The following is a 144179-nucleotide window of genomic DNA, read 5'->3' as shown; positions in this document are numbered from 1 at the left end:
ACTTTTGTCACTTCAATGGCATATTTGATAAATTGCAATACAACTGTTTCTCTGCACTACTCACTTTGTATTACATTTGAGCCAGCACCTTAGGGGTTAAAATACTCATACAAGCCTACATACATTCTTTGAGGGGTGCCCTTTCCAAAATGGGTTCACTACTTGGGCTTTCTATTGTACTGGTACCTCGGGGGTACCCCCCATTACCAATCTAGTGAAAACAAAGCTTGAAAACCTAAATTGTGCTTCTTTCTTCCTGACCCCTGCCGTGTGCCCAGCCTGTAAATTATTGGCACATGTGTGGTATTGCCGTACTCAGGACAACCCCCAGAATGATTTTTGGGGTGTTTGTCTAAAGTGGCATGGGTTGGGCACAGTATATGAGGCACAAAAATGACTTTTTTGAGATAAAAACACAATTTTTACTCTGCACCATTTACTTTGCATTCAATTTTGACCAGCGTGTTGGGGGTTAAAATGATCATACAAGCCTACATACATTCTTTGAGGGGTGCCCTTTCCAAAATGGGTTCACTACTTGGGAGTTTCTATTGTACTGGTACCTCGGGGGTACCCCCCATTACCAATCTAGTGAAAACGAAGCTTGAAAACCTAAATTGTGCTTCTTTCTTCCTGACCCCTGCCGTGTGCCCAGCCTGTAAATTATTGGCACATGTGTGGTATTGCCGTACTCAGGACAACCCCCAGAATGATTTTTGGGGTGTTTGTCTAAAGTGGCATGGGTTGGGCACAGTATATGAGGCACAAAAATGACTTTTTTGAGATAAAAACACAATTTTTACTCTGCACCATTTACTTTGCATTCAATTTTGACCAGCGTGTTGGGGGTTAAAATGATCATACAAGCCTACATACATTCTTTGAGGGGTGCCCTTTCCAAAATGGGTTCACTACTTGGGAGTTTCTATTGTACTGGTACCTCGGGGGTACCCCCCATTACCAATCTAGTGAAAACGAAGCTTGAAAACCTAAATTGTGCTTCTTTCTTCCTGACCCCTGCCGTGTGCCCAGCCTGTAAATTATTGGCACATGTGTGGTATTGCCGTACTCAGGACAACCCCCAGAATGATTTTTGGGGTGTTTGTCTAAAGTGGCATGGGTTGGGCACAGTATATGAGGCACAAAAATGACTTTTTTGAGATAAAAACACAATTTTTACTCTGCACCATTTACTTTGCATTCAATTTTGACCAGCGTGTTGGGGGTTAAAATGATCATACAAGCCTACATACATTCTTTGAGGGGTACCCTTTCCAAAATGGGTTCACTACTTGGGAGTTTCTATTGTACTGGTACCTCGGGGGTACCCCCCATTACCAATCTAGTGAAAACGAAGCTTGAAAACCTAAATTGTGCTTCTTTCTTCCTGACCCCTGCCGTGTGCCCAGCCTGTAAATTATTGGCACATGTGTGGTATTGCCGTACTCAGGACAACCCCCAGAATGATTTTTGGGGTGTTTGTCTAAAGTGGCATGGGTTGGGCACAGTATATGAGGCACAAAAATGACTTTTTTGAGATAAAAACACAATTTTTACTCTGCACCATTTACTTTGCATTCAATTTTGACCAGCGTGTCGGGGGTTAAAATGCTCACCACAACCACCGATAAATTCTTTGAGGGGTCTAGTTTCCGTAATGGTATCATTTATTGGGGGTTTCTATTGCACTGGCACCTCACGGGCCCTGCCAACATGACATGGCACTCCAAATCCAAACGTGTGAAAACGGAGCTGGAAAATCAAAATTTCACTCCTTCCGTTCTCATCCCTTCTGTGTGCCCAGCCTGTAAATTATTGGCACATGTGTGGTATTGCCGTACTCGGGACAACCCGCAGAATGATTTTTGGGGTGTTTGTCTGAAGTGGCATGGGTTGGGCACAGTATATGAGGCACTAAAATGACATTTTTGAGATAAAAACGCAATTTTTACTCTGCACCATTTACTTTGCATTCAATTTTGACCAGCGTGTCGGGGGTTAAAATGCTCACCACAACCACCGATAAATTCTTTGAGGGGTCTAGTTTCCGTAATGGTATCATTTATTGGGGGTTTCTATTGCACTGGCACCTCACGGGCCCTGCCAACATGACATGGCACTCCAAATCCAAACGTGTGAAAACGGAGCTGGAAAATCAAAATTTCACTCCTTCCGTTCTCATCCCTTCTGTGTGCCCAGCCTGTAAATTATTGGCACATGTGTGGTATTGCCGTACTCGGGACAACCCGCAGAATGATTTTTGGGGTGTTTGTCTGAAGTGGCATGGGTTGGGCACAGTATATGAGGCACTAAAATGACATTTTTGAGATAAAAACGCAATTTTTACTCTGCACCATTTACTTTGCATTCAATTTTGACCAGCGTGTCGGGGGTTAAAATGCTCACCACAACCACCGATAAATTCTTTGAGGGGTCTAGTTTCCGTAATGGTATCATTTATTGGGGGTTTCTATTGCACTGGCACCTCACGGGCCCTGCCAACATGACATGGCACTCCAAATCCAAACATGTGAAAACGGAGCTGGAAAATCAAAATTTCACTCCTTCCGTTTTCATCCCTTCTGTGTGCCCAGTCTGTAAATTATTGGCACATGTGTGGTATTGCTGTACTCAGGACAACCCGCAGAATGATTTTTGGGGTGTTTGTCTAAAGTGGCATGGGTTGGGCACAGTATATGAGGCACTAAAATGACATTTTTGAGATAAAAACGCAATTTTTACTCTGCACCATTTACTTTGCATTTAATTTTGACCAGCGTGTCGGGGGTTAAAATGCTCACCACAACCACCGATAAATTCTTTGAGGGGTCTAGTTTCCGTAATGGTATCATTTATTGGGGGTTTCTATTGCACTGGCACCTCACGGGCCCTGCCAACATGACATGGCACTCCAAATCCAAACGTGTGAAAACGGAGCTGGAAAATCAAAATTTCACTCCTTCCGTTTTCATCCCTTCTGTGTGCCCAGTCTGTAAATTATTGGCACATGTGTGGTATTGCTGTACTCAGGACAACCCGCAGAATGATTTTTGGGGTGTTTGTCTAAAGTGGCATGGGTTGGGCACAGTATATGAGGCACTAAAATGACATTTTTGAGATAAAAACGCAATTTTTACTCTGCACCATTTACTTTGCATTTAATTTTGACCAGTGTGTCGGGGGTTAAAATGCTCACCACAACCACCGATAAATTCTTTGAGGGGTCTAGTTTCCGTAATGGTATCATTTATTGGGGGTTTCTATTGCACTGGCACCTCACGGGCCCTGCCAACATGACATGGCACTCCAAATCCAAACATGTGAAAACGGAGCTGGAAAATCAAAATTTCACTCCTTCCGTTTTCATCCCTTCTGTGTGCCCAGTCTGTAAATTATTGGCACATGTGTGGTATTGCTGTACTCGGGACAACCTGCAGAATGATTTTTGGGGTGTTTGTCTGAAGTGGCATGGGTTGGGCACAGTATATGAGGCACTAAAATGACATTTTTGAGATAAAAATGCAATTTTTACTCTGCACCATTTACTTTGCATTTAATTTTGACCAGCGTGTCGGGGGTTAAAATGCTCACCACAACCACCGATAAATTCTTTGAGGGGTCTACTTTCCGTAATGGTATCATTTATTGGGGGTTTCTATTGCACTGGCACCTCACGGGCACTGCCAACATGACATGGCACTCCAAATCCAAACATGTGAAAACGGAGCTGGAAAATCAAAATTTCATTCCTTCCGTTCTCATCCCTTCTGTGTGCCCAGCCTGTAAATTATTGGCACATGTGTGGTATTGCTGTACTCGGGACAACCTGCAGAATGATTTTTGGGGTGTTTGTCTAAAGTGGCACGGGTTGGGCACAGTATATGAGGCACTAAAATGACATTTTTGAGATAAAAACGCAATTTTTACTCTGCACCATTTACTTTGCATTTAATTTTGACCAGCGTGTCGGGGGTTAAAATGCTCACCACAACCACCGATAAATTCTTTGAGGGGTCTAGTTTCCGTAATGGTATCATTTATTGGGGGTTTCTATTGCACTGGCACCTCACGGGCCCTGCCAACATGACATGGCACTCCAAATCCAAACATGTGAAAACGGAGCTGGAAAATCAAAATTTCACTCCTTCCGTTCTCATCCCTTCTGTGCGCCCAGTCTGTAAATTATTGGCACATGTGTGGTATTGCTGTACTCGGGACAACCTGCAGAATGATTTTTGGGGTGTTTGTCTAAAGTGGCATGGGTTGGGCACAGTATATGAGGCACTAAAATGACATTTTTGAGATAAAAACGCAATTTTTACTCTGCACCATTTGCTTTGCATTTAATTTTGACCAGCGTGTCGGGGGTTAAAATGCTCACCACAACCACCGATAAATTCTTTGAGGGGTCTAGTTTCCGTAATGGTATCATTTATTGGGGGTTTCTATTGCACTGGCACCTCACGGGCCCTGCCAACATGACATGGCACTCCAAATCCAAACATGTGAAAACGGAGCTGGAAAATCAAAATTTCACTCCTTCCGTTCTCATCCCTTCTGTGCGCCCAGTCTGTAAATTATTGCCACATGTGTGGTATTGCTGTACTCGGGACAACCCGCAGAATGATTTTTGGGGTGTTTGTCTAAAGTGGCATGGGTTGGGCACAGTATATGAGGCACTAAAATGACATTTTTGAGATAAAAACACAATTTTTACTCTGCACCATTTACTTTGCATTCAATTTTGACCAGCGTGTCGGGGGTTAAAATGCTCACCACAACCACCGATAAATTCTTTGAGGGGTCTAGTTTCCGTAATGGTATCATTTATTGGGGGTTTCTATTGCACTGGCACCTCACGGGCCCTGCCAACATGACATGGCACTCCAAATCCAAACATGTGAAAACGGAGCTGGAAAATCAAAATTTCACTCCTTCCGTTTTCATCCCTTCTGTGTGCCCAGTCTGTAAATTATTGGCACATGTGTGGTATTGCTGTACTCAGGACAACCCGCAGAATGATTTTTGGGGTGTTTGTCTAAAGTGGCATGGGTTGGGCACAGTATATGAGGCACTAAAATGACATTTTTGAGATAAAAACGCAATTTTTACTCTGCACCATTTACTTTGCATTTAATTTTGACCAGCGTGTCGGGGGTTAAAATGCTCACCACAACCACCGATAAATTCTTTGAGGGGTCTAGTTTCCGTAATGGTATCATTTATTGGGGGTTTCTATTGCACTGGCACCTCACGGGCCCTGCCAACATGACATGGCACTCCAAATCCAAACGTGTGAAAACGGAGCTGGAAAATCAAAATTTCACTCCTTCCGTTTTCATCCCTTCTGTGTGCCCAGTCTGTAAATTATTGGCACATGTGTGGTATTGCTGTACTCAGGACAACCCGCAGAATGATTTTTGGGGTGTTTGTCTAAAGTGGCATGGGTTGGGCACAGTATATGAGGCACTAAAATGACATTTTTGAGATAAAAACGCAATTTTTACTCTGCACCATTTACTTTGCATTTAATTTTGACCAGCGTGTCGGGGGTTAAAATGCTCACCACAACCACCGATAAATTCTTTGAGGGGTCTAGTTTCCGTAATGGTATCATTTATTGGGGGTTTCTATTGCACTGGCACCTCACGGGCCCTGCCAACATGACATGGCACTCCAAATCCAAACATGTGAAAACGGAGCTGGAAAATCAAAATTTCACTCCTTCCGTTTTCATCCCTTCTGTGTGCCCAGTCTGTAAATTATTGGCACATGTGTGGTATTGCTGTACTCGGGACAACCTGCAGAATGATTTTTGGGGTGTTTGTCTGAAGTGGCATGGGTTGGGCACAGTATATGAGGCACTAAAATGACATTTTTGAGATAAAAATACAATTTTTACTCTGCACCATTTACTTTGCATTCAATTTTGACCAGCGTGTCGGGGGTTAAAATGCTCACCACAACCACCGATAAATTCTTTGAGGGGTCTAGTTTCCGAAATGGTGACATTTTGGGGGGTTTTCTATTGTACTTTTACTTCAGGGGCTCTTCAATTACACTGTGGCACCACAAAATATTTGCAGCCAAATTGGCCTTCCAAATTTCCGGTATCGCTAACTCTGTTCTGGACATCGATGTGCGGGGAAACAGCAGCTGACATCCACATGTCTGGTATTGCCGTACTCGGAAGAAGCAGGGCAAGAAATTAGGAATATATTTTTACCTCAAATTCCTTCTGAATGTATCCGTTTTAGGGCTAAATTGGAAAGATTGAAATCAAAAATTGAAATTTCAAAATTTCCACTCCATTTTCATATGCTTCCGGAAAAATAATTAAAGGGTTAACAGACTTCTTAAATGCTGATTTGAATAGGTTGAGATGTTAGGTTCATAAAATGGTGTTACTTGTGGGGGTATATAGTACATAAGCCTTTATACGGCACTTCCAAACTGAATTGATCACCAAAAAGTTCGCATTTTTCAAATTTCAAGAAAATCTGAGAAGTTGCTACTAAAACTTCAAACCTTCTCACATCCATAAAAATAATGGAAACGTAAAACAAATAATGGATATAAAAAGAAGACCAATGGCAAAAGGTTTCTATCAAAAAAAATTTGTGGTATCACTTTTTGTCTAAAAATTATAACATTTGAAACTTTGAAAATAGTCATTTTTTTCAAATTTTTCCCAAATTTTTGAATTTTTACCCCCCAAAAAAGGAACGGATCACCGAAATGACACTACTAACATAAACTACAATGTCTCACGAGAAAACAATCTCAAAACCACAGAGATATCCTAAAGCGTTGAAAAGTTATTACCACAGGAAGAGACACTGGTCAAATTTCCAAAAAAAGTTGCGAGCCTTAACCTGCAAACAGGCTGCGTCCTTAAGGGGTTAAAAAATGTTTAATTAGTCCATAAAAACATACCATAAGTTGCACTCAACTTACCCTCCTCATATAGAGTACTTGCCTTCAGAATGATGACTCTATTCTGGAATTTGTCCCCATTGTGCTATAAACAGCCCACATGGTGCATGTACCTGTAATGGTTGTCTCATCAAGGGGCATAAAGCTAAACGACTATTGAACCACTACGGTTGTGAGGGAAGCAAACGGCAGTGTTTGGAGTGTTAGGACACATGATGGCTATCAGCATTATCAATTAAAATGTTTAAATTGTTCATTTTGGGTGAAAAGCCCTTGGCTTAGGATAAGGTTGGGAAGAAATTTTACCCTACAATAGGCCAATTGGCATCGCCTTGTAACACTCCAGGATTATAAGGTGGACATGATGGTCAGATGTCTGTATCTACTTTGAAACTATTCTACCAAGGCCAAGTTTCATTGTTGATAAATGTGTTGCTAGGTGTTACTACAGATCATGACCACGGGGCATTTGGAACATTGGTCTTTTTTGTATGACCTAGGTGGTATTGGACCCATCTAGGCAATTGTGCTCCAGAATATGATTGCTGTTTCTCTAATCAAATTAGTTATACTATTGGGTACAACTCTCATTAACATCTAAGGCTGGGTTAAAAATTGTGTTTTTGCCTTCATTGTAAAGACATGATGGAAATCCATCTGGTGTGACCTTACAGCGGAGGGCTAAGACATATTTCAATGTATGGTCAAACAGTGGGATCCATAATCCTGCTCCACGCCTAAGCCCATGAAAGCAGGAGGCGGAGTGAACAGTTCAAGCAGCCGATGTTTAGTGCGTTTACTCCAGTGACATCACTAAGGGCCCCCTGAAGCGCACGCTCAGCAGAGGCTGCAAGGGATGCAATACTTCGCATTGGGCCTCCATTGCCTCCAAAGACCTCCACTGAGCATATATGTCGCTCAACTCGAGAGAGCAGGATATTTAAAAGGAACTTGCTGTGTCTTTACATTATAGGGCACATATACTTACCCAAGGTGCGTAGTCCGATGATGATGAAGTCCGGCGTGATTCACTAAGATTGTGCGCTCGATATCCTGCATGTATCGCTTCCCCGCTGAGGTCCTTCTTCCCGATGCTTGTAAGTGCATGTCTTGCGACACAATTAGAATTTTAAATCCCGCGCTTAGTCCGAATCAGTCGGGTTGTCCGACGGCCACGCCCCCCGATTTGTGTCACATGAAAGTTGACGCGATTGCAACAAAATACGATTGTGTGCGCCAAAAACCCCTGTTAAATGCGGCGCAAATCGGAAATGGTCGGGAAAAAAACCCAAAGGAAATATATTATCTATTCTGAGCAGATGGAAGCAAAAAGGATGCCTATATCTGCCGGTATATATTCAGTATATACATCGGGAGCTTTCCTGGCATAAACGAACAGCATATACAAAAGACATGATGTGAACCTAGCTCAATTCTAGCTACATATCCCAACTCTTTACTGGAACAAGTATTGCATGATCAGATTTTCCCAAATATCTGGTCACATATTATTTCTGTCCCCCATTTCCATCCCGGTGCATATATATATAGTTTCCATTACGATCTTCTAAATTAAGAGCTAAGCAAGGCTGTAATAATGCATTACCCAGGATGATGTATTTTCAGCAGTACAACAGACTTTGCTCATTATGAGGGAGGAAGAATCCTAGATTTGTTTAATAATAAGAGTTTATTGCACGTGTCGCATATAATCTCCAGGCCCTCCGCTCGTACACATCCTCCTCCCATTTGCTGAGGCTTTCAGTGAAAGTTGGACAACACACAGTTAGTTGGGCAATATAAATGGCAATTTATTGGAGCTACAAACATTGTGATAAATAGAACAGTAACATGTACATGAGCCGTGGACGCCGAAGATTGCACAGTCTAGAAAACAGCGAGGGCAAGGTACAAAATGCTAAAAATAAAATCCTTGAAAAGGTGACAATATGAAAAGCAGAGAATCCGGCTTTATGTACGGAAATGGATCGAGGGGAAGGGGATCATTGTTCATTGCTAGTGGTTGGACTCTTGGGATTGTAGAGGCACTTCCAATCCTGGTATCAGAGATGACCCATAAGCCCCTCAGGACCTAATGAAAGAAAGTACTTGTAGCTACATTCAAGACCTTTATTACCAGAACAGAAACTAGCTAGTGGGGATTCTTGAACCCCATGAGTTCCTTGTTAAACTTCAATTCAGGTTAAGTTCAATTGCAGTGCAAATTTTGCATCTCGAACATGTGGAACTAAAGGTTTGTAGTTTCCTATTGACATACCTGGTGTTCTGAAAAATACTACATTTTAGAAAAAGTTCACTGATGTTTGTCTTTCATTTTCTGGGATGATGTGATAGGTTGCTTCTATGAACACACAGTTTCTTTGATTCTAAGGTCATCCCTGAATTCAGAACATTAGAACATACACATTCACATCAAGTCGTATCACTGAAGCCAGATCCATGATACAAAGTCAGAGACCCCCGACTGTATCATTAATGGTGATAGTGTGACATGCACTTCCCTTATACACTTGTAACTGTAGTCTCATTAACCTTTGCAGCCCTCAAAATTTCACTTTGCTTCCTATTCAGAATTCTCCTTTGTTGTTTAAACTGGGGTCTATCCGCCGGTAACCTGTTCCTTTGTGTGCACCACACAATATTATTTCTCAGTTCTTTAAAGCCCTTTGTTCTTATTGCATTATCATTGTACTCCTATTCTTCCAAGCTGATAACAAGGAACCAATACATCCTAGAAATAACCTCAGAAGGTCATGGCTCTTGAATTGTGGAATGGCCTATGGGTTAAATTAAGTAATTGGGTAAGAATAGAACATTAAGGGCAAATGCTTGGTATTTCAAGACAAAAATTTCTATAATGGTATCATTTTGGAAAAAAATATTTTATTACTATTCCATATGTACGGATAAATAGGTAGAAGGAGCAGCACTGTGGATGACCGGATTAAATCCAATGTGGGTGCAGGCTTCAAGGAACTGACTCAGGATCCCATATGCATACAAGCTCCAAGGAAGGAAGCAGCACTCCAAGATAAATAGTGAATATTTACTCCGCCAGTGGTAAGTGCTACGTTTCGGCTGACTCTATGCAGCCATTCTCAAGCATTGCTTATGTTTATTCCATATCTACCATATGTTTAGTGCATTGTTTATTCCATATGTACCATTAACACTATTATTGGCTAAACATTTAAGAATAAAGTTGACTATATCCATGGATTTGGATAAACTGATGGCCTATTTTATCTTTAGAGTGGCTGACAATCCCTGGTCTCATTGTTCATGTGTGAAAGAGCAGGATGAGACCAGAGTCACCACAGAGCCTGGGCATTTATGTTTTTGTGCCATAAAAAACTACCCTCTTGAAGTTTTTTTCATAGAATCAGAAAGCCCTTTTATATTTCAAGACAGAAAATGTATAAAAATGTGATTTAGATTTTCTAATTGCTCCAAAGTCTACTGTTTGAGATGACCTTCTCCTATTTCATACTCTTTGGGGCACATTTACTTACCCAGCCCATTCGCGATCCAGCGGTGCGTTCTCTGCGGTGGATTCGAGTCTTCCGGCGATTCACTAAGGTAGTTCCTCCGCCGTCCACCAGATGTCGCTGCTGCGCTGAAGAGCATCGGAACGCACTGGAGTACACCGAGCCGGGCTGAGTGAAGGTAACCGCGTGCCGAGCGACAATTTTTTTTTAAATGCCACGCCCCCAGCCACGCCCCCGATTTCCGTCGCGTGCATGCCGGCGCCGATGCGCCACAATCCGATGACGTGCGGCAAAAACCCGGGGCAATACAGGGAAAATCGGCGCAAATCGGAAATATTCGGTTGACACATCGGGAAAACGGGAGTCGGGCCCTTAGTAAATGACCCCCTTTGTCTTGCTTTGTCTCAGGACTAACCAGTCCCTAAGGGCTATTTCTTGTTTTGGCCTTTTATGTCCTTCTATATTTTCTTCATGGATAAGATAAATAAGATTCAAACTAAAGTCTCTACATTTCCCTTCCATTACATCGAAACATGTGATCCTGTCCCGATTCCCGCTTGTACTTTGCAACATTACCTTGATATGTGATGGCTAAACATTCCTCCTATCTTCAGCCGTACAACATGCACAATGACAATGATGACAAGATTTTCTGTGGCCCCTTTGGTGATTTAATAAGACTTCAGAAACCTTCCATGACCCCATAGCGCTATCTCCTCAGGTGTTCTGGAGGATGAGAGCTCTCCAGTAATATATCTTCAGTCAAACCTGGGGACACACTCCTAACTTTAAGCGCAACATAGCAAGAAGGGCAAAATACAACTGTCAGGATTCAGGGATGATATATGTGCGGTGCGATCTTAAGATGCTTGTTATCATCCAACTGCTAAACGGCAGACAAGGCAATGATACAGCGAACATCACAAGCCAAAAGCTACAGCACACAATGCTAAGAGATGCCCCCATGCTCTTCTGTAGATAGGAATTTGAATTTCTCTAGGTCTTCTGTTTTCTAAGTCTCCTTAAGCTATTTGTTCTTGTAAGATATTAACTTCTAGGGATCTATAGAATAAGAAGCCTTAAAATAATGGGCCATAGATTGTTCTTATACCTAAAACAATAGTGGAGGATATTGAGGTTGTTTTTACAAATATGTGCAATTCTTGGGGGTGGTTGGTGGGATGACTACATGATCTACACCATCCGATGATGGTGCCATCAGGTGCCCTCTAGATACTGCTGTATAATCTAATATATAAAGCTGAGTTTACATACTCAGAGTGTATGTATGTATGTATGTCCGCTATAGGAATGTATGTATGTATGTCCGCTATAGGAATCTACACTTTCACGTTTATTTTGCACAGCCGCTTTTGGTTTTGAGCAAAAATTTTCACCTCTTACTTTCCAAAATACATTTATTAACCACCATATATAGGAGCCCTCGTCTGCTCCAGCAGTTAGAAGCTGAGCCATGATTGGTTGCTATTCTGCCGCAGGTGATTAATATGAGCGCTGAGCTTTAATTGGTTACTATAGACAATGAATATAAGACACTTATTTGTGAGGTAAGATGGAGAATCAGAGATAGGGAGAGATTTATCAGAAATGTCTCAGATAAAACTTTTCCAGTTGCCCATAGAAACCAGAGATCAGCTGTAATTATATAAACAGCTATGCAAAAATGAAACTTGAGCTCTGATTGGTTGCCATGGGCAACTAGAGCAGTTTTTCTCTCAGACACTTCTGTTAAATCTCCTCATAGACAAAGTGACAGTCCAAGACATTCAGAGGCAGAGACAAATACAGAGATAGTCAGAGACGGTCACAGTCACTGTAAGAGATTGTCAGAGACAGTTATGAAACAAACAGCCAGAGACAGAGATGGCCAGTGACAGAGACAGCCAGAGACAGTCAGAGACAGAGAGACACAGAAAGAGTAAGAGAGAAAGGCAGTCAGAGAGAGGGATAGATACATATAAAATATGTTTTGTTAACCCATTCTTTTTTGTTATAGCTTAGAGCAGTTATTTCCTCTCCCGGGTAATGCCGCGATCTACAGCTAGTATATACATATGTGTGTGTATATATTACAATAATTGGAGAGTATATTGGTGCTCTATGTCCTAGAAAATGACTATGGCCATGGAGTCCCATAACTAAGCGGGTTACATACAGTCATTGACCCCTCTTAATAAATTGGTCAGCTAAAAATAAAAAGTTGAACCACTACAGTGTCATACAGAGCCAATTGTATCTTTCAGTGAACACCCAGTTAAAAAAATACTAAGTTGCATCCTATATCCCAATGTCGTATTGATAATACGTAACAAAATATGATATACTGTATATAAGATCCCCATAGCCCTATATCCTACCCCTACCTCATTATACACTGTGACGCCCCAGACATGTATCTTGTAGCTTTTAATTTTATTTTTAAACCATTTAATATCTATCACAATGTACCATGAAAATGTCAATGAATCAATATATCTATTACAATACATCATCCGCCCGTCAGAAAATCAATGTGAGATGTCAATCCAGAATATAGAGACATCTCCCTGCAAATATAATTTACTGCATATCCAGGGAGCTGCAAGGTCATTGTCCTGCATGAGAATTGTTAAAAATATTCTGTATAGGGCAAGAGATTTAATAAGATTGCAACAAATGCAACTTTATTGTCATCTTTGCATTGGTTGATCATCTTATTCTTCATAATAATAATCTTTATTTATATCATATCATAGGGGACATATACACATATAATATTACAGAGTACAAACAGACAAGAGCTTACAGTCTATGAGGATGAGGGGGTGACACAAGAGCTTACAGACCATGAGGATGAGGGGGTGACACAAGAGCTTACAGTCTATGAGGATGAGGGGGTGACACAAGAGTTTACAGTCTATGAGGATGAGGGGGTGCCACAAGAGCTTACAGTCTATGTGGATGAGGGGGTGACACAAGAGCTTACAGTCTATGAGGATGAGGGGGTGCCACAAGAGCTTACAGTCCATGAGGATGAGGGGGTGACACAAGAGCTTACAGTCCACGAGGATGAGGGGGTGACACAAGAGCTTACAGTCTATGAGGATGAGGGGGTGACACAAGAGCTTACAGTCTATGTGGTTGAGGGGGTGACACAAGAGCTTACAGTCTATGAGGATGAGGGGGTGACACAACAGCTTACAGTCTATGAAGATGAGGGGGTGACACAAAAGCTTACAGTCTATCAGGGTGAGGAGGTGACACAAGAACTTATTGTCTATGAAGATGAGGGGGTGACACAAGAGCTTATAATCTATGAGGATAAGGGGGTGACACAAGAGCTTACAGTCTATGTGGATGAGGGGGTGACACAAGTGCTTACAGTCCATGAGGATGAGGGGGTGACACAAGAGCTTACAGTCCACGAGGATGAGGGGGTGACACAAGAGCTTACAGTCTATGAGGATGAGGGGGTGACACAAGAGCTTACAGTCTATGTGGTTGAGGGGGTGACACAAGAGCTTACAGTCTATGTGGATGAGGGGGTGACACAAGAGCTTACAGTCTATGAGGATGAGGGGGTGACACAAGTGCTTACAGTCCATGAAGATGAGGGGGTGACACAAGAGCTTACAGTCTATGATGATGAGGGGGTGACACAAGACCTTACAGTCTATGAGGATGAGGGGGTGACACAAGAGCTTACAGTCTATGAGTATGAGAGGGTGACACAAGAGCTTACAGTCTCTGAGCATGAGGGGGTGACACAAAAGCTTACAGTCTATGAGGGTGAGGGGGTGACACAAGAGCTTACAGTCTATGAGGATGAGGGGGTGACACAAGAGCTTACAGTCTATGAGGATGAGGGGGTGACACAACAGCTTACAGTCTATGAGGATGAGGGGGGGCACAAAAGCTTACAGTCTATCAGGGTGAGGAGGTGACACAAGAACTTATTGTCTATGAAGATGAGGGGGTGACACAAGAGCTTATAATCTATGAGGATAAGGGGGTGACACAAGAGCTTACAGTCTAAGGGGGATGAGGGGTGTCACAAGAGGTATAGGAGCTTGTATAATGGTCCAGCCATTCTTTATAAGGGAACAGTATAAAATAATTTTATAAATAAAAATCCTGCTACTTGAACCAGCCATCAGCCTTCATCTTATATACAAAGTCCAAGGTGGAAGTGACTGCAGAGAAGCCTGGAGCTTGGCATATATCTGGTGTTTGCTGGAGAAACGATAGGAGGACATAGGATGGATTAGTAAAGAGAGGGTTGACATTGCATGCAGTCAGCGAGTGTGATAGGCTTACCTAAAAAAAAAAGGGAAGGTGATTCCAGAGAATTGGTGCAGCTTGGGAGAAGTCCTGTAGACATGCATGAAAGGTTCGAATTAAGGTAGAGATTAATCTAATATCACTGGCAGATCAAAGAGCTTTAAACTTACAAAAAAATCTCACTATAGATTTAGCAGCTGATTTGACATTTCAGGGGCTCTAGCCATACTGAAGTCTTGGGTTTCCCAAAAGTGAGCATGGAGTATAGGCCTGCACTCAACCTTGGAGGCACTCAAACTTCATAGAACCCTATGGGGCAGAGTTATCATACAGTGCCCCTGCTCCTGAAAACCGCCAGGTCTATCAGGAGGCTCTGTCCTCCTGATAAATATGGATGGGCAGCTGTGCTGAGCTAGTGGAGCGCTTCTACACCAGGTCCAGCTTGGGGTAGGCAATGTGCAGGTTTCGAGATCCAGTCCATGGCCGCATCCCCATTTAGCGTGCAGGTGGCATAGTTTCCAATTCCTAGTTGTATGCCGGAAATTGCTTCTATATCAGTGTCTAAGACTGAATAATGAATTATATGGTTTAAAGCCACACCCCATTGGTCACGAGTTGCCCGAACATCTAAAAACTATCCAAAACACTTAATAAATGTGGCGCAAGGCATATTTATTTTTGGTGCAAATGACATCAGATTTGTATGTAACGCACCATGTCCTCTCACTAGAAAATAAGAGATGTATGAGGGTTTATAGCCAATTCTCTTGTTCTTTGTTGCACAATTATGATTGAAAGGAAGCCATTCTCTATGCAGATGCCGATGCAGCTGGAGATACAAAATTTGGTACATGCCAAGTTTTTGCCCTTAATGTTACTATTGAAAAAACAAAATCCTGGTGGGGGTTGGTTGGGTTGGGTTTACAGTGCATGACCGGCACGATCCATGTTATAACTGCGAAGTGTTTTCCATGGTCACTGACATCCATCTGAGTTTCAAGAGACGTAGTAGCTTAAAAAACACAGAAAATTGTTCACAATGTGTAAAACAATGCGTAACGTGAGATCACACTAGAAAGGGGTTACAAGGACGTGTCCACTACAGGCTAGAGGTCAACTGCTGGGAAGGTGGTAACAAGAAGAGAGGTCACACAAAATCAGGTCAGAAGTGGATCAGAGGGTCAGGTGAAAATATCAGCACTCCATGGGACTGAGTTTTAGTAAAAGACACTGACACCATAAGTAGACAAATATGTAAACATACACATGTAGACATACTGTATATTGTTTGACCTTAGTCTGCACAGGATACCCCGCTGTAGCAAATGCTATACAATGTAGGTAAGTTCATGGTGCCACACATAAAATTGAATATGTTTTCTCATGCTTATCTTGTACTGATCTTAATGCATAAGCTCAACATGTACCACCCCACTAGAACAGGGGACAAAGACCTCTATTATCATAGTTGGGTGTTGCCCCAGATATTTGTAACTTTATTTTAGGATCTAAAAGTTATTTTGTTGTCCTAGAACTGGTTGATCATCTCAATCTACATACATGATACTGAGCTTTCAACTTACAAAAAAAGTCTTGGGTTTTCCCTAATGTGAGCACGAAGCACGCAGCAGGCGTCCATGACAGGGAGGGCTGCAAGGGTTCAGAAAATGGGGTTGGTTGAATTTTGGGGGGTGGATGGCATATTGGAAGATGATAAGGGTATAGGGGTAAGTAGGGGTAAAGCTCTTTGTACATGATGGGGTTAGAGGTTGGAAGAGGTAGGATGCACTCTTTGTAATGGCGGCTGGTTCTTGGCAACAAAAAAAAAATTACACCAAATAGAGAAATAGTTGGCGAGACTCTCTAAAATTAGATATTGGCTTTTTTAAGGGGTGGATCCTGGGAAGCAAGTTGATGATTGTTCACAAGTGGTTTGTGCCACTTAGCTACAAGGTTTAGAATTGTTCCTAGCTGATTCAGTTTTTTCAGATGCATATACAAAATATTAATGACCTATGGATGTGTAATTTATGCCAACTAGGGATTTGGGTTACCAAGGACTTAAATTTCCAAAAATGTGTAGCAGGGTGATATGGGCAAAATAAACGAATTTACCCCCAGCTAAACAATTCTCAATAACCAAAAGTTTTTTAAGCCAAAAAGAATTACACTAAAAAATATAGCATAACTACAAATCTTTATTAAATTTACAAAGCATAATTAAAACGTAGCCATCGGTGAAGAAAGCCAAACAAATTTAAATGGTGTGTGTTACAATCCATATAATCAGTTAACCCAAAGTTTAAATATGGCACAAAGGTATGCTAACAGGGCGACCTAATCACTAAAAGTTTAAACTATCAAATATTAATTACAGAAATACATACATAAGAATATATGGGTTATATCATACCAATTAATTGGACACTACACCAGCCATATTATTCTAATATGATATTTTAATTTCCAGCTTGTATCTTGTAGATTTTCAAATTGTTAAGGATTTTATGCAGGGCTCTAACAACCCTTCTGATTTTGTAAGGTGATTCTGAATGATCCCTTTTTAGCCAAAAATGAGCACACACTAAGACACACCAGTCTCTTAGAAAATGCAGACTCACAATCTTTATTACCGTGCAGCTGCATATATAAAACACAGAAAGTCATCTGCATAGGGGAGTGAAAAGGTGGAAAAATACTCCAATGCTATGGGCCAACTTGACATTCTTCCAAAATGTAGATGTACTATGTACCGTTTCTTCCAGAGGCCTTGTTATCATATAAACAGGATGTTTATACTAATTTTCCTTGTGTTAGCTTTGTGTAAGTCACAACATGGCCTTCAACCAGAGAAGCTTCAGAAAGATAATGTAAACAATGAGGACATTCTAATTTCTAAATAGTTCACACAAAATGAAGTTTGAATCATGACATGGCTGGACAGTGGTCAGCATGAAAATAGAGCTGTGACCATCACCATTCCAATAAATAACATGTCATTGTATTATTTTAGTTAGGTGTTAAGTGAAGCTTTTTTAATTCTCCTTTTACTTGCTCATTTTCCTTCCATTGGATAGTCATGCACAACTCTGGAAAAGTATATAACAGAAGGCAGTTAGTTTTCACCACTGTGCAATCTTGCTCTGACACCAGATCATATGGTTTACCCTCTCAAAAGTCAGAAGGTTATTGAATCATGTGCTGTACTATAGAGACCCAGCACCCTCAGTCACTACAGCTGTCAAGCAGAGCATACAGACTTGAATATGTTCCTTGCAGCTCAGTACACACTGTTATGACTGAAGGGACTGTATCTCTGCAGTACAGCAGTATGAAACCAGTTCTCTTAGTCACCCTGTATGCACATTTAGGCAACTCAGAACACCCTGCTATGACTGAGAGGGCTGGATCTCTCTAGTATAGCAACATTCCAGCCCCCGAATTACAATAACTCTCCCACTCTAATGCTCCTATGTGACCTTGAGCCTCAACGTCATTAAAAAGCAGTGGAAATACATGGCATCTTGGTCAATTATATAAAAACCAGAGGGAAAGGGACAGTGTCTTCACTTCTAAATATTAATATTCCCTAGCCATAGCCCCATTAAGGTCAAACTGTCTTAGAAGAGATTACCTTAGAAGACAACACACTACTTTGTATATAAGATGGCGTCTGTATAAAAATACCCCACTTCCTAGGAATGATTATTGGGTGAATTTTAGAGCTCCTATGAGGTGACCACTTCCTATCCACTGCTATAACACCAGGACTTTATGTGTCTCCTATGGATAATTGGGTAATAAATATTAAGTTTATTATATTTATACACAATTATTTTATATAAATTGGAAGAATAATCTATTTCAACCGGAGCGAATTCCGAGCAAGAAGAAATCTTTTACAAGAGGCTGCACGGATTGTCTTTTTTAATGAGGTGTCCTTGGAAAAGCCTGGAGAAATGTTTGCCAGTAGCTTATTGTGATTTAATTTCCCCATGCATAAAATGGTTGGCTGGTACACACAATCAGATTAAACTCTGTCTCCTGTCAATGAATCATAACAAATGGATGAAGTTCACTGGTTATTTTGTCCATATATCCCGGCTTCCTTTTATTCTTAAGATTTTTTTTTTATGATGAGAATGATACTCATCCATCATCAGCATTTAAAATGCCTCATCGCCGGTGGAGAAGTGGGGGTAAGAACAACTCGTCTCCGAGCTGGGGCACTGAAGGGGTTAATGAGAGACATTTCACTGAGTCTGTCACTTTTGGTGTGCTCTACTTGGCTGCCCTTCACTTCCATTCCATTTGAAGCTCTGTAATCCCCTATTTGGTTTAGTTCCACATGATTTCTTGTTTGCACATGCCGAGGTACCAATGGGACAAGAGTAAATTATACAAAATAATAAAGACTTTGCTTGCTCTAATAACTTTGATAATTACTTATACCTGATATTAGTGGCAAAACTACATTCCTCTTAGAAAAATGAAGACGTGGAAGAGGCTTGTGGATGTATTATTTCAGGAAAGTCCTCTTAAAGCTTCATGTCCCAGTTACTTAATTTTGAATTTTAACTGTAATGGACGGGTCTTGACCGAAAAAACGTCAGTAAAAATGCAGTTCTTGAGTCAACTTATTTTTAGTTGCATCTTAAGATGGTGAACACAGTAAATTAAACTTGGCAATACCTAATAATTGTGTAATTGGGTCAGGGGAAGTGTAGCCGGTTGACTTTCAGTGCAAAATCTATACTAAGTCCCCACCGTTATTGTATATTTTAAAGGTAATAGACATCTTTTGGACCCCCCAAATGGTCCTGGGCCTTTTTGTGACCGCCTCCACTTCAAGTTACACGCCTATGTCTCAGTATATGAGGAATTTTTGATTCTCATTCCCAACTTAATATGTTGGGCTAAGAAGGATTCAATATAAAAGGGGGGAAATAATGTGTCATAGGCTCCGGCAGTGCAGAGCTCTACAACACTAGTACTGCAACACATTTTCCATTGTAATAACAAATCTGTCCCAGTATAAGACTGTCAAGTTCTACTTTTTTTTTACGACCATCCAAGCCCCCTTTAATGGCGACCACACCACCTTCTCGAGGCCACAATTCGGAAAAGTTCCAACAAAAGTCTAAAAGCCTTAATAAATGTGTGAGAGGGCATTTTGGACTATTTTTGGTGCAAATCCGTAATTTCTTGGCTCTGTTGCAATAATGAATAATGTAGTAAAAGAGTCCAGGCTCCAATTGAACGTGCAGTAGGTTTTATTGAAATAATGTGGTCACATCCAAAAGGGCAAATAGAGGTGTAGACTGGTCAACACATTTCTGGCAGTATGTGCCCTTACTTCTGATTGATGCCGTACTGATAAGTTAGTTCTTAAGTTAGATTTTGAGTAACAGTAAGGACAGGAACCAATGTCAATGATGATTTTGAGTACTATGTCCCAAAATTGGTTGGAACTATGTAAATCAATACATTATTTAGTTGCAACCTATTTTGCAGCATGATACTCATCTTCCTCCATCCATCTTCATACTTAATAGCAACGAGCCCACATCCCTCTGGAGGTGGAAAAGGGACACTAGACTAAGGAACGATAGACAGGACAGTAAACCTTAAAATTCCAGCACCCCAACAGCCGTTGTTGATTGCCTCAGCGTAATATATGCAAAATGGTGCAAGAACAAAGACGCTCCCTCCACATGCCAAAGTGTGAACATGAAACAAGCTTAACAAGCAAACAACTCAAAAGGAAGGTCAGCAATCCGGATCACAACAGAGATAGCAATTGAGGCACAAAATTGCAGATACAAGGAGTAGTCAAGAACGAGAGACAAAAATCAGAAACCAGAAGAGTAGAACAGTAGTGTGGACAATAGAGCTAGAAAGAAGACTTTAGCTAGCAATGGAGGATAGCACACACAGTTTTTTTTTAACAGAGTATGACATATGCACCAGGTGAGTGGGGCAGAGCTCTGTTCATGTTAACCATGAACCAAAACTTGCAGAGAGCCGAGAATAGTAGTTCCAATCACCAGCCCAGCCACTAGAGCACAGTTCAGACTTCCACCAAGTGAACCAGATAGGAATTCAACACCTTCTTAGCCTGACAGTATGAACTGAGGAAGACCCTGGCACAGCTTTAACAGATGATTTACTCGCCCATTTGAATATTGATGAGGCCAACCTGAAAAATAGCTTCACCTTCCAGAATCTGTATGACTAGAATTAGCTATGTTGCTTGGATGGCAACCTATACTCCTACTGTTACAAGCCAACAACTATAAAGTGATACAACTCGAACTAATTCATAACTATGTATCCAAGCAGATTTGCTGGTGACTACGATACGGACGCAGTCATATCCGCCATATTGCTTTTTAACCATCTTCTCAAAAAAGATCTACTCTGATACCATTGAACTTTTTTTTTCACAAAAGTAATAGATATAGGCAATTTCTATACGATAGTTTTTCACAATTATTTTACATGAAACATATTTAATTTTTCTGTTAAATAAAGACGATGAAAGACATGTTATTGTGGTAGAAGTAAAAGATGTCACCTATGTTTTATGTCTTGAATTGCTTCCAGATATCTCCTTCCTCGCTGGCACTAGCCACGGGCAGCCATGGAACAAAATATCTCATCTAATCTGTCTGGAGGTACAGATGCTCTAGTGTCACTTAATGTGACATGGAGAAGGTCTCAGATTTACATCTGATATTACAGCAGCTACTTATTATAGAAGCAGCTCATCTTAAAATCAACAGGTTCAGATTAGAAAGATGAGCAAAGTCTTTCACAATCAAAAGGGAATTATCGCCTAGAAGAAGAACAGAGATGCGCTAACAAGTTTTGATTTAGCTGAAATTAACAAGATCCCCATTTAGCTGATTTAAGTTCACACAGTTTGTCTGTTCCTCAAAGGGAAATTATTTGCGGCAGCTTGTGAACCATGCACACATTCACAATATACTTAGCTTACTCTTGATTATTCAAGCTAAAGGCATACATTTTTGGATTTACTTGCATTTAATGACCCTACAAGCACCACAGTTTGATAGAAAACGAACGGCTCCATTCAGATTCAGCAGACCAGGGTTTTAAGGAGACAACATTTAATTGAAAGTGATGAGAAAATCTAATGCCCTTTAAAGATCTTAAAAATAAAGACTTGAGCCCAGAAAAATTATACCTCCCCCAAAATATATTTATTTATAAATGCTGTCATGTGGTATTCCCCGTTGCAGGCTTATCTTCAGCCGCCCTGTCCGGCCATGCTCCAGCTCCTTAGAGGTGAGGGCCACGCCTCTCTCTCCTTCTTAAATGAACATGGTGTGTCCCAGCCTATCAGTGTGCACCTCCTGTCACATAGTCCAGCATGCCCTACTCTCCGCGCTTGAGCAAGGTTGTTAGTTAAGTCTAACTTGCTGTATGGTGTCTGAATCTGCTTGTCTTGCTGTTTGTGACCCCGGCTGCCACGACCCTCAGCTGTTTACAATTCTGCTTGTATCCTGCCTATCTTGACTCAGACTGACTTTGACTACCCACTCTGTCTGATCCCTTGGTACCATGTACTGGTGTCTCTGTGCTCGCTGGGCCAGCTGCTACCACCACAAGAAGTAGCGGCCTTGCAATCTCTCTGCAGCAAAGTCCAGATCCCTGTATAGAGGTAATATGGTGAATACCTCAGAGGTCCAGGGATAACTCCCTCAGTTTGTGGCCCAAAGTCAAACCAGTTGGATAGCACAGTGTGGTTTCACAACCCACTGCTCGTTACAGACCCAGGTCTGAAAGCAAAAGAAAGTATCAGAAAATAGGAACCTTGCTTCAGGTGTTAGATCAAGTTATATACATGGTCTCCTGCAGATTCAGTGTCCTCCCGGGGCTGGAAGCCGGTGGATGTCCAGATACTATTGTAACGTGAGTAGTGAAGAACCGAAGGACTGGTGAACACTCCTTAAAGGTGATCTCAAAGATCTGATTTTATAACTTGAAATGTAAAAGAGACTTCATGCATCACAAGCAAGACAACTATTTGGGTATATGAGGAGCCATCTGGGCCTACCCATTAAACCTTCCTATACCAACCATTTTATCTGCATTACCAGGCAGTAAGGATGATATGACACTTACAATGGTGAACCATTTTAAATCTAAATGATAAAAGTGAAACCCCTGAAAATTGTTGCCTTTCTCAGGAAACCTCATGCTTTTTTCTTAAATCATCGAAACTTGCTGAAAGAGGAGGTCGATTATTGCGTGATTTTTGTTCAATACTAAGGATTGAGATAAGAAGGATTGCTCTAACTTACTGAGGGTTCTAGATACCTGAAGTGCCACTCTACTAACTGAAATGCCAGTCTGCCCATACATTGTTTCTATATTTGCCCTCACTAACACAAGACCACAAGGATAGTCAAGAACCCCAAATCTGGAGTCAATCCCACACATCTTAATATATGATATGAATTAATTATATTTATACTTTTAAAAGTATAACAGAATAGAAGATTTTCCCTATGTATTTCGGTCTCAAATGGGATTTCTGAAACATTGACATCCTGTCTTTAAAATAGTGGTGGAATCTTACCCTCTGGGTTCTTCCAATCAACATAGAGACTGGTTCAGTCTACTTTGCCGACAACTACAGATTTCCTCATTCAATTAATTGATATTGCATGGGAGTGATCTGCATCTTCCAGGCAGTAAGGATGTCCTGACACTCAATGTACCAATCTTGACCGCATCCCCTGCAACCGCGATCAGTATAGTAAGTGTCATATCCTTACTGCCCGCAGGGAAAGGGGAACCTTTTGACGAGGCACACAAGCCAGATGCAGGAGGTTGGTATTTGGAGCCCCCAACACTAAGCTGGGTCCGTTGAGGTGTCACCACGTGTTGCTGCTCTCCGCTGGACTTTGGTAATCCAAGCAAAATTGTGAAGGTTGTAGTATGTCTTGTAATATTCGTATTGAGGAATCAGTAAGCCTGCTTCTTTATTGATAATTTTTGCTCACAAGGCTTATACCGATAGTTATCTATGGGGTGGGTTTAGCAGCAAACCCAGAGAATAGGCCTCCTATCATTTTTCTCAAAACAAGATTTATTGAAGATCTGTCTGTGAAAATCAGTGTGGTGTGGAGCTCTTTACTTATAGATTAAATTACTGAGTCGTGCTCAGCTACATTTTTCATTACAAAAATATTGGCTTAGGGAGTTTGACCTCATAATCTCTGAATTTTAAACAATACATAACAACGGGAACTAAACCAATATTTTTATGGAACCAAAAGTCATTGTGAACCTGGGAGAGAACATGGGGAGCAGCACGGCATCAATCATTCCTTGCACCGGGAAATCTGTAAGAATCAGAGTGTTGAATATTAATTAATAGACAAGCACTTTTATTAAGATTTTTATGTGATAATCCTTCAACGAGGTTGTGAGTTACCAGACATGGTCGCTGCTCTGATTTTCAGATAATGGGGCACATTTACTAAGAACAGGGAAAACTGCACTAAAAGCAATTTGCCTGTGTAGTGTACAGGGGGCGCCTGATTCAGGATTTCTGACTCACACTCTTCATGAATCTAGTGCCCTCTACACGGCTCCGACAGAGTGCACCACTTTTTTTTGGTACACCTTTAACAAAGGGCTTATGACACAATTCTGTCGGACTTTTCATGTTAAATCTGGTGCACGGTCCGACTGAGCACCTGAATCCATCCGGAGCTTTGAGTTCCTGCAGGGAGTTTTTTGATCATGCACACTAGAGGTTGTTAGCACACCACAAGGACTGCAATAACCTGTCCACGGAGGCAATATCTGGATGATTGCAGTAGTAAGCTTCAATGTTACACAGAATATGTCTGTGATGAATGAGCTGAATGGAATTCCTTTTGATTGTTTATAGGCATAAAATGGAAACTTCCTCTATTGCAGCAGATTGTGACTAGCCGGTCTTGATGCGTATATACCTTCAGTATAGATAGTAATTCCTTAAACATAACCAGACAGGTTTTGGAAGTATCTAGCACATGTGAATGCCATAAGTAGATAACGGTAGAGGACGCTCTGTATACACTAATGTGTGCCACGTATTCTAGGCTCTAAGAATCATCGCTGTATATATTATGATCTAAGTAGACTTGACAATGGTTCCCAGGAATCAGCGGATCCTCTGGTAGGCCCGAGCTGTGACCCCAGAGGTCAAGCAGAAGGAAAATAAAATGGATGGCTAATGCATTCTAATACCAATGTTCTTGGAGGAGTTCATCTGGGAGATTCCCTTGTTGAGAAGGACCTGGGTGTACCATTAGATTAAAGATTAAATAACAGCATGCAATGTCAATCAGCTGCCTGTAGTCAGTAGGATCTTATCATGTATGGTCAATGAGGTATAGACTCTCGGGATAGGGATGTAATATTGCCACTATACAAGGCATTGGATCACTCTCACCTGGAATATGAAGTTCAGTCCTGGACACCAGTCCATAAAAAGGATGCCCTGGAGCTGAAGAGGGTACAACAATGAGCCACAAAAATGATTGGGGTTCTGTCAGCATCTGGAGAAAACAAGCTTTGAGCAACCTAGGAGACAAGGCTTCTCTACTGTAAGAACTGGGAATGTGTGGAATAGCTGAGCTCAGGAGCTGCAAGAAGGGTCTAGGTGTCTTTTCACATTAAAATGACATTGATGGTTGTGTAATAATATAGAATTGTTTCCCTCACATCCCTTCCCTTTTCTTCCTTGGTTAAACTTGATGGACATATTTCTTTTTTCCAAAAGTATTAACTGTGTAACTGTGTAACCTAGAGGTTGATAGGTCTCCAGAATAATTTTGCTCCAGAATAAGTGCAACTTTATTCCAAGGTTCTGCTTTGGGTGACCTCATTTAGAAGTAGCTTGTCACAGTCTTGGTCTTAAATAACATCTACAAAGTCATTGAGCAGTTATTGATAACACGGATGCATTTGATAAGACATTCAGGCATGTTTATTAATTTGAAGACACATCGGGAATGACAAATTATATATTTCAGTTAGAAACTTTGGAGGAAGCATGTTCTCCTGCTTCCACCACCGCTCTGTCATTACTTGATACTATTGATGTAACTTCACATTTAATGATCCCGTTCAGCATTAGTGCGCTGGTGATTCTAAACTTTTGGCACAGTCATTAGTTACAAAGAGTAATTATTTTCTTTCCACTAAGTCATTTTATAAATGGCTCCAGGCAGCATTATTTACTGAACATGGAAACCAAATACCCATGTAAAATAGTTAATCGCAAATTACTAATTATATTCTCTTTTAAAAATATCATGAAATATTATCTCCATGAAAAGTGAAAGGTCTGCTTGTCTGTAAGTTCTTCACGCTTGTTATGTCCACTAAATCCATCACCTAGGGAATACTTCCTGCTTATATGGTCCGGCAGTGGCTATCACTCTTGTACGAGGCAGTGTGTGACCCCTGCAAGGGAGGGTAAAGGTTACAGGGTGGTGGAGGTGCCAGCAGGACTATTTTCTTAAAACATATAGTGTCCCAGGACAGTACAGGATCAGACTTACAAAAAGATTATCATTGATCCTTCAAATGGAAAATTCTGAATAGTCTCGTATACAACCAACCCATGTATACACCCAACACAGATTTGGGTAAACTCTTTATTAGGGTGAATCGAACGTGGAGGACACCCTTTTATTTCAGAAACAAAAGAGAACACATGTACAGGATCGGCTCCAGGTTTCAGTAGGCCAGTGCGCGATAGAGCCCCAGTAAGTCCTTGGGCGACAGAGCCTCAGTAGGCCCCCAGGCGATAGAGTCTCAGTAGGCCCCCTAGGCAATAAAGCCTCAGTAGGCCCCCTAGGCGATAAAGCCTCAGTAGAACCCTGGGCGATAGAGCCTCAATAGGCCTCTGCTTTTTAGGATCTTACAAGTTTGTATGATACAAAGAGCCCCAATGATTCGGAATTATTTGCAGTGAACTCACGTGGCGGCATTAAAAATGCAGAAACTAAAACAGTCTCCTGTCCCATTAATATTCCCAAGTTTATCATACCAATCAGCCCCCTCATGGTTATTTTATATAAAGCCTCCCTCACCCCCTATAGATGCCTTCTGTACGGACATATATGGTCCCCCAAGCAACCTGGGCCTCGGCACTTGCCCTGATACTCCCAGTGCTGGTGCCGCCCTGCATATATATACATATCTGAATACCACAGGAAGTAAAGGATATATCGCATCCATCCAGCCATCTTCTAAGATGCCAAATTAGATCATGGACAAATTTTCCAATGGAAATATGGTTATGTAGCATAACAAATAAAACCATAATTGTCTCAGAAATTTAACACCATAATCAGATTTGCAATATTTCTGATTATTCAAAAGATATCATCAAAATGAATACAATTCGATATATCAACCTAAGGACAGATTCCTGTAGCTTACTATGTACTGGACCGAAAAATAGTTCACCATACAGTTCTATCTTACACTTATAAACTTATACTTACCTCCTCTGGTGCTCCTGTTCTCCTGCAGATCCACCCTTTCATTTACAGAGGCCGGCGACCACATCTGACTACTCCCACCTACCTGATACACCTTGAAAGTGATGCTGTTTCAGACACGCAGAAGTAGGCAGACCAGAGCACCAGCCTATGTAAACAAACGGGATCACCAGAAAAGATAAGCACTAGAGATGAGCGAGCACTAAAATGCTTGAGAGCTCGTTACTCGAGTCGACCTTTTCACGATCCTCGATTGTTTGTTTCGAATACCGAACCCCATTGAAGTCAATGGGAGACTCAAGCATTTTTCAAGGGGACCAAGGCTCTGCAATAAAATGGGTCATTTTATTGAGAAATAAGGAAGTCAGTCCTGTTTCTTCATTTTTTTTATTCAATGGAATATTCATGGAACTTCAAAAAGGAAAATGACCCGTGTTAAAAATCTGCAATGTGTTCCTCACACATATTGTTCTTCACATACTATTGTGAAGAGCACCTTTGTGTACTCATGTCTTCTGATAAGTTAGCAGATGTACGAAAACATCTGCAATGTGTTCTTCACTGTGTTCACTGTGTTCTTCACTTAAATGATCCTTAATGATCCTTAATGATCCTGTGTTCACTGTGTCCACTGTATTTCCTTAAGTGAAAGCTCGTTATTGAGCAGGCGAAATACTCGTCCGAGCAACGAGCAGTTTCGAGTACGCTAATACTTGAACGAGCATCAAGCTCGGACGAGTATTCTCACTCATCTCTAGTAAGCACAAGGTTTTTTTAATTGTTTTTATAGCCCCCCTAGGCCCAAGATACAGTTTCTTTAAAGACCAGACAACCCCCATTTAAGTTTGAAAATATGTCCGGCTCCTTTCCAGAGAGGCCCCTTGAGTCAGAGGGGCACTTATCAAAGCTGTCCATACATTGCACAGGCATCCATAAGGTTTGGACATGTGTGCGCATGTCCGCAGCCGGTTGTAAACTACCTACAGAAACATGAACCAAAAGATCTGATTGGAGTCCGATCTTCTCTTCTGAGTTGGACATAAGCTATACATCAAAAAGTCACCATTTTTTATTTTTACAAAAAAATCTAGCATCTAAGTAGATTACTAGAAGCTAATGTCTTCATAAAAACCTTTATGTCTGCTTCTACTATAGTTACTGTACACCCATAATTGTGCTCTTCTTTGGTGATAAGACATGACCTAGGAAGGAGGCTCATGGTGAGCTTCAACAAAACTCTTTGGTTTTGCAGTTTTAGAATTTACACCCTAATCCTATACCCTATGATTAAACGTTTGTAGAATTCCTCAATGGAAAATCATTACACTGGTAGAAGATATGTTGGTGGCAGGATGAAGGAATACAAAGCCAAGAATTCCATATAAGACTATGCTGGGCATCATATTTAAACATAATGTTATTACAGGCGGTCCTCTACACCCGACTTACAGATGGACCCCTCTGACCTCTGGTGAAGCTCTCTGGATGTTACTTTAGTCCCAGGCTGCGATGGTCAGCTGTAAGGTGTCTGTAATGAAGCTTTATGGATAATCTTTGTTCCCATGACAGGAAAAAAGTTTAAAAATTTGCTTGTCACTGGGACAGAATTTTTTTTTGGAGCTACAATTCTAAAATATACAGTTCCGACTTACAAACAAATTTAACTTAATAAATCTAAAGAACCTATCTTGTACGTAACCGTATGTCTTACAACAAAGAAAATAAGATCTGTTGGTCCCTACAAGCCTGTTCTAGAGATAGAACCAAGAATCCTGAACGTTTCTTGTGAGAATTCTTGACAGATAGCGTTCTTGGGTCTTGTTTTTGTAGATACTAGACATTGATAAATGCCCCGTTTCTGGAAATGCTCTAGAGGGCAATGAAATTACTTCTTTACTCTCTGTAGACTTCACAGGCATTTAAATTTACACAAACTCTGCATTGGGTGCAGTGGAGCATATCACTAGCTAGTATTATGGTGCAGCAGGGAAACTAAACCAATGTACGACTCTTTCACTGGGAACCATGATTTATATAATAATTCCATTCATTTATATTGGTGCAGAAATATATTGTGTTTTTGTGATAGAGAGAGATCATGCTGGGTCATGCAGGGCTTCACAACCTTTCCTTAGCATATTGTATACTGCTGTGTGATGGGGTATAGAGGATTGTGCTTGTTCACGTTTCTACATTTCTTTGGTCCATTACGGGCTATTCAAATACACGCTCACATATATATATACAAGCGGTCCCCTACTTAAGAACACCTGACTTACAGACGACCCCTAGTTGCAAACGGACCTCTGGATGTTGGTAATTTACTGCACTTTAGTCTAAGGCTACAATAAATGGCTGTAACAGTTATCACAGGTGTCTGTAATGCTTAATGATTTATTGTTAATCCTGATTCTTATGACAACCCAACATTTGTAAAATCCAATTGTCACAGAGACCAAAAAAAATTTGTCTGGGGTTACAATTATAAAATATACAGTTCCGACTTATATACAAATTCAACTTAAGAACAAGCCTACGGAACCAATCGTGTATGTAACCCAGGGACTGCCTGTATCAGAAGTGGATCTGATGGTAGGTTCCTCCTACCTTCCTCTGCCTAATCTGTAATTTAATGATCCTAGAACCTAACTTGTTAAAAACTTTATTTTAGTAATATGTAAATTAATGGGCTAATGGGGCGTGTGCTAGCCTTAACTACCAGTGCTAGGCTAGTACACACACCCAGTAGCCTCTGCAGTTAATTTACATATTACTAAAATAAAGTTTTTAACAAGTTAGGTTCCAGAATTATTAACCCCTTACTGACGCGGTCTGAAAAGGTTATAGTGACCAGGGCATCTTTAGCAAATTTTCATACAGGCCATAACTTATTTTATTTTTCATGCTACCTTAAAGGGGTATTCTCGTCTGGACATTCACATTTAGTTTCATTAATCTTCCATGTATAAACATTTCTTCAATTGGATGTTATTAAAAAAAAAATGTTTCTGTGTGAAGATAATTTCACATAAATGTAACCATGTTGACCCTTAGAAACGAGATGGCTTCCTCGGTTACGACCACCTCACACTCTGGCAACGGTGGCCAGACATGCGCCTGCCTGACCTCCTGGATTAAGCGATCATTACCACACAGTGGGACCTGCAGTAACTCCTGGACATTTCATATACAAAAACATTTTGTTTATTTGTGCCATCCCTCCAGCAGAGGTGGTCGTATCCGAGGAAGCTATCTCATTTCTAAGGGACAACATGGCTACATTTATCTAATTGAAGAAATGTTTAATCAAACTGAATGTGAATGTCCAGACGAGAATACCCCTTTAAGCATTTTTGCTGCAATTTCTCACATACAGCTAGTTAAAACATAATAAAAGTTAAAAGATTTTTTTTTTCATTTTTTAAATTTATTAGGGGTTAAAAGCAGATGAAAAAAGTTTTTTTACATATATTTTTTTTAATTTTTAAATTAACTCAAAATGAACATCATTAATGAATTCCCTGTTTTGTTTTATGATATGTATATATATGTAATATAATATGTGTAGTCTCGGGTAAATGGGGTGACTATGGTGATGTTTTTTTGTAGTGTAGTTTTTTTTTAATTATACAAGGAAATACGAATGTCTTTTCATGAACTTTTATTAATATTTTTTGTGTGTCTGTTATTACTTAATATGTCCCGCTTGAGGTCCTAAAAGACCCCTGGGGGGCATTTTCAGTTTTTTTTTCTTTTATAAGTTTTAAGGAAATGATACCCTATGACTGCTGATGTTGGTCAGAGTTGAGACTCTTTAGACCCGCCTGTCTATAGAGCCGGCAGCAGTTCAGGCTCTGCTTCTCTATGCATCACGCTACTTTAGCCCAATACTGTGAGGAACGGAGAATGGTAATGCAGTAATAAACCGCATCTCCCTTCTCCCTAGACCCGATCCTGCTCCCCCGGCTAGTATAGGAGCAGTAGAAAACTGCAGTGACGTCTAAAGACATGGCTGTAGACTTCGTACCTGTACCTGCTGATGAGAGCGAGCAAGGTGCGGCACAAGTTAAATTACAGATTAGGGCAGAGGAAGGCAGGAGGAATCTACCATCAGATCTACCTCTAATAGTAGATTCCTCGTAGTAGGATTCCTTTCAATTCCTCAGACCAGGAACCTCTTGTACAGAAAGGGTTTGAGTTCTAGTGCAATGAGGGGCATCCTGACTTTTTGTCTCCCCTCCTAGACATCTATATACCCTAAACAAGCATGTGGACAGTAGGTGTATTCACTGGAGCGGAGTGATGGGTTGATCATTCATAAGAATGATCCAACATGTTGTCGATCAACATCACGGTGGCTGATCCTAATTTTATACGGATTAACATATTAAGGCTACGTTTCCAAATAGATTTTTGACTAATTTTTAACCATTTCGACTGAAGTCAATGTAAATTAGTGTGTTTTATTTAAATGGTTTATTGATCAGACTAAAATCAGTCTCATCAACCAGGACACCAGACATGATAAATGAACAAATGATTTCAATATGAAAAAAACTATCTGTGAAACTTCTTATAGGAAATATGGGGGAGGTTTATCATACGCCCCGCACAGGCCCACTCCACCACTGGTCGCTCTCTCTGGACGTGGAGCTGGTGTAAAGGGGCTAGTAATCACAATGCCCAGCGTTTGCAAGGCAGTTTGGTTATTTCCGGGCTTCTACTTCAGTTTTCTGGCAAAGAAGCCCTGATAAATGTCCACTGCTTTCTGTATATCTTCGTTGGACAATGGATGATGCAGTCATTGAAATTGCTTTGAAATTAGTAGAAAACGACAGATGGGCACCATGATGAATGCTCTACACTGCAGTGATGCTACATTGTAGAGAACTGTATGATGGCAAGAACAGAAGTAGTAGTTTTGGAGCAAAGAGAATACATCTATTCATTTATACAATTGGGTAGACATTTTGGTCTGTGTATGTGTGATTGATCAAGGAAAATACAGTACGATGTGCAAGGCCTGTCCCTAAATGGGGCAAAGGTAGGGCTTAATACAATCTTCATGGCAAAGAAAAATGGTCACATAATTGAACATTGCTAAATGTATGGACACCCCCGTAGAGCTAGCTGTCCCGTCCGTCATCCATCTATGTGAACGGGGGGGAAGGGGAGCTCTTGTGACGTAGCCTGAGTGCCCCAACGTAATTTGCATAACGTGTATGGCTCTATATTTCAACAATCACGGGATATGTAGTTATAATAAAAGAAGTCCTGAGGAACAATGTTCCTCAGGAACCTCTTACTAGGACACATCTACCATCAGTAAACTAATGGTAGATGTCCTTTAAGCCACACAAATCCATAGCTAATGCTCATCTCTCTCCAAGTAAAAGTCATGGTGGTGGAATGGACTATATTTGGTAATTATCTCTGATTAACACTTGAAGATCATTGTGGTAGGCACTAGGAGGTAGGCACTTACGAACAATTGGGGAGGTGGGGCTGACTATGGTGGGTCTTTGTCTGACACTAGAAAGACATTTACTAAGGGTCCACGGACCACATTTTTGTTGGGTTTCCCAAGGATTTCCATGTTGCGCCGCATTTAACAGGGGTTTTTGGTGCACGCGATCGGATTTTGGCGCTTCGGAACCGGCTTTCGCGCAACACAAATCGGGGGACAATCTGACGGATTCGGGCAACGCGCAGGATTTAACATCGCAAATTGTGTAGCAAGACATGCACTCACATACATCGGGAAGAAGAAGGTGAACTCCGGCGGACTTCAGTGGGGAAGCGAAACATGCAGGATCTCAGGCGCACGATGTTGGTGAATCGCGCCAGACTTCATCTTTGTCGGACTGTCCAGATCGGGGATCGCGTCAGGACCGGGTAAGTAAATGTGCCCCATTGTGGTTGACTTGATTTGAGGTGAAGGTGTAATTGTGTCTTGAAATGTAATAAATACCTACATCTTTTGCAGCCCCTTTCTCTATTCTAAGTACAATTAGGAATAATGTAGCACCTCTAGAATTAGGAATAATCTACTAGACACCTCTGGATGCAGCTTATATCTACTGGAACACAAGGACACACATTGCAATGCAAGAGATGGACCAGGAAGAGTTATGTAAGGTCACTCTATTACGGGTGTAATCAGTCTCTAATATGTATGACCATCTTTAGTATCCAATAGTCATTTCATAATCATTAAGTGGTGCCTATGGTTTCAGATGGTCATGTATTTGGTTTGGTATCGGGATGATATCCTATTCATGTGGAAACTATTATTAGGTTACTGTATCCATCATTTATATACTTGGGTAGCATATAAATTAGCAATGGTGTTCCCAGTATGTAACCAGTACTGGATTATAGGGAGGGCTCTAGGGGGGCCGCCCCCAAAGCCCCCACTACTTTAGTCATAAGGGCACCCCCACCAGCAATATCTGACAGTCAGCTCAGTTCAGTGAGCTAAATGTCTCTGGGAGTGATGACCAGCAGTGATGCCAACGTGCCGCATGTGCGCCTGCCTCCAAGCAGTGAGAGTGACTGACCTGCTCTATTATTGAGAGCTGCCCGCCCAGTACTCATTCTCATTATACAAAACCAAAGTAATAAAACAGGTGGTATGGGCATAGATTGTACAGGTCCCCCCCCGTTGTATAAATTTATCTCACCAAAAAATTGAAAAACACAACATCTAAAGTATATTTCGTATAATACAAAACAATCTTTATTGGGAAAAAATAGTGCATCACAATGCACCAGCAGCAATACAATATAAAAACAACAGAGAGTGCCACATAATATAAAGTTGATAAAACCAATGGAACAAGTAGAGACTGGTAAGTGTAGCCTATTAACAGTCACAACCTAAGTAGGAATTGCAAACAGAGGAAAAACGTCCCTCACATAAGAGCAGTAATGTTACCTATACCAGTAGGAAGGCACACGCTGTACACCCCGACACGTGTTTCGCACTTAGCTTTTTCAAGGGGAGTGCATCATTCTCATTATGCATGCAGTGTGCTTTTCAGGAGTGACATCTGACCCCCCCTCTTTAGTACCTAACACTGGTTGGCTGAACTGGTTGCTAGCCAAGTCTTATCCAATCAGGGTTACTTCCTCACAGATCACTTGGCCGATCTGTGAGAAGATAGAGAAATTTAGTCAGTACTACTGCCAAAGTGCCAGCATCTAGGCCAACACCACTGCCACTGTGTCAGCTAAGTCGACGTCTATGCTAACATATAAGTAGGACAAAGTTTAGAATATTAATTATAAAGTAGAATAGTAATGTGTACCATTGTCTGTGGCCTGTGGATTTTGCTGTGGCCTCCACACAGGGTCAGCTCCAGGTTTCAGTAGGCCCTTGAGCAACAGAGCCTCAGTGGGTCCCTTTACAGTGAACTCAAATGGAAGTATTAAAAATTCAGACTAGTTATCCTAGTTATTAAATAATCCCCAGTTTTTCATTCCAAATAGTCCTCTCATGGTTATAAAGTCCCCCTCACCCCGTATGAATTCATTACAAATAGCTCCCACCACCCCCATGGATTCCTTATGTACAGCCTTTTGTGCCCCCCGCCCCCAGCATCTCTGGGTCCCGACACTTGCCCAGGTTTGCCCAGAGGTGGTGCCGGCCCTACCTCCACCTTCCTTAATCCAAACCTGTATCTGACCACAGTTTCATCTGAATGGACTTACATGGACATTGGGGCACATTTACTTACACAGTCCCTGCACAATCCCCAAGGAGCGTTGTCCGACGAGGATGAAGTGTTCTGCAATTCAACAAGATCGTGCGCCCGAGATCCTGCAAGCGTCGCTTCCCCACTCAGGTCCGCCGGAGTTCACCTTCTTCTTCCTGGTGTATGTAAGTGCATTGTCTTGCGACACAATATGACTTGTTAAATCCCGCGTGTAGTCCGAACCCGTCGGATTGTCCGTCGGTCCGACACCCTGTCACGTGAAAGCTGGCGCGATGGCGACACAATCCGTTCGGGTGCGATGCAACTCCCGGCGCGATCCCCGAAAAAAGGTCGGAAAACCCAAAGGAAATGCAGCCGCGAGACCTTAGTAAATAAGCCCCGGTATCTCCATACAACGTCTTCTTCTAACACTCCATATACATTCAATTAAACTTCCTATTGAACAGTCCCCAATCTGAGTGAATCCTCTAAGTATAAAGTCCTAAAGTCCATGGAGACTCTATATAAGCAACAACAAATAGCCGTATACAAATTTATAATATCAAGTAGGATTTTCATGTACATTCAGTCACATCCTAAAGCTTCTGTTCTTTTCCTCTTTTTTATATCTTCAATAAATTGTCAACCCTCGTGAGCCAATATCCTGCGAGGGAACACAGAAATAATTGTGTTTATTTGCATTCATCGCCTCTCATTATAATAGGTCACACAAAAATAATTGTCGGATACCTGCTGTTTGGATTAACAGGCTTGAAATTATTTAACTCAGTGTGTAATGTATCTCTCACTTTAGCAAAGGCGAAAAGAGATTATTTTCCATCTCCATACCACACAACGAATGATAAAATATTACCACCGATGAAGTCATCTGGAAGGCTACAAAGCCCTCAGGAGAACATCAAAGACTCTTTATGGTCAACGGAAGGATGGAAATTTACCACCGGACATTTCTATTATCAGATATAATATTAGTTACTCAGCTATTGTATGAGGAAGCCGAGGGTCACACAGGGGGTCCTGGTGTCGGGTGACTTGTGGGGCTGAGTATGTTGTGATCATTTATAAAATTATCACGGTCATTAAATACATTAGCCGCACTTTGAGGCTACATAAGTCTTTAGGGTTTACTTGGCTTGCTTTGATGAGATCTGTAGTTGGAGCTGATGTTGGATATGAGTGCAACTTACAGGTTTATGACCAAGAGGTGTAACTTGAATATCCAAGCTCTGAATACAAAACCTACATTATTGGTAGTTATTATCTTCTCAAATGGTGTACAGGGATGATGCGAGGCCCCTGATTACAGGTACCCCGTGGACCTCATGTAGTTAGCTCCCTCCTGTGCCTGGAATGTATACACCCTACACTACATTTGTTGACTACAAAATTTTAAATGTTAAATGATGCAAAACAATTGTAAGGTTTTCTCTTAATGTGATGTTCTGATTCCAACTTTGAAGCAATGGTTGGTTCCCCCACGCTCCTCAACGTTTACAGGACCCTGTTGCAGGATCAGTGGCTTTGGTTGACCCCGTTGATATCACCTGTTTCAGGGTAGCTAAGGTTCATTTCTTACCCTTACCCTGCCTTCCCACATATTCAGAAAACCTCAGTAATATGTGTAGGGTTCTGTAGGGTAAGAACTACAAAAAGTTGAGTTGTATCAAATCCATTGTGGCCATGGTGGTAAAAGATTAGAGACTCTGCTACATGTAAGGAAACTTCAAGTTCAGCCTAAGACCTTGTCATGTGACAACAGGCCTCAGTCTTGTGACATCTTTGAGGAGGTCCCTATTTTGGACCTCCATTATAAACCATATCCCATCTGGTCCTTTTAATTAACACCAGGTAGCAATTAACTTTCTTTGTAGGGTAAATACACAAACACAAAGGGCTGTTGAGGTCATAAGGAAGCACATCCAGTTCTAAAATGAGTTTTCATTTTTTAAAGGAAATCTACCATAAAAATCCAGCATGATAATTCAGGGGCACTTACTCATAGATCCAGACTGTGATTGTGGTAATCTTCTTATATTTGTTATTCATGGCTTCCTTCCTTTTAAAATCAACTTTTATTGAGCCGGAAGGGCACTGGGGGCATTTCCAGAGCCCCTCTCTGCTCCCTCATCACTTCCTACCCTCACACTGTGTGCTAAAACTTCCTCTGCTGTTGTGAGATTACAGAAGGCGCAGGGAGGGGGAAGTGCAGCCTGTGAAGCTGCAGCACAGAGGGGTTCTGGTAAAGTTCCCCAGAGCCCTTGTGGCTAATTAGCATAATTTTAACAGTTGATTTTAAAAGGAAAGGACACAACCATAGAAAGCTGAGCCGACGCAATCCGGTACTGATATGTCCTATCTTTTGGGCATGTCCTATGTTTTGTGGCACGGACACCTGGCCAGGTCACGGTGCAGTGCATTGAGACACTGTGTGCCTTTAAGTATATTTGATATTTTCATATTAAAGATCACATGATCCCCTCTCTAAATATCTTGATGAATCTCATGTTCCAGCTATCAACTCCTAATATACCATCACTGAGTAATCTATCAATGTTAGTTGATTTTTCAACCATTTTTTCAATGCTGGGAATGTGAAACATCTTAAGCCTACATGAGGGAGCGATGGAATTAAAACCTACAGTGAAGACCACATGACATGAATGAAAATAATGGTCAACAGAACAAAACAGAATTACGTAGAACTATTTTCTAGCTCTGTCCCCTGATCATAATGTGGAAAAAATCCCATCACGTGTCAATGGCCATTCTTGACTTGTCACGTGGTGGAGAACTTCACATGAACTCTTGAGAAGGCTCTAAAAATTCTTTGGTGTTCTTTAAAAATAGAACAATTTGCAAATCAAAGAAAAACCATTTCCCAAGGGAATATCAGGTAGCTATAATCAGTATCTAGCTAATATGTAGAAGAGCAAGTCGTATATTCCGAAGATAAGGCTGGAGACGTATGAGAGTGATTAATCACTTTCATCCACATGTCTTGTTCATTTAAGCATTGGTGAGACAGGCATCCAGAATGCCCATCACAGCTAAATGTCAGCAGCTCCTTCTCTTCCCAGTTACAGATGAATTGTTAGTTAGAGATATTTCATCCTGTAATTCCCAATGCTTGAACCAGAGCATGCATCCCAGCGAGGTTATGTTCTGCTCATTCATCTGATGTCCCAATGTCCTCCTCAAATATCTGTTTAGCCTCACTTCTCAGCTTTCAAGTAAGGTTCAAATAGCTGTCCTCTCTCCCTTCATCCTCAGGTCCAAGGCCTTCATTAGACAAGTTAGTTGATTGATGAGACTTAGTATAGAAGCCTAATGCAGTGTAGTCAGAGTCCATTTACATGCCATTCAGACGACTCAGGCTTCTCAGTTAAAGGACATCTACCACCAGGTTCAAGGATTGTAAACCAAGCACACTTACATACTGCTGTGTGTCCCCTCTGTCCGGATATACTCTTCTTTTACTTTCTTAGGACCTTGTTTTTAGGGGGGGGGGAAGTGTTTTGAAATTATGCAAATGAGTCAGATGGGCTCCTGGCTCCAAAGATGTCAATGGAGCCTTGGGCCCTTTAGGCTCATTTGAATAATTTTTAAAATTTTTTTCATAAAAACAAGGGCTTAAAAATCTAAATAAAGAGAAGATCCTACCAGAGGGGGCACACAGCAGTATGCCAGTGTGCTTGGTTTACAATTCTTCATCCTGGTGGTAAATGTCCTTTAAGACAATGTCAAAATAGGTTCTTACTATTCTGAAGCATTTTAAACACAGAAAACAAAAAAGTAATTGAGGTTGAGGATAGTTGTTTGAGTCGTTTTGCGATATATCTTTATTTCTGCAGTTGTTTTTTCTTTAATTTTTGAGACTTTCCTTTGTTTGCCAACTTTTCACTCTCATTTGTCAGGCGCACCTTGGTCTGCACCCTGTGTAGTGCGCCTTATGTATCTTTATTTTCCAGATGTTCTGTACAACATTTGCCTTATGTATAATTTTTTTTCAGTACTTTTTGTAATTTTTCAGGCGAAAATCTGCACCTGGCCCAGGGCAGGTACAGAGGAAGGATTGTGTCTACTATTGAAGTACAGCTACACAGCGACTCGCGACTCAACGACATACTAGGGAACATTTACTAAGGGCCATGCGCCAAATTTCTGTTGGGCTTTACACATTTACACATTTTTTAGGTGCCTCCATGCAACACAAATTAGGGGTTGTTCTGGTGTTCAGTCAGACCGTGCGCCAGATTTATCATACAAAGTCCAACAGAATTGTATCGCACGCCCTTTATTATAAGTGCACCAAAAAAAGCAGTGCACTCAGGGCAGTGCAGGGAGCACCAGATTCATGAAGAACGTGCACCAGAAATCCTGAAACTGGCGCCCCCTGCACATTACACAGGAAAACTGCATTTAGTGCAATTTGCCCTGTTCTTGGTAAATGTGCCCCACTGGCAGGATATGACATGTTTTTTTTTCTTTTAACCCTGTTTTAACATGTAAATTGTAATTACTTCACATGAATTAACTGTTTAAAACACTGGGCACTGAAAGTTTGGGCTTCTTCTTTTTTAATTTATACATTTTTGCATCCACAATATATTGAAATTTACTGGTTACTTCTAAATTCTGCTGCTTTCAGTCATTTGTTTTGTGGTCCAATTAAATGTGTTTATATAAGTTTTAATTTCCAGGTTTAGTACATTTCACAGTGTCGTCACACATGCATTTTACATGTTACCATGTACTTGATTTTCTTCATCGCTAGAAGCGTAAGCAGCTGTAAAAATGATAACACAGCTGCTTACCCTTCCAGTAATGAAGAAAAACGCGTTCAATCCAACCAAACGCAAGGAAACATGTAAAACACATGCGTTTCTGCAATGCGTTTACAAGTGCATAGCAAATTCCAAGTGTGGTTACACCCTCATTTGTTATCATCTCCCTTGGGTGTGGCTAGAGTGCCTAAAAATCCAAAATTTGCATTAGTGTCAACTCCTGCATAAAACCCCCTCACGTGGCTTGTGTCCATGTGGATTTGAGATATTTGCAACAAAAAGTCTTTAAAAAAAAAAAAGCCAATAAATTACACCTGCAAAGATAGGAAAAACTAAACATGTGTCACAAAGAAAAAAGATATGAACATACATGAGGCTCAAAAAAGACCTGCCGAAAGTCTCAATTATACACCAAACGAAAAAAAAAACAAGATGTATGTCCCCCAATGTATCATATGAATGCTTCCAGTGAGCCAATGAAAGCAAATGCACCATGAAAAATATTTCTGAATAACCATCAGTCCAGATAACTAATGTTAGACAGGAAGACCTAGTAAAACCTCACACAGGGGTGTAACATTACATTCCATCCCATGAACATCACAGTAGGATTTGTTACTGGAAGAAGCGAAATGATAATAATTATCTGTTGTGAGAACCTAATAAACGTGTCCAATAAATCCTGGAAGGATCGGCAGATAGGAGGCCTTCATCCTCGCTACAGGACATGTAGGCCACATCATCTGTCAGTAAACTTCTGGCTCTCGAAAAATTTTAACTACATAGAGACTTCGATAGCGGGTACAGAGTAAGAATGCCTCTATTGGACCAGGGTTGGCTCCAGGTTTCAGTAGGCCCTTGGGTGGCAGGGCCTCAGTGGGCCCCTTTGTAGGGTACTCGCATGGTGGCAATAAAAATTCAGAAATTAAAACAGTCTCCTGTTCCCTAAAATATTTCCTAGTTTATCATCCCAAACAGCCCCCTCATGGTTATTTTATACACAGCCCCCTTCACACCCTATGAATTCATTAGATACAGCTCCCCTCACCCCCATGAATTCTTTATGTAAAGCCTTATTGGCCCCCCAGCAGCTCTGAGCCCCGACACTTGCCTGGGTGTGCCCATTGCTGGTGCCGGCCCTGTTTTGGACCGTGGTACCATAATGACACAATAGCGATTTCCTTTGTATCAGATCATAGAAAGTTAGGAGCAGGTATTTAGAAGGAACATGTTGGTCTCCATAATAAATTCAAGTTTTTTTTCAGGTTTTGAGAAAATACAGAGCTTTCAAACTTACATTACTGTATTTAAAGGGAAGTGGCCACCAGGTTTTACTCCACTAAACTATCAGCCTCCTCAGGTAAGGTATGAAATGTCCTAAAGGACACCTGTCATCAGATCTGTGTCACTAGTCCTGTCACTACTACCTGTTAGAGCAGCTCACAAGGATCCCATCCCAGCCTTTATCTAGTTATTTCATACATTAATCATTGTAAAATCATCTATTCTTTATCATGTAAATGAGGTTGGTCACATGGTCAGAGACAGTGATGTCACCCCTGTTACCCCTCCCCTCTCCTCCCCCTGCTCATGTCTGTGTGTAATGTATAGTAAAGTATTGCTGGTGTCTGTGCTGCATCTGCTGACATGCTGCATCCTCCTAATACACAGGTGAGAGACACAGACATCAGCTACACAAGTACCTGACATGTTCTGCTATAACATGGCTGCCTGGAGCTGTTCTATCTCTCCTATACACACACAGGCTGCAGGGGGCGCCAGCACCAGGAAGTAAATAGAGGAGCCAGCATAATACAGGCTGTCATTCATGTGTATAGGAGGAGTATCTCATACATGCATGGGGCGCCAGCACCAGGAAGTATAGAGAGACAGCCAGCACCAAGAGTGTCACATCATTATACAGGCTGTCAGTCATGTATATAGGAGTATCTCATACACACACAGGCTGCAGGGGGTGCCAGCACCAGGAAACACATGGAGGAGCCATTACACCATTATACCTCACATCATTATACAGGCTGTCAGTCATGTGTATAGGAGTATCTCATACACACAGGCTGCAGGGGGCGTGGCCAGCATCAGGAAGCACATGGAGTCATTACACCATTATACCTCACATCATTATACAGGTTGTCAGTCAAGCACTGGGGGGTGTGGCTGTGCCGTCCACTCATGAATAAGCTGGACAGCTTGAATATGCTAATGACTCATTGGACATTTCACAGGTCATTTGCATACAGCTTTAGGACCTCATTGCTTAGGTTTACAGGCATGTAGAGGGACAATGAAGGGATAGAGGCAATGCTCTCTAATGGCAGTTTATGAAAATATATTTAGTTTAGGGGGGTTATTTTGCCTGACAGGTTCTCTTTAAGTGGTTGCGGGGAAAGTGTCACTTCAGAGACCTATATCTTTGGGTCTATAGCACCTAGAAACTTTTAAGAAGTAAGGAGGTAAGAATCTTAGCTTATGGTTCTGGACATACAGGCAGTTAAAATAGGCAGGAACCGGATCTTTATCTGCAGCTCACATTTCCAACAATGTATTTAGCTGTCTGTATCTCTGGTTTTGTAGATCACAAAGTCATGAGCCTCAAAGATAAGATCTTTATCTTTGATATGACACAAACAACTTTTTTCTGGGTGCTATAGAACAGAAGATAGGGGCATTAGAAGGTACACTTCCCCTGCAACCACTAAACTTGACTCATCTCATGTGAAAATGAGATGAGAAGAGTCATATTTTTCTGAATTTGGGGGAGAATTTTTATAGGTAAATGGGAGAGATGTTTATATTAAAAGGGAATTTGAGAAGGGACATTCCATCCGCTAGCTGAGGGGGCTGGTAATCTAGTGGGGTAAAACCTGGTGACAGGTTCTCTCTAAGCTTACACTGGGGTACCTAGGGAACGCCAGTATAGTGTATTGTACTGCAGCATGTGCAAATATTACTGGATCCTATTGCAAATTCATGAAACCGTGTTTAATACACATTTTTCATAGTAGAATGGGGCTAATATCACTGTTAATGTCTATTGTCCACATTATTATTATTGTAGATTATCTGCAGGCTACAATAATGCTGTTCTGGGACATCCCTGTAGTCTATCCCTTTGGCATGACTTCACAGAGTTAAAGAACTGATATCAATGACTTCCAAGTGTTAATTAGATATATTCTACGACATCACATTGTTCATTAGATATGTTCTATGACATCACAGTGTTCATTAGATATGTTCTATGACATCACACTGTTCTTTAGATATATTCTATGACATCACACTGTTCTTTAGATATATTCTATGACATCACACTGTTCTTTAGATATATTCTATGACATCACACTGTTCATTAGATGTGTTGTATGACATCACACTGTTCTTTAGATATATTCTATGACATCACACTGTTCATTAGATATGTTCTATGACATCACACTGTTCATTAGATATGTTCTATGACATCACAGTGTTCATTAGATATATTCTATGACATCACATTGTTTATTAGATATGTTCTATGACATCACACTGTTCATTAGATATGTTCTATGACATCACACTGTTCATTAGATATGTTCTATGACATCACACTGTTCATTAGATATGTTCTATGACATCACACTGTTCATTAGATATGTTCTATGACATCACACTGTTCATTAGATATGTTCTATGACATCACAGTGTTCATTAGATATATTCTATGACATCACATTGTTTATTAGATATGTTCTATGACATCACACTGTTCATTAGATATGTTCTATGACATCACAGTGTTCATTAGATATATTCTATGACATCACATTGTTTATTAGATATGTTCTATGACATCACACTGTTCATTAGATATGTTCTATGACATCACACTGTTCATTAGATATGTTCTATGACATCAAACTGTTCATTAGATATGTTCTATGACATCACACTGTTCATTAGATATGTTCTATGACATCACACTGTTCTTTAGATACTGTACATAGATGAAAAAGCAAGTCATTTTATGCTGACTTCATAGTATAAATCATTACTGTCTGTATGTAGATCTCTGATTAATAAATATTCTTACAAATCAGGGACTATTTCTTTGCCCCTTCAAACATTTATGTAGCACTTTTTATTTCTAGCACTTTTGCAACACATCTCAAACCTGCAGAATGGATGGCCATATTATACCATAGAAGTTCATAAAACCAACCTTGGATTTATGTTTTGGTAAATTTGTTTGTTGTACAGTCTTTATTTTATATAAAGCGTTTTTAATATACTAATAAGAAAACTGAGCCTAAAGGGACATTGTGTTTTATAGTTATTGACAGAGGAAAGTTAATGGGGTTATACTGTATTTTTGCCTCCTTAACTGAGGAGACAACTTTCTGAGAGCCACGGAGGTTGTGACGGGAAAATAAATAGAGTATCAATCACTTCAAAGACTAATGTATCTACCATAAGACCCTAAATCTTCATACCTAGATGCCCAGGATAGTAGAGAACTGGAGTTGTCCACATCAGAGACTTCTCCATTCCAAGAAGAGATGTTATTTTTAAATTTAAAAAAAGATAAAATAATTATAATGAATACATAGTAAAACTATAGTACAATTAACAATTGTATAACAATTAATATAGTATAATTAAATTGACAAATTGATACAAATGTCTAATGGGATCATTATCAAAAAAAAAAAAGGCAAATTTACTTATAGTTTATAAAAGTAAAACTTATAGTGAACTAGAATTGTGTCCAGTTCTGAATCTGGTGTAGTATAAGACTGTCTGGTGTAACTTTGCACCTCCTATATTAGATCAAACTGATCTTTATTTTAAAAAAAAACTGACATAAGTGTATCACCCCATCCAGTATCAATTAGAAAATAGCAATAAATAGTAATTACAGAACAAAGACATAAAACCACCAATCAATCCCCTCCTTGTCCCGTATCCACAAATTCCCCCTCCTCCATCTATCGGTCGTTCTCTCCCCATGCAACGGGAAACAACCTTGAACTTGAAAATATGGGTCTGGTAAATCCATTCCCCAGGGATTCCCTCAACGGTCACCCAATTGCTTTGTTGGTCCCAGTCTCATCCATATTAGGAGCACTCCAATGACTGACCCTGGAAACTCAATCAACTTAGACCATTTTTTCTCACTTGAGCCCCTCTTCAACCATGTACTGTATTTCTGTTCACTAGAACCACTATTTGACCCATTTAAGGAGGATCCCTATCCAAGCAGTCTCTTCTGATACATTTCCTCAAATGATACAACACTTTAGGCACTGCCAAATTGTCATACTGCCAAAATGGTGGAATTATTTGTTTTCTAAATTGTATCTTTGGGATTAAATTTGTAAATAAGGATTTCTCTAGTATGGGGTCAGAGGCCATGTCTTGTCTGGATCGCTAATTCTGTCCTTTTATAAACTTTCTCATATGGATCTTCGTGCTCTACACCATCGAAAAAGCTTTGTTTTGTGCCTTGTGCCTGTGATTGGATTCCCCGTTGTGACCCTGGACCTGTTCCCATTTGCGCTCATCCCCTGCCTGCCCTGACCTTCTGCTTTGCCGCTGACCCTGAACCTTTGCCACCTGTCTTGACCTCCTGCCTGTCCCCGACTCTGTACCTCGCCTTGGTTGCCACCACGGATAAAGTCACGCCTGTGGAACGACCTGGTGGTACCACGCTGCAGCAACTCCAACCCGCTTTGCGGGAGGCTCTGGTGAAAACCAGGTGCCATTTAGATTCCGGTCCCAGGTGTCGTCTTGTGTCATTATCTGCGGTGGTCCAGAGGGTCCAATACCCCTGAAGCCTGACACTCAATCTCATTCTACACTGCTGTGACAGTATGAAAAATTGTGCTCGGGTGTTCAGCTCTGGCAAAGGTAATTCCACCCTATCAAATATTTTGCTTTGTGCAGGAAATAAAGAGAATTGCAGTATTTGACTCTCAAATCTGTCAGCAGTTTCCACCATACAAACCTGCATCCAGCATATTATATTGGCCATGGCCATCTGTGTGCCTTTGTGTATGTTGTTAGTGGCAACAGAACTCTTAGAAATGCATATATATTCCAGTATTGTAGCTTCTCTTAGTGTTAGATTGACCATCGGTCATTAAAGGGGTATTCCGGTAATTTGAACGACTGACATCAAAAAAACATAATTCTATAGATGAATTAATACAATAAAACTGAATGTAATTAGTCACAAAATGGAGCTTAAATAGTTTGCTTTTATGATTTACTAAAGTTTATGGGCTTTCTAAAGTAGGCAAAGTTTTCTCCAAGAAGGGTGATACAGGACACTACAACTCCCATGATCCTTAAGTTTATAATAACAGCTCCTCCATCTTATGCTCTGCTCCCAGCGATGATGTAATAGACTGTCCTGCTCTGTTACTATAGTAATGATGTGTAACTGCCATCACTGCACATTACCTCACTGAGATGATGTCTCACCACAACACTGGCCATACTGGATGTACTGCAACCAACCGACTACAGCCAAACGTAATGGCAATCACATGACCTACCTAGGCAGGTGCAGGACATGTGATGTGGGCATGTGACCAGCGGCCATCTTCTGTCCTGTGTCTCCTCCGCAGGGACAAAATCAATGGACTAATTAAAGGGTCAGTAGCATTTTTATTTTCCATTATAGTGCAGGTGGGCATACACTATAATGGAAAATAAAAATGCTAGTGGCCCTTTAATTAGTCCATTGATTTTGTCCCTGCACAAAAATCTAAATAACAACTAATCACATATTAGCTTATATTTTAATGACCCATTTGAATATTAATTATGCTGATTCCTGGAATACCCCTTTAATCTTCTTAATAGCAACAGCAACACTGCTGTGCTCTCAGTTCTCTGCGCGGAGCTGTTGCACAGCCCACTCGATCCTCCTCATGGTGATTGATGCAGTAGGCTTCTGATTGGACATTGCATTTACAATAATATGGAGGGGTTGTACAGAAATACAATGCAAAGAGCTAAGAGCACAGCAGTGTGAGGGCACGCCCAATTGGACATAAAGCATAAACCTTGCTATTAACAAGGTTTATGGTCAAAACACATAACAGACATTGCATAGTACAGTCCTAACCTACATATATTTATATGTTTTTCTCCCAATTCTGCAGACACATAAAAAAACACATTCAGTAATATTACTTGCAGCCGTCGTGTAATATATCTTGGATCCTGCGTCTTCTCTTGTGAGCTCCCTCTTCATATAACACAATACAAGAGCCGGCACATTAATCTATGATCTCCACTTAACGTTGTTCTCCGGTTAAATGACTTTAGCATATAGATTTCTGTTTTGTGTCATCCTCCTTTCCCTGCAACAAAATCGGATAAATAATTAGATAAAGTCAAGCTGGTTGCTGTCCCGAAATAATTTAGTTTACAACATCACTTCACCTCTCCCATCATTATATATTCTATTCAGCCATCATTTTGTGTCCCCTTGGTCTCTCCTTGTCTATTTGTCTTCCCTGTTCAATTCAATACTGCTTACACTTACTGTCAAATCTACAAATTAAATCATTCAGGAGCTCAGTTTGATCAAAAGAGGACTCTGCTGTCTTGTGTCAGGGGCTGATGCATTTTTAAGTAACATGTGCCTGACGTTTCATTTCTACATTGAAACATCCGCCATTGCTCTGCCACACGCTGTGAAGTTGATTTATGAACAGACCAAGATGCCAGTGTATTAGGCGGCGGATCCCCCTGTTGTTCAATTGAGGCTCTATTTAAAAATCAATGGTTAAACTGCTGCTGTTTCACATGCATGCCATAGCCGGATAATAGCAAGTCAGGATGGGCCAAGAAGCCGAAACCGACCCAAATGTCCTTGAAGAGTCGGAATGTTATAGGCTTGGCTTAGTTGAAAGGATAAACTTATTACAGGGACGAGGGAAAGGTTTAAGATAAAGACATTACTTGATGGAAAGCGATCTCATAGAGCTATTTCCCAAAATCATAAAATATTAGAACCCTCTGTCTGATAGATTGATAAAAGAACAAAGAAACTTGATCTAAATGTTGCACTTGTTTGGATTCAAACTCATGACCCCAATGCTGATCATTCAGTCACCACCAGATGTGGCGGATTAAGACTGCCCCGGGCCCTGAGCTGTATGAAAATTATAGCGCCTATAGGAAGTCACTTCCTACATATAGGTACTAGAATCAAGCTTCTTGGAGAATGGAGGATGTGTCCTTTCTGCCCACTGTGGTTTCAGGACCTTTGGAGTACCTTCAAACACATTGGTCTTGTGTTCATGTGTATTGAGAGTATGAACAGATGTATAAGAATTTCATGGGTGAAGTATAAAATTTCACCTTGGGCCTTGGGCTACCGCTCAAATCGCCTATATTATAATCCACTACTGATCACCACTAGCTTTTCTTACAAATATTATGGTAGATCCTTTGGAATAGCTATGATTTTAGTCTGTACTGGTGTAGGAACTATTGGACAGCAAGCAATGTCTGGAAGAGGGTAGCCCACAGCCACTAGGGTAGACGTAGAAGGAGATTTGGCTCTGGAAGGTGCCAAAAAACAGTACCAAAAGATGAGCAGTCTCAGACTGGCTAGCCTTAGATCCTCTGGTGGCCCTAGGATCTAACCAGATACTGGACAAATAAGAGGACAAAAAGGCAACCCAGTTTAAAGTCTACTACGGTTTATTACAAGCTTTTAGAAAGAGGACGGTCCCAAAGAATAATTTTTTTTAAGTCCCCAGGGTGCCCTTGTCTGTCAGTGGAGATAGGATGGACTATCTTATCCATTGTCCCAGTAGTGGTTGCCAACCAGAGTGAAGTCTCATGTCTCAGTAGCTGTGTTACATTGAAAAGAGCACCAGGTTCTGGATCACTTAGTACAAATGTAGATAAATGGATCAGGCTCTGAAATATTTATTCAGGTTCTTAAGGCAATTTTCTGGGTAGAGGTTGAATCCAGTAAGATAGTTAGCATTTTATTTGACAACCCAAGACTGAGATGACCAAACCAACGTGTCAGAGTAATATCAACCATCAGGTCCTGTTTCTGCAATGCGTGAAGTTGTAGAGTTCCAAGATGAAGAAAGGTCTGTTCTTTGGGAACCTCTCTCCATTTTTGGGACCCATTTCCCCCAAACTAAAATGCCTTCTGCACTTTATCTTTGAGCATTATCCTATAACATAATATTGGCATCTGGGTTCTTTCTACACTTCTGCCCTTCCAGGACTGGTTGTAAGGGAACTCAGTTGATGGTCACCTTAAACCTTCTCCCTATTTACTCCTAATAAAATTATATTGTCTTCCAAGGATCGATTACCTTCCTTTGACCTCTTGTGTCATTCTAACTTGAGCGTGATAATACTCTCATAATTAAATAAGTTGGGACAGTAGTCTCGTGGCATGTGACAGCTACTAGGCTGGAATTACTACTGCTGTGTCCTCAATGTAGAGAGCTGCTGATTATTGTACTTTAGTCCTAGGCTTCAATAAACAGCTATAACAGTTATCACAGGTGTCTGTAATAAAGCTTTAGTGTTAATCCTGGTTCTTATGACAATCCAACATTTTTAAAATCTAATTGTCACAGAGACCAATAAAGTTCTGGCTGGGATTACAATGATAAAATATACAGTTCTGACTTACATACAAATTCAACTTAAGAACAAACCTACAGACCCTATCTTGTATATAACCAGGGGACTGCCTGTACAATCTTCTCGTCACTCAAATTTCAATTTTAGCTAAAACTGAAGAGGATCCACATAGAAAATAGGGTCTACAGAATACTTTGCTGAGCCTCCCTGAGCTAGGTGGGCCCTAGCTTTGCTTGGAGAGCAAATTGAAGCACCTTAAATTAACCCATCATGGTCTAAAATGACAGAACCATGACAAAGGCCAGCAGGTTCTTTGCCATGTTTGATTAGCTTAATGTACAAGTCATTAGACAAAGCATGTATAATGAGGTTTATATAGGGCTTTATTGTTCCACAATTCCTGGCAGGCAGCCACATTCACTGCAGGGACATGGTGGAGAGGGATCTAACCAGGATCGAGCTTCTCTTAAATTTATATTACAGTTAAAGTTCATGTACATCCCCATGCTGCACTCAGTATCAGCTCTGGGTTTTAAGGAGCTGTAATATAGCACCCATCCATGGATCAGTATCATACCTTCGTAAGCCCCCAATTTCTTATGTATAGACAATTTTGTGGCATTTACTTTCTTAAAGAGTACACATGAAACACTTGGACACTTGTCTTTATTGTAGATTGTTTAGGACTTTTAAAATGACATCCAGTTTATTGTAGAATATTCATGACATCCATTTTTTTTTATCCATTTCCAGAGGCAAATCCAAAAACAGTTGATCAAGACCTCATGTAGATGACGATGGCTGATTCTTCATGGCAATACTCCGATATTTTGGTCAGAGAGTCCCGTCCACAAAATAATTGTCAGGATCAGTGGTAGTGGATCCTCTGTACGACCATGGACGATGGCATAAGCCAACACCTGGGACCAGAGTCTAAGTGGTACCCAGTTTTCACCAAAACCCGCCGCAAAGCAGGTTGTACTTGTTGCACAGGCTGCGTAGTACAGAATCGTCAGGCAAACTCGTGGTCAGGAACAGGCAGGAGGTCAAGACAAGCAGCGCAGAATCGGAGTCCGGGATATAGCGGTAGGTCAAGACAGGCAGCACGGGATCAGAGTCAATAACGGAATCAGTGGCACTAGGTACAAATATCCAGTGGGGAATGCTGGGAGAGGCCGACTTTTATAAATTTTCCTGGGAATGGCCAGCACCAATTAGCGGTGCAATGGCCTTTTAAATCTTCGAGTGCCCTAGGAGGGGATGCACCCAGGGCAGCCATCAGGAAATTCGGGGCCCCATACAGCAAAAGTGTCTGGGCCCCAACACACCCCAAAACCGAACAAGCCTCCTGCCCCCCGCAGTGACCTTTCACAAACAGGGTTTGAGGCCTGTTGCTACGACAAGGCACACTCTTCTGGTAGATTGCCAATAGGAGTCATACTTTTGGTCAAGTATATTTATTATAGTGCAAATATGGCATCAAAAACTAAAGCATGGTGAACAGTAAACATATAAAAGTGTTTAACAGACAACATATAACAAATATAACATTATAAAGTGCAATTGCTAGGGCCGCCACTATCTTTTAATGTTTTAATAAAGAATTGTGTTAATTACCAGTGGGGGTGCTCCAGTGCACCTAAGGGCTCTTTACGTCACCCTGCCACCAGTCCTGAGGTAATCTGAAGTCCTGGTACCTGTGCCTGCTCAGCAACCTCTGTGAATCACTGCATAAGGGTCAGGACTTCATATTTCCTCAGAACCAATGGGAAGGAAAAGAAGGAGCGTTCATTGCATGCCCCAAGGAAACCTAAAGTCCCAGCACCTGCACACTGATTCACAGAGGCTGCTGAGCAGGCACAGGTATCGGGATTTCGGATCACCGCAGGACTGGCCGCTGGGTGACATAAGGAGCCCTTAGGTGCACTGGAGCACTCCCACTGCTCCTAAGCTGGTAATTAACATAATTCTTTATAAAAGCATTAAAGGATAACCATAGAGGCCATTTTGATGGAACTTACAGTGCTGAAGTCAGGGTCATCAGGTGCATAGCATGATACCTTCAGGTACTATGCTGTGCACCTGGTGCTCGATTCCCTTTAAACAAGGGATATATATAAAGACAAAATACTCATGTACCACACTATAAAAATAACTTTTCAGGGTCGTGAATGCAGAGGACTACGTCGGATAGAAATAGGGCCTCATCCCCCACCCCAGGATAGAAATAGGGGCTCATCCCCCACCCCAGGATAGAAATAGGGCCTTATCCCCCACCCTAGGATAGAAATAGGGCCTCACCCCCCACCCCAGGATAGAAATAGGGCCTCACCTCCCACCCCAGGATAGAAATAGGGCCTCACCCCCCACCCCAGGATAGAAATAGGGCCTCCCTCACCCCCCACCCCAGGATAGAAATAGGGCCTCCCCCACCTCAGGATAGAAATAGGGCCTCCCTCACCCCCCACCCCAGGATAGAAATAGGGCCTCCCTCACCCCCCACCCCAGGATAGAAATAGGGCCTCCCTCACCCCCCACCCCAGGATAGAAATAGGGCCTACCCCCACCCCAGTACCGACCGACAGACATACACACACACACAGAGGACCTTACCGTGTTCAGCAGCCGCGGGAACGCGCCATCTCAGGTGCAGGCGAGCACAGGAGCAGGAAGCAGGCATCGGGCGCCGGGACCACGCGGCCACCGCCGGGAGCTCCGGGGCCGTGCAGGCGTGAGAGAGCCGGGGCCGCGCAGGGGTGAGAGCGCCGGGGCCGCGCAGGGGTGAGAGCGCCGGGGCCGCGCAGGGGTGAGAGTGCCGGGGCCGCGCAGAGGTGAGAGCTCCGGGGGCCACGTCGTCATGGGAGAGTTGGGAACTCGACCGCATCGGAGCACCGGGACTCGGCACGCGTCAGGGCCCACCGGAGGGCTGGTGGGCCAGTCCGACGCTGTGTGCAGCACAGACCGCACAGTCTGCGGCCCACCGGCCGGGCCCCCCCCCCCCCCTAGTGTCTTAGAGTCCGGGCCCCATAGGGCAGTACCAGTTGTACTGCCCTATCGGCGGCCCTGGATGCACCCGCTGGGCTGCTGAAGTGAAACGCAGACAGGTAAGGCTGGGACAAGAGCCGGGGACCGCAGAAGGGCACCTGTGTGCCCGCAACCCGGGAAGTGGGGCACGGTGGCACGTGTGACAATAATGATGGTTGCACCACTTTTTTCAGACTTAAGACAGCACATGGCCAAAACAACTACCATTTACAGTATTTGAGGGTTCATATTGATGCCTTGTGCATTGGTCTTAATCATCCAACCAATTGGCCAATGTTGCACATTAGGAGACATTAGAAGTCTTTAATATCTTAATAACTGTGGTAATCCAGATCGTTGGTGCTTGATATAGTAAATCTGTCTCCATCTTGATCCCCCGTCCACTCCACCTACTTTTATAAAAAAATAAGTGAGGTCCAAATATACAAAGTGTTAGCATTTTTATGGTGTGCTCCAGAAATTATGACTCGGGTATGATTAATTGCCCCCATTTTTTTAAGTGCTTTAGGATTTTTATTTATGGTAAAAAAAAAAGCCCCTGCATTTCCTATAGCACATCACAAGAGATGATAGGTCCACTTTAAGTGCAGAATATACAATTAAATGCACACAGTAGGAGGACAAAATGCGGATGCCTCATAAATCGTGGATCGAAATTGTGTATTGTTTTCCATAAGCTAAAAATTGCATCACAGTAATTTTTCAAATGTGTAATATGAATTTCCTGAAGGTCTCAGACAGACATGAGAAATGAGCACTCTGTAAGCCTATAAACTGCACTTGCTGAAACGCTTTTCACCTTGAAGATGTTAATAGCCCTATTAACACTCTGGTCACATTTAAGTGTCAACTGAGTGTCCTTCAATACCTTGTCATACAACATTGAGACCACCTCTGCGATGCTAAATAAGTAAATCAAGTCCTGTCACCCAGGCTCCTGCACACAATGCAGACAACATGGGATAATGAATGCAAAATACTGATTATTATTAACATATTACAGAACACGCAGTAGGAATTATTATATATGTATTCATGTAAGGAGGTTGTCCAGCCCTCATGTCACTCGGGAAAAATGAATGACCAAGAAACATAAGAATGAATTATTAATTAATTGCTATTTTTGATGACAAAACCAGAACTAGATTCAAAAAGTAAGATCTTATATATGGACTTATTTCCTACCCCGTTACCATCCAGTCCTGAAAATGACTCTAAAGCACCAAAATGCCTCTGAAACCAACAATAAGGAAACAAAAGGGTCTTTATTTGGAGAAATAGGCAAACACTAGTTTAACAAAGCAATGAGGAGAAAATGCCCTGGGGATAGTTGTCTACCAAACACAACAGTGGGGTTTCTCTTCCACAGGAATGGGTTAGGGAAGCCTGGTATGGAAACCATAGGAAATCCTAGGAGAAGATCCGGTGGGGAGTGAAGGGAGGTGCCGGATTATAAGGAAGAGGCTGGATTATCGAACTCCAATCAGGAGGATGCTGTCCCTTTAAGTCCAGGAAATCAGGCGCGCGTGCCCTAGCAGCGGGTGCACACAGTCTGGAGGGAAGGAGGCGTGCGGCCTACACGCCGAGACCCAAGCAGAGCCAGGAGCCCAGAGAGGTGAGTGGTGGTCGGGGGGACACCGCACCACGTAGGAGGGCACAGGTGTACCCGCGATCCGTACCGAAGATTGCGGGTACGGCCGTGACACATAGCAGATATATCTACTGAAGTTTGTGTAAGACATATGTTGGTTTACAGGCTTTTCTTATTTTAAAAAGAATTTCTTTGTTGTATATTTTATGCACTTTTTGATGGATTTTTTGATGTATTTGATGTATTTTTTAATTTAGTATTTTTTAATTTAGCATTGTGTTTTATATTGTACTTAAATAAATTTAGGGGAGATACTAAATACTATACTGCCTACTATAACCCTGGTAATCAGTTCATGCAACAGTAATAGGGTTTGAATATTGCTGCTCTGGACACTTCCTAATACCCCCAATATACTAAGAGGCACCTGTGTGAATTCTATATTAGACCGGGGCATCCCCACCCATGCCTGGCCCACTCCCTGTCCACTTGGAATGTGGGTGGCATATAGGAATAAAAAGTCACAATGCCAGGCCATGCACCAGGAATTGTGACTTTTTTGTGGCTTGTGTGCGCTAAAACTGACGTACAAGTCATGATAAAGTTCCCCATTGAGTCACTGTGTAAGTGGAAGGGAAAAATAAATGATCTAGTTTTGCACTTTGTAATCCATAAACATCTATGGGCAGATGTATAACAGTAGGGTCTCCTCCATCTGTTAGATTTACATCTGTATTGAAAAATGTGGCAAAAGACAAAGAGATAGCGTACGCCTCCATATAGGAATCATACTGTTCACGCTTTGTCAAAGATATGTGTTAATCCCTTTAGGGGAAAGCAACATTTTTCTAATGGGTTAATATTTTTCATGTTTTGAAGACACAACACAGTTTGAATCAAAATGAATGAGAACCATAAGGGTCATGAACCTATGACAGAGACCTTGAATCCAATTTGAGGTTTGCAATGTGAGTATACATTTTCTCCGTTGTACATTGGATTTTAAATTTAAAGAATAAAGGATGTTTTTGTCTAAATTAGTGAGAGCTGGAATTCAGTGAGCATGAAAAGTATTCAGACCTTTTTAAATTTTTCACTCTTTTGATTGAAGCCAATTGGTAAGATCAAAAAAGTTCTTTCTTTTACACATTAATGTATACTCTGCTTCGGTTCTTGAAAACAACAGTTCTTGAAAAAAACAGATATGAAGATATTTTTGCTAAATTATTAAACAAGAAAAACGGAAATATCACACGGTCATAAATACGCATACCCTTTTCTGTGACACTCATATTTAACTGACATGCTGTCCTTCTGATCCTCCTTGAGATGGTTCTAGTCCTTCATTGGAGTCCAACTGTATCACAACTCATAGTGCCAGTCAGAGTACATGAAAATTATGAGGTCTAAGGAACTGCCCACGGAGCTCAGAGACAGAATTGAAGCAAGGCACAGATGTCACCAAGGTTACGAAAGAATTGCAGCAAAGTTCTCAAGAGCTGATTTAAGTTTTTACTGTTAATTCTAAGCGGTATATCTGGGGAAAACTAGGCGCTGCTCATCACCTGCCAAATACAATCCTAACAGTGACACAATGGGGCAGATTTACTTACCTGGTCCTGTCGCGATCCCCGAGGTGCGTTCTCCAACGAGGATGAAGTCCGGTGCGATTCTTCAAGATCGTGCGTCCATTTTCCTGTATCTGTCGCTTCCCCGCTGAGGTCCGCCGGAGTTCACCTTCTTCTTCCCGGCACATGTGAGTGCATTGTCTTGCGACACAATTTGAATTGTAAATCCTGCGCATAGTCCGAATCAGTCGGGTTGTCCGTCAGCCACGCCCCCCGATTTGTGTCACATGCAAGTCGGCACAATTGCGCCAAAATCGGAAATAGTCGGGAAACTCACTGAAAATGCGCAGTGCGGACCCTTACTAAATGTGCCCCATTGTGGTGGCTGCATCATGATATGGTGGCAGGGACAGGATGACTGGTTGCAATTGAATCATTGTTGCATCATTGATGTACTAGCTCAAAATGTGCTTCTACTCAACACTGAGCAAAGGGGCTGGATACTTACGAGCATGTGATATTTACGTTTTTCTTGTTTAATAAATTACAAAAGGTTTCTATTACAGTGGGTTTAGTGGCACTTATTGATCTCTGTCACACCGACTTGGGTGCAACCACAAAGGGTCTTAACACCAAAAAGAGCCCCAATAAGAAAATTCGAAAAAGTTTTTTGTGTATGTGGGCACGCTCAAAAACGGTTTCGGAAGTGAATCACAATATTTAATACCACATTCAAAGTATAAATAGAATAGATAAAAACATTCACAATGGTCTTGATATAATAACAGATGGTTTAAATTTCTACATGTACTGGAATTTGATTATTACTCGATAGCTCTGACAAATATGAAGTGTGTATACACTTATGTGTTTACTGTAAACTTATGTGTTTACTGTGGACTAATGTGTTCACTGTAAACTTTTGTGTTCACTGTAAACTTTTATGTCCACTGTAAACTTCTGTGTCCACTGTAAACTTATGTGTTTTACTGTAAACTTATATGTTTACTGTAAACTTGTGTGTCTACTGTAAACTTATGTGTCTACTGTAAACTTATGTGTTTACTGCAAACTTATGTGCCCACTGTAAACTTATGTGTTTACTGTAAACTTGTGTGTCTACTGTAAACTTATGTGCCCACTGTAAACTTATGTGTTTACTGTAAACTTATGTGTTTACTGTAAATATCAGATAAAACAACGTTACACAAAAATCAATTGAACTTGCATGCATGAAAAAATATTAAAATGTCCAAAAAAATTTTTGTCAATCCTAGGAAAAACAGAAGGCAAAAGACAAAAAACAATAATCAATAAACAATAAATGTCCAAAGTTGTGAGTCCTAAAAAGTAAAAAGTAAAAAGTAAAAGTCCAGAATCAAAAACGGAATTCAGCTTTGTATAGTAGATTGATATCCAGGAGGTTTTGCTATTTAAACAGGATGCAGGGCCCTACACCTGTAAAGACTCATATATATTTTCGCCTTTTTACGAGATTTAAAATAGAAGTATAGACACTCACGGTTGGTTGGCAACAATGGTTCTGATTGTCCTTAGAATTATGTTGCTGCTCTCGATGTGCCGGGGTGGAGAAAAAACAATCCAGATATCCACATATATTGTGGTTAGCGGCCTTCCACATGTAGTGGAGTCTGTGGACGCCGTTTGGAAGCGTGGTCTCAAGGCGTTGCGGGATGTCAGTCCACACGCATCCGCTAGACTGAATGGATCCTCCTCCTCCTAATCCAGATCGAGCGACTGAACTGTGTCGCAAATAGTGCGACTGTAATGTGTCGCAGATGGTGCCGTGCTACTCACTGGGTGCGGTCGTGCTCGTCAATGGATGTAGTCTTTCAAGTTGAGGCTCCAAGTGGTGCACTTTAGTTTGTAAACTTTCTCAAGTGAGTGTCTTTTCTTTTCTTTTGTAGGTGATATAGAGCTACTGAGGAAGAAGCATCACGCTTCGAAACGCGTCTAGCTACTGATTTTATGACTCATTTGCAATAACAATATCACCTACAAAAGAAAAGAAAAGACACTCACTTGAGAAAGTTTACAAACTAAAGTGCACCACTTGGAGCCTCAACTTGAAAGACTACATCCATTGACGAGCACGACCGCACCCAGTGAGTAGCACGGCACCATCTGCGACACATTACAGTCGCACTATTTGCGACACAGTTCAGTCGCTCGATCTGGATTAGGAGGAGGAGGATCCATTCAGTCTAGCGGATGCGTGTGGACTGACATCCCGCAACGCCTTGAGACCACGCTTCCAAACGGCGTCCACAGACTCCACTACATGTGGAAGGCCGCTAACCACAATATATGTGGATATCTGGATTGTTTTTTCTCCACCCCGGCACATCGAGAGCAGCAACATAATTCTAAGGACAATCAGAACCATTGTTGCCAACCAACCGTGAGTGTCTATACTTCTATTTTAAATCTCGTAAAAAGGCGAAAATATATATGAGTCTTTACAGGTGTAGGGCCCTGCATCCTGTTTAAATAGCAAAACCTCCTGGATATCAATCTACTATACAAAGCTGAATTCCGTTTTTGATTCTGGACTTTTACTTTTTACTTTTTACTTTTTAGGACTCACAACTTTGGACATTTATTGTTTATTGATTATTGTTTTTTGTCTTTTGCCTTCTGTTTTTCCTAGGATTGACAAAAATTTTTTTGGACATTTTAATATTTTTTCATGCATGCAAGTTCAATTGATTTTTGTGTAACGTTGTTTTATCTGATATTTACAGTAAACACATAAGTTTACAGTAAACACATAAGTTTACAGTGGGCACATAAGTTTACAGTAGACACACAAGTTTACAGTAAACACATAAGTTTACAGTGGGCACATAAGTTTGCAGTAAACACATAAGTTTACAGTAGACACATAAGTTTACAGTAGACACACAAGTTTACAGTAAACATATAAGTTTACAGTAAAACACATAAGTTTACAGTGGACACAGAAGTTTACAGTGGACATAAAAGTTTACAGTGAACACAAAAGTTTACAGTGAACACATTAGTCCACAGTAAACACATAAGTTTACAGTAAACACATAAGTGTATACACACTTCATATTTGTCAGAGCTATCGAGTAATAATCAAATTCCAGTACATGTAGAAATTTAAACCATCTGTTATTATATCAAGACCATTGTGAATGTTTTTATCTATTCTATTTATACTTTGAATGTGGTATTAAATATTGTGATTCACTTCCGAAACCGTTTTTGAGCGTGCTCACATACACAAAAAACTTTTTCAAATTACAAAAGGTACCTACATTTCAGTATTTTTTCTTTCAATATGGGGGCAGAGTGTACATTAATAAGCAAAAAAAAAGAACTTTTTGATCTTACACATTGGCTGCAATAAAGAGTGAAAAACTTAAAGGGCTCTGAGTATTTTGCGTACCCACTGTATATTCAACCTTGCTTCAAGGGAAGATTTTATAAATCTACTTCTGGTTTTGGCGTCAAAAACTGCATTAAAAAACCTGGACTTGTGTTCTTGCCAGTACTGAACTTTAATTACAAAAAAATAATTGTCAAGACTGTATTTTCAATATTAAGCCTGTATAAAATTTATCCACATGTATTCAAAATTCCTGCTACTGTATCTGTTGATTCCTCAACAGAACATGTGGCCATGATGTTTCAACCTGTGAGACCAATTTATATAACCATCATAGACACTAAATGGAGCAGCACTGAATCATGTTGAGTTGTAAACTATGAGACTGTAACGGGTGACGGGTTGTGCCCCTGATCACATTCCCCGTTGCAGGCTTAGCTTCAATCACAGCATCCGGCCATGCTTCAGCTCCCTTAAAAATATACAATCCCCCTATAATGACGATATGCAGTCCTAGATAAAATACTAAAACTGTACTCACCCTCCATCATTCCCCCGATTTGCGCCGTCCTCATCTTCCCTTGCAGTGTCAGGGTGGATGTCGGATGTAAACAAAGATGGCAGCGACCTGCTACAGGCGGTGTCGTGTTGCAGCGCCATGACATCACATGCTGCGAGATAACATTCTGCGCCGCCGCCGACAGGGTGCCGCTATCTTTGTTTGCATCCGATCGTCTATCTGATCGTCACTCTGCCATAGACTTAAGTCAGGCATATCGGTAGGATTCTGCCCAGGGTGCCTGGAGCCAAATACACCGTTGGCGATTTGGACGGTGTTGCAGCCCCCCAAGCTCACATTTGGTGGGGTCCCCTTTAAGGCCCCCCCCCCTATGTTCCAGCCCTGACCCTAACATCCCCTGTTCTCCACATCTGAGCAAAGGTTCCTAGCTTGCTAGTCCTGCTGTATGGTATCCCGATTCTGCTTGTCTTCTCGTGTGTTACGCCAGCTTGTTCTCTAACTACGTCCCTGTTCTGTGCTCCATGGTATCCAACCCCAGCTTGATCCTGTGCTGCCTGCCATGACCTTCTGCCTGTCCCTGGATTCTGATTGTACGCCACCTGCCTCGACTTCAGACTGACTTTGACTAACTGCTCTTCCTGACCCCTTGGTACCCCGTACCAATATCCCTGTGTCTGCTGGGCCAGCTGCTATCTATCCTGGGACCACCACAAGAGGTAGCAACCTTGTAATCTCTCCATAGCAAAGTCCAGATCCCTGTATAGGGGTAAAATGGTGAGAGGTCCAGGGATAATGCCCTTAGTATGTGGCCCAAAGTCAAACCAGTTAGATAGCACAGTGGGATCACTACCCGCTGCTTGTTACAGAGACCAATGGAGATGAGCATCCTTAACACTAACTGGAGCACATTGAGTCATGTTAAATTGCATGCTATGAAACAATTATCCTAGGCACTAAATGGAGCAGCACTGAGTTATGTTTAGATGTAACTTACATGCTAAATGCTTCTCCATTTAGTGTCTAGGATGGTTATCTCCATCGGTCTCATAAATTACAACTCAACATGACTCAGTGGTGTTCTATTTAATCTCAAGGTTATTATTGAGGTTGCTTATGACACTGATGTGTTCTTGACACTAAATGGAGCAGCATTGCTAATGGATATGACCACTTCATCACCTCTGTAGATGGAGACTTCACCACTCCAATTCTACTGATAGGTGGGGAGTGAATGTTGGGATCCAATGCTATTATATGTTTAGGAATAGGGAAATGTTTTTCTTGGTGCAAGCTTACTTAAAGGGGTTGACCATTTTACCTTAGTTCTGCTCTACTTTCTTGATATGTGAAGTGAAGCCTCCTGTCTTTTACCTTATCAGCCAGAGATTCCTGACCATAAAATGGCCGCGGATGGAGGGTCATGTGATATATCTGCCCATAAACAATCCTTCGTTAGAGATCACATGACCCTCCATCTATGGCCATTTTATGGTCATGAATGTCTGGATGATAAAGTAAAAGACTGGAGGCGTCACTTTACATATTAAGAAAGCGGAGCAGAACTTTTAATAGATTGTAAGGTTTAATTGATCCGTGGGACCCCAATGACCTCCAACAGGTATCACGAGACGAGATCCTAATCAATAAAACTTGAGGTATATTGGTAAATTCCCTAATATCCTAAGCCCCCCAAACACATACACACATTACAAAAACATGAAAGTGGTCCAACCCCTGCAATAGAAATGACATATATGTATCATTATTTCTCGCATTGTTCCTTTAAAAACATTTCTTTTTCCACCTAATCATCATGTTGACAACAGGCTAAACTATTGAAATTGAAAAAAAAAATGCAGATCATCCGGGTGAAATAGATATCTATCCTGGAATAGGTTTAGAAGAATTAAAACTACACATCATTGCCTTTAAGCACATTGTAGTCCAATATACCTTTCTAGCATAGAGCATGGCGGATAAAATATAGGCTTTGTCCACACATTGCACATCTCCGGTCCACAGGGAAGGCTGATAGAAGAGATTCACTAATTGGAAAATGATGAGATTTCACAGTGTGCAAATCCAACGCTGCCAAAAACAGTCAAGCCCGGCCAAGTGACTGCAAAGTGGACAGTTGTACGATTTAACCCTCAAAACTCATGCCATGGAATAGGAATTGGTTCCTCTGCTTTGTCAATGAACGGGGCCTTTTTTAAGAAAATAAAATGTGTCACCGAGATGTAACGGGAGTAACAAGAAGCAGCTCCTGCAGCTGTTGTCATTGGGTTTAATGGAACTGTTGAAAAGATGGAAATCGGATTATCAACATGGGAGATAGCAGTCAGCTTGTGAACCATACATCAGGGTCTGCCAGCACATTCCTCGTGCTGTGTGCCCTCACTCACAGGCCCAAAATCTTTCCAGAGGCAATAATTAATATGAATGCTGTTCATTGACCTTGGGTTTTTTTGTGTGGCCTAACCAGGAATCGGACATTTTAAGTTCTTAGCATGTGTTTCATCGAGCGATGATACTTAAAATGCCATCAAATTCTGGCAAACAATACAATACAAAAACACATCGGTATTAAAGGATCAGAAGTGGTTCGTCTGGGATCTTGGTATTTCACTACTATCCACAGGGAAGTCATCATGGTCAGGTCTTCTGTTTAGATCCCGCTTGTGATTTTTCTTTAGTTTTGGGCTTTCTGCAAGCCACTGTTGCTCTCATATTGGGATTTTAATACTGTCACTGATGTTGACTCCTGACACCATAAAAAATCAGTGCACACAAAAGTCCTCCTTCACCCAAAGCCCAGCCCTTTCAAGGTTCTTTAGGACCATTCCCCACGAACCAATGTTTGAACAATTGGGTCCACTGTGCACTGGTAGCTACAAAGATGACCTTCTCCTCCATATTCTTGATAGTTGACCCACCTTGTCTTCTCGACAAGACTTCTGTGCATGCCATGTACCCTTCTGATCATCGGCCATTGGCCCTAAGCTTTGCCCTACTATCCCATCTTCTACCTCTTTCCTTAGTACTATGAGTATCTCCTTCGTAACCAATTTCTGGTACTGCTAAAGAATGCTTTCTGGATTTGGTGACCTGTAGACTTCATAATTCTCCAAAATAGTTTTTTGGGTAATGAAATAAAGTTCTGCTCCCTAGTACATTGCCCAGACTAAAATCTATAGCAACTCTATGGGTCTCCAGACAGTTGGAAGTACCTATATCTATATCTTAATATGTATTCTAGGTATGAATCTAACAAAAGACATTATCTGTATAGAATTTGTATATTTTTAGCTAAAAGTTTTTATTTTTAGGATGTGTATTTGTTGTGAGAAAGTTAAATAGATTGTGATCTCTATTGAGGATAAGAATGTGATCTGGAGATCTGTGTACAGTGCTGCGGTATACATTGGCACAATATAAGCAATTTGACATAAAAACCCTGACATTATGATAATAATAATATAGTACATTAAAACAGTTTGCTATAATATTGAGAGAAAGAGGGAGTCGTGCCAAGTGCCCATGCCCCTTCTCTGCCCTCATCTCGATGCCAACTTCGCCTTGAGCTGAAGACTTGAATGAGACAGGCCAGATGGTGGAATCAAGTCGCCAGGTTTGAGATCAATAGAAAATCAGAGGGATTCACATTTTTTGTAAAACTTAATGGAGAACATCGTATTTGAAGATTTGCCAATCTGTATAGAATGATTCATAAGTCAATTTGAAAGCACTGTGGCCCCTGCCTACATATATATATATATATATATATATATATATATATATATATATATATATATATATATATGAGTGCTCCTATGTAGAGGAGTATATCACCTTGCTGTTTGCTATGTTATATCCTTCATTATGTTTAATTTACATTATGATGTATGATGCCGTCTGCTCCATGGAAACAACCCACCAGACCATGTACTTGGTGAAATCTAAAGCCCGGGTTGCTATTTCATTGGTGGTATTTCATCTAGCTGGTGGCTGGTGACCCATCAACTTTGAAACCTTGTGGTGACAGATGTATAAGGATGTGCCAAGGTGTACATTGGACTGCCGATTATGTTAGGTTGGCACCAGAACCTTGGTTGGGCATGTGTTCTGTGTTGTATTATCCCTAAAATTTCAGGTCAATTTAAGAAAATTCATGACTACTGACAAGTGTGCGTATTGGTGCAATTAGAAATCTCTAATATACTGTACAGTATATCTCACAACACACTAAAATCCCCCCTTTTAGGTAGGATTAGCAGAAATCCAACTAGTTATGTGGTCCAGTATGCAGAATTCCACAACCAAATCCAAAATTGGAATTGGAGGAACCACATCTTTGGTGCGCAGGATTATTCAGACTACAAATCTTGGGAATCAGCAGGGGCGGACTGGCCATAGTACTCACCGGGAATTCTCCCGGTGGGCCGGTCTGTTTCTGGCTGGACAGGGCCGATCTCCTCTGTCTGGGGCCGGTCTCCTCTCCCCCTCCTCGGACTTCCTATAACTTTAATCAATAGTACCCACATCCTATAACTGATGCGGGTACTAGTGACACGCAGAGGCAGTGAAGCGCCGTTACCTGTGAGCTGAGGGTCCGGAGCGCACATGTATGGTGTACAGCGCGCAGGCCGGCACCACTCAGCTCACACTGTATCTCACTGGATCTGCTCCGTGCAGCAGTGATGTCACGGGAGGGGGCGGAGCTTTATACACAGTCTCCTCACAGTGCAGGAAGTGGAGCTGTAGTGGCTGCTTGCAAGAAGAACTGGTAGGGGGACTGTGTGCAAACATGTGTATGGAGGTGAGGGAGCTTCACAGGAGGGGATAGGATGGCTGTAGTAAGGTCAGGGAACACCTGTATCTTACATGGGACTGCATGTCTGGCGGGTGCTCAGGTGGCATGAGGTGTGTGTTACGTGGGGCTGCATGTCTGGCGAGTGCTGAGGTGGCATAAGGTGTGTGTTACGTGGGGCTGCATGTCTGGCGGGTGCTCAGGTGGCATGAGGTGTGTGTTACGTGGGGCTGCATGCAGGGGCGGACTGGCCATAGTACTCACCGGGAATTCTCCCGGTGGGCCGGTCTGTTTCTGGCTGGACAGGGCCGATCTCCTCTGTCTGGGGCCGGTCTCCTCTCCCCCTCCTCGGACTTCCTATAACTTTAATCAATAGTACCCACATCCTATAACTGATGCGGGTACTAGTGACACGCAGAGGCAGTGAAGCGCCGTTACCTGTGAGCTGAGGGTCCGGAGCGCACATGTATGGTGTACAGCGCGCAGGCCGGCACCACTCAGCTCACACTGTATCTCACTGGATCTGCTCCGTGCAGCAGTGATGTCACGGGAGGGGGCGGAGCTTTATACACAGTCTCCTCACAGTGCAGGAAGTGGAGCTGTAGTGGCTGCTTGCAAGAAGAACTGGTAGGGGGACTGTGTGCAAACATGTGTATGGAGGTGAGGGAGCTTCACAGGAGGGGATAGGATGGCTGTAGTAAGGTCAGGGAACACCTGTATCTTACATGGGACTGCATGTCTGGCGGGTGCTCAGGTGGCATGAGGTGTGTGTTACGTGGGGCTGCATGTCTGGCGAGTGCTGAGGTGGCATAAGGTGTGTGTTACGTGGGGCTGCATGTCTGGCGGGTGCTCAGGTGGCATGAGGTGTGTGTTACGTGGGGCTGCATGTCTGGCGGGTGCTCAGGTGGCATGAGGTGTGTGTTACGTGGGGCTGCATGTCTGGCGGATGCTCAGGTGGCATGAGGTGTGTGTTACATGGGGCTGCATGTCTGGTGGGTGCACAGGTGGCATGAGGTGTGTGTTATGTGGGGCTGCATGTCTGGCGGGTGCTCAGGTGGCATGAGGTGTGTGTTACGTGGGACTGCATGTCTGGCAGGGGCTGAGGTGGCATGAGGTGTGTGTTACGTGGGGCTGCATGTCTGGCGGGTGCTGAGGTGGCATGAGGTGTATCTTACATGGGACTGCATGTCTGGCGGGTGCTCAGGTGACATGAGGTGTGTGTTACATGGGACTACATGTCTGGCGGGTGCTGAGGTGGCATGAGGTGTGTGTTACGTGGGGCTGCATGTCTGGTGGGTGCTGAGGTGGCATAAGGTGTGTGTTACGTGGGGCTGCATGTCTGGCGGGTGCTGAGGTGGCATAAGGTGTGTGTTACGTGGGGCTGCATGTCTGGCGGGTGCTGAGGTGGCATGAGGTGTGTGTTACGTGGGGCTGCATGTCTGGCGGGTGCTGAGGTGGCATGAGGTGTGTGTTTCTTGGGGCTGCATGTCTGGCGGGTGCTGAGGTGGCATGAGGTGTATGTTACGTGGGGCTGCATGTCTGGCGGGTGCTGAGGTGGCATGAGGTGTGTGTTACGTGGGGCTGCATGTCTGGCAGGGGCTGAGGTGGCATGAGGTGTGTGTTACGTGGGGCTGCATGTCTGGCGGGTGCTGAGGTGGCATGAGGTGTGTGTTACGTGGGGCTGCATGTCTGGCGGGTGCTCAGGTGGCATGAGGTGTGTTACATGGGACTGCATGTCTGGCGGGTGCTGAGGTGGCATGAGGTGTGTGTTACGTGGGGCTGCATGTCTGGCGGGTTCTGAGGTGGCATGAGGTGTGTGTTACGTGGGGCTGCATGTCTGGCGGGTGCTCAGGTGGCATGAGGTGTGTGTTACGTGGGGCTGCATGTCTGGCGGGTGCTCAGGTGGCATGAGGTGTGTGTTACGTGGGGCTGCATGTCTGGCGGGTGCTCAGGTGGCATGAGGTGTGTGTTACGTGGGGCTGCATGTCTGGCGGGTGCTGAGGTGGCATGAGGTGTGTGTTACGTGGGGCTGCATGTCTGGCGGGTGCTGAGGTGGCATAAGGTGTGTGTTACGTGGGGCTGCATGTCTGGCGGGTGCTCAGGTGGCATGAGGTGTGTGTTACGTGGGGCTGCATGTCTGGCGGGTTCTGAGGTGGCATGAGGTGTGTGTTACGTGGGGCTGCATGTCTGGCGGGTGCTCAGGTGGCATGAGGTGTGTGTTACGTGGGGCTGCATGTCTGGCGGGTGCTCAGGTGGCATGAGGTGTGTGTTACGTGGGGCTGCATGTCTGGCGGGTGCTCAGGTGGCATGAGGTGTGTGTTACGTGGGGCTGCATGTCTGGCGGGTGCACAGGTGGCAAAAAATGACAAAGATGCAAATTCAATTAATAAAATAATGAAAAAACGCCCACCCACCCCCCCCCCTTCCCACACACACACACACAAAAAAAAATTAAATAAAATTTCTTTAAAAAAAAAAAAAAGCTTTTTACAAAGCAAGCATCATGGATGTGCAGTATCAGCTGCAGTCTGGCCACTGGGGTTCGGCGGCGTCGGCTGCAGTCTTGGTGTTTGGTGTCAGTGGCGTTAGCCACAGTTTGGTGGTGGGAGGTTTTGGTGGCTGCAGCCACAGGTTAGTGGTGGGAGGTTTCGGTGGCTGCAGCCACAGGTTAGTGGTGGGAGGTTTCGGTGGCTGCAGCCACAGGTTAGTGGTGGGAGGTTTCGGTGGCTGCAGCCACAGGTTAGTGGTGGGAGGTTTTGGTGGCTGCAGTCGCAGTCTGGTTGGGGGGGTTTGTGGCGTCAGCTCCAGTCTGGCCAATGCATGATGTAACATCACTACAACTGCCTCAATTTAAACACAGAAGATACTGACACATGATTATATAATTAGCGTCTATCACCAGTATATACCGCCATGAGTTATATATATATGTATTACTGAAAATTTCATACTCCTCCCCGGCCAAATATACTCCTCAAAAGTAGTAAGAGGAGTAATATTACCCTTCTAGAAATATCTTAGTGCGACCTCTGGGTGTACGGGACTGTGTAAAGATGTGAATTTTTGCGGGATGAGCTGATGTTTTCTTTGCTACCTTTTTGAAATCTGTACGACCTTTGATCACTTGCATTACTGGGTTCAACACCGAGAATAACCGTTATTATATTTTGATAGAAAGGACATTTTGCGGGCACACCTTACATGTTTATGATTTTTACTGTTTATTTTCATATCAGTTCTAGGGAAAGTGGGTGATTTAAATATTTAGCTTTTTTTATAATTTTTTTTTTTTTTTTTACTTTTTCATACCCCTGGATTGGTCCTACCATATACTGCAATGCAACAGTACGGCAGTATATGTGGAATTAACACATGATCTATTACAATGTACCATTGGCACATTGTAACAGGTCTTGGAAATATAACGGAATATACCTCTGTATTCACAGTATATATTTGTAGTTTTTCTAATGTAGTGGGGAGCTGTATGTTTTATAGTAAATTATAAGTGGCAATGTAAATATTATTATTTTAGTACACACATAATTTATCTTAGGGCACAGTGTGGTTAGTTGTGGTGTGAGGGGTATATATGATATATGTGGGGGGTACAGTGTGGTCAGTTGTGGTGTGAGGGGTATATATGATATATGTGGGGACACAGTGTGTACAGTTGTGGTGTGAGGGGTATATATGATATATGTGGGGGGCACAGTGTGTACAGTTGTGGTGTGAGGGGTATATAATATATGTGGGGACACAGTGTGTACAGTTGTGGTGTGAGGGGTATATATGATATATGTGGGGACACAGTGTGTACAGTTGTGGTGTGAGGGGTATATATGATATATGTGGGGGCACAGTGTGTACAGTTGTGGTGTGAGGGGTATATATGATATATGTGGGGACACAGTGTGTACAGTTGTGGTGTGAGGGGTATATAATATATGTGGGGACATAGTGTGTACAGTTGTGGTGTGAGGGGTATATATGATATATGTGGGGGCACAGTGTGTACAGTTGTGGTGTGAGGGGTATATAATATATGTGGGGACATAGTGTGTACAGTTGTGGTGTGAGGGGTATATATGATATATGTGGGGACACAGTGTGTACAGTTGTGGTGTGAGGGGTATATAATATATGTGGGGACACAGTGTGTACAGTTGTGGTGTGAGGGGTATATATGATATATGTGGGGACACAGTGTGGACAGTTGTGGTGTGAGGGGTATATATGATATATGTGGGGGCACAGTGTGTACAGTTGTGGTGTGAGGGGTATATATGATATATGTGGGGGCACAGTGTGTACAGTTGTGGTGTGAGGGGTATATATGATATATGTGGGGACACAGTGTGTACAGTTGTGGTGTGAGGGGTATATATGATATATGTGGGGACACAGTGTGTACAGTTGTGGTGTGAGGGGTATATATGATATATGTGGGGACACAGTGTGTACAGTTGTGGTGTGAGGGGTATATATGATATATGTGGGGACACAGTGTGTACAGTTGTGGTGTGAGGGGTATATATGATATATGTGGGGACACAGTGTGTACAGTTGTGGTGTGAGGGGTATATATGATATATGTGGGGACACAGTGTGTACAGTTGTGGTGTGAGGGGTATATATGATATATGTGGGGACACAGTGTGTACAGTTGTGATGTGAGGGGTGTATATGATATATGTGGGGGTACAGTGTGGTCAGTTGTGGTGTGAGGGGTATATATGATATTACTTAGGAGCACAGTGTTATTCCGGTGACACTATAGTGTAAGTGACTGTAGTGTCTTTAGGCTCACAGAGGAGCTGCAAGGAAGCAACTAAACGTGAGCGTGAATTCTTTATCGACAAGTGATGGCCTGGAGAATCAGTGCACTTTTATACCTGATGGAGATGATCATCACCTGTGAGTAGCTAAATGTCACTTCTGACAATCCTGTACAAAGTGTGACACTTTCTGCTTTACGCGAGGTAGAAACAGAAGTCCTGTGGAAGGAAAGATATGGAGGCCTGGCGCAGCATTCCTGCATATAATATGCTGCCATGGGGTGCAGCAGCCATGTGGATAAATTACACAGGTCTGCTGCACCCCATAGGTCCATATTTTACCATGGCCTGCTGCAGCCTGACCACCTTTGTTTTCTTACACAGGACTGCTGCCATCCCCTCTATGTAAAGTGCTCATGTACATAGGGGGCAGTATTATAGTAGTTATATTCTTGTACATAGGGGGCAGTATTATAGTAGTTATATTCTTGTACATGGGGGGCAGTATTATAGTAGTTATATTCCTGTACATAGGGGGCAGTATTATAGTAGTTATATTCTTATACATAGCTGGCAGTATTATAGGAGTTATATTCTTGTACATAGGGGGCAGTATTATAGTAGTTATATTCTTGTACATGGGGGGCAGTATTATAGTAGTTATATTCCTGTACATAGGGGACAGTATTATAGTAGTTATATTCCTGTACATAGGGGGTAGTATTATAGTAGTTATATTCTTGTACATAGGGGGCAGTATTATAGTAGTTATATTCTTGTACATAGGGGGCAGTATTATAGTAGTTATATTCCTGTACATAGGGGGCAGTATTATAGTAGTTATATTCCTGTACATAGGGGGCAGTATTATAGGAGTTATATTCTTGTACATAGGGGGCAGTATTATAGTAGTTATATTCCTGTACATAGGGGGCAGTATTATAGTAGTTATATTCTTGTACATAGGGGGCAGTATTATAGTAGTTCTATTCCTGTACATAGGGGGCAGTATTATAGTAGTTATATTCCTGTACATAGGGGGCAGTATTATAGTAGTTATATTCTTGTACATAGAGGGCAGTATTATAGTAGTTATATTCCTGTACATAGGGGGCAGTATTATAGTAGTTATATTCTTGTACATAGGGGGCAGTATTATAGTAGTTCTATTCTTTTACATAGGGGGCAGAATTATAGTAGTTATATTCTTGTACATAGGGGCAGTATTATAGTAGTTCTATTCCTGTACATAGTGGGCAGTATTATAGTAGGGTAGTTCTATTTTTGTACATAGGGGGCAGGATTATAGATAGTTAGCTTGTATATGGGAAAATGTATTTTAGTAGTTTTATTTTGTGTAAAGAAGGCAGGATTAAATGTGTTATTCTATATATACCAACAATTTGTCGGTTATGACCCCACCCATATTGTCTGACCACACCCACTTGTCTTGACTCCGCCCATAAAATGGGGCCGCTTTTACAGTTTTTTCCAGGGCCATTTTAAATTCCCAGTCCGCCCCTGGCTGCATGTCTGGCGGGTGCTCAGGTGGCATGAGGTGTGTGTTACGTGGGGCTGCATGTCTGGCGGATGCTCAGGTGGCATGAGGTGTGTGTTACATGGGGCTGCATGTCTGGTGGGTGCACAGGTGGCATGAGGTGTGTGTTATGTGGGGCTGCATGTCTGGCGGGTGCTCAGGTGGCATGAGGTGTGTGTTACGTGGGACTGCATGTCTGGCAGGGGCTGAGGTGGCATGAGGTGTGTGTTACGTGGGGCTGCATGTCTGGCGGGTGCTGAGGTGGCATGAGGTGTATCTTACATGGGACTGCATGTCTGGCGGGTGCTCAGGTGACATGAGGTGTGTGTTACATGGGACTACATGTCTGGCGGGTGCTGAGGTGGCATGAGGTGTGTGTTACGTGGGGCTGCATGTCTGGTGGGTGCTGAGGTGGCATAAGGTGTGTGTTACGTGGGGCTGCATGTCTGGCGGGTGCTGAGGTGGCATAAGGTGTGTGTTACGTGGGGCTGCATGTCTGGCGGGTGCTGAGGTGGCATGAGGTGTGTGTTACGTGGGGCTGCATGTCTGGCGGGTGCTGAGGTGGCATGAGGTGTGTGTTTCTTGGGGCTGCATGTCTGGCGGGTGCTGAGGTGGCATGAGGTGTATGTTACGTGGGGCTGCATGTCTGGCGGGTGCTGAGGTGGCATGAGGTGTGTGTTACGTGGGGCTGCATGTCTGGCAGGGGCTGAGGTGGCATGAGGTGTGTGTTACGTGGGGCTGCATGTCTGGCGGGTGCTGAGGTGGCATGAGGTGTGTGTTACGTGGGGCTGCATGTCTGGCGGGTGCTCAGGTGGCATGAGGTGTGTTACATGGGACTGCATGTCTGGCGGGTGCTGAGGTGGCATGAGGTGTGTGTTACGTGGGGCTGCATGTCTGGCGGGTTCTGAGGTGGCATGAGGTGTGTGTTACGTGGGGCTGCATGTCTGGCGGGTGCTCAGGTGGCATGAGGTGTGTGTTACGTGGGGCTGCATGTCTGGCGGGTGCTCAGGTGGCATGAGGTGTGTGTTACGTGGGGCTGCATGTCTGGCGGGTGCTCAGGTGGCATGAGGTGTGTGTTACGTGGGGCTGCATGTCTGGCGGGTGCTGAGGTGGCATGAGGTGTGTGTTACGTGGGGCTGCATGTCTGGCGGGTGCTGAGGTGGCATAAGGTGTGTGTTACGTGGGGCTGCATGTCTGGCGGGTGCTCAGGTGGCATGAGGTGTGTGTTACGTGGGGCTGCATGTCTGGCGGGTTCTGAGGTGGCATGAGGTGTGTGTTACGTGGGGCTGCATGTCTGGCGGGTGCTCAGGTGGCATGAGGTGTGTGTTACGTGGGGCTGCATGTCTGGCGGGTGCTCAGGTGGCATGAGGTGTGTGTTACGTGGGGCTGCATGTCTGGCGGGTGCTCAGGTGGCATGAGGTGTGTGTTACGTGGGGCTGCATGTCTGGCGGGTGCACAGGTGGCAAAAAATGACAAAGATGCAAATTCAATTAATAAAATAATGAAAAAACGCCCACCCACCCCCCCCCCTTCCCACACACACACACACAAAAAAAAATTAAATAAAATTTCTTTAAAAAAAAAAAAAAGCTTTTTACAAAGCAAGCATCATGGATGTGCAGTATCAGCTGCAGTCTGGCCACTGGGGTTCGGCGGCGTCGGCTGCAGTCTTGGTGTTTGGTGTCAGTGGCGTTAGCCACAGTTTGGTGGTGGGAGGTTTTGGTGGCTGCAGCCACAGGTTAGTGGTGGGAGGTTTCGGTGGCTGCAGCCACAGGTTAGTGGTGGGAGGTTTCGGTGGCTGCAGCCACAGGTTAGTGGTGGGAGGTTTCGGTGGCTGCAGCCACAGGTTAGTGGTGGGAGGTTTTGGTGGCTGCAGTCGCAGTCTGGTTGGGGGGGTTTGTGGCGTCAGCTCCAGTCTGGCCAATGCATGATGTAACATCACTACAACTGCCTCAATTTAAACACAGAAGATACTGACACATGATTATATAATTAGCGTCTATCACCAGTATATACCGCCATGAGTTATATATATATGTATTACTGAAAATTTCATACTCCTCCCCGGCCAAATATACTCCTCAAAAGTAGTAAGAGGAGTAATATTACCCTTCTAGAAATATCTTAGTGCGACCTCTGGGTGTACGGGACTGTGTAAAGATGTGAATTTTTGCGGGATGAGCTGATGTTTTCTTTGCTACCTTTTTGAAATCTGTACGACCTTTGATCACTTGCATTACTGGGTTCAACACCGAGAATAACCGTTATTATATTTTGATAGAAAGGACATTTTGCGGGCACACCTTACATGTTTATGATTTTTACTGTTTATTTTCATATCAGTTCTAGGGAAAGTGGGTGATTTAAATATTTAGCTTTTTTTATAATTTTTTTTTTTTTTTTTACTTTTTCATACCCCTGGATTGGTCCTACCATATACTGCAATGCAACAGTACGGCAGTATATGTGGAATTAACACATGATCTATTACAATGTACCATTGGCACATTGTAACAGGTCTTGGAAATATAACGGAATATACCTCTGTATTCACAGTATATATTTGTAGTTTTTCTAATGTAGTGGGGAGCTGTATGTTTTATAGTAAATTATAAGTGGCAATGTAAATATTATTATTTTAGTACACACATAATTTATCTTAGGGCACAGTGTGGTTAGTTGTGGTGTGAGGGGTATATATGATATATGTGGGGGGTACAGTGTGGTCAGTTGTGGTGTGAGGGGTATATATGATATATGTGGGGACACAGTGTGTACAGTTGTGGTGTGAGGGGTATATATGATATATGTGGGGGGCACAGTGTGTACAGTTGTGGTGTGAGGGGTATATAATATATGTGGGGACACAGTGTGTACAGTTGTGGTGTGAGGGGTATATATGATATATGTGGGGACACAGTGTGTACAGTTGTGGTGTGAGGGGTATATATGATATATGTGGGGGCACAGTGTGTACAGTTGTGGTGTGAGGGGTATATATGATATATGTGGGGACACAGTGTGTACAGTTGTGGTGTGAGGGGTATATAATATATGTGGGGACATAGTGTGTACAGTTGTGGTGTGAGGGGTATATATGATATATGTGGGGGCACAGTGTGTACAGTTGTGGTGTGAGGGGTATATAATATATGTGGGGACATAGTGTGTACAGTTGTGGTGTGAGGGGTATATATGATATATGTGGGGACACAGTGTGTACAGTTGTGGTGTGAGGGGTATATAATATATGTGGGGACACAGTGTGTACAGTTGTGGTGTGAGGGGTATATATGATATATGTGGGGACACAGTGTGGACAGTTGTGGTGTGAGGGGTATATATGATATATGTGGGGGCACAGTGTGTACAGTTGTGGTGTGAGGGGTATATATGATATATGTGGGGGCACAGTGTGTACAGTTGTGGTGTGAGGGGTATATATGATATATGTGGGGACACAGTGTGTACAGTTGTGGTGTGAGGGGTATATATGATATATGTGGGGACACAGTGTGTACAGTTGTGGTGTGAGGGGTATATATGATATATGTGGGGACACAGTGTGTACAGTTGTGGTGTGAGGGGTATATATGATATATGTGGGGACACAGTGTGTACAGTTGTGGTGTGAGGGGTATATATGATATATGTGGGGACACAGTGTGTACAGTTGTGGTGTGAGGGGTATATATGATATATGTGGGGACACAGTGTGTACAGTTGTGGTGTGAGGGGTATATATGATATATGTGGGGACACAGTGTGTACAGTTGTGATGTGAGGGGTGTATATGATATATGTGGGGGTACAGTGTGGTCAGTTGTGGTGTGAGGGGTATATATGATATTACTTAGGAGCACAGTGTTATTCCGGTGACACTATAGTGTAAGTGACTGTAGTGTCTTTAGGCTCACAGAGGAGCTGCAAGGAAGCAACTAAACGTGAGCGTGAATTCTTTATCGACAAGTGATGGCCTGGAGAATCAGTGCACTTTTATACCTGATGGAGATGATCATCACCTGTGAGTAGCTAAATGTCACTTCTGACAATCCTGTACAAAGTGTGACACTTTCTGCTTTACGCGAGGTAGAAACAGAAGTCCTGTGGAAGGAAAGATATGGAGGCCTGGCGCAGCATTCCTGCATATAATATGCTGCCATGGGGTGCAGCAGCCATGTGGATAAATTACACAGGTCTGCTGCACCCCATAGGTCCATATTTTACCATGGCCTGCTGCAGCCTGACCACCTTTGTTTTCTTACACAGGACTGCTGCCATCCCCTCTATGTAAAGTGCTCATGTACATAGGGGGCAGTATTATAGTAGTTATATTCTTGTACATAGGGGGCAGTATTATAGTAGTTATATTCTTGTACATGGGGGGCAGTATTATAGTAGTTATATTCCTGTACATAGGGGGCAGTATTATAGTAGTTATATTCTTATACATAGCTGGCAGTATTATAGGAGTTATATTCTTGTACATAGGGGGCAGTATTATAGTAGTTATATTCTTGTACATGGGGGGCAGTATTATAGTAGTTATATTCCTGTACATAGGGGACAGTATTATAGTAGTTATATTCCTGTACATAGGGGGTAGTATTATAGTAGTTATATTCTTGTACATAGGGGGCAGTATTATAGTAGTTATATTCTTGTACATAGGGGGCAGTATTATAGTAGTTATATTCTTGTACATAGGGGGCAGTATTATAGTAGTTATATTCCTGTACATAGGGGGCAGTATTATAGTAGTTATATTCCTGTACATAGGGGGCAGTATTATAGGAGTTATATTCTTGTACATAGGGGGCAGTATTATAGTAGTTATATTCCTGTACATAGGGGGCAGTATTATAGTAGTTATATTCTTGTACATAGGGGGCAGTATTATAGTAGTTCTATTCCTGTACATAGGGGGCAGTATTATAGTAGTTATATTCCTGTACATAGGGGGCAGTATTATAGTAGTTATATTCTTGTACATAGAGGGCAGTATTATAGTAGTTATATTCCTGTACATAGGGGGCAGTATTATAGTAGTTATATTCTTGTACATAGGGGGCAGTATTATAGTAGTTCTATTCTTTTACATAGGGGGCAGAATTATAGTAGTTATATTCTTGTACATAGGGGCAGTATTATAGTAGTTCTATTCCTGTACATAGTGGGCAGTATTATAGTAGGGTAGTTCTATTTTTGTACATAGGGGGCAGGATTATAGATAGTTAGCTTGTATATGGGAAAATGTATTTTAGTAGTTTTATTTTGTGTAAAGAAGGCAGGATTAAATGTGTTATTCTATATATACCAACAATTTGTCGGTTATGACCCCACCCATATTGTCTGACCACACCCACTTGTCTTGACTCCGCCCATAAAATGGGGCCGCTTTTACAGTTTTTTCCAGGGCCATTTTAAATTCCCAGTCCGCCCCTGGGAATCAGTGTGCACAGAATGGGGGGTACTATAACCCCCTTATGTATGTTAACATCTGGTAAGTCCTGGGTATCCATATAGCTAGATCTTGGGGGGCGAAGGGGGTGGCACGACATTTAAGATAGATACAGTATCTGTCTGGAGTATTGGTAGATTCTATACATTTCATCACACATGAAGATGGCTCACAGCAGAAGACAATACATGTCTAGGGTACAGTATTGATCCATAAATCTCTTAAATATGAATGTGGGGCACAATATTAATAGGGCTACAGTCTCTCAGATAATTTTATCTCTGGAATACAGTATGGGTGGTGTTATTTTTGGGTACACATATGGTACTATTGAAAGTATTGTTTTAGTGGGTCTTCAAATCTCTAGGGTGCAGTATATCTCTAGTGTAAATTATTACTATCAATATGTTGGTGTCGGTGAGGTATTCTGATTTGGCTACCACTGGTAGGAGTACAGTATGACGGATTGTTTTATCTCTGGGGCACAAGGGGTACTGGTGAGAATATATATCTCTTAGGAAGGTACATCATTGACGGCACTATACATCTCTTATCGGGAACATTATTGGTTGTATTATGAAACTTTGAGTTAATTATGCCTCCAGGACATTGTATGTGTTGGACAATACCATAACACTTAGTGGGACATTGCCAACTCTCTGTCAGACACAATGGGGGAGATTCATTACGCCTGGCGTAGAAGGCACACCATCTCCCCAATTGTTTCCTGGCTTCTCCGACCCACACACACCACTTTGTGCATGTCAGGTACAAGGAGCAGGGCATGCTCCGGCAGGGGCACGAAGACCGCAACCACCAGATTTACTATAGTCTCACCAGAGACTATAGCCAAATACTCTGCCAGATCAGATGTGGTCTACACAGGTCCGACTTGGCGCAGATTGCGCCCAATCTACTAAGAGATCAGAGTGTCTCAGTAGATACGAGTGCTGGAGTGCTGACACGTGGGATTTTAATACTGGCACTCACAAAGCCATTGTTGTCCTCTCATATCGCTTTTATTGAGCCTTTTCTATAAGCACTTTTTGGGTTTCTCTAAAACCTCTGTGAAACAATCCCCTATATGAGCATTACTTCTATTTATGTGGAGGTCTAGCATTGCAGATACAATTCTGTAGCTCTAATTTTTTGTTGGGTAACAAACACAAAGAGCTGCAATACATAGACGTCTGTGCACACCAATGTTATCCAGTTGAAGTCTTCACTGGATTGCTGGCAGATTGTGTCTGAACCCAGCTTGTGGCTCCCCCCAGAGTAGCTGGATTGATTGGCTACACTCGGATTGGGCACTGCTCTCTGCTACTTGGACGCAAATGGAACCATCTGTTACACCTCTAGTTAAAAGAACATAAAGTTGAGCATTTCATATAGACAATACCACCCCTGATACTCCATATCCTAAACATTGCTCTGTCTCACTTGGCAGGAGATCACGTCATGGTAGGGCCAATAAGAGAAAACAGACACCAGAGCTCGGCAGAAATAGATAACATATTTATTTCACATTTCATCTCTTTACCAGCAGATGGAATGAAATCTTTTATCGTTTTACACAGTGACTGCTTGTGGAACTTACACATCTCTTCGATAGCGCACCCCCACGTTGTATGATCTCATATGTAATGTTATACCTAACAAAAATATCTAGGGATCGCTCATCACTGTTGGGAGCAGAACCTAAAATATTACATATGCTATATAAAGTTACACATGAAGTAGCCATAGAATAATGTGTCTTCTGACAAAATACCCTCCCGACCCTGCACAGGATACAATGTGGTTGTGACCTATATAATTTACATATGTGAAAATCGACCAAGAATATTAAGAAATAATATATTTTTGTTTTTTTAAACTGCAGTTATTTAGAGCCTCATTTTATTGTAGATTTGTCTACATAAATTTATGTCAGGGTCCCCTATATCTTAATCCTTAAAGGGGTTGAACAATTATTGAAATCCTCCAGCCATAGGGACCCCCATTTTTGTGATGGGTTAGGGTCTAAGCAGTCGAACCCCCACTGATCACAAGAATAGCAGTTCTGTTCTCACTAGTTGTTTGAGTGTAGATTGAACTTGTGCCCAGTTGTTTCACTCAATGCTATAGGAGCATTCAAAATTGCTGAACACAGCACTCAGATATCTACAGCACTTTCAAAAACATTGGGGCTTATTTACTAAGGGTCCTGCTGCCGTATTTTCGCGGTTTTCCCGACATTTTGGGGATCGTACCAGGGATTGTGTTTCACGCGATCATTTTGTGTCACTTTCACGTGGCACAAATCAGGGGGGCGGGCCGATGGACGATCCAACGGATTCGGACAACGTGCAGGATTTAACATTTAAAATTGTGTAGCATCCAATGCACTTACATGTACCCGGAGGAAGACTGTGAACTCCGACGGACCTGACCAGGGAAGCGACACATGAGGGAAATCGGGCGCACGATTTTCATGAATAGCACACCTCAGGGATCGCGCAGGGACCGGGAAAGTAAATGTGCCCCATTGAGCGAAATTCATTTAGACGGCCGTTTTGAACGCCAGTCCTATAATTTTCTTCCGGTGGCACTTCGGACTCTTAGTAAAGCTCTGTCAGTTCAAAAATGTAGATCACATCTGAACTGGCAGAGTTTTTTGCTATAGTTTGATTTGGAGTTTCAGAGATACCCAAGAGCTGTGCTCTGCAATTTCCGATAATGAATGGACTCTATCAATTAGAAAGAACAGGACCGCCATTTTCGCGATTGTAGGGGTCTCAGCAGATAGCTCCCTGTCGATTAGATTGTATACACTTATTCTGTGGATAGGGAATAACAATCAAACTTGGCACATCTCCTTTAAGCAGGTATCTGAGTCCAGCTTTCTTTGGTGTGTTTAGTGGTTTCATTACGTTCTATGAGGTGTTAATGTCTGGAATGGATTTGCAACTTTTTGACTAAAAACTCACAACCAGTTCCTAAGTTTTTCTCTACCACATGAGAAGTGGGGTGGACTTGTTACCAAATTCACAAGATAAATCTGGAGAAAGTTGACTTTAGAGTACCGTAATATGTTGAGGCTTGGTCAAAAGTCCTAAATTTGGCTCAAATGGCAGATGTGACAATTATGAGACAAGAAAGGGTCACCTTCCACTCCCCCAAATATATTTTACTGGTTCGGATTTCCCAGCCAACACTTAACTTCCTATTTGATAATCATCTTTTTGGGCATATTCTGCACTTCAATGTGTTAGTGAGTTCTGGTACCCAACTGTTTTCCAGGACCACAAATGTTTCATAAAATGTTGTACCAAGAATGTTTTATATCCGCAGGTCCCACTTCTGATATCCATACATGTATTTTGAGAAAATGGGTTCCCTGGAGCCGGCTACACACCAATGTCTTTAGTTCATGGAAACTGACCTGTATGCTGGCCCGATCCTGGGGACTCCACATATTGGACAGAATGGGAGTCCTTCCATTATACAGAATCCTGATGCAAGGCCTACCCGATCACCAAACTGTAGCACCTTCGGATCAGTTATCACAGTACTGACATTGCAGTTCTGCCGGCAGACAGGGAATCCTTGCTTCATATTTCTGTATAATGCAAAGACTCCCATCTGTGAAAGGAGTTCAGGGATTGGACCAACATTTGGCCTAATCCTTGACTCCACTGGTGAGGCATCAGGTTAGAGAATGTATAAATGGAGATATTCTTCTGTGCAGATCTTGGTGCAGGACCTTAAAGGGGTTATCCGGGTTTAAAAATTTGTTAATGGCCGGGCTGGGGAGGGCTATTTAAACATAATAAACATGTACTTACCTCCTCCGGTGCTGCTGATGTCCCGCGCCGCGGCCCGTCTTCTCTGTGCGCTGGTTTCAGTACAAGGACGCACAGGGAGCTTCCGGCCGGCCGGAAGCTCCCATGCGCACCATCTCCCAGCGCTTACAACGCTGAGAGATAGGGACGGATGGGAGGAGCCGTCCACAACGCGGACCGGAAGCTCCCTGTGCGCGACTTCCGTGCCCCTGTTTCGAAGTGATCGCGGCGCAGGACATCGGCGGCGCCGGAGGAGGTAAGTCCATGTTTATTATGTTTAACTATCCCTCCCCAGCCCAGCCATAAATAAATTTTTAAACCCGGATAACCCCTTTAATGGGATATGGCTCGGACACCACAATTTAGAGTTTTGACCTCTTAATCATTATGAGGCATCCATTGGCTGGCATAGACTTCAGCTATAACCTGGATCAGTTATCTAGACCACCTTGTTATCTATACTTTTTCCTAAAGTTGTGAGTTGGATCCAAACAGACAAGTGCAACATCCCCCACCGGGGCCTAGCCCTTGAGGTGAGGCCTGGAGTCAGCCGGGGCCCGCGGTACCGGAGTGGCTGTCGGTTGCGGCCTAAGCACGCTGTTGTCACGGTGCTTGGTACGGGGGAACCGGAGGGCTGTCCTACAGCCTGGCAGGTCTCCAGCAGGGTGGTGTTGGCAAGAAATGATGAGGGAGAGGCTGCTATAGCGGATCTCCCTGGGGCAACCCCTTAATGTCCCGAGTGTGAGTCTCTGTGTGGTGGACAGGGTGCCGGTGATGATGGGAGTGGTAGTAGCAGGGACCAGACGGAGGCAGAGGTTGAAGAAAACAACTTACAGTTCTTTATTGGAACCGCAGGAACTTCAGCAAACGTGCCTTTAACAGGTAGATGGAGTACTGGAGAGGTATTTGGAGGGAGCCGCAGGATGTAGGTCACCAGCCTGGATGTAAGGGCAGGCTGGGAGGCAGCTGTGTCCTTAGAGGAGGCTTCAGCTCGTCCTGCAGGGCTTCAGGTATCACCTTTAAAGGTAAGATGATACCCCTTTTCCTCACTACACTAGCTCTAGTCTAATCTTCCACTTCAGGCAGGGGCTAGGCTCTTCCTGCACTGGTCTGGTATGCTAGAGACTCTGAGCTGCTGCTCAGCTAACTACTCTCTGCTTGTGTCCTACAGACCCAGAGGGCCTGACTAAGGCCGGTCTCTCTCCTGAGAGAGAGTTCTCTCTTTCTCCTCTGGGGAGAGACTTCTCTCCTTCTCCTCTAGAACATTCCAGGCTAGGGGGTTTTATTACCTCCCTTTGGTCAGGTGGTGGCTGCTCCTCCAATTACCTCTCAGTGCACAGAGACAGGATGTAACACAGACATTGGTTGACATAATTACATCACAAATTAACATCTGCCTTGCCAGGCAGGATTAACCACTGCAATTTCCCCTTGATCCTATAAGGACCATGTAGTGTAATGTGGTGTTACCTACAGGTGGGACGTATTCGCAAGCACTACCTCGCCATTGCATCGGCGAGGGTGTTGCATACCCCGGGGGCAATTGAAAGAGCCGCCCTCGGCTCGACTACAGATGTTTTGGGGCACAGAGGGGGCTAAGGCACTTCTGGGAAGTGCAGGCTATGTGAGGTGTAGGGACAAACCGCCCATGGTCCTGGAGACAGGCACCTGGGTTGGTGTCGGACTAAGACAAAAATATGTATAGCTGTATGACAGTTGGTCGCTGACGCCATTAAACCGAACTGTAGGAAAGGTGTGGTGTCATGTCCTGTAATCCACTCCTTGCACCAAGGCCTGTATATTTGTTTTATCAACGCTTCTTCCCTGGCGGCAATTATATAGTGTGTCTATCTGCATTGCCTTAGCATATGCGACACGAGTACCTCCTGACTGACAACCTTACCCCTGTATGAGTGGCATCCAGGTGCTATCTATGTAACACCCCCGGTCCCCTAAGGACCCGCAGTTTACGGACTACCCCCATGTGCAAACCTCAGTTTGAGGGATAGGTAGCGGTCAGTGTTTTACACAAAAAGACGGTCCGACACAGCCACACTACAACCTGAAAAGCCTATAAAAGGGTTAATGCAGACTACTGGCATATAGACAGGGTGCTAGCGTATTGTAAGCTCACATTGGCTTAGGAGCTCAATGGGTACACATCTTAAACGTTGCAAACGTTACATAGGAAGTTTAGGCTACTCAGGGTAGCAGCATAAAATTTCTCTTTTCCTGCAAAGAAAAGGCATAAAAGTGCAAACAGAATGTCCATACCTAAAAAGGAAGGCATTAAGTGCAAAATAATAAGTCAATAGCCATAGCAACTTTTCCCTGGAGTATCTGGCAAAAGTCTCTCAGAAGGTCTCTACTGACAAAGTCCATCTTCTGGGTACAGCCCTTGATGTGGGGGAAAAGTGCAATGAAGAAGCAAAGGGTCTCCTCTATTTGGAGAGGGACAGAGTCCTTTGAAGAAATCTCTGCTGTGGCAGAGAAAGGGTGCTATCATAGCACATGGCAATGTATAATCTCTTGACTGAGATAAATAAGGGTAAGAGTCTCAGGACTGTCTCTGGCTCTTTGGGGAAAATGGAGCTATACACACAATATGTACAAAGTACCTGGAGAGGGCTACAGCCCTTCAGGGATTAGTCAGTATCGCTGGGTTCAACAAAGACAGGATCCAGCTCCTGCAGGGAATCCTGTGCGTCCTCAGCGGGAATAGGTGCCGGCTGGGGACACCCGGTGGCAGCAGTGGGTACTGCAGGTGCAGCAACATCCTCCGGACCTTCAGGGGGAGGAGCGCTGTCGCCCGGGGTGTCGGCTGTTCCAGCCGGGGGCTCAACTGAGCCAGGGACCACGGAGGGGTCCAGGAAAAAACAAACGGAGTCCAGCGGCCGCGCCGCGGCTCCTTCCAGCTCCGGTTCTTCCGGGGCCGGGTCATCACCCCATTGGTAACCGGCAAGGGGAGATGCGGGCCTAGATGGAACCTCCGGACAAGGTTCGCTAGCCGGGATGTCTTCTCCCACAGAAGAGCCGCGGGACCTGGCAATGCTCCCGGCAGGGGAACCGGTGGGGGTGGCGCCCTGTATCATGCCCGGCCCATGGATGGCAATGGGACCCGTACTCACAATTACTGTGGATGGGGCATTCACGTGGGTCACCGCCCGGGGACTTGCAGCCGAGGAGGAAGAGGTGTTCGGAGACTCCGGCCACTCGTCGTCCTCATACCAGTCGTCCTGCGGGAAGTAGCGGTCCTCATCGGAGTCGGGGATCCGGATCACACCAGCCGCCCAGGGTCCTCGAGGTCCTTCCTGCAGGGAAAACTCAATGCACTCTCCCGGCTTCAGGTTGTGCAGTCTCTCTGGCAGATCAGGCCTCTTGACAGACCGGCGGGGTATAAATACTTCCCGGCCGGTGTAGTCCTGGGTGGCGAAGCCATAGCCCTTCCGCTTGTCGAAGAACCGGACCATGCCGGTGGTGCGATTCTTCTCGACCCAAGCTCCAGCTGTAGATCGGCCGGCCATATACCGCTGGGCCTCCTTCTCTCGGCGTCGCTGGTCCGAGACAGCGTCTCGGAGTCGCCGGCGGGCGGCCTCACCTCGGCCTTGAGGCTGCGGAGGTGCCGGTGCTGGGGCTCGTGGCTCCGGTGCAGGCTCGGATCTCCTTGGACGACAGGTAGGTGCCGGAACAGGAGCAGGAACCACCGGAGGGTCAGGAACCACTACAGCGGGGCTAGCAGGCCGCGCGGCAGGAGTAGTAGGCCTCGGAGCAGGTGGAGCGGCAACACTAGGCCCAGGCGTTGGCTCAGCAGGAGTCGGGGCCTCCCCACGTGGCGCCTCCACGTGGACCCGCGGTACCGGGATGGTAGCCGGGATAGGGACGAGGAACCGCCCGGGTGGGATTTGGTACTGCGTCACCGTTTGGTAGCATGTCCTGGTGACGAAGGCCCGAGTCAATCCTCGGTGCAGCCGATGTCCAGCGGAGGGTCTTCGGACAGGCTGCGCAGAGACCACCACCATAGTCTCTAAGACCTCATAGAACTCCGGACGCTCCACAGGAGGGAGAGGCGGAGGACCCCACATGGCGTTGTCCTCTCTGTCCAAAGTCCACTCCAGTTCTGGCGCTTCTCTGAGGCAGGGCAGGAAGTCCGCCTCGAGCCAGTGGGAGGAGTCCGAGTCCTTCCCGCCAAGAGCTGTGGCGGGCTCTAATTTTTCCTGCGCCACAGGAGGCGGGGTTCGCGCCCTTCGCGCGTGGGTGGAGCTTGATGCGTCATCTGGGTTTCCCGCCAGTGAAGGTTTTGGCGGGCTGGAATTATTTGCTGCGCCACAGTTTCTGAGGAAAAAATCTTCGGGCGCGGCAGCGCCGGATGTAGCAGAGCTGGTACAGTTCTTGCCAGGATTAACCTCTGGAGTGCGGGAGCGGCGCTCGACCGCACGTGGCAGCAGTATAACACAGTTCATTCCAGAAACGTACAAGTCCTTAGGCCTAAACCCGGATGGCAGCAGGGTTAGGCAGCACAGTCTTTTCAATAAAAGAAAGTCTTTAATGCCGTAATAAGGCACAGAAGTCTATATCCTGTTCGTGACGCCACTTGCAACATCCCCCACCGGGGCCTAGCCCTTGAGGTGAGGCCTGGAGTCAGCCGGGGCCCGCGGTACCGGAGTGGCTGGCGGTTGCGGCCTAAGCACGCTGTTGTCACGGTGCTTGGTACGGGGGAACCGGAGGGCTGTCCTACAGCCTGGCAGGTCTCCAGCAGGGTGGTGTTGGCAAGAAATGATGAGGGAGAGGCTGCTATAGCGGATCTCCCTGGGGCAACCCCTTAATGTCCCGAGTGTGAGTCTCTGTGTGGTGGACAGGGTGCCGGTGATGATGGGAGTGGTAGTAGCAGGGACCAGACGGAGGCAGAGGTTGAAGAAAACAACTTACAGTTCTTTATTGGAACCGCAGGAACTTCAGCAAACGTGCCTTTAACAGGTAGATGGAGTACTGGAGAGGTATTTGGAGGGAGCCGCAGGATGTAGGTCACCAGCCTGGATGTAAGGGCAGGCTGGGAGGCAGCTGTGTCCTTAGAGGAGGCTTCAGCTCGTCCTGCAGGGCTTCAGGTATCACCTTTAAAGGTAAGATGATACCCCTTTTCCTCACTACACTAGCTCTAGTCTAATCTTCCACTTCAGGCAGGGGCTAGGCTCTTCCTGCACTGGTCTGGTATGCTAGAGACTCTGAGCTGCTGCTCAGCTAACTACTCTCTGCTTGTGTCCTACAGACCCAGAGGGCCTGACTAGGACCAGTCTCTCTCCTGAGAGAGAGTTCTCTCTTTCTCCTCTGGGGAGAGACTTCTCTCCTTCTCCTCTAGAACATTCCAGGCTAGGGGGTTTTATTACCTCCCTTTGGTCAGGTGGTGGCTGCTCCTCCAATTACCTCTCAGTGCACAGAGACAGGATGTAACACAGACATTGGTTGACATAATTACATCACAAATTAACATCTGCCTTGCCAGGCAGGATTAACCACTGCAATTTCCCCTTGATCCTATAAGGACAATGTAGTGTAATGTGGTGTTACCTACAGGTGGGACGTATTCGCAAGCACTACCTCGCCATTGCATCGGCGAGGGTGTTGCACAAGCCTTATCCAGTATGTCAGCCCTAAATGTCTAAATGCCCCTTGAAAATAAAAAAATAAATCAAGTGAAACACACACATACTGCTCATATTTGTCCATTATATAAAATTTATTGGGTACATATTACCTGTACAAACACACACATATACAGTACATGCAGTCTCAGGCTGCAGTGCCTGGGGTCTACAAGTAAGATCTTTTAATGGGGTCCACCACTGTACACCTACATGCAAATAATACCTGATATATATATTCTCAAATTCCTAAAACTGACTGATAGCTTACTTCTTGGTCCTTGCCTAGGAATCCTGTCAGTAACTTGCTGACTGGCCATTGCCTTTAACTTAGGCCCCCTTATCGCTGTGTACCAGCAATATATGCCCTTACAGTAATTCCGGGGGCCCACCAAGCTCAGGGCCCCACCGGTGGATTCACCTGTTCACCTGTGGGCTAGTCTGAGTCTGAGTACATGTAGTTCTACTATGTGATTGGATTTTTATTTTCATGTCAAAAGTTTATCAATTAAAAAAACATTTTACATTTATAATTTGAGATTTGTGTTATTATTATTAAGCATTGGTTTTTGTCCCAGAATCCACATCATGTGATAATCTGACAATGATTAAGTCCCATGGAGTTTGGATTAGAGGACAATTTTTTGTGAATTTTCAGTCCTCTATGTGCAAGAGGGTGGAGACCTAGCTGCTGTGACTCGCTGATGCCCCTCCCTTTTGTGTGTACTCTGATTCTTCAATAATTGGTTGGAAACATAGCTGCTGTGACTCACTGATGTCCCTCCCTTTTGTTTGTAATCTGATTCTCCAAAGACTGGGTGGAGACCTAGCTGCCGTGACTTGCTGATGCCCCTCCCTTTTGTGTGTAATCTGATTCTTCAATGAGCTTCTGTCTGTCCTGCTGTCAAGATGGAGTTCAGCTCAGAATTTACAGTGAAAAAAAGATCCGGTGTGAAGGAGAGAATATAAGAAGAGCCAAATTGCATGAAAAAGAAGCGCATATATTACATGATTGTTTGTATTGACTTGAAACTTAAAAGTTTTTGAAAAGTTACTGACTATGTCGAAATTATTTCATTATGACTTAGTAATTTAGTAATGTTCCTTTCTGTAATATGTGGAATTGTATTTATTATATAAATTGGAATTTTATATCCTGTATGTGTATAATATAGATAAAAAAGTACACATATCAAATGCACATATCTCGCACCTCCCAAGAATGTCTATTGGTTTTCTTCATATTCAGATTTACCATGTAGGGGCCGGCATCTATAATACAGCCTTCTTGTTCCCATCTGCAGCCATCAATCTCACTTCTTTCCATGAAACATATCCATGGTTACAGCTCCAGAACACAAATCAGTCTGGGTTTTTCTTACACCTCCTGCATTACCTATTGAGAGAAGCAGAGCTCTGAATGTTACAGTGCAGGATGTTGGGAAATCAGACCCGAGCCGGCTACAGCTGTTCCATGTAATCTTAAGTAAGGAGATGGCTCGCACCACATCCGCAGGGCCCGTCAGTCTTACTGGTGATTTTTATATAGGATAGGTGGCAATCCTCGAGATAAGCACCGATCACAACGAAGAATGCTGTTAGTGGCACGAAACCAGGATAATCTGCTGCCTGTAGAACGATCATAAATCACAACAATCCATGGAAAATTACTCAATGTATATTAAACATATGTATATGGTATATACGTTACACTATTAAAAATTCAGGCACCATAACATAGTGCTAATAAAAATGCAATAACACACCCCCAACTATACGGTTTGAATGATATGACCTAGCCAGTATTTCGACTGATCGTCCAAAAAATTTTTGGCTGGTCCCATTATATATTGGTGTATGTATGTTTGTGCAAAGAGGCCCCCTGAAAATACTGTCCATGACATGGGGTTTGACTTAAAAGTACCAGTCACAATAGGCAGCCTAATGTGGTTGATATTGTTGAGTCGCAACCATTTTTGCAGACAATGTGGGGAATTTATCACCCTATTTATCACTGGGGAGGTGGCATGGAGGGACAGGGAGTAGGTCGGACGAAAGCTGGGGTGCCCATTCCTGCCCATTTGCTTTAGCTTGTGCTAGTACAGGCAGACCCCGGGGTCCGTACAAGATAGGGTGTGTAGGTTTGTTTTTAAGCTGAATGTAGGTCGGAACTGTATATTTTATCATTGTAACCCCAGAAAAAAAAATTTTGGTCTCTGTTTCAATTAGATTTTAAAAATGTTAGATTGTCATTAGAACCAGGATAAATAATAAAGCTTAATTGCAGGCACCTTTATATAACTATTATAGCTGTTTATTGTAGCCTAAGGATAAAGTACAGTAATTGAACAATATCCAGAGGTCCGTTTGTAACTAGGGGTCATCTGTAAGTCGGGTGTTCTTAAGTAGGGGACCGCCTGTATCCAAGTACAGGCTACACCAGTATTATACACACAACGGGGGAAATTTAATATGGCTTAGCAATCCGATTCTGACACACACAACCCCAATCCGGAACTTCCGCTTCATTTATTATTTCCATGCACCAATAATAATCTTATTTTTTTTTTATATACTGCCGTGAGACAAATATATCACGTCTGTGCGCCATTAATATATTGCAGCGTAAAAGCCAACAGCTAGTCAGAAACAACACAGTCGTGTCCTACAACACAGGTAATAAATTCCCGCCAATGTGCCCGGTCATAATAAATCCCCAAATATTTTTAAGTAAAAACGTTAAACCAACCCACCATTGTGTCATCTGTAATTGTATGGACTCTAAGACCCCTAAGGCAACAGGGCTGGCAACTGTATCATTGTGTTTATTCTGTTACCAGCCTCGAAGGACGCTCCCACGTCCCATTTGCTTGGAGTTGCATTCCTCTTTTTTATCCTGGAACACGGCTCGTTGTGCCCAGAACCGCAAGCCAAAGATACATCACAGGAGAATGGATGGGTGGTCAATGGGGGAGGCAAGAGACCATGGGCATATCAGAGAAACAGACACAGACAACAAAGGGGTAGACCATGTACGCTTTGGGCCAATCTGAACAATGCCACAATAAGTCGAAGAAAATAATGACACAAAGAGGCCGTCCAATATAGAAAAATGTTGTTGCCTTTTCCAAACATAGTACCCCACTTGTACACAGGCTGCGTATGAAATTACAGCTCCTCTGTATTCACTGCAAGACAGCTGGACTACAATATCAGACACAACTACAAACAGCCTTGGTGCCGTTTCTGGAAGAAAGTGGCCATGTTTATCTATCCTTTTATGTTGGATGGAATTCTTTTACAACAATAGTTTAGCTCCAAAGAAGTTAAACACTCGTAGAGCAAAAGATATCATCTATCCCAGTCCTGATTCTTCTTGTCATTGTTCAATAGATCAAGAATTTGCCCCTGTTAAAGGTTTTCCAAAAATGCACTACAATATCCAATGGAATGTGCCACATGTAAAATTTAAGATTATGGAGGTACAGTATACATGTTGGAAAATTTGTGAACTAACTTTGTGTAAGAGCCGTTCTGTCTCTCAATGATCTTGTGCTATTAACTGTTATTTCTGGGTGAAAATATATCCCCATAAATTTGTAATTACATTCGAAAGACCAACCAAACATGTGATATATGGACGGACCTGGTGTGGCAGAGTGAAAGTTACATCTACGTGACTCCCTGAATCATATAATGGGAACTTCCCTTTAGGATGTGTTTACAAAGGTGTTCTGCCTTCTTCTTTGCTGGAAAAAAATTTCAAATGCGATGAAATTGTAGAAAAAATGCATTTGCTCTTGTGGACACAGTTTTTACAGCGTTTACTGTGCGTCCCATATGACACCTCTACTTTATTACTTGGGTCCGGGGGCGTTACTTGAGGGGGTGCAGAGGGTGCGGTCGCATCTGGACCCAAGAGGTTTAGGGGGCCCATCGATTGTCACTTTCCCATATGAGAAGACTATTACTATAATCCATACATTATAGTCAGGGGCCTGGCACAGACTTTGCACTGGGGCCCATCAGCTTCAAGTTACGCCATTGCTTGAGTCTATGGGGATAAGGGGAGAAAAGAAAACCGAGACGGTAGCGCTACCTAGCGCAAGGTTATCCTTTTTAGGCGATGGTTATTTAGGAAACATAGAGGTATCAGACTAACCTTCGGGAGTTGTGCTGATAATCAGCCACAACGATGGTTTTCGCTAATAATAGGTGTTTTGACGCAGTCTGTCCCCCTGGCATGGCCTATGGGCCCTGGGGTATATTACACCAAACAAAATGTTTAGTGGTGCGTCGTGTGGTGCATCGTTATAGGAATGGACGTATAGGAATGGCGCCGTCACGTTCTTTTCATTCAAAGTAGGATCCGTTTATTTCTGTTTTATTTAGGTGCTTCCCAATACCAGCCACCCCACATCATCAGATACAGACCTGAGGAAGCACCTAAAGAAGGTGCGAAACGCATTGTCCTGTTTTTACTTGTCTTCTGGAAATAAACGAATCCTTCTTTGAAGGAAAAGAATGTGCCAGCGCCATTCATATACATCCATTTTTTTCCCAATAGCAGTGTGCCACTCGACGCAACGCTTTACATTTGCTTCATTATTCCTTGGGTCGTATGATCATGGGGATACCAAATTTATGTAGGTTGCATTATGTTTTAATAGATTTTTTTTAAAAATGTACCTTTTGTACAAAAAAATTGTCTTCATTTTGCCATATTCTGACTTCTACTTCAGCAAACGAACCTTTATTTGGTGATATTTTTTTGTAGGACATGATGGCATCTAAATTACTACCTTTTTTGGGGATTGTGCTGACTTTTGATCACTTTTTACAATTTTTTTTCCATTATGGGGTTCACCACCGGAATTACCATTTTTACATATTGATAGATCAGGACTTTTTGGGTACCGCAATACCTAACATGTTTATGATTGTATTTGTTTATTTATTTGTATATCAGTTTTAAAGAAATGGGGATGATTTTAATTTTTTTTATTTTTTTGCTACTTTTTAGACCCCCGACTTTACTTTAACCTCTTACCAATGTGTTGGCTGCATGTTTTCTGAGCATTTGTTACAACATTTAAAAAAAAAATTTTACAATTTTTAAAATATTTTTACTACTTTTTAGACCCCCAAGTTTACTCTAACCCTTGGAGGTCTGATCATTTTTACCATATACAGAAATACTACATATTGCAATATATGGGGACTTTTCTAGAGATCCCAGACCTCCATAGTGAGAATGCTATTTGGAACTGACTTCTAGCCCATCTAGATGATCTTAGGAGATAACTAGAGATGAGTGAGCACTAAAATGCTTGAGTGCTCGTTATTCGAGTCGAACTTTTCCCGATGCTCGTGCTCCCGGTGCTCGTCTCGAATAACGAACCCCATTGTAGTCAATGGGAGACTCGAGCATCTTTCAAGGGGACCAAGGCTCTGCACAGGGAAGCTTGGTCAAACACCTGGGAACCTCAGAAAAGGATGGAAACACCACGGAAATGGACAGGAAACAGCAGGGGCAGCATGCATGGATGCCTCTGAGGCTGCTTAAATGCACCATTATGCCAAAATTATGGGCAACAGCATGGCCATGACAGAGTGACCGAATGAGGCTAGATGACCCTGACACTATAGGTGACAGCATGCAGAGGCATGTGGAGCCCTAATAAGGGCTGTTGGGTTCTTGTCACTCCTACCTAACACTATTCTAATAGAACGCCCTAACGCTTTCCCTGACCAGCAGCAGCTCTATCACTAACAGCATCCAGGCAGAGAATAATCTGAGCAGCGCGGGCAGTGGCTAGTAGTATTCCAGGGTCACCTGACCAGGCCAGCCAACCACTGCTATCGACATGTAAGTATACCATGTGATGCTGGGTGTACTGCAGAGCCACCTGGCTTGTGATTGGCTCTGTTCGTCTGAGCAACGAGCAGTTGCGAGTAGACTAATGCTTGAACGAGCATCAAGCTCGGACAAGTATGCTCGCTCATCTCTAGAGATAACTAAATCAGACAATCAATTTGGACCCATTTGGACCTAACAGAGATGTTATTTCTTCTAGATATATGATTTTATATGAATAGGAAACTCAATATTTATACATCACGTCACCATGTTATATCCTTTATAACAGCAGTTCTCCCAGAACATCCTTACGTCAGGGTAAATGTAAAATGTATAGATCTCCGAGCCTAATGTTTGTTCTGCCTTAATAAGAACAGAGCGTTACCTTTACTATGCTCCGAGGTAAAGCTTAAACAGCTCAGCTTGTGTGTCTAGATCATATGGCAGCAGCTCATTAATCATGACCTACAACCATCCACACCACATGGCTTAATTATAACCCATCTTCCCAAATTTATCTTAGCCTTTCATCGCTCTGACCTTGCAGGATGGCAGCCTTCTAGGAGAGAAAATAGGGCCTTGGCATTGCCGCTTGTTAACATATTTCCCTGTTCCCATCATATGTTTATACTCTAATTCCTGCATCAGTCCGTCATAACTGTCCAACAGCATGTGCAGAAAACCCTCCATTCCCCATGGCACGGCCAGACCCTGATGTCCTATGTCAGATCATGAAAGATTTAAAACATACAACACTATATAAAAGCATTTACTCAAGTGAAATAAAATAATAATAATATTTGTGTTTTCAAATAAATGCATAAACATAGAACAACAATAAAATGATGAGGACTATTCTATGTAAATACTAATCTTATTGCTTCAAACACATTACATTATTAGGAGGGGATCAGCTTCACATCCGAATCATGATAGATACAAATGGACTTCCTTTCCCTATTACTATATAATAAAGAATAATTATGTATAATTATGTATATAATATAATTATGTATATAATAAGACATTTTTTTTATTCTTTTTTCTTTTTTTTTTTGTATTTTTTCTTAATATATATATATATATATATATATATATATATTAAGAAAAAATACAAAAAAAAAAGAAAAAAGAAAAGAAAATACAAAAAATGGATAAATAAATGAAAAATATTACAGTCAATATTACCATCAATTACAGTGAAGGGGGTTTCTGAGTAAGAGAGAGCTTGACTTCAGTGTTAAAATCTCCGCTTCCTTGACCTTATAATAACAATGTATAACAATTGACATCTCACTTCAAAGTAGTTTTTCTCGATGATGCCACCACACTGTGTAATGAAAGAAACAAGATCTGGAAGGTGTGTCAGCTGCATGGCAACATACTGCTAGTGGTTTTTTAGGTTAATTTCTGCTGACAGGTTCCCTTTAAGTTTATTTCTCCACACCATAGGCTTCTTTATTCTTGTTCATTTCATCTGTTTACATATCATGGATCCAGGGATTTAGGGCTCTCCATCCCATATGGGGAGAGTAGGTCCCAACCTCAAGGTTGACTTGGATATTTCCTCATGATAGACCAGTGTCCATTTGCAACCCTGACTATAATTCCAAAGGTATCTTGCATCTCTATTTGCATCTCTATCTCTTGTCTTATCTCGGATCAACTTCAATACACTGTTGCACAATACACAGTTCAATATTCTCTCTTTCTCCGAAAATTAAATCTCTGCCATCAAAATCTTACCCTCTAGAGGTAAATTTTAAATGAAGAACACATTGGTAGCCACTTACTCCAGGTACTGAGGGTCAATGGTTAAATGCCCAGATGTAGGCACAATAATGAATTTAGAATTCAAACAATTTTAGTGAAATTCTGCTATTTTTTGAGCAGAATAATTTCATATGGTTTTCATACATCAGTTCTATCTAATCATTTAGGCAAAACTGATGACGTTTATCTATTTATTTATCTCCCTGATGATTTGTAGCCTAAAATGTGGCACAACAATAGACACATAAGACTGAAAACCAGACTATAAACTATTTAGATCATTGGACTCTCGAGGACTCACTGGTTTTGGTTGGGAGTTTAACTTTTCTTCTCAATGTTTGCTTCAGTTCCTTCCATCATCTCTCTTCTTGTCCTCACTTCTTCCTTCCCCCACTTTCTTTCCTCCTACCATTCTGAGCCTCCATATACAAACAGAGGTTAGTGGTTATGGCTGGTGCTTCAATGAACCCTAGTGCCTGAGTGAGTGTAGCATGTTTGGGACCTATATTCAAAACCCCTTATATAGGGAACCTGTCATCAGAAATTGGCCTAATAAACAGCTACCACTACGTTGTCATGAAGCTGAACACCTTCCAGATCTTGTTTCTTTCATAGCCTGTTGTGTTGGTATCTTCCAGAAAATCAAGTTTGAAGTGAGATGTAAATTGGTTTTATGAAGTCAAGGAGGCGGAGAGTTTAACATTGACGTCAAGCCCTCCCTGCCTTAAAACACCCCCTTTGCTGTAATTATGGTCCTGCGCATGATGTCAATCACATGGGAGAAGGTGTTCAGAGACAGGGAGAGCTTGACTTCAGTGCTGAACTCTCCATCGTCCTGACTTGATACAACTAATTAACATCTCACTTCAAAGTAGATTTTCTGGATGATTCCACCAAGCTGGGCCATGAAGAAACATGATCTGGAAGGTGTTCAGCTGCTTGACAACATACTGCTAGTGGTTTATTAGACCAATTCCTGATGACAGGTTCCCTTTAAGAACTCCAACTTCTTGAGAAAGTAATTTGTTAAAGCATTGCAGCATTTTATGACAGGCTGAAAATCCCAGTACAGCTACTCAGTAGTCACACATAGACACATATGTAGGATCTCACTTTGGGGCACACTGTTGTGAAATTGTCTTTCTGTAAGAATCTGGACATCTTGTGTGGCAAATGTTTGGACAAGGAATCTTTGTGAATATCATTATTACCTTTTGTAGACTTTTTTTGTTCTTAAAATACTACAATTTTTAAGCAAGGAGACCTGTCATTGTATCCCCATATCTCTGCTTGCTGTCCTGCTATAAAAAGCTTCATTGTTTACTCCCTGTGGATATAAACTGGTTCCTGGTCATATGATGTCACAAAGATGCAAGGTTTGTTATGTCCCTAGGCATGTGATGTCATACAGGTGCACGTCTCGTTATATCCCTGGTCATGTGATGTCACACAGGTGCAAGGCTTGTTATGTCCCTGGTTATGTGATGTCACACAGCTGCACGTCTTGTTATATCCCTGGTCATGTGATGTCCCACAGGTGCAAGGCTTGTTATGTCCCTGGTTATGAGATGTCACACAGCTGCACCTCTTGTTATATCCCTGGTCATGTGATGTCACACAGGTTCACTGTGCACAGTAATGCAACTGAAACTAATGCGGATAGGGTCAAATGTAGTTTTTTTGGGGAACATATCACCCTTTTTTTTAGATAAAACCTAGTGTGAAACCCTCCATGAAATTTATTTGTTTTCAGTCCCATAGAGAAGTCTGCCTGATCATGGTTTAAAAAGATTATGGGCTCAAAAAAAACAACCAGAAAAAAACAGGGAGAGTATGAGAAAACACAGCTATGGTTGAACCCTCAGAATGCATCATTCCATGGTCCTCTTTTACCTAAAATGAGCAATAAAAATGCCAATATATATTTTTTATTATTGCATTCATATTTTTGTTAGGTTTGTTAGGCTTCTGTTTGCCTATAATGAAGTAAGAAAAACACCAAAGAAAAAAGTTTAGCTAAATACAAAAAACATCCTTTTGTAAGAGACCAGCCTTATCACTCGCATCTCCTGGCATGTTAAGATGCATGAAAAAGAGCAACACACCAGTGTTTTCATTTGTTTTCCAAGGTATAAGAAGCATTTCTTAATGTTGGAATTTTTTTGGGTAATGTCTTTTTACGTCCTACAGAACGGATTATGGGGAAAAAAATAAGATAAAGAAAATGCACCTATTTGTAAGGCGAAGTTCACACTATCGTTAGATAAGAGCCAGTGCGAGACAAACACACATTGACCAATAGGAGAAGTAAAGAAATGCACAATAAGGCTCAACAAAGCAGTTTTTTGTAAACAAGAATCATCAATTTTATTTAGAGACAGACAAGAAACAATTACATACATTTAAAAGCATTTAAGATGTGATATAAGAGATACAGGACGGTGACCAAGGTATAGCTCAACCGCACAACACCCACTGTTCAGTCACCTGATAAAGACTGTAAACCTCCGTATGTGCAACTGAAGACATGTTATTGGGGGACATTAATCATAGTTTGTTAGACAGCTTTTGAAATTTTTTTGCGCAAAAATCTGGCGCAATTTTCTGGCGCACGGCAAAGTTCAGCACTTAGTGGTTCTGAGCCCCTGCGCCTTATCTGTCATAGCGAGCGGCTGCTTTACAGATGTTTGCACGGGATCTATCACAAATTTGCGCCTAAAAAGACGCAAAAAAGGCTCAAAAATGCACCTCCAAAAAAATTCACTTTTCATTACTAAAAACAAAGGTTTTCGTTTGCCAAATGAGAAATTCCCTCTATGCAACATGGAAAATACTTCGGAACAGATTTAAAATGTAAAATTTCCCCAGTAACGACTTCATCATTTTCTATAGGATCATCTGTGTGAGTGATTATTGTCTTATTGTACAGATCTGAGAATATTATCAGTCTCCATTTCATGTAAATTATAATAAAAAAGGCAAAGACTCATTTGAGCAAGATGTTTTTTTTTTTTTAAATATCTGTAACTTTTAGTCCCTGCAGTTCCATCACAATGAGACTGTTTTATGTATCTGACAAGAGTGTATTTTAATGCCCCTAGATGTTGCTGCCACACAACGCACACTAACATTTACATTTCTTTCTAACAGTCTACCTATCAATTTCATCTTTCTCTTCTATGTATGTATGTATCTATCTATCTATGTATCTATCTATCTACCTATCTATCTATCTTTGTATCTATCTATGTATCTATCTATCTATCTATCTATCTATCTATCTATCCATCTCATATCTATCTATCTATCTATCTATCTATCTATCTATCTATCTATTCATCTCATATCTATTTATCTATCTATCTATCTATCCAGTTCTTCTTTCTCTTCTATATATCTTTCCTATACTATCTATCCTTTTTAACTATCTATCCATTTCATATCTATCTATCCCTCTTATCTATTTATCTATCTATCTATCTTTCCTATCTATCTATTTATCCATCTATCCCATATATATATATATATATATATATATACATGCAGTCCCCGGGTTACGTACAAGATAGGGTCTGTAGGTTTGTTCTTTAGTTGAATTTGTATGTTAGTCGGAACTGTATAAGTTATCATTATAGCCCCTGCCAAATTTTTTTTGGTCTCTGTGACAATTGGATTTTAAAAATGTTGGGTTGTCATAAAAACCAGAATTAACACTAAATCTTCATTACAGACACCTGTGATAACTGTTATAGCTGATCATTGTAGCCTAGGACTAAAGTACAATAAATTACCAATATCCAGAGGTCCGTTTGTAACTAGGGGTCGTATGTAAGTCAGGTGTTCTCAAGTAGGGGACCGCCTGTATACAACAATCTCTGTCAAAAAAACAACACTTTTTCTAACTATCCTTCTCCAACCAACTATGACTTCAATGTTAACATTATAACACATACTCAAAAAAGCAGCACTTTATATTTACTATCAAGAATGTCCCAAAAATACAAGCCTGAACTATTTTCTGGGGTGTTTCTAGTGCAGTTGCCTGCTGGATGTAATAAAACCATAGTAGCCATCTGATGGGATACATACAAGATGCAAGAGGAACAAGTGTGAAACTAAACCATTTAGTAAATTGCACTAAAAGATATTTCTTATATTGTAAACATCTTTGCATAAATGTTCCCATAATGTTATGGTTATATTATTTATTGCTTAGTTAGTTGTTGGATCCAATTTTATTTTTTGGTATTCCTTTATAGAGTGATGGGAAAGTGATTGGGATTCTCCAGGTATTCCTAGGTATGCAATCATGACAGATATATAGATGCAAAAAAAGAATAGATAGCTAGATAAAAATATAGATTGATTGATCGATTGATTAATTGATTGATATGAGATAGATATGAGATAAATAGATAAAAGATAGATACATTAGATAAAGAGAGAGATAGGCTGATTAATGAAAAGGTAGATTATAGATAGAAAGAAAGATGATAGATAAATAGATAGATAGATAGATATTATATAGACCGATAGATTAGATAAAATATGTATATGTAGATAGATAGATAAAGAGATATATTGATTGATAGATTGATTGATTGATTGATTGATAGATTAGATAAAAAGATGATAGATACATTTGTTATAGATATGTAGGTAGGTTGATAAATAAGATAGATAGATAGATAGATATGGGATAGATAGATAGATAGATAGATAGATAGATAGATAGATAGATAGATAGATAGATAGATATGAAATAGATAGATAGATAGATAGATAGATAGATAGATAGATAGATAGATAGATATTTTATAGACTGATAGATTAGATAAAAATATGTATATGTAGATAGATAGATGGATTGATATATAGATAGATAGATTAGATAAAGAGATGTATTGATTGAATGATTGATTGATTGATTGATTGATCGATTGATTGAATGATAGATTAGATAAAAAGATTATAAATAGATAGACAGATAGATAGATAGATAGATAGATAGATAAATTGATAAATCAAATAGATAAACAGATAGATATTATATAGACAGATAGGTTAGATAAAAATCTGTAGATCGATAGATCTTTCTGCTTGTAACCTATATAATGATTAGGAAGCTTAACTTGCAATTCCTGATTGGACAGGGGTGGGGGTTGGGGTGCAGCTGGTCTGGATGGATAGTTCATGCATTTTCCTGACATATTTCTTGTATCCCAAATCCATGTCCAGAATGAGGTATGTTACACACACCCGAAATATACATCTCCCAAAATACTAAGTAGCTGAGCTCTTTATATTTATTTTTCCTAATCAACGACTTTTCTCTTCACATTAACATTTTGATTTTAAACTAGTCAATTATTGTTTCTATTGTATAAGTTCTTATAATTGACCTTATTATAATTACTATATCATACCTATCATTACATGCATAATGTTCACAGTAACAGTACTGGTAATATATTGAATATTATTAGTAGTAGAGTATTAGAATTTTTTATTATTGGTGGTGAAAGTTAGATTTTTTATTAGTAGTCTAATAGTAAGAATTGCTTATTAGTTGTGTAATAGTAGGTTTTCATTAGTATTGGTAATAATAGGGCCTTTTTAATGAATAGTGATAATGAGATCTGTTAGTTAAAGTAGGATATTTTTATCAGTAGTTGTAAATATGTGACTCTTTATTAGTAGGTAAAAGCAGGATATATATTGTAAGTTGTTATATTACGATTTCTTATTAGTAGTAACACTAGCATATTTTATATGCAGGGCAATGGTAGAATTATTTATCAGTACGGGTAATAGTAGGGATTTTATTAATAGTGGTAATAGTGGGATCTTTCTTAGAAGGTTAATGGTGTGATTTTTATTAGTAGTGTTACTTGTAGGATTTATATTAATAGTGGTAATTGTAAGTTTTTTTTTAGTAGTGATAATAGGATTTTTTTTATTTTCATTTATTTATTTTTTTATTAGTAATGGCAATAGTAAAGTAAAATGTGCTATAATAATCTGATTTTTATCAGTAGTGGTAATAGTTTGATTTTTATTAGTAGTAGTAAGATCCTTATCTGTAGTGGTAATATTAAGATTAGTAGGCTAATAGTAGGATTTCAATAGCCGTAATCGTAGGATTTTATTCGTAGTAGGAATAAGAAGAATGTATTGCTATTTAATCATACTAATACTATTGGCACTAGGTTTACTACTAGTTCGACAGATATAATAGGGGATATAATGTGTTGTACCAGTAGTAGCAGTGGTATCAATATGTTTATATTAGCATTGCTTTTATCATTCTTTTATTCTATTTCTTTATGTGATATTAAAAGTTCAGGCAAAAATTTTACTTTTACTTCTTTTCAAAGTCTCTACTTTGTAAAACTTTTTAACAGTGTAAACTGGGGATTAGTTGAAACTAATAGTAGAGATATAGAAGGAGTGTGATACAGTAAGTGTATTCATTAAACTATTGGTAAATAATATATATTTATTTTTTATTATTTATTTGTATTGTCTTATTTTTACTGCGATACATCATTGGATCTGTCTATAGGAGGATGTATACTAGAACCTATATTTCTGATTACCATCTTTAAATCATACAATCCGGGCACAAAATATTGTGATATTTCACAGCATAAAAATCAAAACCACTCAGTCTAAATACAGACTAATAAACTGATGCATTATGTTTATGTTCCAATAGGTTTTACCTTTCCTGGACAGAACAAACATGATTATTACATTGCAGAACATCTTGACAGCTTTTCATTTGCACTTTCCTCGCTGGAAGCTTTTATTGGAAAAAAAAAAAGAAAAAAAATATTAAAGTTTAATTATTGTTCTGCTGCTTCTGCACAAATTAAATCAGAAAAGAAAATCTTTTGTGCTGAAATTTCTAAGTTTTGCTACTATAATGTATTGGAGGGAAATGTATTATTTGCTTGTCTGTCTTGATTCCCATCGAAATGCATCAATTGTGTGTTCCCTGTGTAATGCAATGATCCCATCCCTGCAGTGTGAATTATTAATAATAAGAAGGGTCCTGGTTACTTTTGCAGGTTCCCCCCTCCATATTTATTAACTTTCCATCGATCTCATTAACACTCCACAATGAGCCCTCAGTCCTATGTGATGTGTGGCTCCTGTCACTAATACCACATCTATTATTAATACCTCCAGCACAATATTAAAGCTTTCACACTGAAATTTTACATTAACTCGATTCCATCACCCAAAATTGCAGAGAAAATAGCTGAGGCTGCACTTGTGACTCCTGCAATTCATTTTATGCTCATGTTTTGATTTCTTTTTTGACTTTTTAGGAAGTTTTCATTTGAGTCTAAAACTTTTGGTATAAACTTCTGAGGGACTAAAGAAAGATATAGAGACATAATGCAAGAAAACTCAGAGAAGTAGGATATTGAGGATGAGCCAGGTAGGTGTGGAAGATTCTGCTTCAGAAAGTAAAGACGGTGTTGTCGGTCGTCGGGGCTAAAATATAGAATATTTCTATGAATATATCACCAAATGAAAATAAAATAACATACTTTTCCATAAGTGTTAAGTAAAGAAAAGCTTGTAAATGTAGTTTATCGATGGATAGTTATATAGATAGATATGAAATAGATAAATGGATGGATGGATAAATGGATCGATAATAAATATGAGATATATGAGATAGTATACAGATCTAGAGCAAAGTATATTTGATAAATCTATCTCATATTTATCTATAAATCTTCTATCTATCTAAAGTAAATATTATCTATATTATCTGTCTATCTCTTTATATATATATATATATATATATATATATATATATATATATATATATATATATATATATGCGTCTGCCTATCTGTCCGGAATCTAAATCTAACTTTATAATTATAGGTGTCAATATAGACTTGAATTCACTCGCATGTGAAATAAAAATAATAATAATAGGAAATAAATTACTTATTATCATTGTATTTACGAGATAATACAATTACATAACTAGAAAAATAAACATTACATGAGCAAGAATAAAAACAATTAAAATTGTATATTATTGTATACATAATATAATATACGGAGATATAGTTGGTTATGTCTATGATGAGGTTATATGTGATATTGACAGAACTTTGGTAACATTGAATAGCAAGAAGAGAGATCAACATGTAGATACATAGATAATAGAATGTGTAAGGAAATATTAACAGATAGATCATGGAAATATAGTAATATAATAGATGATAAATGGATAGATAGATAGTCAGACGATAATAGACAGAAATCATAGATAGGTGGATAATAGAAAAAAACATATAATGGACAAATAGATATATAGAGGTAGGATAGATATATACAGATAATAGACATACATATTGTAAAATAATTCATAGATAGATGGTAGACATATTTCGATAGATCATGGTTACACAGGTAAACAATGTGATAGATGGATAGATAGATAGATAGATAGATAGATAGATAGATAGATAGATAGATAGATAGATAGATAGAAATTACACACAGCTAGGTCCATAGATAGATAGATAGATAGATAGATAGATAGATAGATAGATAGATAGATAATAGATGGATAGATGTGGGATGGATAGATAGATAGATAGATAGATAAACAATATGATATACAGATAATAGAAATTACACACAGCTAAGTCCATAAATAGATATATGATTGATTGATTGATTGATTGATAGATAAATAAATAAATATATAATATATATATAATAGTATGGCTAAGTAAAAAACATAGATAAAACGATAGATATGTTCTTAATATGTTACCCAGGTTCTGGATGCTTTAGAAGCAGATAGTCTGTGTGTTATTTCTTTAAACGCATCTCAATGTGCAGAGGGACCTGTCAGCAGCTCCATAACTTCTTTGTATTTTATATTTGCTTTGCTATCGGAGAGCCATAGTGCACAGTATATACTATAAGAGAATAGTACAAAATGACTGTAGATGACATAAAACCTGTTTCTAAATTAATAAACTGATCAGTAAAATTCTAAATTCTGACTATTTGTAGAAACAAACTTAGCTATTTCCCTATGAATTCTGCCAAACACTTGGATCCTAGTGGTAGCCTTATCCACATAAAGGTGTACAAATGGTCTTAAAGCTGCCATAGGTGACACCAACTTTATCAGACCTCATGGAACTTATCACAAAGACAATAAAAATGACTCTATTCTTCACAGCTCTGAACATACTGTAAAATGATGACCCTTTTTTGACAAAACATATGAGAACTGCCAGTGTGAGTGTGGCCTTGGTATATTATTCCCATCTGGTTTGTAGGACAATTTCAATGGCTTGTATTGTGAACAATGACATCGACTTCTGAAAGCCTTATGTAGATGAATGGGACTATGTCATTTGCATTAAAAAAAGTAAACCAAAAAAAAGGCAAATTTTGGATGGACAAACTATTAGTCCTCGATTCCAGCATAATTTCCAAATATTCCTTGCAAAATAAATAATTGCTCCTGTAATTACAGAGCCCCCTCCATATAGACACCACAATATCATGCAATACAGCTGCATTCAGCAACTAATATCCCCATTAGAGATGTGCAATGGGATGATTTGTAAATTCAATCTAAATTTACCAATTTTTTTGTACCAAATTGAATGTTTTTTGTTTGGTTTGCTTTGGACTAACTGCTATTGGTCCAATTATCATGGAAATTGATGTAGAACCCTCTCTAATCCTCTAAAAAAAGATACTTTATTTATTAAAAGGTCTTATCTTGTTTTGTTCATTTTATACAACTTTTACCTTTAAGGTTATGGTTATTGTTAGCCTTAGTCCTCTAACAATGTGGTTTTGAGGACTAAATATCCCAATTTCCAGGACAGTTGGAGCAATGCACTCAAGTTCTGAACTTAATCTTATGAAAAATACATTGAAACTTCAGGAAATTGAATTTTGAACGATTCCGCTCATTTCTAACCACTAAAATACTCTGACCACCTATGGTCATACAGTAGATCCTCTATGGTTTATGTTCACACTTTCTTTTTTCTATTAGGCTCAGTTCAAACTACCATTCAAACCTCTGTTCCTTCATCACTGAAGAAGGAACAGAGGTTTAGTGTATCAATTATAAATCCCATTGACATCAATGACATCAAAAATCCCAGTGACCATTATGGTTAATTAGGCAGTCATCCTGTGGGGGTTTTTTTTGACAAAAAAAGTAATGGAGGTTGTAGAACTTTTTCTCAGTTTTTAAAAAAAAAAGCATGCAATGCGGATGCCTGCCTAACTGACCATAATGGATGGAAATGTTAATTGATACATTGAATTTCCATTCTTTTTTGAATGGCAGTGCGAACTTATCCTTGTATGTCTTGTAAATACAAAAACATTGAAGAAATGATCCTCTAATTGATACTATTTGTTTCAATGGGATTTAAAATTACTAAAAAGAAGCATAACAGACACTGAAATTAACCTTCAAAGCATATGTCACAAATGTGAGTTTTCAGATAATACCCTGAACAATCTGCCCCACATTGTAGTTCTTGTCACTTACAACCTACTGGGAACCTGTTAAACATGATAATATGGAGACAATGTATGATTTATTTTATGTTTGTCGGGTTGTTCTGCTGAAGGCTGCTTGTGCATTGGCTCTGGCTCCCCCACACAGTCCACCTCCCCCCTCGCACCCTGCGGCTCCCACTTGGCACTCAACCTGTCACCCCCTTTAAGCACCCAGCTGATCATCAGAAGCAGGGGCTCGATGTGGGTGTAGACTAAGACTGTGAAGGGCCCTCGGCTGTATGAATATTATAGCCTCTACAAGTTTTGGATTCCTACATATGGTATCAGAATGAAGTTTTTGGGGAATAGAGGATGCGTTCCTTCTGTCTGCTATCACTTTCCAATTTCAGGACCTTTACGACCTTCAAAGGTCCTGAAATGGCAATTGGGCACATGTGTATTTAGAGCAGGAACAGATGTACAAGGATTTCAAGGGTGAAGATCTTTCTAAATTTAAAATTTAGTGGGTGGTTTGGGTGGCCCTCGGCCCCTAGGAGGCTTGGGCCCTGGGTTACCGACCAAACCAATCTACTAATTGCTGCATATCGGATGACTTGTTGGAGCAGAGCGCCGGAACTGGATCCTGGCAGCCAAGAGCTCCAATTATGGTGTCATCAGAGCACCTGAAGAGTAATCACAACCAGAGTCTTACCACAAGGCTGGAGAAACACTGTACCAAGGCTCCAGTGGTACCGGCACCAGGCAGCATCAGTGCCAGTACCTGTCTATTTGTTATTTTCTCTAGTGTATTTCTCTAGTGTTTACCCTTATATATTGTTATGTGGACATGTAAACTGTATTGTGCAATGTCCTGTAACGAGGATCCAAAGAAGGGACTAGCAACATATAAGAACATGCCTAGGACTTAAACTAGAAGGTTGTAAATATTTAGAATTTTGGATTTTTGTGGAAATTCTGAGGGCTCCCATTCAGGACTCTTATCTATTAGCCATGGCCTCCTCTTCTCCCATTTGGACTATTGATACATTCTTCTCTGTCATCTCACAGCTTACTCTATAACAGCTCTCCAATCCATCATTTAAGGAAATCTACCATCAAGATCCAGTAATCTAAACCAAACACACTTAAATGCTGATGTGTGCCCCCTCGGTCTGGATCTATTCTCTCTTTACTTTCTTATGCCCTCATTTTCCTAAAAAAATGCCATTTAAATTCATGCAAACTGATCCAGACCGAGGGTACACACACCAGCATGTAAGTGTGTTTGGTATAGATTATGGGATCCTGATGGTAGATTTTGTTTAATATAGGCAGCTGAGTGGGTAGCACTTCTGCCTTGCAGCACTGGAGTTCTGGGTTCAAGTACCACCCAGGTCAGCATGTGCAAAGAGTTTGTATGTTCTCTCAGTGTTTCCATGGGTTTCCGGATCCTCCGGTTTCCTCCCACACTCCAAAACATACTGGTAGGTTGTTTAGATTGTGGGGGACAGGGACCAATTTGTCATGTTTTGTTCAACACTGCGCAATCTGTAGGTGCTATATAAATAAAGAATTATTATTATTTAACTCTGCTTCTGGACAAATCCGTCTCTCCGAGCTTCTCCTCTTCCTCTACTCTCTGCCAGTCTCTCCAATGGTTATCCATTCCACAACAAATCCAGATTAAAACATTAGCCATGACTTACAAAACCATCCCTAACCTGTCCCCTCCATATATTTCTGAACTCATCAGCCAATACTGTCCCACATCTTCACAAGACCTTCAGCTTCACAAAAGGCGACAAGTAAACATTTCTCCAGTCTTCTGCAGACACCTCTAGCACAAAAAGGTTCATGGCACTCAAGTCTTGGCCCTAGTTCCTAATTTTTAAAACTTTGTAACTGTCTCTGTATTGAGGGTTAAAGTCGTAGAAGTTTTAGTCTCCCACTGATTCTTCTTCTATTTAGACTTTCAGACCTTTTCCAAGTGGTTGCCTACTGCTTGTGGAAAGGTCTCAGAATTCCCAGCGTTCCGTACTTCATTAATAGATAAAGTTTCCTGCCAAAACATTTTTGAGCAGATAAACACAACCAGGAAGCGGTGGCGCTAATGACTTAAGGTCGTCCATTGTAAATCTTGGCTTGGTTTTAGCCCATGAAGCTCTAAGTGACCAGGACTAATTTGAGACTTGAGCAGTTGTCCTGGCAATATGCGCCACATACAGGCCAGACAGAAGGACCTACCACCTCTATACATACAGCATATGATAATTTGAGATTTATTTTCTGATGAATGGGGGCAGTATCATGAGTGCTGTATGTGAATTTGCTTTTTGGTGGAATAATGGTTCCAGGTCTAAGATTCAGTGTCCATGGTCTTCCCAATAATAATTTAGCAGTAATGGAGATGTTCTTAGTTTTCATCTGGAGTGGTGTCTATTCATCTCTTTGAATGTTTGTAAGTTAACCCGATAACCTACAAGGGTAACAAATCCATCACCGTTCTATATATCTACTGACTATATATTCAAGATTATACTGTATGTATCATAGAGGAGTCTCATGCGGCTGCTATAAAACCTTTGAAAAATAGGAAGCTACCAAATTTGGTAGCAATTTCTTTGGGTGCAAAACCCCCACAAAAGAATTGGCATAAAGTATGTTATAAGGGTGGATGATGAAAAGTAAAGAACCTCAAAAGTCTCATCTTATAGTGGAGCCCAATTCGGTCCACTCTTTGTATGCCACTACCTGGCACCTCTGCCCCCTCGGCTTCAACTATGAAGTTTCAGAAAATTCTATTCATGGATTACGTAGTTGATGAGAAATCTTTAGAAACATAATCTTCTTCTATCATCAATTTGTCCTGCCTGATATCCATCACAGTGTCCTCCTCATTTAGAGGCCCTTGTCAGGATAAATTAGCGCGAGGACTGAACTTTGTTTGACTCTGCAATCTTCCTGCATCGGTTTGTCAAAGGCGTCACAACACCACTCTGTCCTCTTGTTAACATTTAGATGATGGGGTTGGCTGTAGGCCCAGCCCCAGCCACTTCACACTTGCCTGTACATGGATATGCAGAAAATCTGTGAACCAAAATATTATGTGCTGTCCTCTCTGTACTAATCCTCTGAATGGCAACAGGTTGTCCGAGCACTGTCCACCTCAACTCCTGCTCATCTACGTGCACCCAGATTTATTGAAGGCACCTACCAGATTCTTTGTTGCGAAGCTGCATTAATCCTCTTTCAGCATTGGATTTGGATATGAACAAGTAGGAAAGTTCTTATATAGGCATATGTACAATATTAACATGTCTACTACATATGTATTGTGTACATGCAGATAACACTTACAAGTAAATAGCTAATACGTCCTCACGTGGACCTAGCCTAAGAGTAGGCTAAAGCTCCCCCATACTCTCACTCACATGCATGGCCTCTTGGTTTGGTGAATGAATGGGGAAGGAGAAGTAAATACCTGTCTCCTCCTCTAGCATTGACTGATCTTCCCTAGAACGACCTGAATCTTCTTCCACCATTATGAGTATCTGAGGGGGAAAGTTGAGAAACCCCATAACTATGGCTGAGTAAACCATTCGAGATTGTTTGAAACTTTATCAAATTTTTCCAAAGATTTGGTTCAAATGGAAACAGTCCAATGTTGCTCTAATTGTTCCAGAAATAAGTATATAAATCTCTCTATTCCTGGAAAAAAAATTTTAACTTTAGAGAAATCTTCAATTTTTTTCATGGGCAAAGACAAGTGTAGCGTGAACCGATGTGACCAGGGACCCGTCCGATATGTTTCGGTATCTCAGTCTTCTAGAGAGTTCTGAAACCTTCGTCACGGATTGTGGTGATCTATACATTCGTGATAGGATGAAAGATCCAGAGGGGAATTTCTACCCACACAAATATCAGATATGAAGAGAACTACAAAGCTTCTTACAGATAAGGACTATGGACAACCAGGCTCTCATGGGGCAATCATAGGCAGCATGTACAATATAAACATATATTTTATCTGGTTTGCTAATTATTTGACTACTGTTAAACAATTTGGAGTTATTTGGTGATTTGTCGGAAAAAGCTTTACTGTTTTATCCTTTTGATTTAGTGTAACTTTTAGACATTTTGCTCAATGGCGATGAGAGATGAGCAGATCATTCAAGATTCAATACATAGAAGCCACATAAAATTTTTCAAAGATTTGTTTCAGATTCTAATCGATCCGAACAGATGTTGCTCCAATTATCCTTCGAAATTGGTATATATCCAATTTTTATAATAATAAATATCATAATATTTTTCCCTCGCCCATTGCCCTCCCTAAGCTCTGGGATGAAGGACAGTATTAGCTTGCTGCTGTTTTGAAAGATCAGATCAGAAAATATTTAGATTTGATTTGGTGCTTGCAAAAAAAAAAACCAAAAAAAAAAAACAAATCTATAAACCAACAAGTAGGTGATTAAAAATATTATATGATATTTTAAAAAAATTGAAAATAAAATTGAAAATAAAAAGCCTAATACATTTCTATTAAAAAAAAAAGAACTGTCAAATAGATAAATAATATCACGAACACACATTGAAAGATATGTGTGTCAGATGTGTGAACCCTTTAAAGGCAAAAAACCTGCGTTGTATCTTAAAAATACTAACTAAACCCTCATTGAAGATGACGAACAAAGAAGAGAATGATTGGTAAGGTAAAATAAAACACATACATGGGGGTCATTTATCTTAGAATTTTCTCTTAAATTTATTTTATTTTGCAACTTTTTGGGGCACATTTGATATACCATATATACTCGAGTATAAGTCTAGTTTTTCAGCACAAAAAATGTGCTGAAAACCCAAACTTGGCTTATACTCGAGTAAAAAAAAGATATGTTTTACCTAAAATTTTCCGACTTTTCCACTTGTCTGGCAAGACTAGCCAGAATTTTTTAGTGTTGCGTCTGTTATATCACTAAAATCCAGATGTGAACGTATGAAAAAGTCGCAATCTTGGTGCAAATCAATGTTAAAAAGGTCCGTCTCTGGTCATTCCTAAGAAAAACTTTAAAAGAAGCTGGAGAAGAGTTTAAGATTTTTGTGCGACATTTGTCCCTATAGACACAGCTGCTTAATATATCAACCTCTAAGATAAATGAAACAAGTCCAAAAGTTGCAAAAAAAAAAAAAGAAAAGACACGCATTAAGATAAATGACTAAAGATAAATGACCCCCATGATCTTTTACTGTAACCCCTTATCCTTACACATGAAACCTAATAGGGTAGATGTGACTTTATACATATATACAATAATAACTATAATAATAAAAAAGTACAATAATAAAAAATAATATCAAGATCAGACATTGAAAAATATGTGTGTCAGATGTGTGAACTTTTTAAAGGGGACTGACACTTGAAGAAAACCCAAATCTAGAGTTTTACACTGTTCAGATGTCTGATAGAACAGAATGAAGAAACTGAAAAACACAAAGAAACCAAAAACCATGAATTCTAGCTAGAAGCGGCCATTGGTGGGATTCAAAACCTGAACCCCCAGTACATGATGTCTCAAATAGGGTCTCCAAGACCATTGCTTTGCTTCCAAACTGTAATAATGGGTCTATGATAAAAAAAAACATTTTTAATGAAATTCTAATAAATTTATGGACAAATCCTTTAAATATTGTCTTTTTACCAGGGTGTGAATCCTTCCTGATCCACCGCTCATTGTTTATAACTATGAGTTATATTCTTCTTCCTGAATATCAGATTCTGGAATGTATAGATTTAGCCTTCATTACTTATCAGCAAACAGTAGGTTAACAAAAAAAACGCTGTAAAGTGGTGTAGCAAAACCGTATGAAAACTGACATTTTAGTCAATGAGCTCAAAGACAGAATCAGAGGCAATTAAACAGCTGCTAGATCTAAGTGCCCTGAATTTGGCAGGGAAGGCGTCATCCAGCACAGTACATAAAACACAGCCATAAATCACCGCACATTTTTGTGACTCCTCTTTTGTGCTACACAATGGTAAAAGGGGAAAACATTGTTTTAAGTGAGTCTATTTTCTAAATGAGTGAACATTGTTATTCCAGGTATAGAAGTGCAGAACCATTATCCTGCCGCACTCTTGGAAGAACATTGTTTCTATTTTGTGCCAAGAGTTAATTGTGTAGTTTCATCTTCTCCATTACAATCCAATAGGATGAATACTGATTATATGTCTCCGGGAGGGATCTCTACCAACAGTACACCATAGGTGGATAGATAGATAGGAGATAGATAGGAGATAGATAGATAGATAGATAGATAATATTTTTTTTTCTGGCGTAAAAGATAATAAATCTGGCCCCAGGCACAAAAAAATATGAAATTAATGAAATAAAAGCCACAAATGTCTTTGTTTTTTAATCAAAAAAACAGCATGATGCCTGTCCCCCATAGAATAGATCAGTGATGGTGAACCTTTTAGAGGCCGGGTGCCCAAACTACAACTAAAACCCACTTATTTTTCTCAAAGGGCCCACATGACAATATAAGCAGTAACTTATTGCTGCTTGCTCTGTCACAGCTTTCAGTCGTATTGGTGGCCAGAGGTCACCAATACAGTTCAAGGAAGGAGAAATTTGGATTATCAGTGTAGTTTCCATCTAGGGCCATTTAAACAGGTAGAATTGCAGGCCCAAAGAGGGGGCATCAATGATAATCCAGCTCTATCCACACCTCCGGACTCCTCCTGCAGTTACAAGTAGCCAAGGATAAGTTGCTTTAAAATAGCAGTGAAAACCACACATCATGGGCTGCCTGGGACTGTAGGAGGAGGTCCCGTCTGACAAACTCTGTGCTGGGGTAACTGCTTGGGTGCCCGTAGAGAGGGCTCTGAGTGCCACTTCTGGCACCAGTGCCATACGTTAGCCACCACTGGAATAGATGATAGATAATAGTCAGAAGATAGACAGATAAGCCAACACCGATTGTGGATGTTACTGGAGGGGTGGGGGTGTAGCACGAACAATGAACTCTAACTTGTGGATGACGTCTGGGTTCAGGTTTGGGGACCCAGACACGCAATGTTCGGCACAGACCCAAGGTCCGCTCATTCCTCTCCTTACCTTGTGCAGTACTTGTTCCTTGAAATGGAAATGTACATTGGGTCCAAGTCATATACAGAACAGATGAAAGGTTGGATAGACAGACCTGCTCAGATTCCCTTGCTCTATAACATACTGCCCGCATATATGAGACTATCTATAATCTGATTATTTTATCCTGCTCCATATAACATGCTGCTATCATGCTGCTCTATAACATCTTGTCACTATCACTCTACCTGTAGATAGGGCTCTGTGTACAATCTGCTCTGCTCCTCCTGTTCTATATAACATGCTGCTACTATTTAGTAAACTATGTATAATCTGCTCATTTATTCATGTTCTATAACATCTACCCATTATATCACCCTACCTGTAGATAGACCACTGCGTACTATGTGCTAAACTACTTCCACTCTATAAGATGCTGCCTGCAGGTATGATACTATGTACAATCGGCTCAGCTCCTCCTGCTCTATAATATGATGTCTGCAGCTAGGACACTATGTACAATCTGCTCAGCTCCTTCTGCTCTATAACATGCTGTCTGCAACTAGGACACTATGTACCATTGGCTCAGCTCCTCCTGCTCTATAACATGATTTGTGCAGATCAGACACAATCCACAATCTATTTAGCTTCTCTTACTGAACAACATACACCCTTGCATTATTATTGGAGTCACTGTGGTTGTAGTTGCCGTCAGGTGCTTTAGACAAAGATCTCCAAATAACCATGCGTCAGTTTTCTGTAGGACTTTGCACATTCTTTTAGGTGTAAACTGCTTGCACAGGTATTTAAGCAGCGTCCGTGCCACATTTGTGGCGCAGCTGCTCCAGGCATTATGCAACACAAATTAGGGGGCGTTGTGGCGCTCATTCGGAGCGTGCACCAGATTTAACATGCAAAGTCTGTCGCACGCCCTATGTTAAAGGTTAAAGTGACAGTTTCATGATTTCTGGCGCACGTTCTTAGTGAATCTGTTGCACCGAGCATTATACACGGGCAGAGCACTTTTAGTGAAATTTCCCACATTCTTAGTAAATGTGCCCCAATTTCTTTTGTAGGCACCAAGCTATTGGCTTTTGAAGGCACAAATCGGAGATCAATCAAAGACTCCCTGTAGGGTATAAAGATGAGCGAAACATAAGGGTATTATTTCTTTAGGTATTATTTGGTTGGCAATAATATGAGCAGTAGTGGATTATAATATAAGTGGTTTGTGCTGTAGCCCGGGGCCAAGACTTGTAGGGGCCCATGGCCACCTAAACCACCCACAAAATTTTATACTGAGAAAGGACCTTTACCCATGAAATCCTCATACATCTGTTCCTTCTCTCAATACACAAAAGCCATTTCAGGACCTTTGGAGGTCACACAAACTACAGTCATTTTGCTCTTTATATGATACAATCTCTCCAAACCTGTTTAGTTTTCCAAAAATCGCTGCAGACATTAATCAGATTGAATCAGAAGACTTAACATTTACAACAATGTCTAGAAAACCATAGGAAAACCAAGCAACTGTGTTCTTAAGGTAACGTACAAGTCTGTGAAATGTACGACTATCACCAGAAGTGGAGGCGCTTAGCTGTGGCCATTGATCTGGGTGGAGCAGAAGTTTATGCAAGACTGATAATTAATCATCTATCAATATAGGTTTATACTGAGTTTGATCCAATTTCTTTTAGTTACAGATCTACTCTATCAGTTATGGCTACACCAATGGCTTCTATTATAGTCAATGGAGAATAGTACATGAATGTCGCACTGCAGTATAAGTCAGGGGGGATAGGATGGTCCGGTTTCTGCTACTGTTTGTACAATGAATTGTGACGTTCTTCCTGTATTCAGTCACATACAACAACTTAGAAACATGGAATAGGAATGTTCATTGGTTCCGGAACAAGGCATCATTACACACAGCGAACATCCACTCCTATCCTTTCCGTTTAACCTCTTAGATGTCACAGGTGATAGTGACAGTGGTATCTAAGGGGTTAGATACAGGAAGGGCTTCCCTCCATCATCTGGCCTGGACCTACACCAGGTGTTGTTATTACACCCCACCACCAACAGAGGGTAGTGATAGATGTACCATAGATAGATAGATAGATAGATAGATAGATAGATAGATAGACGCAGTGCAAATACATAGATGAGAATTTTCTGCTTCCGTTCTTTAACCCTTTAACGACACGTGACGTTATAGCATGTCATGGGTCGGCTGCGGGTGCATGGAGAGGACTCACGCAGAAAACACTTACCAAATTGCAGCAAGCACTTACCATTAACACCCTTGATCGGTGCTAGCACAGATTGCAGGTGTTATCCCGTACATTGCAGCCGCATGGGAGCCGCCATCTTGGTGAAGATCGTTGCTCTCTGTGACATCATCGGGGAGGGGCAATCGATTGCCCTGACAGGCTCGGGTTTTCCCAAGACCCGAGACTGTCTTGTTTTAACCCATTCATTACTATATTATGACAGTATATGGTAGGATCAATCAGACAACCTTGGGTTAAAGATTGTAAGAATAATAAAAAGTTGAAAAAACCTATTCTACTCACCCCTTTCCCTAGAAGTCATATAAATACACAACAAAAATCATGGACGGTTTTTCACTGTGTTTAACCTGGTAATGGAAAATAGCGCCCGCAGTCGAAAATGGCACTTTTTTGCCATTTTGAAAAATATAAAAAAATTCTATAAAAAGTGAGCAGAAGGTTCTACAGTCCTAAAATTAGAAGCAATGAAAACACCTTCAAAAGTCAGAAAAAATGACACCACCCACAGCTCTCTACACCAAAGTATGAAAAAATTATTAGCACCAGAAGATGGCAAAATCCCCTTGTACAGAAGGCTTTAATTTTTGTAAATTATGAAAACATAATAAAACCTATACAGATGTATTATCCCCGTTATTGCACCGATCCAAAGAATAAAGTAGACTTGTCATTTGGAGCGCATAGTGAAAGCCGTAAAATACAAATACACAAGAAAACAGTGCATTTTTTTCCCGCTTCCCAGTACAAGACATGGAATATTCAATACCATCACTTTGAAGTGCAATTGGTTATGCAGAAAACAAGCCATCACAGCGCTCTGTAGATAAAGTTATAGATTTTTGACAGTGGGGAGTGGAAAATGGAAATGAAAAAACAAAAAAAGGACCAGGTTGTTAATGGTTAAAGGAAATTTCCCATCAAAATCCATCATGATAAATCCCAGACACTTACTCATAGATCCAGGCACCCTGACTGTGGTAATCTTTTTATATGTATTATGCATGGTCTCCTTTCTTCTAAAAATCAACTTTTAAAATTATGCTAATGATCCAGAAGGGCTCTGTGAGGTGCAATCAGAGCCCCTTCATGCTGTAGCTTCACAGGCTGTTAGACTGGGCAGGAGAATTTCCCACTCTTAACATGTGAGATTACAGTTAGGAGAGGAGATCGATGAAGAAAAAGAGACTATAAAGACATGATATAGAAAGTAAGGAAAAGAAGGAAAGGAAGCAATTAAGGAAGGAAGTCATCGGGGGCATTTATCTAAGTCTTTTCTCTGTTTGTTCTCCTATATTTACGACTTTTTGCATATTTGCCCCAAAATGCAGGACTTTTGTGCCACCTTTAAAGAAAAAGGGTAAAAAAAACCAACAGATACACATGACGGATATATCAACCTCTCTGATAAATCAAACAAGTCCAAAACGCATAAAAAGGAGGACGAGCACAAATGTCCTGACTAAAAATAAATGACCCCCATAGTTATTTGTGAGCAAAGATGGACCTTATGATACCGTATATACTCAAGTATAAGCTGAGTTTTTCAGCACAATTTTTGTGCTGAAAATTGCCCACTCGGCTTATACTCCGGTATATAAAAAAAATAAACTCAGTACTCACCATTCCGACGGCCCGCGCAGCTCTGTCTGCTTACTCAAAGTTGTGAGAGTAAACTGTGCATGCGGAGATGTCGTGGTCCTGCCGCCGGCCTGAAGAAAGAAGAGGAGCTGCAGACTGAGAAGTTGCGGACCTGCTGCAAACATGAAGATGGAAGTGGAGCTGCCTGGGCCGTCGGAATGGTGAGTACAGAGTTTATTTTTTTTTATGTGCTGGCAGGCTATATATTATTATATACTGGGGGCTGGCTGGCTATATATTATATACTGGGGGCTGGCTGTATACTACAGGGGGCTGGCTGTATGAAACAGAGGGGGTTGGCAGGCTCTATACTGTAGTGGGCTGGCAGGCTATATACTGTAGGGGGCTGGCAGGCTATATACTGCAGGGGCCTGGCTGGCTATATACTACAGGTGCTTGCTGGCTATATATTGGGAGGCTGTGACCAATTCATTTCCCACCCTCGACTTATACTCGAGTCAATAGGTTTTTCCAGTTTTTGTGTTCAAATTAGGGTATCGGCTTATACTTGGGTTGGCTTATACTTGAGTATATACCGTAATAATAATCAATTAAAGCATTGTTCATCATATGTGATTATACATTGCTCCATACTAATTACTATGTAGGTAAAATAACGTAGAAGATACAATGCAAGAAATGTATGAATAGTAGCTAAGTGTAAGCTTTACTTATTCTATAAAAAATTAACAATAAGGGTACATTTACACAGCCGGGCGGGCATACCGCTGTGCGCTGGAGAGGAGGAGGAGGTGACCCCTCCATAGAGAAAAGCAGCGCATGGCCGCACACACGGGGCCACACGTGTGTGGCGCCGGACCGCCACTGCTGTTTATGGGGACGGACGTCTGAATGTACCCTAACAAAGACTATTTATTGATTGATGAATATTTCACTTTCTCCTAGATTGAAACAAGAGCTTCCTTTGTATATTGTAAATGTGTAAAACCGGAACATATACAATATAACTATACAGACCAATCCAATGGGAAGAATATCTAATCACTGGACCTAGACTTTGTGTCCCTAAAGGGGCCTCGGGCAGGGGCAATCGAAAATAAAAGGTTGTACTTACCCTACACTGTCTCCAGATTCCAGCATCTTGGTTTCATAGTTTAGTTTATACGGTTGAAAAAAGACACTTGTCCATCAAGTTCAACCAAGGAAGGGAAGGGATTGGATGAGGAAGGGATTTAGGGGAAACAATTCTATATAACATAACCATCAATGTTATTTAGGTGTAAAAAGGCATCTAGACCCTTCTTAAAGCTCTCTGCTGTCCCTGCTGTGACCAGCGCCTGAGGCATGCTATTCCACAGAGTGACAGTTCTCATAGTAAAAAAGCCCTGTCGCCTCCGGTGGTTAAACCTTGTTTTCTCCAGACGGAGACAGTGCCCCCTCGTCTTTTGATTTGATCTAATCTGAAACAACTTACCACCATATTTTTTGTATGGACCATTCATATATTTAAATAAATTAATCATGTCCCCTCGTAGTCGTCTCTTTTCCAGACTAAATAAATCTAGTTGTTTTAATCTTTCCTCATAACTAAGACCCTCCATACCCCTTATCATTTTTGTGGCTCTACGTTGAACCCTCTCCAGCTCCAGGGCATCCTTTTTATGGACCCGTGCCCAGAACTGGACAGCATATTCCAGGTGAGGCCGAACCAGTGCCTTGTACAGGGGTAATATTACATCCCTATCACGAGAGTCCATACCACTTTTGATACACGACAAGATCCTACTAGCTTTAGAGGCAGCTGATTGACATTGCATGCTGTTATTCAATTTATGATCTACTAGTACCCCCAGGTCCTTCTCAACAATGGACTCTCCCAGATTTACTCCCCCAAGGACATATTTTGCCTTTGGATTATTGGCCCCCAGGTGCATAACCTTACATTTATCCACATTAAACCTCATTTGCCAAGTGGATGACCAAACATTCAGTTTGTCCAAGTCACCCTGCAGCCTATGAACATCCTCCATAGACTGTATTACACTACACAGTTTGGTGTCATCTGCAAAAATAGACACAGTGCTATTAATTCCTACCTCTATATCATTAATAAATATATTAAATAGTAGTGGGCCAAGCACAGAACCCTGGGGTACACCACTCATAACTGGTGACCATTCCGAGTAGGAATCATTGACCACAACTCTCTGGATACGATCCTTCAGCCAGTTTTCAATCCAATTGCCAATGATTTCTGCCAAACCAATAGCCCTAATTTTACCCATCAGGCGTCTATGAGGAACAGTGTCAAATGCCTTTGCAAAGTCCAAGAACACAATATCCACGGCTGCTCCTCCATCCAGGCATCTGCTCACCTCTTCATAGAAGCAGATAAGGTTAGTTTGACAACTTCTATTCTTAGTAAACCCATGCTGGCTGTCACTTATTATTCTATTTGATGTCACATACTCCAGTATGTAGTCTTTTACTAACCCTTCCAATACTTTCCCCACAATGGAAGTTAAGCTTACAGGTCTGTAATTGCCTGGCAAAGTTCTAGAGCCCTTTTTATATATTGGCACCACATTTGCCTTGCGCCAGTCACTTGGCACCACACCAGACATTACGGAATCCCTGAAGATTTTAGACAGTGGTACAGCAATAACAGAACTGAGGTACTCCCCTTTTGATGTAGAGTAAGTCCCAAAATCCCAGACACTTCAGCAGTGCAGACGACCGGGGGACCACCATTCTTCTAAAGAGTTCAATGGACCCAGACTTTGTTGAACCTTTACTTAGAAATATGGAAACTGCACTAAATGTGCTCTGCCTGTGTATAATGCTTGGCACATTTATTAAGAACGTGCACCAGAAATCATGAATCTAGCGCCCCCTGCACTGGCCCGATAGAGTTCACCAACTTTTTTGTGATGCACCTTTTACATAGGGCGTGCGGCACTATTTGCATTTTAAATATGGTGCTCGGTTCAACTCAGTTGGACAAACGCAGAAACACCACTTAATTTGTGTCGCATGGAGGCTAGCGCAGCTGTGCCACAAAAGGGTGAGGTGCGACACAAAAATACCTGTGTAAGAAACCCAAAATAAAAGGTTGTACTTACCATGCTCTGTCTCCCGGTTCCAGTATCATGGCAGTTTACCTTACTCCACTTATGATGTAGAGGAAGACCAGCATTCTTCTAAAGGGGTCAATGGACCTAGGCTTTGTGTCTCTAAAGAGGTCTAGGGGCGACCGAAAATAAAAGACTGTACTTACCCTGCTCTGTCTCCCAGTTTCAGCAGTCTCCCTTACTCCCCTTCTGATGTAGATAGAGTAAGTCCCGAAATCCCAGACACTTCAGCAGTGCAGAAGAATAGGAGACCAGCATTCTTCTAAAGGGGTCAATGGACCTAGGCTCTGTGTCCCTAAAGGGGGCCAGGACAGGGGTGACCCCTGAGGAAGTCTCCATTTGGGGACGGAACGCGTGGGGAGCCCTCCCTTTCCAATCCACCGACCGAACCACCCTGACTGTGGACAGCATGGGACTTTGTCCCACACAGCCTCCTGACCTGTCTTACTGACTTGTAATGTATGGATACTTCACATATACGCTCTTCTTGACTTACCTTTAGATACAATAGGGATAGCACATTGCTTTTAAGACCATTGTGATATTTCTACTACTGTATTATCTATATTAGAGCTTGTATTGTGTGCCTACTAAGATATTATTTGTTTGACCTATATACCATCAAGGGTGGTTCTTATACCTCCTTTTTGTCGGTGGAGGAAATGGTTTGTTGGACTGCCTTACCTGGCACTACCAACTATATGGTTTGATATGTACTTGGTACATTTTTAAATGTTTTTATGTCTTCTATCATCCCTATGCTGGGAGATTTGCTTTGTTTTGTATTGAATAAAGGTTTACTCTTGTATTGTCATACGGCACATTCCTTTTTTTTTCTTTCCAGTTCATATATTGCTATATATGTGCCGATAGACATTGTATAAAGTTTAGGTTGTGCTAGGTCCCCTACATATTTTCATCCAAAATAAAAGGTTGTACTTACCATGCTCTGTCTGACGTAGAAGAAGTCCTGAACCCCCAGATACTTCAGCAGTGCAGAAGAAAGGGGGATCACCATTCTTTGCGGTCAGGGCAGGCGTGTCCCAAAATGAAAGTCCTAACTTACTCTGCTCTGTCTCCCGGTTCCAGCATTATGGCAGTCTCCCTTCTGACATAGAGGAAGTCCCGAAACGCAGCAATGCAGAAGAACGGGAGATCACTGTGATGCTTGAACCAGGAGCCGATGCAGGGTAAGTACCTTTTATTAATCTGGTCACTTCTGCCCTGAACCCCAAGTGGTTTTTCATGATTCCTTGAAAACCTCTTCAGATTCAATGGGTATAACAACTAGGTTGATACATTTTTGCCACACATTGTGTAGTAGGTAACAAAAAGGAGTCTATGGGTGGTGTCCCTATATACAAGAACTCGTATGGGGTCTTTATACAGCTGTGTGCAAGAGACTTTAAAGGGCTATTATAACAAGGGTCTTCCGATTCATCCAACTCTTTCTCCAAATGTTGTGTCTGGTAATGCGGCTCATCCCCTTTAAAAGGAATGAGTGGGATTTATCAATCACCCATGCACCAGAGTGATAATGATGTAATCCCCAGCCCCTGGCACTCGCAGGATCAGGAGGCTGTGGCCTCTTGATAAATCCTATGGGTGATCCACCACGAAAAGCTCTACATAGTTCAACCTGGCATAAAAATTGCTCCTCAGACTGTGCCAGGCACTGCTATGGTTAGCGCGGGGAAGGAATGTTAAGCAGCCCTCTCTCCCCTTCCCTCCATGTCCACTTGGCATGGGGTTGGCCTAATGATGAAATAGGGGTCATTTCTGGCTGTACACGTGGAACTGTGCCTAATTCAGAGCCTATCTGCATGATTTCAGGTGCACAAGCTCTGATAAATCCTTCCCGCAAGGTCTTAATGTTTGCAGTCGATTTGCACATTTTTGCTTAAAAATTTACAAATAAAAGTTGCTAATTTTTTGCATAACAGATTACTAAGTAATTCCTACGAAAGGAGGAAACGTGCAGCCAAATTTACGACGTTTGAAAATTTGCACTTTTAAATCTGTCCACCACTTCTGGGTTCACTAGAAAAATCTGGTGTCATTAGGGTAAAGTGAAGTAAGCTGGAAAATGTTTGCAAAGTTGCAATTTTTTAGCAATTGTGAGACATTTGTACTCTAGAGAACGGATGTAACTACAATGAGAAATTCCTCCCAATGAGTGTGAACTGCAATACCAGACAGGACAGTTGTGGTCTCCTCCTAGAGCTAAGCCTCCAGTGAAGGCCACATTTATAGTTACATAGTGACACATCAGGCCATATCTATAATTCTACAGTGTTAAACCTGAAGAAGACAAAAAAAAAAACTCCCATCAGATAAAGCTTCTCAATGCTAAATGACTGAATGTAATCTTTGCCATCTTTACAGTGGTCAATGTACAGAGGTGTCTGTCTGGCAGGATAAAATTGTAAAAACTTTATCACTGATACACACCCGAAAAACTACACCCGTAACATAAACACGTTTTATCAGATACTTGTTAACAGTTTGTGTTGTGTTGTAGTTGTAAGATATGAAGAGGCGTTAGATTTTTTTTTCTTGATTGAATGGGCAAAATGTATTTGAGAACAACTCAACAGTTGTTCTTAGTCTGTAATTTTCTAATCCAGGGATTTGTCGGGCGTATTAGTCCAGACGTGATTTTATCACAGTTCTATTTAAGCAAATTTACAAGTCTGTGCCAAATAATACATGGCGGATAATCAAGGCAGAATGCATGAGCAAGAAGCATAGATAGATAATAGATAGATAGATAGATAGATAGATAGATAGATAGATAGATAGATAGACAGACAGACAGACAGACAGACAGACAGACAGATAGATAGATAGATAGATAGATAGATAAGTAGAAAATAAGCAGCACTCCAGACGTCCAAGTCAAACAAAAAGACTTGGACGTCTGGAGTGCTGCTTATTTTCTACTTATTTATTTATGGGGGAGTCATTGACCCGACTCTACAAAGCCTGCACCTACAATTGATTGTTTGCAACGTTTGCTGCCTGGACTTTCTATACGTAGATAGATAGATGATAGATAGATAGATAGATAGATAGATAGATAGATAGATAGATAGAGAGATAGATAGATAGATAGATAGATAGATAGATAGATACTTGTTGATGATGGATAGATAGATGTGTCCTTATACTGTCTGACTGGACAATAGACTGGAAAACCCTGGACTGGGATGGACCAAGGGTCACATTTTTCATAGTCTGTTTTTGGTGTTTTTGTTTGCTCAATCTTTTGTGCATTTTCCCAGCAGTGCCTCAAAAGGCGCAAATAATTGTGCAAAAACACTTCAGTCCTGATCATGCATTGGAAAAACAATGAATTGTGCAAAAAGTCTTAAAAAACCGCTGTATTTGACAAAGTAATGAGACTACAAAGACACATAGGGCATAAAATAAAAGCAAGAACAGGGTGCAAATCACACACAAAAGATGTGATAAATGACCCCCAGTTTCCAATTATTAAAAACCTCATTGACGTCAATGTAAATTTTATGTCATCCATTATGTTCCGTTTAGGCAGGGGTCCGTTATCCATGTGTTTTTTGGATAAAAAAAATGACGGAGGCTGCAGTACTTTTCTTCTGTTATCCAAATGGATAACGGATGCCTGCCAAACTGACCATAACAGATTACATAAATTTTACATTGATGTCAATGGGATTTTTAATTGATACGTTAAACCTTCATAAAACCTACTTATTTTTTTTTACGGAGGAAAGGAACGGTAGTGTGAAATTAGCCAAATGAATACATGTTGATGTTCATTAAAGTGGTCTATAAAGAACCCAACTGTTTAATGTAACTTGTCACTTGTGACATTTGTGACATTATTCAATTCTCTATATAACAGTTGCAAGATAAATCATTAGATACGTAAAATTACTCGGGACACAAAAAGGCCCCCAAAAATAACAAAAAATATAACAGTGCTCTATACCGATAGATAGATAGATAGATAGATAGATAGATAGATAGATAGATAGATAGATAGATAGATAGAAAGAAAGAAAGAAAGAAAGAAAGAAAGACAGACAGACAGACAGACAGACAGACAGACAGACAGACAGACAGATAGATAGATAGATAGATAGATAGATAGATAGGTAGATAGATAGAAAGACAGGCAGAAAGACAGGGAATTGTCTTATAACACTTTAACATTGATGGAATTGTAGCTGCACTTTTCCTAAAGGGAACTCTACAATTTGAGTGTGACATGTGACAGTGATATTTGTCAGCTATTTATCTGATGGTTGATATTTTAATGTGGTTCCATTAAATAAAGAAATTTCAATCATTAATTAAAGGGTGGACTTAATTCTTGAGCTGACCAGTCCTGTATGAGTAACATCTCTAGTGTAAGGATTACCTTGTATTCTCAAGGTCACATTCCCCGATGTCTTCCTCTACGTGTGACTGTGCACCTATATAATGAGAAACATATAATACTAATTATAATTGTAAAAACAATAATCATAATTACAATGATGATAATATAATGATGATACTAATATTAATGTCTATAATTCTTATATACAATGTATCCTGTGTGCCCAATAGTTGCTTTTTAGTGGAAAGTTTTTTTGTCTTAGTGTTTACAGCTGAGGAAAACATCCAGCAGCTCATTGGACAGATCTTCCCATGTGACTGGGAGCCTTTCCAGTGATGAATTCTCACTGGTGATAGAGAAGCAATGATGCTTTATTGTACAGAAGCTGAGACCACACAGATAATCATGATATCAGATAGATAGATAGATAGATATGTTATGAGATAGAGGATACATATAGATGATAGATAGGAGATATATGTTAGATTGGTATATATACAGATAGACAGATCAACAGTTATATATATATATTAGATATATGGATGATAGATAGATTAGATAGATAGATAGATTAGATAGATAGATAGATAGGAGATAGAAAGATAGATTTGAGATATATGATAGCTAGATGAATAATGGTTATATAGAGAGAGATAAATAATAGATAGATATATAAATCAAAGATGGCTAGATAGATACTGTAGATAAAAAGTAAATTAAGTAGCTGAAAAGATAAGAAAAAAGATTGCGATACATATATTAAAACATCAACATATTTATAAAAATAGATAGCTATGGTGTAGACAAATAGATATATAGATAAAGATTAGCAATAGTAAGGACCATACATGATTCACACACACATATATATATATATATATATATATATATATATATATATATATATATATATGATAAAACAGATAAATCCATAGATATAAATAAACAATGGATATATACTATAAAAATTAAGGGTAGATAGATGTGTAAATAGACAAGAAGTAGTTAGGTAAATAGACTTTACTTTCTGAAACATAACAACACAACTTTAAACTAAGTTCTATGAAAGCCAAGAGATGAAATGACTTGAAGCTCCAAATAATAATCCCATCTTTTATAGTCCATGCTGTGCTCATACTTAATATTAATGTGCTGTAATGAATGGATGGAAATAAGTCATTTATTACATACATAATATCAGGCACAGCCTTTACAGTATATATCATACCACACATCAACTATATACCAGGATAAGTAATACAGAGGATGGGGAGCAATATAGAAGAACTAGAGGATAACGCTAGGGATATGCTTCAATACTGGAGAAAACAGGAGACCGGCCCTTTAAGAGATGGAGCCAGAGACTCTCAGCCACAATAAATCATGGAAGGTTAATGAATCAAAGGGAAAAATAAAACAATATCTATCTCGGTATCGTTCTTCATATACACACACATCTATGTAAGAATCGAAAAATTCATACACACATACATACATAGATAAATAGATAGATATTAATAGTGTCAGATATAATGAAAACGTCAGTTCCTATGAACACCATATTGAATAAATCCCCTCCCACATGTGGATCCTCATTATTACTACTATGCAGAGATTATCCCCAATAATATCTAATATCATGGAGAATAATCATGATAGATAGATAGATAGATAGATAGATAGATAGATAGATAGATAGATAGATGATTCTGCTACCTATTCATACAGACCTATAGAATAAAACTAAACCAATGACATATCTGATGCATTTCCTATTCCCAGACCTTCACTATCCCAAGCTATAAAGATATATGAGGTTTTCCAGAAGATCCCATATTTCCACATCAGGATTATTTTGCCGACCCTGGAATTACGAGCCCCCAGTGCTCAGAACAGTTCCCCAACATTGTATCCTCTGCAATAGACGTTGTCTGGGTCTAGGTCAAGTTTATTTCTGTATTTTAATCCACATAAACACAATAATTTTGCTGAATTCTTCATGTTTATGAGTTATTTCGATAACTTGGATAGAATACTGTTTAGCGATGCATAAAACATTTGTTTAAAAAATAGGAAAGAAGAAGAAAAGGAGACACACTAAAAAATAAAAATAATCGACAATATACAACAGCAAAAAATACTATCCATCTATATATCTGTCAATCTACATATATATTTATCTTTCTATATCTACATATGTTTATCTATCTTTTATTCTACATATATATATATATATATATATATATATATATATATATATATATATACACAAGCGAATACAAATAACATTCAAATAGTGAAGAATGTAAACAAATACCAATAAAATATAAATAAACAAATAAAAAACAATTAAAATAAGATAAAAATGAATCCGTTTGACCACTCAATCCCCCAAATCAGAAACATACATCTCCAGTTATAAAAGCTGATTTCTAGAATCTATGAAGCTTCTGCCATCACAATACGGAGCAAAATAATCACACAATAATCTTCCATAAACACAAAGACAGACGGAATAAAAACCTTCATCTTACCTGTCATTCGTTGCCATTTTCTTCGTTTTTCAGCTGTAAGAATCAACCAAAAGAAGAAAGATATAGATAAAGGGAGACAAATAAATAGAATTTTTTGTTCTTTTTCGTTTTTTTTTTCGTTGGGATAGTATTATCCTGATTCAATAAAGGCTGGGTGTAGTGTGTGTAATGTAATTTAAAAAAATATATATGGCCAAACAAAATGACAGGGGTGGGGGGTGATGGAAAGTGGGGAGGGGGGGATAATTCAGCAGGGCTCCACCTCCCAGCCTTGCCTGGTAATTAATGGAGCTCCCAGCCTGAAGACTCCTGCATTAGGTAGGGAGAGGCAACCAGAGAGCCAGAGACATGCCATTGGAGATAATTGATGACATCCCAATCAACAATAACTTGTTAGCCATAGTCAATGTATCAGTCCCTCTCTCTGGTTTGAAGGATGAATTTAGTTGGGAGTAGTCTGAATTCACTCTGAGGCAAAGGAACGACATTATAAGAAGGAAGCAACTGAGGTTCTTGGACAATAGTGGAAAAAAGTCATCATCAGGATTGTGGAAATCCTTATCTGCTCCCTCACACCTCCCTCCTTTCCCCCCCTCCATTTTAACCTTGCCTTGCAAAGCCTTTAAGAAGACATTGGACTACTGGAGGGAGAACTTTTTGCAGAGACTGCTCCAGTCTTGGTGAAGTTATAAGAGATAATGACATCCAAGGAAGAAGCCAAATCATCTTCTGTGGAAGAGAGAAGGAGAAATGCCTTGGACCACTTACCACCTCCTGCAAATTCTAACAAACCCCTGACTCCCTTTAGTATTGAGGACATCCTGAATAAGCCTTCAGTCAGGAGAAGTTACACCATCTGTGGGACAGCTCATCTACTGTCCACCTCTGAGAAGCCCCCTCCTGCAGGGCTACCTCTGTCCAGCAGGGCACTTCTATCCCAAACCTCACCTCTATGTGCCCTGGAGGAACTGGCCAGCAAGACCTTCAAAGGGCTGGAAGTCAGTGTCCTGCAAGCTGCAGAAGGTAAGCAAGTTGTGTTCTGATTGTTCTAGATAGATGATGGATAGATGCATAGATAAAGTCACAGACTGAGAGATACGTGGAGAAATGGATATCAGAATTATAGATAGATACATAGACACATTCATAGATTGAGAGATACGTGAAAAAAAGAATGATGAATAGATAGATGCTTTGGAGATACTTATTTTTTGATCCTGCCAACAAAGCTTCTTTGAATTGAATTGGATAGATACACACATATATATATATATATATATATATATATATATATATATATATATATATATATATTCATAGATTGGGAGATATGTGGAAAAATAGATATTGGAAAAATAAATTGAAAAATAGATGAACAGATAGATAGATTCATAGATTAAGAGCTATGTGGTAAATAACTATTGGAAGAATAGCTAGAAAAAGCAAAGAATGGAAAGATATGTAGATAGATGATTATATATATATATATATATATATATATATATATATATATATATATATATATAGATTGAGAGAGATATGTGGAAGAATAGATAAAGCAAAAATACATAGAAAAAAAGATGAATAGATAGAAAGATACATAGATACATTCACTGATTGAGAGATATGTGGAAATGTAGATACTGGAAAAATACATAGAAAAAGAAATTTAACAGCTATTGTGATATGTATGTAAATAGATACAAAGATCAGTTTATAGATTGAGAGATATGTGGAGAACTAAATATTGGCAAAATAAATAGAAAAGTTATGAAAAATAGATGTATATAAAGGGATGGATAGATAGATAGAATCCTGTAAAGTTTGTAAGCATTTTGCTATCTCATGCATCTACTATTTACCCTACATAATCTATCATATTGTCTATATCATACCGACAAACAATGTCACCAGATCTAAATTTGAGGCCATTGATAAGTGCAAAAAATAGATAAAAACTGATGAAATAATATTCTCCTTCCAGGACGAGATGGGATGACAATATTTGGCCAGAGACAGACCCCCAAAAAGAGGAGAAAATCCAGAACAGCTTTTACAAACCATCAGATCTATGAGCTGGAGAAACGATTTTTATACCAGAAATATTTATCCCCTGCAGACAGAGACCAAATCGCACAACAATTGGGACTGACCAATGCTCAGGTCATCACCTGGTTCCAGAACCGAAGAGCAAAGCTCAAAAGAGACCTGGAGGAGATGAAAGCTGATGTGGAGTCAGCCAAAAAACTCAGCCCCACCGCAGTGGAGGCTGTGCTCACTATCTCAGAACTGGAGGAGACTGAGTCATTGTCCACGTCCAAGTCGCCCCAAAATGGCATGGGCAGCCACCTGCAGATGTCCCCATCATCCCCCTACACAGACCAGCACACCAGCAAAGAGTGCTCAGAGGATGAGGAGGACGTGGAGATAGATGTCGATGACTGATTTTATTTACAGATTGTTTTTTATTTTTTTGACTCAAAAACAATGAACTAAAAAAAAACAACAACACACGAATGGACAGTATTTAAGCTGCACTTGTGTCCCATCTCCAAATCAGAATTTACACCCAAGACAGAATTTTTCCTTTAAAGCAATAAATAATATTTAAAAAAAAAACAAACAAAAAAATAATAAAAAAAAAGACTGAAATAACTACGGCTGCCCAATCAGGTAGTTTCATTTGTTTTCTTTTTTTGTTATTATTATTATTATAATTATAATTATTATTATTATATATTTTTTTCTTGGAATGGTGCAATTGTGTCTGTAAAATATATATTTATGCCTATTTTTTTAAGCTTTTGATTTCTAATCTAAAATATAATTTACACGTCAACCTAGAAGAAGAAAAAACACAATCAAAATTTTGCAACAGAAATATTTTCGATTTAATCCTTATTCTCTTGCATGTAAAAAAAAAGAAATAAAAACTAAAAAAATGCCCGTTTTTTTTCTTTTTCTGGTTTGCTTTATATATTTTATTTCTTTTTTTCCCTTCCTACACGGCTTTACCTTGACAAACCATATGTTATTCCCCTTTTATGCGTCCTTTTTTTGGAGAGAAAAAAATTCCACCTTTCATAAAATATTATTATTACAAAAGCAAAGTTGAAACGCTTATTTTTCACTTGTTTCTAGAAGTTTGCATGATAAAATGAAATACAATCGATGAAACACTAAATGGAAAGTTCTATCCATAATACATTTACTAGGGTTGTACAAAGACAAAGAGACACATTGTAAAGGCCTGATATTCTGATATTTATGTTACATTTGCCAAAAAAAACAATTTTGGATTGTCTACATTATTTTAAAGTTGTACAGATTTTTTCTTCAAATGAATTAAAATAAATGACATTTTAATATTAATGGGAATGTATGTTATGCGATATGTATTCTTATATAGATGTGACATGTAGAGGTTGAAGAAATTGTTGACGAATAGAAAGTTGCAGAAAATGTTGGTTCAACAGATAGTGATAAAAGCTAGATAGATAGTTAGATATACAGAAATAGATGATGATAGATATGTAGATAGATAGATAAATAGATAGATAGACTGACTTAGATTGATAGATAGATGTGTATACATATATATATATATATATATATATATATATATATATATATATGTGTAGATACATAGATAAATAGATATGTAGATAGACAGATAGATGATAGATAGAAGTATAGATGATGATAGGTATGTACATAGATAAATATATTGCCAGACTGACATAGAGGACTGCTGATAGATGTATAGATAGATAGTTAAAAAGATATGTATATAGATAGACACACAGACAGATAGATAGATCGATAGATAGATATATAGATAGAAAGATAAAGAGATAGAGAGATAGATAGAAAATAAATAGGTACATACATAGATAGGCATAGATGATAATATATAGATATGTAGATTTATATATAGATAAAGGACAGACGTAGAAAATAAATAGGTACATACATAATCTGGTATAGATGATAATAGATACATATGTAGAGTTATGGATAGATATAAAGATCAGTGGTCAAACATCGATAATGATAAGAGTTACATAGATATGTATATGGATAAATAGATAGATATGTTGATAGATAGATATATAGATAGATAGATAGATAGAAATGATGAGAAAAACAATAGATAGATAATAGTCAGACATAAATGCTAATTTGAGATAGATATGTGGATAGACAGAAATTATGATAAATAGGATAACTAATAGATAGATATGAGATAGTTGATAAGAGATGATAGATTGATATGAGATAGATAGATAGATAGATAGATAGATAGATAGATAGATCTGTGCACCTGTGTATAAGCACATTCCTTTATACAGTGCTATTTGTCCTCAGTGCTGCCTCCAGCCTGTGCCTATAAGTTTATTAGATGTACAGGGTGTAATGGGGACCTGATTCCTAGACTGTGTCTATCTGTCTATATGTCTGTCTGTCTTCCTTCTTTCCTTCTCTCTTGCCTTTTTGACCCAGCTTTGCAATGTTTTTTTTTTTTTTTTTTTTTTTTGCTTTTCTTTGCAAAATTTATGTGAGAAGCCTCCAATCTGGTGGAGTTTTGGGCCAGTTTCTCCGGGGCTATATAAATCTCTCTCTCTCTTTGAGAATGGATGGGGCTATAATTTTAGCGTAAAGCATGAAAACTGGGGACAAATGAGTCGCCTTCCCTGATGTGACAAGTGACAATGGCCCGTGCAGAGCCTCCTGCAGCTCTCAATGCTGAGACAAGCGTGGCCCTTCACAGCCACAGAGAAGAAGCGTTTGGAGGCCATATGGTTTCTGAATTTTCTTCACAATTTTCAGACAATTTGATGGATTGGGTTAACCCTCCTTGAGACTGTTTAACTCCACTCTACAAAGGCAATCATGAATACATGGCTCTCTCTTCATGAGGGGCATCTGTGCCATTCCATGTGTTTTCTGGCCCATGAATTACAATGAATCACCCCCTTTCTCTCTGCTGCTCTCCCCTCTTTTTTGGGCTGGGAATGATAGGTTTGACTTTTGTCCAGATATCACTGTTTTTTCCCCTCCTTTGCAGCTTTCAATCTTCAACTTAAGTGTTTTATGCTAAGTAGGCAAATGGTAAAAGCTCCTGTGACATTTATGCCATGATCTAGTTAAAGGCTTTTTATTTGTTTTCTTTTATTTTCTCCCCTTCTTTTTCTTTTTTTTTTAGCTTTTATCCCTTTGTTTTAGAGGGGGTTTAATGAGGCTGAAAACACTACAATTCAATGGTGTGAAAGAGTAGAAAGAGAGAAAGGAGTGAAGTTAATTTGGGTTAGAGCTTTTATCTGAAATGGACTGGGAGATGAATGGTGGAGTGAATTATAGACATGGAGGGCAGGGAAGTTTTAGCACACGTGGCAAAAGTCTGCTAATATACATAGAAATGTGTATATAGATATATACATGTGTGTGTGCAAATATTGCAAAGATGCAACAATGTGGATACAATGTAAACAAATAAATTAAAGCAAGTAAACAAAACACATATATATATATACACACACAAAGATAGACAGATATTATGGAAATTATGGGAATGTTAAATTAAAGTAATTTTATGACTGCACTGATCAATTCTATGCAATGTACAGTGTGACTATAGTGTATAAGAATGTCAGTCTTTGCCCCTATGGTGACCAGATTTAAGGACACATATTGATGACAGTAATTTGCAATATTCACGTATTTTTTACTCATTTTATATACATTTTATTTTTTGACTTTGAGTTCTATTTGTATTTAATTCACTTATTGTTTATGAATTTTAAATTGATATTTTATTAATTTTTAAAAAATGTATATATTTATTTAAATAACTTATTTATATTCTTTTTATTATACGTAGTTTTACTTTTATTTTTTTTATACTTTTATTAGCTTATTTAAAATCTTCAATTATTTTGAATCTGTGTAGGTTTTAGTGGTTTCAGTTTTTAATTTTGTTTATATTTATTTATTTAGTTTATATTCGTATTTATGCTTTGCTGATGTTTTTGTTTACATTTTGTATTTTATTTGTGTTATTTTTACTGCATTTTTTTCATTTATTTAAATATGTCTATATTTTAGTTTTTTAGACTGAAATGTAACATTTGCGATACATATATATATATATATATATATATATATATATATATATATATATATGAATATATGAATTCCGTTTTCCTACATGGTAATTTTCATGGTAATTTTTCAATATATGTATTATATATATATACATATACATATGAATATTTAAATATAAAAAAATACAATGTAGCAAATTTGAATTTATGCAAACCCTGAATAACTGCAAATCCATCTCTTCCCACCTGACCATACCATATCTCAATACATATGTATATAGAATTGATATTTTTCAGTTCATCAGATGATACAAAAACAACCCAATATCTGGAGAGATGTGTGGATGTGCAGACCAGATCTTTCTCCTAAATGTTGGCATTTGGAGAAGATCTGAGCAAAGACTTGAAGCATATAATGTTCCAGGTAAATCCCTCCTCACTTGATTTCCTATCGATTGGCTTTGAATGGAGCAAGATGGAAGAAAGTAAGCGGAATGTCCAGACATCTGAAGATTTCCTAGTATTGATCACATTTCCATGTTAGTTCAGTCAATGTGCCGAGCATGCATCTCTTTCTAGTGGATCATAATGTCTACCCATGTGGACGACCCATGGGTGCACTTGTAATTAAATTTCTGCCTGTCTTCTGCAGGAGCTGAGGTCTATGGCGCTGTAGGCTGGGACTATAAGTTTTAGAGCCCAGATAAACGTGCAGAATATGTAAGAAGCAGGTGTTTAGCTCAGTGATGTGAACAGATCTCTGTTTCACATCTTAACTCATCCCTGGTGCGTAGCATGTTTAGCATTTGCATTGGGATTTGAGACTCATAAATGTATAGAAGATTTCTCTGGGATGTCTGGAAAGTGGCGCCAAGTCTCCTCGTTGGTGACGCTGGCATCATATCTCACGTAGAAGCGCCCTTGTGTGCTGATTCTATCCTCCGCTCCTGTGTATTGAGATATTTGGATGAGTATTATAAGAATTAATGTTTCATTTTGTATCATTGAGATCATAACATAGCAATAATGCGTTTTTTCCTATTACTAAGACCAGAGGATAGACTCTTGGGTGCTGATACCAGTGCTGAAACCACTGTGTATAGAGATGTTTGGACCATTATCAGTACCAGTATCACATTTATTCATTGGTTAATAGTAGGGGTGAACCTAAACTCTCTACTGCCTGAGGCGAGCTATAGAATGGTTCCCCCTCTGCCCCATCCAGTAGTAATATATCAAGTTATTATTTTAGTAAGTGGGTTCTCCACGCAGTGTCACCGATGCTGACATAAGGTAAGAAGAGAAACCATATTAAGTGGCAGGTCCTGCTTTGTAGCAGATAACTGCACCCCTGATGCTATCCCCCATCTTGCTGCAGGTGGTGCTGCCTAAGGCAAGAGGCTCAAGTCGCCTCGTGGCTGGTGCATTCCTGGTTAGTAGATTGTGTACAAAACTTCCATTTTTTGAGTCACCAAATCGACTCTTTTTCTGATTCAAAATGGCATCTAGCTAATACTGTCATCATTCCCATAGTTTAGGGGGGAACGGACTAAAGGGAATTAAAAAATTCACAGAATTTAACTAAAAGGGCATCATATGTTAATTTCCCAGACAATCAGAGCACCATTGTTCCTAACTGATTCTTTGGAACTCAAACTAAATCTTTTGAAAATTGGAAATGCAATCTGGGATCTCTAAATATTAATATTAATATATCATAACATAACATATAATCATAACGTTGCACTAGCTGCTATTATGTTACCATAAAGAGGAGAATAGACCCTTTGGTGGTGATCCCTGTCCCCGCCATTGGACATTGTAATGTTAGTACTAGAATTATTAGTATGAATGTATCATTGTTATCATAACACTAGTAACAATAGTGTCTCCTATACCTTAAAGGGAGGATAGATCTCTTGGTTAGGGTGACAAAAGTAGGATCCCCTGAGTGATCCAACGGCAGGTTGAGTCAGTGGGATTCAGTTCCTTATTTTATGAGGTGTCAGAGAGGATGTCAAACGTGGCAACGATAAGTAATACTACAGTCTGAGGGACCAGAACGTAGTAATTAATCCCAAAGACTTAAGTGTATTTTAGTTCAGGAGAAAAAAAAATCACTAATTCAATCGTCCGGAAAATTGAAGTTTGATGCATGAGTCCCTGCTGGAAGGGGAGTTCTCTTCTCTGTTCTGAATCCTGGAAATGATCACATCACATTACATCTCTATATCCCTTCCCTACACATCCAATCGCATATGCAGGACCCCCCCCCCCCTCCCCTTTTCCTGTTTACCACTCTCTCTTAAAGGTGACATCATGGAGGGATATGGTTGGTGTATTAGAGCAGATGTTAGGGTTAGGTGATGCCACTTCTGCATCTGCTGGTATAAATCAAAAGGCATCCTTTTATATGTAAATATTTCGACTGGGTTGTGGTACTATCTGTATTGTATAACAAGACACTGGTGGGGACTAATTGCTTAAAAATATGTCTCCCCCCAGACGTGCTGCAGTTGCTGATTCATCGGAATTGGACAGATTTGTCACAGTAGGAGTAGTCATCTTCTTATTATCATCATCAGGACTTGTAATCTCCATATTGTGCAAAATATCAGGTCACATTTGTATCAGCTAAACTACACACATTACACAAACACCAAATAATAAAATATAACATTTCCCTTCCTATTATTTATTCTCCATAAATTAGTTCTCTGCATCTTTACACTGACACCTTCCTATGGTATAGTTGACCTTTTCATGGCTGCAGAGTATACTGTACATGTAATGTATACTTGGCCCCTGGCTGTTGCACACTTTGGGGCTTTGTAGTGTAGTTTTAATTTAAGGATATAATTGAAATCATTTAGCGTTGCTTCAGATTAGAGGTTTTCTTGTATGAAATTATGATGGAGACGCACAGCACTGTTGTATATGGAAACACCAGGCTCTTGATAATAATAATAATAAATAATAATTCTTTATTTATATAGCGCACACAGATTACGCAGCGCTGCACAAAGCATGTCAAATTGGTCCTCCATTATTGTGCGGTTCTTTGTTCGGATCAATACTGTTTGCTGTATTCTTCCAGCAAAGTTTCTGCTCTTGCCAGACTATGGGGCACATTTACTTACCCGGCCCATTCGCGATCCAGCGGCGCGTTCTCTGCACAGGATTCGGGTCCGGCTGGGATTTAAGATGGTAGTTCCTCCGCCGTCCACCAGGTGGCGCTGCAGCGCCGAAAATAATCTTAACGCCCCGTAATGCACCATCCCATAGAAGGTGAAGGTGAGCGCTCCCCAAGCGACACATTTTCGGTTTTTAAATGCGGCGGTTTTTCCGAATACGTCGGGTTTTCATTCGGCCACGCCCCCCGATTTCTGTCGCGCGCATGCCGGCCCCGATGCGCCACAATCCGATCGCGTGCGCCAAAAACTCGGGGCAATTCATGTACAAGCGGCGCAAATCGGAAATATTCGGGTAACACGTCGGGAAAACGCGAATCGGGCCCTTAGTAAATGACCCCCTATATGTACTTAATGCACCATCACTGGAAGTTAAAATGTGCATGAGGAAAACCGTGGCAACAATAAAATGAGTAAAAAAACCCACAGTTTAAAGGAAATCTACCATTTGTTTTTATGCATTAAGAACCAAACATAGCTTGAGAATACTGTAGCTACACTGATGCAGAAACATATCTTGTTTAATCCCTGAACTGAATGGTTTTTCTGAAGAAAACAATTATAAAATTATGATAATGAGGCTCTGTCACTCCTGTGGCTGCCCCAGCGCTTTTCCTCTTACCCTAATTATGCACTGCTCCAGAGAAGGATGTAATCATGCAGAAGTAATCAATCGCTACACCATCCTCCAGCTGCTGCGTATGAGTCATCCAGCGCAGGTTGATTAGTCCTGTCTGGACACTTCAGGAAGCTCCATGTATTGTGTTTATGAGCGGCAGTTTACATGCAACGAACTTTCCCAAGCTCCTGAATTTTATAACTGTTTATTTGAGCAAAACCACTTGGATCAGGGATGAAACAAGATATGTTTCTGCATTGTTTTTGCTACAGCATTCTCAAGGTATGTTTGGTTCATAATGCATAAAAACAAATAGTCTATTCACTATATAATGCATAAACCAAGAAACAAAGACGTATGCTATATGACCAAACATAATCAACGTTTATTAATAACAAAAATAAACCACAACACAGACAGACATATAAAAAACAAGTAAAAATGTGCACAAGACACACAAATATATACATCTGGGAAGACCTTGCATATGGTAATGCTGGTCGTCCAAGGAGACAACAGCTCCCCCTACTAGAGAAAATATAAACCCAGCAACAGGCAGCAAAGAAGGCAACCAGAAAAGTAGATATAATGTATAAATACCATAAAAGTCAAAAGAGAGTGTGTATCCCAAAAATAGCTACCTGCGATGGCTACTGGTAAAGGAAGGAAGAAGAAAAGTGAGGGGGAGCTGGGGATGAAATCCCACGCGTTTCGCCAACAAGGGAACTTAGTTCCTCAAGGGAACTAACTAGATGTAGATCCTCTAGTTCAATGCCCTCGATGCTCATGCCAATCCCCCATAGTACGCAAAATGCCTCCCTGACTGGAAATATGGCTGAATAAATTCTTGGATCAACACCACAACCTCAGAAACCTGTTAACACGACATAATATAGTTTTCTATAAAGAAAGGCATTCAGGTCTCTCTTAAACATGTACAAAGTATCAGCCATAACATCCTCCTGCAGCATCCTCTACAGCAGTGGTGGCGAACCTATGGCATGGATGCCACAGGTGGCACTCAGAGCCCTCTCTTTGGGCATCCAGGCCATCACCCAGCACAAAGGACACCATTCAGGACTCAAGACCTGAATCAAGGAGGTGTGGACAGAGCTTGATTATCATTGTAGCCCCTTCTCTGGACCTGTGATTCATCCTGTTAAGGGGAATTTAGAGGGAAACTACAATAATAATACAAATTTCTCCTTCTTTCTCCTGTATTGGTGTCCTCAGGGCGCCAATACGTTTGAAACTTGTTACTTTAAATTGCCCTGGTCTATGGAGATGGTAGATCCACCTCTACTCCAGGTGTAGAGGATGCCCCTGTCTCTGGCAATAGTAGAAACACCTCTCCTCTTGGCGTAGAGGATGCCCCATATCTAAGGCAATGGTAGAACCGCCTCTCCTCTGGGTGCAGAAGATACTTTCTTTCTATGGTGATGGTAGAATCTCTTCTCCCCTATGAGTAGAGGATGTCCCCTGTCTATAATGATGGTAGAACTGCCTCTCTTCTAGGTGTAGAGGATGCCCCCTGTCTATGGTGAGACGCCTCTCTTCTAGGTGTAGAGGATGCCCCCTGTCTATGGTGATGGTAGAACCTCCTCCCCTGTAGGTGTAAAGGATTCCCCCTGTCTATGCCGATTGTAGAACAGCCTCTCCTCTAGGTGTGGAAAATCTCCCCTGTCTATGGTGATTGTGTAACCACCTCTCCACTAAGGTAGAGGATGCCACCTATTTAAGGTGATGGTAAAACTGCCTCTCCTCTAGGTTCAGAGGATGCCCCCTGTCTATGGTGATGGTAGAACCTCCTGTCCTGTAAGTGTAGAGGATACCTTCTGTCTATGGTGATGGTAAAACCACCTCTCATCTAGGCCTAGAGGATGCCACCTATCTATGGCAATGCTAGAACTACCTTTTGATTAGGTGTAGAGGATGCCCTCTGTCTACGGCAATGGTAGAACCTCCTCTCCTCTAGGCAAATATGATATTCCCTGTCTGTGATGGTAGAACCGCCTATCCTCCAAGTTTACAGGATCTCCCCTGTGTCTGGCAATAGTAGAACTGCTTCTCTGCTAGGCGTAGGGAATTGCCACTATATAAGGTGATCATAGAACCTCCTCTACTGTAGGTGCAGAGGATACACCCTGTATATGGTGATGGTAGAACCATCTCCCCTATAGGTGTAGAGGATGCCTACTGTCTATGACAATGGTAGAACCACCTCTACTCTAGATGTAGAGGATGCCCCCTGTCTATGGTGATGGTAGAACCTCCTCTCCTCTAGATGTAGAGGATGCCCCCTGTCTATGGTGATGGTAGAACCTCATCTCCTCTAGGTGTAGAGGATGCCCCCTGTCTATGGTGATAGTAGATAATCCTCTCCTCTAGGTGTAGAGGATGCCCCCTGTCTATGGTGATGGTAGAACCTCCTCTCCTCTAGGTATAGAGGATGCCCCCAGTCTATGGTGATGGTAGAACCTTCTCTCCTCTAGGTGTAGAGGATGCCCCCTGTCTATGGTGATGGTAGAACCACCTCTCCTCTAGGTGTAGAGGATGCCCCCTGTCTATGTTGATGGTAGAACCTCCTCTCCTCTAGGTGTAGATGATGCCCCCAGTCTATGGTGATGGTAGAACCTCCTCTCCTCTAGGTGTAGAGGATGCCCCCTGTCTATGGTGATGGTATTACCACCTCTCCTCTAGGTGTAGAGGATGCCTCCTATTAAAGGCGATGATAGGACCTCCTCTTCTCTAGGTGTAGAGGATGTAGGTGAATGTAGAACTGCCTCTCCTCTAGGTGTAGATGATGCCACCATCTATGGCGATGGTAGAACTGCTTCTCCTCTATACAAAAAGGTTCTCATTAGATCACTAGATCTTGGAGCTAATTAATTTACCAAAACCTGTTGTAGATCAAAATAGACTTCTGTTAGGGGAATATCTTTGTTGTAAGATCTGACAAGTCATTATAGTCTTTTGCTATCATTTTTTGTTGTTATGTCTGATTCTAGGGACTAAAAACCCAATGATAAAAGCAGTGTCAGAACAAATACATAATCACGACCAACACTTTCAGAGGCTTACTGTCAGTACCTGTCCAGCAAACCGCGCAACCACAACCAGGCTTGGTGCTAGTTGTCAGACAAGGTAAGTGGTAGCAAACTCACCCTGCGATTTTCCTGCGGACTAAGGCCCTGCCTAAAGCAGATGAACCGCCCTGATAAGGGCGAACCCACTATCAGGAACCTAACTGACGGTTACTTCATCTGGCAGCTGCTGGATGGTGGAGCGGACAGGTAACCGAAATACAGGAATAGACCAGTGTTCACACTGGCGCACAGAATACTAACACAGGTCTGAGACAGGGAAAGCGGGATAACACTAGGAGGTAAACGATACTGAGGGACAAACAACCGATATATACAGGTCTTCAGGCAGGTATACACAGGTCAGATCCAGATACAGGTACAGATGAGCTATACACAGGTCAGGTCAAGATACAAGTAAACAGAGACAGGTAACACTGAACAAGATACACAGATAAGACAAGAATAAAAATAACCAGCCAGGTAAGATGGGAATGGGCAGGTATATAAGGCCTTTCCCGGACACGCCTCCAGCAGCACACTGGGGGAACTGTCCATCAGGTTAGTAACCCTTGCTGGGCAGGACAGAAATGCAAGGAGCAGGGTGTGGCTCAGTTAATCCAAACACAAGCATTAAGCCACAGTTCAAACACAAATTACCGCCATCTATTCTGCCAATTGCGGATAGAGCGACCTTCAGGCACGGACGTTACAGTTACTATTAGCTAAAATGGGAGCCTTTGAGTCTATTTAATGGTATCCTGATTTTCAATGGAATTTGCAAGATGACATAGTTGCTAATTTAGATGTTAAACCCACACTGTAATGTAGTAATAAATATGTCATAATATTTGTACTTAGGACATGTCACACATCTCACTACTGTCTCTTGCTTACGATATCAATGCATTCAGTTTTTACCGTAAGGATCCTGTATACTGATGAATTTTGTTCACTAAATCCCATCATTTAGGATTTAGTATAGGGTTAGGATTTACCTGCGTTTTAGGGTGTGTTCACATGATGGAATTCTTCTCTGCATTGGGCCAATTGGTATCAGCCTTGTAAGTTTTCTTTGCCTTTCACTGGATTATAATAGTTTAATGAAATGAAAATATGAAAAGTGCTCTGGCATTATATTTTGCAGTTGCATCAAAATCTCAAAGGCACTGTCGCAGTATAATTTGCAGTTGCATCAAAATCTAAAAGACGCTGTCGCAGTATAGTTTGCTGGTCCATCAAAATACAAATGGTGCTGTGGCATTATAGTTTGCAGTTGTGTCAAAATCTTAAATGCACTGTTGCAGTATAGTTTGAAGTTGCATAAAAATCTAAAGGTGATGTTGTAGTATAGTTTGCCATTCCAGTTTGCAATTTTATCAAAATCAGATTTTTTTATGAAACTGCAAACTAAACTGCAACAGCACCTTTCAGATTGGCTTTTCAGATTGACTCGACAGTTAATCAACCGGCTTGGTGCTTTTTCCAGAACATGATACTGAAAGAGAAATGGTGTCTGTGTGGCTTTGAGGGTCATGGAACTAAGCCCACCGAACTTAGTAGGAACCTGAATTTTGCAGTTCAGTTTGGCTCAACAAAACGTTGACCTTTGGAATAGTCCTGTCAGAAACTCTGATAGAGATGTAAATATAAGCAGGGTAGGTCACTTAGTTGCTTTGACCTGACAACCTTATTGAATGTGTATAGGGGCAATTGCTATAGTCTGCTGAGGCAACTGATGTCACAAATTCCACCATTAGAAAGTATCTCACACCCGATGACATCGGTGCTCAGTGATGTCATCACTGCAGTTTCTGATTCAAGTGAATATTACAATTTAACATGAGCAAGATGGGGGACAGTTGAATGCACCCAACATTAGGCTGTACAATATTATGGTGCATTATCGACTTATCTAACCTTGCTCTGTACTTAGTATTTTACTATGATGTCTATGCTAGATTTCTATTCATATGAAGTGAAGTACAGTATTTCAAGGTTCACAGGGAGCACAGACAAACTCTAAAGATCGGCTAAGTGTCAATATACCATCTGTAATTAGGGAGTCAAATTTAGGGGTCTGGGATCTGTACAAGTTCTGATTGGGAATCCGTTCAGGGCTCAGTAGGGTTCAGGTGGTAGGAGAGGTCTCAGCTGGGAAATGGGGTCTGGAGTATTTATTTAGGGGGTTATGTCTAGGGTCTGTATATGTATATTTCTGGATATTTATGTACTGTGAAATTATTTAAGGTCTGGTCTGGGGTCTGGACTGGAGTATGGGTTTATTTAGATGTTCTGGAGAGGGAATTAGGTTTAAGGTTAGTTATAGGCTGCAATCTTTAGAAGAATCACATCCCTATATAAAGAATACATCCCAAAATATGTATTTAAAATTATACATTTTTTATTGAGCATAAAATTTAAAATAGTATCTTAAAGGAAACCTACCACTTGGAATGGTAGGGGTAAGCTGTAAGTACCGAGCACCAGCTCAGGGTGAGCTGGTGCCGGTACTTATTTTCGTTAGTGTTATAAACCGCGGTATCGCGGTTTTAACACTTTTTAAACTCTAGAACAGAAGAGGCTTCGGGGCTGCGCGCGACCGTGCGCGCGCAACGTCTCCGGCATTTCCTATGTAGGCAGCGCCGAAGCCTCTTCTGCTCTAGAGTTTCCTTCAAATACATAGTCAATCAAATATAAAATATGTGCTGAACCAAAACAGAGGTATACAGAAAAGACATCATCCCAGACAATCATAAAGAAAATGTACAATATGGGGCAAATTCATCAAGGCCTCTGCGCCTCTCGTCAGTTTATTAAGAGATCAACTACATGTGTGACCTAACGTAGGCCACAATAAGGAACTAGTTAGGTATAAGGTATAAACACTTGAAAGAGAGGTAGTATCTAATAAATTAATGAAGAAGAGGTATTACACCCTCTCACTCACCCACACAGGTGGTAGGGTTCAGAAGTTGCTGGGAATGAAGTTTTAAAGAGAAGTCGTCATTGAAGTCTGGGCCAGAAGGAGAAAAAAATTAAGGGAAGAACTTCCATCCCAGAAGACGTCACTTGTGTGTGCCGGGATTTATCTGCTGACTCTCCTGAGACAAATCACTATTATTCAATGAAAGGTATACCAAACGCCATCATGTAGCTCTAGCCTCCTTCACAACTGAATTTGTCGAGAGAATGTGTCCCAAAAAAATCGGAAAATGTCAGTAACAATGGGTACTAGTTAGTCTTTAGGAGCAATGTTTTTTGGAAAATGGGAGAAGTAAGTGCCAGTTGTCAGCAAAAGACACATAAAAGTAATATTAACAATGTAATTGGAAAGTAAGAACTTTGACGGAGAAGTGGGGAGGTCCTAATTTTGGAGACCGGCAAAATCTTTACTGGCTCTGCTTACTTAAAGATGTGGTAAGGTACATGAACAAAGCAAGCAACTGTAAAAAATGGACATACATTAATGGCTCAAGGACCTATATTTCTGGTGAATGTTTCTTATTATATTTTGGGAATGGACTTCAGTACACTCATGATCCATGCCCCTTGTGTGTCAACTGTATTTATGCATGGAGCGTTGTTATAGGAATATGCTGATATCACCGGGTCTTCTTCCTCCAGCCAGGAAGGGGAAGGTCATGTCAGGGCAGACAAAAGCTGAGCCAGCTCTCATCTATAACTTTGCACTGATAATTGTGATGTAGCTGTCATGTCAGGTTGGATTAAACTTATACTACAATTTTTATTTTTGCTGTAATGCAAAATTTATGTTGGTCTGATGTTGATGTAACACACTTTACGCTTATACCTGGATGTGACACATAGAAAAACAGGATGTTTTTTTTTTTGGAACAGTGTAATTATAAAAATGAAATGTCTATGTTTAGATGTGTTTATTAATTGGAGATAGGTCGAGGTCCAACACCCAGTCCCCTCAACAATTGGCTGTGTCTTGCAAAGGTGATGGATCTATAAGCGCATGGCTCTGGACACTGCGGGGCATATTTACTAAGGGTCCGTGCGCATACTTTTGTTGGACTTTCCAACGTTTTCGGGTTTTGCCCGGCTGTGACAGGTACTTAACAGATTGGGGCACATTTACTTACCAGGTCCCTGCGCGATCCCCGTTCTGGACTGTCCGACGAGGATGAACTTTGCCGTGATTCATGAAGATCATGCGCCCAATATCCGACATGAGCGGGGAAGCGACACATGCAGGATATCGGGGGCAGGATCTTAGTGAATCATGGTACAGTGCATTATCGTTGGACACTGCACTTTCGGTGAAGCCCCGCGGACCGGGTAAGTATATGTGCCCCTCAGTGTCTGCCTGCACTGTGAAATGATCTCCTTTTCTTTTCCACCCATCCATGTGCTTCGCCCCGGGTTCTAGCCCAGGTGAGTACATGATCATGTGGATATGACCTTACAGTTGCTGGTTCTTGAAATTGACTACTGGGTGTTACCAGTTGGATGTGTGTCCATATAAAGCTTGGCTACAACAGCTCTGATTGAACAGAGTCAAAGAGAAAATACAGAAAAACAGCACAAATCAAAATGAAAAAAAAAAACTTGCTGCGGCAGATAAGGACCTGCGGGTGTGAAATGTACTGGGTGTACTACAGGTTCTTTTTCAGAGTATCAGAAGGTGTCATTAAATCACCGATCTATTAGGTCCTGTAGTTGTTTTTGTGTTCAATATCACACTGATAGCACCCATTCATAGTAAAACTCTACTTTTTTGTTCTTTACTTCCATATGTATAGCAATTAAGTGTTGTTTAAACCATGCAACATTAGTAGTGATGAACAGACCCGAGCCGCAATCTTCGGGTACATACGGAACATTGTGGGTTTGAGTCCCTGAACTTTCTGCAAAAAGTAAAGCTATGGAGTTTGGGTTCATCCGGAAAGACTGTTAACAGCCCATCAACTAGCTGATCACACCCACCACTAACACCTGTGAATAGTATTGGTACCTATTGTGTTAACCCTATAAATGCCTCTGGCAAAGCCAATGTTTTCCCTAGCATTAATGCTCCCCAATCACTGTGATCGATGACCCTAGGGAAGATGGCGCCTATCTAGGGTGTTAGCGGTGTGTTTGGCCAGACAAATCTAACTTTTCTTCCAGTTTTTGCCAAATTTGCCAAAACTGAACTTGACTGGGTCCTATCAAAATCTTGCTGTTGTGTTCTACTTTGTACAAGGCTTAGCAGGGTCATGGCCTGTCACAGACTAACAGATATAAAATACACAAAAAATATTGAATAAATCTACTCCTTTTTTGTATTTCGGGAATACAAACTACCAAAAGTTGCACTGCATTTAATGAGAGGTGCGCTTGGTACTTTTGAATACACTCGGAGGCTGCGCTGACAATTTCTACCGCATTCTTTTGCCTGGAATGCTCTATGGTACAGAACATTAATTACATTGATGATCATAGCAACCCTGTCTGTCACACATCATGAGGGACACATGGGAAATTTCCTAGTCGGTGTTACTTAGGGCAGGATAAACCTATTGAGACAAGACCTGCTTTACAGAAAGAAATAATCTACTTGATTAAATCAAATATTTTAAAACTTCTTTGCTGGAAAAAAAGTTAGATGGTAAAATTAAAATTAAAAGTACTGTTCTTATTATGATGCTTTGCTTTCCTGTCCGATTGTGTGTCAGCCATGAAGATGAATGAAGAATTTTAAATAGCTGTCTTTTAAAAAAAATTGTATCAAAAGTAAATAAATTGTAAAATCTTGAATGTCTCCTTTTAATTGTCCACCATTTTAGCCCCACCAGACAAGAAGTCCGTTCATCAACTCATGTCCAGTACAGCCAGTCTCAGACACCAGCGATGACATGTGCACAAGTGGCACATCACGGCTGAGGCCAAAGATTGGCTGCATCAATCATGTGATCCTATGATAGTAGATAAGATTGGTCTTAGATACAGGTCCATCAAGTTCAAACAAGAAAATTAAACACATGATTTTTTTTCCAATAACCTGCGTTTCTCAAGAAAGGCATCCAGGCCTCTCTTTAACATGTACAAAGCATTTGCCATAACAACCTCCTGTGGCAGAGAGTTCCATAGTCTCACTGCTCTCTCATCGCAGTGAAAAGGTGTCCCCCTGTCTATGGTGATGGTAGAACCGCCTCTCCTCTAGGTGTAGAGGATGCCCCCTGTCTATGGTGATGGTAGAACCGCCTCTCCTCTAGGTGTAGAGGATGCCCCCAGTCTATGGTGATGGTAGATGCTCCTCTCCTCTAGGTGTAGAGGATGCTCCCTGTCTATGGTGATGATAGACCCACCTCTCCTCTAGGTGTAGAGGATGCCTCCTGTCTATGGTGATGGTAGAACCTCCTCTCCTCTAGGTGTAGAGTATGTCTGCTGTCTATGGTGATGGTAGACCTGCCTCTCCTCTAGGTGTAGAGGATTCCCCCTGTCTA

General features: G+C 41.0%; 1 protein-coding gene and 2 long non-coding RNA genes across 4 annotated transcripts; 2 read left to right on the top strand and 1 right to left on the bottom strand.

Moving 5' to 3' along the window:
• The first annotated feature begins 64898 nt into the window (after positions 1-64898).
• Positions 64899-100890, top strand: LOC140105853 (uncharacterized). 2 transcript variants are annotated; one of them, XR_011850659.1, is made up of 4 exons: positions 64899-64976; positions 69121-69233; positions 74543-74655; positions 99904-100890. It is a non-coding gene; the product is annotated as an uncharacterized lncRNA (long non-coding RNA). The 2 variants fall into 2 exon arrangements; XR_011850660.1 differs by lacking the exon at positions 99904-100890 and adding an exon at positions 86366-86545.
• On the bottom strand, positions 99804-124849 carry LOC140105854 (uncharacterized). Its single transcript, XR_011850661.1, has 3 exons — positions 124725-124849; positions 122230-122284; positions 99804-99990 (listed from the first exon to the last, which is right to left on the bottom strand). It is a non-coding gene; the product is annotated as an uncharacterized lncRNA (long non-coding RNA).
• A 202-nt stretch (positions 124850-125051) lies between these two features.
• On the top strand, positions 125052-128045 carry LBX1 (ladybird homeobox 1). Its single transcript, XM_072129587.1, has 2 exons — positions 125052-125747; positions 126709-128045. The coding sequence occupies exons 1-2, from the start codon at positions 125423-125425 to the stop codon at positions 127167-127169; spliced, it is 786 nt and encodes a 261-aa protein (XP_071985688.1). The 5' UTR covers positions 125052-125422; the 3' UTR covers positions 127170-128045.
• Positions 128046-144179: the final 16134 nt, after the last annotated feature.

The sequence above is a fragment of the Engystomops pustulosus genome, chromosome 11, assembly GCF_040894005.1.
Source record: "Engystomops pustulosus chromosome 11, aEngPut4.maternal, whole genome shotgun sequence".
Classification (NCBI taxonomy): domain Eukaryota; kingdom Metazoa; phylum Chordata; class Amphibia; order Anura; family Leptodactylidae; genus Engystomops; species Engystomops pustulosus.
This window is presented reverse-complemented; position numbering and strand designations above follow the sequence as displayed.

What these genes read in the sequence shown, in the direction of transcription:
- LBX1 (XM_072129587.1), top strand. Translation starts at nt 125,423, where the DNA reads ATGACATCCAAGGAAGAAGCCAAATCATCTTCTGTGGAAGAGAGAAGG. An exon ending in TGTCCTGCAAGCTGCAGAAG is followed by an intron (nt 125,748 to 126,708) that starts GTAAGCAAGTTG and finishes TTCTCCTTCCAG; the next exon opens with GACGAGATGGGATGACAATA.